This window comes from Aythya fuligula, chromosome 21 (genome assembly GCF_009819795.1).
Source record: "Aythya fuligula isolate bAytFul2 chromosome 21, bAytFul2.pri, whole genome shotgun sequence".
Classification (NCBI taxonomy): Eukaryota; Metazoa; Chordata; class Aves; order Anseriformes; family Anatidae; genus Aythya; species Aythya fuligula.
Genome location: NC_045579.1, coordinates 8213620 through 8343786, shown reverse-complemented (window position 1 = coordinate 8343786; position 130167 = coordinate 8213620). Strand labels below are relative to the sequence as shown.

The window sequence follows — 130167 nt, the reverse complement described above, 5'->3', positions numbered from 1 at the left end:
GGAGTGCACAGTCAGTATTTTAAAGATTTGCAGTTGCTACCCTAATACAAATATGAATTAAAAAAACAGGTCTATTTGTTACACCATACTTTATTGTTCATAGGAGACCTGGAAAAGACAAGCTGAAATATTAGAAGTCCAATTTCAGCTACTAGCAGGCTTCTGAGAGTCAAGTATGCACATTGTTCTTGGTCCTTTACTTGTCAGGAACTATCCAAGTCAAACAGATAAGATAAACACCTTATTGTAATAGTGGAGGAAGTTGGTTCACAAGCTTTCATAATGCCCAAACTTCGAAAACAGTCTGAGAAGCAGTAGCAGAAAAACAGAATAAGAGGGTTCCTCTGTGTTCAGTTCCTCTTTGTTGTCATGTGTTATCAGTCACGGTGACATCTGGAGACCATTATGCAACTGTGGATATAGCAAGAGGCATGAGTTACAAATGACATGGAAACTAAAATGGCCAAACCCTGTTCTTGTCACTATCAAGGGTCAACAAGTGAAAGCATTACCATTGCAGGCTGTTGTCTAGGTGCTGTACATACATGAAATTCTGTTATTTTTCTAAAGAGAATGTAACTGAAACATTCTGACTTAGGTTTAAGTAACTTCAACAAAATCTGGTACTTACTGTAGTGAGCTGGTATGAGATAAAGTATTCACACGATGCACTGCAAACATGGACATTCATTACTGCAATGCAGCTGTTGCTTTTCAACTCCGTATGATTTAAAACTCAAATTTCTGCTTTGAAAGTCACTACAGACCCAATTTGCAGCTTGGCCATTAAGAAACAGTTTCTTGCAGCCCAGGGACACTGCAATTCTAACGCCAAGAGCTTTGTTGTTAAGTCCACAGGCAGCGAAGTCATGGATATCTTACTATATGGCTCTAAAATCCTTGAAAGTAAGCACTGCTTTGTAGTGGCTGGCTTATCATAGCACTTACAAAGGGCATTCTTGTAGTAAATACTGCCTCTTTTCTCCTTTAAATGGTTTCTTGATTTAAAAAGATTACTCTTCCTCATTTTTTTTTCTTGTAACTGAAGTTCTTTGTTCCCTTGACCTCTAGGTTTGAACTGTCCTTTTAGTTACTTAATAGCACAAGAAAGAATTCCATCCAGTGCCTTGGTAATCTTGTGACTTCCCCCCCACACTTCTTCCCCTTAAACCTAGTCTTTACGGTGTCCAGATCCTGATTTGCTGGTATGGGTCATAGGGAACCAGTATTCTTTTTACCAAGAGGTAAGCCAAACTAAGGCCGATATCAATGCAACATGGAGCAGAGACAGAAATAACCACTGGAAAACCTGTGCAAAGGCAAAACTTAAATGCCATTCTGGAAACAGAAGCATATAAAACAGTTGATATGATCAATGCAACAGAAATGCAGAGAAAACCATTTTGGTATCCAAATGCTTCGATCTAAGATAGGGATTAACTCTGGATAAAAGCCTTACATTGCATTCTTCTGTCAAGAACAGAAATGAGAACAGATTAGTCTCTGCCAACTACTGGTTCATTTGCATTAGAATTCTTGACACCCCAGCATTATTAATGTTCTTCTTTTTATGTTTTCAGCTCTGTTGTATTTTGAAGATGCTCAGATCACAGATGTATTTGAAAACCTTCCCATTCAAAACCTTTATTCCAGTTCTGAGAAAGCCACAGAAAGGTGAAGGTATCCTCTTCCTTTGCACAAAAGAAAATGTACCTACCAAACACTCCATATTAACAAAACCCAAAAACCAGCCTGCTCTACAGTTAAATGAACCTCTTCTTCATAGCAAAGGGCGAGGTAATTTTTCAGATAAAAGACTGACACACTCAAGAGGTCTGCACCTGCATTTACAATAGCTTGGATAGGATTTCTGGTCCTACTACCTCATACAGAAGGATTAGATTAACTATGGACCCCAGTGAAGCCTACCTTTCTGTAAGATGTTTGCACTAGAAAAAGTACCAAAAGGAAGCACATGTCTGTTCTTATAGTAATAATGAGAACAAATCAGTCCTAACTAGCTAAACCTAGGCACCAATTTACGTCCCCTTCAATTAGAGGCGATTTTGTTAATTCAGTGGTGAGACATCTATTTTAAAATTCAAATATCATCCAAAAATATCCACAAATACTGCCTTCTCCCACTAGGTCTATGTCTCCATCTCAGTCTCCCAGACTGTCATCTACTCCTGAAAGACAGGTGTTTCTTTTTAGGCCTAAAAGATAAATTTTAGTTTCCTGTGTTGCCTGATCATTTCTTCAGCTTCTGGAGGAACAAACTTTCCAGGCTTTCCAGTTTGAGCATTGTCCTCCATCAACACTCAGATTTCCAGTAAGCATGGCTGACATTGAATCATGCTTTCACTTCCTGTTTTGTCTCGCAATATTCACCTGTTGTGAGACAGCAGGTTAGTCACTCAGAAAACATTTCAGTAATCAGGTCAACGATGTTGTATTTAGAAGTCTATTACAGAACAGCCCCTAATCATAGGAAAATAATAGTTAGCGAGACCTCAAGATTCCTCTAGCCCAAGGCAAGATCGATATTATCCATGTCATGTCCAGCACACATCTACCGAAAAAAATCTACAAAAATTGTTCTTAAGGATCTCTGATGGTAGCAACACTACAGCGACCTCAGGGAATAAAGAATGTAATATATTTCAGTGTTATTTAGAACTGTTGCATTAATAACATTTTCTAATGAAAGTCTTTCTTGATGCAACTTAAATTCCCATTATTTTTCCCTGCAGATTAGCACATGAAATTGCAACCATTAAACTGCCTAAGGAACTACCACTGCACTGGAAAAGAAAGTTACTTTATAAGGCTTTCAATAATTCCATCTGTACAACCAAGGATAATGCTAGTCTTTTCTGTAATAGCATGATGTTGTCAACTCATATTTAACTGGGACCGTTTTAATTCTGTGATCTTGTCTGAAGCACCGTTAATTACATTTGTCTTCTCAAGCTTGTATTTTTGCATTTTACTATTTCTTCCCAAGTGTAGGATCATTTCTTCCACCAATGTTCATCTAATTTTTCTGGACTATTTCTCTAAGCACCCTAATCATTACAGATTTCAGCATGCTCCAGCATATTTATAGTCCCCTTCAATCTCATATCATCTACTCAAAGTTGACTAAGTAATAAAGATTTTCCTCACATCTTTTGCAAGTTTGTTTTTAATGCAATTGATTTTTGAAGACATTTACTTGTTAAGACAAAACATGAAGGTATTTGAAATACGTGAGAAGTTTTAGAATCAATGATCCTCCTTTCAAACACTTTGAGCAACAGTTTTTAACTGATCTCGACTTGCCACAGAGAGTTTTCTTGGGTGCAAAACCAGCATCAGTAACAACAACCTTATTAATGTGTACATATCAGCAGACAAAATGCAATGCTGCCAGCTTATTAATATGGTTGTAATTGCTTCCACTTACACTGAGCTTGTACATGTGAGTGAATACAGCAAGCTGTAATCATAAATGTAACCCTGCATGCATTTGCTCGGTACCGATTCTCATTCTTTACTTGCCCTGGAATTTCCCTGGGGAATCTAGTGTTGGAATTCCTAGAGTCCCAGTTGCTTTAGAGCTCAGCAAATATGTCACAGGCTGAAGCAACACAATGTGCTGTGCAATGAGGAACCCTGTTGCTTCAGTACAAAAACAGGAGGTGCAACTCTGCCCTCAGGGCAGGGGTACCCAGAACTGTGTCTGCCTGGAACTGGGAGGTGACGCAGGCAGTGGCAAAAAATGCAAGTGCTGCTGATCCTATCTCACCCCCCTCTCCCCATCCCCCTTTTGCAAGACACCATCACAGGAATGCACAGGGAGTACTAACCACTCAGTTCTAGTTACCAGGAAGGAAAATGCAATAAGAGTTATTCGATCTTGCAATTAAAACACTATAGAGGCAGCGCCCTCTAGCCTTTATGAGATGAAGCAAAGGTCTTAACTGAATTTCTAAATTAAGCTCAAAAAGTTCAACAGTTTCAAGCACAAAAGGGGAACTTTTAAACTAAGCTCAGTAGTGCTGCTTACGCAACCCCTGTGACAGCAGACTGGCCATCAGCCAGAACAAACTCACTTGTGTGTTCTTCCCCAGACAGTTTCCTGCAAGTAACTTTAGGCTAGCCCAGTTTGGAACACCCAGAAGGTTGGCTTTGTGGTATTGTTACACACTGGCGGCAAAGACTGAGGGTGCAGAAGAAATAGTATCGCCTCATCACTCTTCATCTCTAGAAGATCCAGAAATACAGCATGTTTTGCCATAGTATCTAGTGAGACAGAAGCAATAGCTTTTTTTTTTTTCTTCAAGTTTTAGAAAAAAAGAGTATCGTCTGCTTCAGTATTCCCTAATAGGGGATATATATCTACAAACCATTATGAAACACAAAAACATGCCATTGGACACACTTCCTGGGGCAACTCTTGTCTTGGAAAAATTAAGCTGGCCTGAGCATTTTCTTGCCATCTTTCAGCTAAGAGGCAAATCACCATGCATTTTACCCTACTACACACACTATGAAGTCACTAATAAACAGCACATTCTTAGTAGGTTCTGTATAATTGCTGGCGCTCCTATTTTGGAGTAAAAAACTGTCTAACAGGTCTATGACTTTGTTTAGTTTGCTTATTTCTGTAATCAAAAATGACCTAATGAGGTAATATAATAAAAAATACACTATATCAACAGAAGAGCTTGGGTTACATGAGAAGCCTTAATGGTATACTAAGCTTGAATACAAATCTGTTTACCTTCTTGCATACTAGTAGCTTGTCAAGTTTGCAATATTTTTGTGGGGTCCTCATGGAAGTTGTCAGCCCCTGTGATTCTTAGAATTGGTGGGCAGAAACTGTTGTGGAAAAAAAAGTCTCTCTCTCTCTCCAGGGTTTATGTAAATCAGACCCTGTCAGGAAAAATAAGAGGGAAAAGGCTGACAAAGTCAGGGCTTATGGTTAGAATTCAGAAAGAGCAGTGCATGAGGTTCCAATGACATTAATGAGTTCAGAAAGAGCTCAAGAAATTAAAAGCTGGTCTTTCCAGCAGCTTTATCATACTGGATGAATAGAAGCAGCCTCATGTTTCAGAAAATTTCGTGTAAAGCTTCCTTCTCTGATTGACAGGTCTGAAGAATAGGTTTCAAGAACACCACGTCATATCCCCTTTTAACAACGTTCTTATAATCTGTAAAGTGGAGCAGAAAAAAATAGGCTTTCTCCAGGAACAAACCATAGTAACACAGTGCAAAAAATAAAAATACAAAAATCCCCGATAGCTACAGTGCATGCTCTTCAGTGCTGTATTACATGCATTGACAAGGTGCTTATCACAACAGGGCTAGGACAGATGAAACATTTCATGAGTTTACCTTGTTGTGAAGGTGCATCATGAAAAGATATGCATGTTCTCATGTGGTAATACAGCAAAAAAAGACCACATTGTGGTATTATAAAGCATCTAGAGCTGGTATGCCCCCAGTAGGGTAGTGCAGCCAGCCATAACAAGGCAACAGCTGCTGCCATCCTATCTTTTGCGATCTTACTTGCCCTTGGGGTACACCCTGACCTTGAGAAAGCCCCTTTCTCTTGCAAAGCATTATGGATCGGTGTGATATGATCCCAGGAGAAGCTGGTACGAACACCAGGTGGCAGCACGAGCCGCAGTTGTGTGCGCTGAAGTGCCAGTACGCATGCCAGTCTGCATGGCGGAAAATGATGGCAACTGTCAAGACTTGTCAGCCTGAGCGAGCAGATGTCAGGCAGGAAGAGCAAATGCAAAGGAATACTCTTCTCGCTCAACACAGACCTGCAGGTCAGGGAGCCAGTTCATGTTCCAGCTCAGCCATTACACAAGAAGGGTAAATTGCAAGCATCTCCATTCCTGACTCCCAGCATACGAAATGGAGGCAACTTTCCCAGGAGCATAATTAAGTCCACTGGGAGGTTTTTGCCTCATTAGTTGGAGTGAGACATGCAGGCATCACATTATCAAGTTGACAAAAGTAATACAAAAGGGCACATGGAGGTTTGGGAAGGGATTTCTTTAATTTCTTTTTTTTTTTTTTTTTTTTAAATTAAAAAAGTAGAAACTGTTTCTGATAGAGGCTTCTTTGCAAACATCATGCTACTGCAATATAGCTGTAAAAGAAAGCTAAACTGCCTTGCCATTCAAAATATTAGCAAAAGAGTAAAGCATTAAAAATAGGCTACAAGTTAAACTACTCAGAACCATCACGGGGAGAGAAAGGAAGTTTATAACATTTGTACAGCTACTAGCCCTCATTGCACATGTTCTATCCAGTATGTAGCACATTAATTGGAGATGCTTACAGTGCTGAACAGAGTAATTTGGAATCCAAAGACAAAAGGGATACAACTGTCACACCACAAAATGGGCTGAGAGAGAGAGAGAGAGAGAGAGAGAGAGAGAGAGAAAAGAGAGAAGCTAGCCCTGTTAATTTAAGCTATGCAACTTGGTGAGGAACTTTCACTTTTACCAGGATAAGAACTGAGGTCAAAAGACTGGCTGGCTCCTCTCTGGTATTTCTGGTTACGTTACTTTTTGTGACAAGCTGACAAGAACAAGAATGATCCTTCTGCTTACTGAAGTTTAACCTTCAATTCCAATAAAACTGTTCCTTGAAGTCCATCTGTAATTGCTGACTTCTGCTCCATTTCCTGTCACCATGTCTGATGCTATCACTTGATTGGAAAAAGCCATGGGAAGAGGAAGACAGTTTTATTTTTCAAATTCCAACATCACTTTTTAGAATTACCACTGACATCAAACCTAGCCTCCACACAATTTTCTTAGCTCTTTGGCCTTCCAATTCAGTAATATCTCAACCTGGACAACTCGTCATGTTACTTGACAGAAGGAACCTGGGAGAAGATCCGCAAAGCTCTTCAGAATGCAGTAGGTTAACCACACATCTGATGCAAGCAACAGATAAAATATAGAATTGTTCAATTACATAATGCAGTTGTTCTTGGAAAAGCTCCCAGATCTCTATTAGTGCAAACTAGTGTCCATCACTCCCAGAGCTGTCATTGCTTCAATACTTATTGTTCATTGAAGAGCTCAGGTCCCCACCAGGCAAAGAACAGCAGCTGTTTAATAGTTAAATAGCTCCTATAGTCTGCAAGAACAGTTGGAGGAGAAGCAAAGGAGGGTGAAACTGGTGCTCTTAATGGGGCTCAAAGTCTTAACTTATGACTTCTCCCCTCGTGTAAGAAACAAACGTGAAAAATACTAAATACTTAAAAATAAAATACCAATCAGAATAGGCTTGAATTTGCATTGACAGATGGACAATTGAAAATGTTCAGCTTTCAGATCCTGCAAATACCATCAACTTGGCGCTTTCATTCTCCTGTTGCCAGAAGGTGAATTTTGTCTTCCTAATCCCTTCTGAAGAACGCGATGTGAAAGAAACAGGTTGAAGAGGTTTTCATTCCCAAGCTTTCTCCAAGTAACATGAGTGCATTCAAGATTTGTAGTCCCAAACTACAGATTGCACTTAAATAAAAACTAAGCACAGAAACCGATTGTTTGATGTGAAGACAAGGCTGAAATAACCTTTCATGGAGTGAACTGTAAATCGTATCTAACACCACTTCATCCACTATCCCACTAGTGTCCTCTGGGTACTAGCATGCTTTTGAGCACCTTTAGTGTATGAGAGAAAACAGTGTAAAAACCTTTCAGTTATAAAACTTGAGTAATTTTAAGTGTTATCTATTGTCTATCACCCACTGTAAATCCTGTCTTGTTCTTCTTACTGCATTATTTGATGGCATAAAGTAAAATCACCAACTTCGGGGAGTTGTTATATCGAACATGATTATTCCTGTTGGTCCTTGTTTCCATTTTCTTTACAGTATCACAGAAAGTAAATCTGTCTAAAAAAATAAGGAACTATGGTCAAAATCAGTGAAAGTTTAAATAAATGTATAATAGTCACATATTATTACAGCATGACTCACTGTCAAGTACCAGCCACTGTAGAAAAGGATCTGCTGCTGCCTACTTGCTCTTTGCTCAACATGAATCCTTGCTTGTAAAAGAAACAAGAAGTTTAATATTAGTTACGTAGTTCTGTTTTTTTTTTTTTTTTTTTTTTTTTTTTTTAAATGGACTTAAAACTTACAACAGATACACAAACAGTACATATCATAGCCCTTTCCACTGCAGGAAGGTACTTTTCTACACTGCTAGAAGCAGGCATCACCTTAGTCTGATCTTAGCAGAAATATCTTGTCAATCAATACATCTTCATTAGAAACTCCAGATCCCAATTCCTACTTAAAGCAGAGGAGGAAAGCTGAAGAGCTAGCACTTGGAAGTAGATTTGTGACAAGGTGTCAAAAAGGTTGAGAGGGAGTTGAGAAGTGTATGAGGGAAGGAGGAGGGAAACAGAATTACTGAGGTACCCTCCAGCCATTATTTTCTAAATCAGAGTTGACTAAGAGATTCTGCTCCAGTCAATACTGCCTGATTTTAACCTCTCCACCTCTACCACCTCAAGCTTTCATGTAAAAAATTAGAGTCCATATAAAAATAACCATAATGCTTTCAAACAAGACAAGCTTTTCCTTCTTGAGAAAATCGGAACATCTTCAGTGATCTCTTAAGGTATAAGAAAGGAGGGGTTATGTTTTGTCTACCTTGACCACCCAACTTATGATTTATACCTCCAGATGGAGTTGTACCATTTGTATATTTATAAACAACTTCAGTGAGAACTCAGCATTTTACCATCCTGTGTAGTTCATGCCTTTTAACAGTTTCAATAGACTACCTTATCTATTTTGCCTTAAAAAAAAAAAAAAAAAAAAAAAGATCTGTTACATCAAATACCTTTTTCATTCTCCACTTCCACATGGATAGGTGATTACCTCTCAGGGCCAACCACATCTCACTGCACTCATCTAGAGCAAATTGCTTGTGGGTAATTAAAGAAAGAAAAGACTACTTGTTGTAATTTATAACAAACTTGACTTGGTGTAAACCTGCAATTACTCAAGTATTTTGCAGGGTGCTTCCAAAGAGTGGGTTTTTAGCAGCCAGCTGTCTAACAAACTAGAAACTCACCCAGCTTTTATTCATGTTTCTAAATGGTTGTTGATGTTTTCTCCATGTACAAATACATACTGAGTAATTTTACAAATACTCTATGTGTACACTTTTATCATTGACATCTGAAGAAAAAGTTTCAGAGATATTCAATATGCCTGTTGAATGTAGTTTGGACAGTGCCACGGTAAGGACAACTCTCTGGCCTATGATTCAACATTCCTAAATGCCCAGGTAACAAAGCAGCAGGCAGCTAAGTATAGATCCAACCCTGAGGTCTGGAAGTTAGATGGCCAGAAATTTGCCTGTCATGTACCATCTCCTGCCAGGAAACTGGAGCAGCAGATTGTCTGAACAGTGTTTCCTGGAGAGACAGGTCAACACAAGCAGTAAAGCCTGGAACAACATCCAGCCAAATCAGAATCTGTGCCTCTTTCTCAGTCCAAGTGATGTACATAGCATGCCCAAGGATTTTAATTTACTGGGGGAAGAGGATTGGGTTTCACAAGAACAGTAAGAAAGTAAAGAGACAGCATCCAGTAATGCTTAAGAGAAGATTGGAAGAGGATGAGCCAGAAAATATTCTCTTATTTGCCTGGAACATGGAACTAAAGTATGGAAATGAGCAAGTAACACTGCCAGAAAAACACTGCATCTGATCGGATCAAGCAGCTGCCCTTCAGGGTACAAGATGTGATTCCATCACCAAGCATACGGGGGACTTCCATGTGAGATGGCCAGTCAGAGCACAACTGACATGGGAATAGGCTAAGTATTCCCTGTTTTGAAACAATGGCAGTGAACTATTGTTTGTTCTTCCCGAACTTTATACTTCAACTCTTAAACAGAAAGAAACCTCAACCCATCACATTTCAGAACTACTACACCTTGGAACCTAATATGGACACAAAATGACCACTGCAACTTAGGACCACTGACTTTCTGAAGGTTATATGAAGGGAAAGAAAAATGAGCATCACTACACAGAAATCACTTACTGCTCTTTGAACCCCTTCATTACCTTCTTTTTTTAATTCCTTCCCCTCTAATTCAAATTCAGTATTACACCTACACTAAAAGCAGCATTAATCATAATAACACACAATCCTCATTTGTTTCAGACCAAGTTGCACAGAACTCAGCCAGGGTGACAAGTTTTATTATTCTTTATTTACTCTTCCACTTCCCAGAAACTAGATCATTCTATTTTCAGCTCTTGACAGAGCATGATTCAATCAGCAATTTTAAGTGTGCTTCGCAGCTAATTTAAAACATACACTCTGGGCACTTCTCAATGGCCAACACTTAAAATTAACAGCTCAGATCCGCTCTTTTACTAGCAGTAGCTCCTCAGACCTTTTAAAATACAGTCAATTTACTAAAAAATTAAAGGCCTGGTAGGGACATAGAAAACAAAACTCATCACTAGGTACTGAGATAGCAAAACCTGGTATCTCTTCTTTCACATGCCTGCTTCCCCTGCTCCAAATAACATTTCCAAACCCAGAGATGTCCATGCTGTTACCACAAAACCCTTTCCAAATCAGGTCCAGATAACTAACTTCTTTTCCCACACCCAATCATTATCCATATACCTCAGATCCCTTGGTCTTGTCCACTCCTGTCATCTAACAAGCTTCACGTTTTGTGAGTTTTACTCCATTCTTCTCTGCAAAGCCACCACTCCTCACCCCTTCATATATTTAACACATACTCAGGAGCCCACAACAAATACGGAGCTGCAGAGGCTGTCACTGAGGCTAAGCAGTGACAGACCATTCACAAACATCACTGATCGCAGCTTAAGAAACCTTGCTCTAGAAATATGCCACCACTTTAGTGTGAAGCTGCTCTTTTGGAACCACATTCCAGTATTATCTTTAAGTTAAATCGTTTCAAAGCCTATCAGAGGAGCTACGATGCCACTATGATTGCTAGACTCAAGATTACATAAGCCATTTTGATTCAGCTACAGATCCAAGCCCACTTAAAATTAAAAGCATTCAAGACTCAGAGACTTGGCCGTGTCACAAATGCAATAGCTCAGTGCTTCTCACTTTGGACACCCATTTGTCTCAAGTAACAGCTCTGAATTACGAAGCATGTGAAAATACAGATATTTAAGTAATTGAGTTTAAAGCTTTGTGTTTAACACAAGCACTGTCCGTAATGAAGAAAATGACAACTGTTAGCATTTCAAATTACTCACCCTACATGTTAACCTCTTGACACAAAAAATACCTTGGTATTTTACTGCCAGCAAAGACACTCTCAGCACGGACAGGAAACATTAATTGAACATATAGATAGAAATTAAGGGAAGTAATATAGACCATGTCTGTATTGATTTTATTATTGCCTAGACAGTCACATACGAAACATCCATTGTAATGAAGATGTACCAAGAGTGGAAAAACAGCTGTACCATTTGGAACTGCAAAAAGACTAAATATGAATTCCAAAATTTTAAGCATTTCCAGCCACAAGCTACTTACCAGTGCTCTGCAGTCCAAAAACCCAAAGCTCACAGTTACGACTACTAGTTCAGTAATGCCACCATCATATTTTCCATACTCAGCCTTTAAAACCTTCTCTATGGAGGCTGAAAATTTCCAAGTTTGGTATGAAAACAAGCCTTCACAATGGAATTTTTCTTGGTTGATGTGAAATGAAGGAAAATCCACTCAAGTCAGGTTACAAAAAGAGATTATACCCACTAAAAAAAATGAAATGCCCTCAAACAGACGAATACCAAGTTGTTAAATCAACTGCATTTCAACACCTCTAAATACTTGAGAAATTTGCTCCTGTAGGTACAAAAAAATTTTTATTTTCTAGATATAATACTGCCTCGTGGAGATTTTTTTCTTATTGAGCATTAAAATGCCAACTACTTACCCTTCTCAATACCTACAGTAAAGGACAGCTAATAACAATTTATTTGGCCAGATCCTCAAATGGCAAGAACATAAGATATTCAACTCAACTGTTTTCCTATTAAAGGACACAAAAGTTTAAAAAGTTACTGAACATTTTACTGAGATTTCCTATTTCAGGTGTTCTACTTTCACACATTCCATAAAGAATTTTTGGGATGTATACCACATGAATCACACCAGCTATTTTCATTTGTAGTTTGAGCTAAGAGAGCTCTACGAGCTGTTTTTGATTAAGCTCTTGAGAAGCCCTAGCAATCAAACCAATAAATATCCATCTTAATTAAGAATGGAGAAGGAAAAATGCCTGCAGCCACTACACTCCACGTACGTGTCACATCTCTACTAAATTTTGCATTAGCATGTATCTCACATTTACACATACATTTTCAAATACTGATGGTAACTTTTAAACATTTTACAACAACAAAACCCATGAGGGCTTCAGTTCATCTTGCAACTGGTTTTAGTTTCAAAAACAAAACAAAAACCCCACAAACCTAAACCTGCATCTCGTCACACACTGAGCTGAAACCTTCTCAAACAACGCATACACTGCCCAATTAAAATATTGAACAATTAAAGACTTGTTCTCGGGCTGTATACATCTCTCTCATATTTGTTCCGTAACTCAAATTCTGCCAGAAGTAGTTTTGTGGGTAGAACAATAAGCTGCAAAACAGATCAGTCAAAACTCATGTCAAACTGCTTTATTACATCTTAAATAACATTACATTTTAATATAGTATCTATCTTGCATCCAGCTTTCTTGAAGTACACTGACTTTAAAATTAAATACAAAAGGTGAAGAGGGATACAGGGTGTGGAAAAAGCTCTACAGAGTAGTTTCATGAAAGAGAGAAAGAAGGAATTCATCTTTTATGCCAAATCCAGGCCTAACGCACAATTACAGCACATTTTTGTACAGAATGTTGCAGAAAAAACAAAATGGAGAAAAGCTACTACTGCTGCTAGGAAGGAGCATTTCTGGATACAGTGAGAAGATAGGAAAGTTTAACAGAACAATCCGCTGTCCAAACACTGCTGCTTTTAACATTTTATTTGAAAAGAAAGCCAGGAAAACCTGCTCATTACAAAAATGACTCTAATCAGATGCAAAGGACTCATCCTACAAGAGGAACTGGCTGCGAGGAACTGATTTATAAAGAAGATGGTTTAGGTTCCCTCCTCCCACACCCCAGAATCTTTGACAGCGATTGTTTGAACAGGCCGTTTCTTTAAAATAAAAAAAAAGTGACTTATCACGCTACTCCAAAACGTGCATAGCTTTGTACTTGAGTTCTTTATAGATTTATGCACAGAGTAGCAACAATAAATGAATACAGCGACAATGGTTACAGTTTTTAAACAGGTTATTTCTTCAAAGAAAAAACATCTAGAGGACTTAGTCCAATATGCACTTTTTAGCATTTCTACAGCATGCGATTCTAAGAGTAAACCCACCCAATATGGCAAACAATCAAAAAAGGTTCTTTTGTTTAACTTAGAAAGTTCAAGATCATTATTTTCAAAACATTGATTTGTACATCATTTCATACACAAAGAATTGACTCAATACCCAAGTGTAGGATAGGTCTCTTTTGAAAACAGAGATTCCTGGTTGTTGAGACTACAGGATAGTGTTAGGATATATAAATTGCCCTTTCAAGTGGACAAAACCAAAACAGATTAAAAAAATCAGTGTGGTGAGAAGAGGGGGTAGGAGGGACCAAGGATTGCATTTGTTATCCATAAAAGGTGAAAGGATTCTTTAAACAAGCATTCATTACCTTGTACAGCATGTGCTTGGTTACCTTACTGCTTAACATTACCCTATATATGCCAAGTTTTGTGCAACAATTATTTGTGATACTAGAAAATAAAATAAAAAAAAAAATAGGGACTAAATTTACAGCGTTAATAACCCCCAGATGCTCTGGGCTAGGACTCCCTTGTTTTGCTCAATTAAATACATAAACAAATGTATTTAAAAAGGAAACTTGAAAAAAATCCTGCTACAAACATGACTTTAAAATTTGTAAGTGAGTGAGATAAAGTCCTTAACTTTGACTTGGAAACTACAGTGAAAGCTAACTGTTTCACAATTATGCTCAAGTATATTTTCTGGTCATGCTTTTATGATAGTGTTTGATTTTTAAATTCTCAAGACAAAAAAAATGGTCCCAAAAGGAATGCACAATTTCATTTTGCTTACAACACAGAAATTCTTCTTGGAAAGGTAATTGTGCTCTTCATTTCAGCAACAGGAGACGGAAAAGATCTTGCCCTTTGAAGTTGGGGAGGATGGGGGTCCAAGTTAGTATGGTTGGATTGGATATGCTATCGTTTTTAATTTTCAATCGTTGGAAACTTCTTCCAGTCACGGAGTCCGCCGCACTTCTGACACACAGAAAAATGTATTAAGAGTTGCACTTTGATAAATTCTAGTCAGGTTTCAAGTTTTGCTCTTGCTACCCACTGATGCATTCTGCCATTATCTCCCCATTTTCAAGAACACCATTTATTTACCAACCCAGACTCAAAAGACCATAGAGTCATCCATACCAGGAAAATAAAATCTGCCATAAATAGCTGACCACAAAAACGTCATTGCGTACATTAAACAAACAGCCTTCTAAAAGCAAACAAAACAAAACGCTACAGTTTTTTTTTTTCCCCCCATGACTTTCTTAACTTGAACTATAAGCTTACAGCATCAGCAAAAATAAAAAATAATAATAAAAAAGCACTGCTTGGACCTGGAAAAAAGCATCTGAACACCAAAAAAAGGACAGTCTTAATTAATTTGCTGTGTACTTACTTCAGTTCCAGATCTTGAGGAAGCTGTCCCATGATCCTGTTGCCACTGCCATACCATCATCAGTCACACCTAAGCAACTGACACGGTTATCATGACCGGCAAGGACACCTATAAATAAGAACACGCAACAAACCTATTACATTGCTCTGATGATTTCTTATTTCTGTTCAAGTAACTCTGAGGCAGCCATGTTTGGATTAGTCACCCTATACATCCAAAAATTCTGAACTAGTGGTTTAGGTTTGTAAATGCTTCTGCTTTTTCAGGCACAAACTTAGAAATAACTGGGTAGGTTTGCAAGACAGTAACGCAGAAAATGCCTGACTCCAAGATTTTGCATATACCCCGCATTATGACCTTACTGCTTTCTTGTGAGTTGTGAAATCATTGCCTTGAAAATCCTGCCAACAGTGTCATGTTAACGCAGTGGTTAAGATCAATTAGATTTTGCAAAATTCTTAATGCACTAAACAAGAAGCTGGATTATGTTCTGAACACTGAAGCATTTTCCATCTATTTTTATCTTACTATGTTTATAGGCACTTACAAAACTTCAACACCTACATGGTTTTTGCCAATACGGAGACCTGCTGCATATCAATTATAGTACCATTAAAAATAAAACAACCAAGACACTAAACTAAACAGCAAAAAGGGAGCCAACATTTACCTCTATTCCCTTTAACTGTTTCAAAGAGGTAAAAACCAAACCTGCTTATGTTCGAGCTCTACACAGCCCACTGCACTGAGCTAAGATATACTTGATAGATTGCATAACAGACTGATTAATCTTTCTACATCAAATTACACTGCACAGGACTTACCTCCTTCATATTTTGGGGGGTTTTCCCCTTCATTTACTATGAAGGAAGTTTTAGTTCACATACAAGCTAGTACGTTTAAAGAATTAGTGTTTTTTTTGTTTTTTTTTTTTGTTTGTTTGTTTGTTTGTTTTAACTCTTACTTCAATGTAAAAATCGCTACTTCCTACACAAGGATTCTTGATGTTTGAAAAATGTAACTGCTTTTATCAAGTATATCAGAAATGTAAGACTGTAATACCCTTAATCTCCAGAGCCTATTAAATCTGTATACGAGTCTAAAGCTCAGCACAGAATTCTGCACTTCTGCAGCAGAAACCAAATTTTAAGTGTTGAAGTGGATGATACAATCTTCAAAAATTCAGCATGATACAGAAGCCAGCTGCCAGAGCTGACGCAAGTGCCTAGGAGTTACCTAGAATTTGCTGGGAAATAGCATTAATGCATTAGAACTGACAGTCTGCCACCACCATCAGTAAGTGCTGCAATTTGATAAACCAGAGAGACAGAGAGAGAGCCAAGAAAGCTTACACAATTTGTTCTGAACACATCAGCTACAAAGGTGTTTAATATAGAATCAGGCACTAGAGAAGTGTAAATTCTGCTCAGCAATCTAAGTCTCTGAACATTTCAATAAGCAGAAAATTTAAAGCAGTTGTTTAAATCTGTTTAAGATTTGGCAGTAAAAAAAATTGCATTTCATGAGTACATGGACTGTATAATCCAGATTAGTATAAATTTTTTTCCTCATTTCTACAAGTCAGCAAGATCATTCCCTCCCCTCCCATTCTTTGTCTTCATAAGGTAATTTCAAAGAAGGAATACAGGACAAAACAATTCAGTAAGTGACAAAATTCTCTTCCCTGGTCATCTCCCTCAGTACTTTGTCATATACCATCACATATATGATATTTCCAGAGCATGTGAAACACCATTTGTGAACCTAAATCTAGCTGCTAGTTGCGTAAAAGGACTTACCTGCTAATTTGATTTAATAAAGCATTAAATATTTTATTTTCACAGTACTTAATTACAACTAATTGTAAACTAATCTGAACATTAATGGAGAGCAATTTCTCAATTCATTGCCAAGTTTTAGATACATACAGGCCTACATACACATTTATGGTCTCAATAATTAAAGTACAAAAATCTTGAACTACAAATCTCACACGGGTGAGGTTGATTTCTACAAATGCATTTCAGTATTTCTGTAATTGCATTTGGCATCATTAACTTGCAAATAGAACCAAATGCTGCTACTGTGCCCACAGCTCCAATTTCTCAGCACTAGTAGAAAACTGTCATAAATTCTGGAAGAAGAAGTAAAATCTGAGTGCTAAGAGAAAGCTGATAAAGTAATTAAGAAATCAAATGGAAATTACTTCAGTATAGTCCAGGGTTACATACTTACATATTTTCTACCTTTAGTACACAATCCTCTCAAAGCAGTAAGACAATCTGCACCAAATAATGTACTTGGAACTAACCCTTCCAACTCTACACAAAGGGATATTCTGCTTGGTTGGTGGTTTTTGTTTGCTTTTAAAGCAGACCTACATAATTTTAAAAGCCCAAGAACACTTCAATAACGGAGTAGGCTCCCATCATCATCCCCAGTTCTGATGCAAAAAGCAACACATTCATGACATAACGTGTACTTTTTCTCCTTTTTTCTAATAGAAGCTTTGATTTTAAAGAACTCCAGTTAAATTACCTGAACTTTTGGGCATATAATTCCTATTCACTTCCTCAAAAGTGAATCTGCACAATCTTTTTATTCCGCTGTCCCTACAGTTACTGCTACAAAAAAATCTCATGTTTACTTAAGTAGCCACATTGATGAGTAGCAAAATTCTTACAAAAGAGGTAGATTGCTTGATGTGGCAACATCTTCAACGATCCTTTTATTAGTCCATGCTAAATAGCCAGTTTGTTTCTACTTTAAAAACTAACACAAAATAACTAATGAGTATATTTCAGTAAAACCTTTCTGGCAGAAGTGTTTAGTGTACAAATAATTTTGGAAATAATGAAAATCAACGAACCTAAACTGCTGCTTGACAATTACAATACCATAAAATCAATGCAACTGTTCATTGCAATATGAAATATTTGATGGGATTTGATAGCTTACCAACTTCCAACTTGTAGTATTTCTGTAAGCTGCTCTGTCAATTGCTGAGGTCAGGCAACAGTAAGACCTCCATAGAGGAGATGGCAGACGCTATGTAGAATTGCTTTGAACAACTCATATGTAAGACATTGCCATGGGCTAAATAAAATAAAAATACATATAGCCCCCCATCTCCAAAACCTTGTTTTTAATGGCAGTCTTCCTGTTCTCAACCATCCATTGTTCCCTTTTATCATTCAGGAGTATTCCAATCGATTTGTTACCATCATTAAGCCATATTTACACTGTTGGTCATCTTAAAACAGGCTATCACTGAATTTTGAACTTGAGACTGGGAATGTTAACAAGCCTGCACATGTCACAACTCACACATTCAGTATGTCACTGTTTCTAATATTTAAAACCAACTGTTTACCTGCTCTATCAGCTTTCAGTGTATCCCACACATTGCAGTTAAAGTCGTCATAACCAGCTAGGAGGAGACGTCCACTCTTGGAAAATGCTACAGAGGTGATGCCACAGATGATGTTATCATGTGAATAAACCATAAGTTCCTGATCAGCCCGAAGATCAAAAAGCCTGCATGTAGCATCATCAGAGCCTGTGGCAAATGCATTGCCATTGGGGAAGAACTTCAATGAGGGTATAGGAATAAAAAAAGACAAAAGATTGCAAATTAATTTCAAAGTAGCTGACAAAACGGACAAATTAATCAAAAGCTGCCACATACATTATATCTGGAAGACACAGAAGTTACAAAATTAACAAAGAGCTTTTCATCTGGCATTCAAGCATAGAGCCCATCACCTCCAAAGTACTCCACAGCTGTGCATTTTGAATAGAACTTTACCCTAGCTCCCAGGTCGGACTTGATGTCTGCCTTTTTGACTATATTATTTTGTACAGACCAAGTAGGAAAGGAAAGCAGCAATAAGGAATGTTCCCCTCTCCGCTACTGGCATATAGGCAAAAACAGTGAAGTAACAAGTGAAGAAACACTACCTTAGTCACCGTTTCCACTTACCACAACGGATATGTACCTGTGGAGAACTACAGCTTATAGTACATGCTTCATAGCTGAGATGAAAGCAATACAAAACCAGATTTAGATCCCATGTCCTCTGTTCAAGCTGATACTTACACAGATGGCGTTGATATCCGACTCATGGCCAGTGAAGGTTTGCCGACACATTCCTTCTCTAACATCCCACAGTTTGGCAGAGGCATCACAGGCACCAGAAACAAAACACCGGGCATCAGGAGCAAGAGACAAACTCATGACATCTCCAGTGTGCCCAGTAAATGTAGTTGTCTGCTGACCAGTTTCTATGTCCCAGAGAGCGCTTGAAAAAAATAATTAAAAAGGCAAAAATCAACACGTTCATGTTATCTTTTGTGCTCCATTAGAAAGTCTATACAGCAGATTTCATCTAAACCTGTTAATTTCTCTCTTCTAAAAAGCGAATGTCCATGAAGTATTAATAAAAAAAATATATTGGGAGTAGAAAAACAGACATTCTTTGCTGAACTACTTAGCTATGTTACACAATAATCGTACATAGTGGATGTTAAAAGTCATCTTCAATTTTTAAGATATTGGTGTTTTTAAAATGCAGAACAAGGGGAAAAAAAGACTAATGTTCATGGCTGTTTAAAAACAGAGCTCCTGAGCCATGGTAATGACTTCACTGTCCAGTGGATAAAGTAGCGGCTGTATGGCTACAGCAGTTGAGTCAGCCTCCTTTTTAAAATATCGCTGTGAATGTATAACTTTGTGAATTACGTTTGTTGTCTTAAAGCCACATCATTTTCCCCAAGACAGCAAAATCACTACTACTCTGATCAAAGAGTACGTAGGAGTGAAACAATGCAACTATTCTTTCAATTTGCCTAATTTCTCAGCAAGCCAAATCCATCAGCAACAGATTTACAAATAAAAGATCATGGTACTTCGAGCCTGGCTGATCTGAGGTGCTATCAAGGACAAATTTATCCAGACGACCATCAAGTTACTATGATAACACCTGAAGCAGTTGTATAATCTTTTAAAAGAGCCTTATTTTAACAGATCCTGTTTTGTTTTGTTTTTTTGCTAGTTTGTTTTTTTAATGAAAATTATACTGAATATAATATAGCCTAAATATAAAAACAAATGTCTATATTCAATAGCTACTCAAAATCAGTGGACTAATAGATGGGTATTCAAAGAGACTGACACTGTGTAGGAGAGGTATATATTAGACAACCTTTGCTGTAAAATCTGCTTCTTAAAAGCAATGCAGCTCTCCCAGGCAGCAGATATAATAGAAAAATTGATGAAAAGAAGATTGAGGCCTTTTTCGTTCCGAAGCTAGTATTTATTAAGACAAACACCTACATTCTCCTCAAAAAAACCCATCTGCTGTCACTGTAGAATATTTTCTAGGAGCTCTTCTGAATAGTAGCATTTTGTATTAAAAACATTCAAGTATGACTTTCAAGAAAAAGTAATGAAAACTGAATACTGAAGTACTTGGAGAAGAGTCTAGTATATTCATTTCTGAAAGCCAAATAGTTATATTAAAAATTACCACATACCATCTTCTCACAAAGAACTAGGTCAGGCTCTTCAGAACATGGGCATAACTGAACAGCCAAAGCTAAAACACTTGAAAGACCAAGTTTTCCATTATTAGTAAAAACATGGCATACGAGCAGTAATCATGTTGAATCTTCTGGATGACTATCAGCTTTATGAAGAATTAGGTTTTCGCATTTAAACTCTGTTATTGAAGAAAAGTCTTTACTAGCAATCATGTCACAATTTTACTGCTTACCAAGTGGTGTCGCCAGAGCTGGTAACTATTTGATTATCATCCAAGAAACGACAGCATGACAAGTATCCTGAAAGCAAAAGATGTTGATCAATAAAATCAGAGACTACTCTTTACACTGCATATTGACTTAAATGTTTCTTCTTCCTCCCCTGGAGGTGCTGTAAGATACTGCTACTATATGTAAAATACACCACAGACAATTTTTACATGGGAACCTCAGAAGTTTGAAACAAAATATATTTAGGCTCTCTACAGGCCATGCCCAATTCAACCATTACACAAGCACAGTAATACACTAGTATCAGCAAATTGATCTAAACAAACACAGAAGAGAATTACTGAAGTAGGGGGTCTGAAAATATTTTTTTTTTTTTCTTTTGGTACAAAGTGGGCAGAGGAGGAGAAGGGGAGAGAGAAAGAGATGGAATAGTGATGCAAACCTCTGAAATCCACTGGCCAACCTGGACGGAAGTACAGGTTATCTGGCACTGTACACTGAACCTAAGAAAGTGGATCTTTACAACATCCAGGAGGAACAAATGATTGAGACATGGACTGGATCATACAACTATTGAAAAAAAAAATGAACTACATTCTTGGAAGTACAAAGAAGCAAAGAATTATCTGAATGTTGTGAACTTTCTTTCTACTGAAGGACCAGATGCCAAGCTATCAACATAGTAACTCTGGTTACAAGATCAGCCTGTCCCAGCCATCTCTATGTCAGTGTGTTTTCTAAAGCACAATCAATTTTCTGAAAATTTAAGCTATGGCAAACTAGGAAAATTTGTAAACATCAGCTTCCAGCTATAGGCATTGTGCAATTCACCAAAAGAAAAGCAGCTCATTAAAACTGCTCCTTTGAGAAGACTGCACATGAATCGGTCAGGTCTCAAATGTATTCTCTCGATTTCCCTTGCCTTACAGTGACATTCTGCATAGTGTTATGCAAAAATCCATGTCTTACCAGCTATAAATACAGTGTATAACCTTAAAAAAAACCATTAAATTGCTGGAATACCACAGAAATAATGCTCTTTTTATCGTTAAAGCCTTTTATATACATACACAAGGCCACACACTGAAAGCCAAAGCTCCCTGTGTCCAAAGATCATTCCAATTCTCCTTGCGCCCTGAAAGGGGTTTGTGTGGTGGGGAGAGGACCTCCTAATAAATCACCTTAAGTGGTCACATCACAACCACTACTATTATCTGGAGGTCCAATCAACATGCTTTCCCACACCCTCAACCCCACCCCAAGGGTACAGAATTCTTCTAAATTACATGAATCATACCACAGAAGAAAACCCACTGAAAGAAAATTAAATAGCAGTAAGCCCACTTTAACATACAGTCAACTTTTTCTGTATAAAAATTCATTAATGTACAACTATTTGTTTCTGGGTAACTTTAGTTTCCTTCAAAGAGTAGTCTTCATACAATTTTCTTTACCCTGTAACTAGAGGTTTGATGAGACAGAAAAAACAGCCAGACACAGAATCCACCTGATACTTTCTCCAAAGGAACCATTAAAGGTTTTCTCCAGAGCCAAGCTGGCAACCTCTAGAGTAATCCGTGTCCGTTTCTTCTGCTGCATTTTGGATTATGCTTTTTGTAGAAACAAAGGGACAAGAAAAATGATGCGCAGCTTCTCAACTGCAGCCTTACAGATGAATCCTTTTCTCAGATTGCTGGAGGAATTACTGATTCCACAGAAAAAGCAAACTACTGATGTGTTTTGTAGGCTCAGTATTTTACTAGAACTCTATAAGATACAAGAACACACATATAGCCAGCATTTTCATTTCCAGTGGAGTTCAAGAAACACCCACCCACCTCCTACTCTTCCTCTGAAAAATTTCCAATCCCATTCAAAAAAAAAAAAAATCATGGGAATAAAAGAAGATGTCCATTATCAGACAACATACAAAAGCAGTTCACACTTGGCAGGTGCTCATCTCCCTTAACTGCATTGTTTAGGAAGCAGAGAGTATCTTCAGTCAGCAATTTTGCTTTTAAAAGATAGTTTGTGACAATAAGCTTCTTGGATCAGAAAGAAAAAATTTCAACTCATCCCCTAAGCTAAAAACAAAAACACAAAAAAATCAAAAACCTTTGCAACTGCTGTGTTTCTCTAGTCCTTCTTATCTAGCTAGATGAATTCTGCTTCATCTGTCACTAACAGAACCTTGCAGCTGCTGTTTACAGCCTAATTAAACTGGCAAAGCCTACACGGCTACCCTTCTTGCCTCACTCACAAGGCAGTCCACCTTAGAAACAGAAACTTAAGGTAAAAATTAGGGTACTGTATTTTAGGCAAAAAGGAGAAAAAAATCATTTGTCATCCAAACAGTTAAAACTGAGACAGTGTATAAGGCTTATGACTACCAGTGGCTAAGGACCAAACAAGTAATTCAAGGTACTTTTAAAAGCACCAGCATGACAGCTAGTAAAGCTGGAAGCAAGAGAAAATTATTTAGAAAGTTATTTAGAAAGCATGTTTTGTAATTACATCTCCCTTCTTGATGAATTCCATAAACACGGCAGAGGGATTAATACATGGAAGAGTTTGAACAACTTATTAACTAAGTCATGCTACACCAGGCACTAAAATAACATTTCAATGAAACTTGAATAGATTACAAAAAGAAAATCTGCACCATGTACTTAGGTAACTTAGATCACTGAGTAGGCACTCACCTGTGTGACCAGCTAGTTCACGGCTGACACGTACATTCCCTTCACGAGTTTTCAAGTTATAGATGGAACAGATGTTATCAAGACCACCACAAGCCACATAATTTCCAGAAGGAGCATACGCACAAGTCATGACCCAAGATGAACGCAGGGGAATAGCATGCACCTGAAACAGATACATTAAATCCTTCAACTGCAAAACAACTTATTCAGTACTTCCCTATCAGGAGGTTTTCATCTCCCTTTCTCTCAAGCCACACATCTTTTGGTCAAAAGCACAAGAAAAAAATAAATAGCTTGTAAGACTGAGTAGTGATGTAATTAAAACCTTGGATTTGCCTTTCCTGAATTCAGTTTAATCAGCAATTTTGGTAAAAACTAAATGATTTCATTTCAGTGCTCTGATTACCATTGGTTTGTAACAGGTTCTATGCTATGCTATGAATGAACAAGTAAGGAAAATGCTACTCTCGCTGCCATTTAAATCCTTTGGAAATCCATTGCAAGCAATCAGACTTTGTATTTAAATAACTCCCCATGTTTCCTTGTCATTCTGTGCTCAACAAAACTTTATAAAAAATATTGAAACCAAACATTTTCTATCTTGTTAATTTATTGCATTCATCCTTCAAATTTGTTTGTAACATCTCTGAGAAAGGGATCATATCCTTATGTATATCGTGAAGCTCCCATGCAATATTCACCATCTTCTCACATTTCTGAAGTAAATAGCAAAAACTAGGGTCTGTTCCTCCACCGCTACAGTTAGTGGTGATGCAGCAGCGATCAACGGTTAGAGAACACTGTGCTAACAACATGACCAGATCGTTTGCAGAAGTTTTCTAACAAGGAACTACCTAGAATATTTACCTTGAGTCACTTATCATGCGGAAAAGATCTTTTTATGACAGCTGTGTTACTTCCACTCTGTGCTGCAATGGCCAAAAAACATCTGCAGGCTATCGTTCAAATGTTTTGCATCAACTACTTCCAGGTGCTACCCAGACAAATTTAATACTGTTTTAACACCAAGCTATTTGTTAGCTGTAATTCCAGGTGTTTTTTTGTTTGGTTGTTTAAAAACAGAGCAAGAACAACAAAACCCACACAACTCAGTCACTACTTCACTGAACCAATCTTGCCAACAGTTATGGAGGAGATGTTTCCAGCAGCTGAGGAGTTCCATCTCTGATTCTAGTAAAAAAAAAATATCTGTCTGGTACCAAATTCTGATTCCATTCCATCTAGATAAGACAGCTGCTCTCTGCCTCTTGGTGATGCCATGCATTAATTAACATTTGTATCAAAGTAGGAGATACTAATACAGAAATAATGGTGCACAGTGATTATTTTAGCATCTTTCAGTTGTGTTACAGTCATTTAGAATATATTTACCCTCAGGTTAGGGTCAAAAAATTAAGCATGAAAGCAAAAAATGGAAACTTTTATTTTGCAAACAGTATTAGTAAGGCCATAGATTCAATAATTGACAGATTCTAGTCATCCCAGCTTTAGGAGTTACTACTGGAAGTGCTTGTTTCTGCTTCCCCTGTGTAGCATGCCATTTGCTTATGCACATTGGCAAAATTGCTTATAAGGCTCTGATATGAACTAAGTCAGGAGAATTTGTTCGAAAAAGTCAATTCCATGCTCCTGTGTCCCAGAGACTTAAGTATCGCTCCCAACAGAGGGGCGGCATGTAAACTGTTGCTAGCCCTTTTAACTGTAAACATAACCACTAAATACCAACCACTGTCATGTGAAAGTAGAAGTAATTCTCGTCTGCATCATATGACTGCAGCCAGGAAATAACGACTCACATATTTCAGGTCTTTCAATCCTTCACTGCAGACAACAAATTAGCATGGCTATTCTTAAACCTCTATTTTTGTGCAACATCCTGATTACTTCTTGCTCTTTGTTGATCAGTGATTCTGTGGCATCAAAATAAATCAAAGCATTTCCTTGGACTATTTTGTTGTTTTCTGTTTGTGGTGCACATTTTCATACACAACACACTTAGGACACTGCTATACTCTTTAGTGGTTTAGAAAAGTCAAAATTTAGGCTTCTGACTACAGAAATAATGCAGCCAAAATCATGACAGATGATACTTCCTGCCTTCCTATTAACAACTGAATTATATAGCAACATACCAGTTAGTCTTACCTTGTTTGTAGTATAGCTGTCCCAAATTATAAGTTTGCCATCCTGGGAGGCACTAACTAGAAGCCTAGAGAGGAAACAGAAGGTAAACACAATCATTGCAGGAAGACAAAGAGGAACATATTTTGATGGCATTTGTCTCCACTATCAGAACTAAGGTACTTGAAACCATTTAAGTACAGCATGTCATTACTCAATTCTAGTTATTAGCACCAGAAAGATTATTTTGGATGTCATCAATTTTAAGTGATGAATATTGTGAAAATATGTGATGGGACACCAACATGTCCACATGCTCAGATTTCAGAAAGACAGTAGCCACATAACAAGCATCTCAATCATGAAAACCAAGGCAGAAAAGTCACATGGAATTGATGCTTGTGTGTTCTAGACACAGGCTTCAGATTCACTGAGTTTGGGAATCTGTACTGTCAACTTGTTTTCCCTTTTCCTGTTTGTAGAATTTTAACTCCTGTTCTAAGCGGTCCAAAAAACCTGAATCAATGTCAGCACTGAAATACAAAGGAAGTAAAAATGAAATGCAGTGAAGATATCACTAATGGAAGGGGTACCATTAGGAAGATTTTTTTTTTTTTAGTTTATTTTTTAAATCAACACCTCACTCCACACTCAGCAACTGTTTGACACAAGGTACTAGTTAATTGTTCAGAACTCTCTTACGTGCTTGTACTATGTTTAAAGATAAATAGGAATAGTGGCATGAAACATCTGCTCAGTCTTGGTCTTTTCTAAGTAAATTCAGATACAATAGTCCAGTACAATATTCAAATTTGTTCCACACCTCTTCCTCTCTGACCATTTCCAGCTGAAAAGTGCAGTGCAATCACTGAAGTGCTCCAGTGGCTTTGCCTTTTTTTTTTTTTTTTTTTTTTTTATCTTTTCTTGTAAAGAAAAGAAAATGAAAGTAGCTCATACTGGCATCATTTAGCGTCTCTCTGGACTGAGTATTAGCAGTTAGCAAGAAGAATTTAAGGAAAAAAAAAAAAAGAGGAAATGATAAGACCTGCTGTATCTCCACATTTCCTCAGAATTCACAGGGTACCACAACTACATTTTTTGGGCAAGCAAACATAACTGGCATTCTGGCAACAAGTTTATTCTCATGAAAAAAACATGCAAGTCAGGAGGAAAAAAGTGATATTAATAGCTTCTGAATTCTTTCTCTTGGTTGCCTAAATTCTCTTGGAACTAGTGGTTCCTAGTGGTAGAACAGGTAAATAACAGTTCTGTGCACTCAACTTTCCAAAGCACAGTGAAGCCCAATGATCCAGTTCTGTATCACTAACACCCACCTGGAATCAGTCCCCCAGTGCATTGCATAAATTTTAGCCAGGTGTCCCCGGAGTGTTCTTCTAGTGCGCATTTGAATTCTCCCCACTGGGTCAATATTGGCTGTGATCTGTAATTAGAATTGTGTCATACCCTCAGTTCTTGACTACACAGTTCCAAGTAACACATCGTAAATAATCACATTTAAATGAGCATTGCAATGTAAATCAGGCAGTGCTACATTTTGAATATTGACTGATTTTTAATGCCTAGTAGTTACTTCATTTTATGAAGTACTTGCTTATTTATCAAGCAAAAAGATCTGCTCTAGATGTAGCCTATCGCATGTATAGAAACTATCCGAAACTACTTTCTTTTGGTGGTATCTTCTTAGACCTCTAAAACTTCAGATCTGTGATGGAGGGTGTTTCTCCTTTTGGATATTTTTTTTCTACATGGCAGTGCAATACGTTGGGCTTTAAACATGCCTCTACTTTTGTTGGATGAATAACTTGCTTTCAGAGCCAGACAACCTTTCCTTCCAAATATTGGAATATTAAATTCAGAGTACTCCTGTTTTATTTTAACTTTTGGAAGATAAAAGCAAGATCTGGAATAAGCGGATAGCAAAGTGAGGAAGTAATTAGTTTAGCCATCCTTTGGCTGTTAAGTTTAACATAAATAAGTTCTCCAGCCTGGAGAAAAATACCAGTTAAAACAGCACACATTTCCAGTAATATGTAACGAGTACACATCACAACAAATCCAAGAGTTTACAAATTTGTTTTATGGATAAAGTTTGCATACTTCTTGTGTCTCCGTGTTGCAGAATTATTTAGCAAGAGCATTTGAGCAAGGGTCTCTGCTTCTTTTCAAAGGCCATCAGAACAGTTCAGATCTTAAATGAACGGGTAAAAGCATTTCCCTTACAGAACTCCTCGTGATGGACCTCCCCTATTAGTAATACTGAGGTTGGTGGGAGGTTTTTTTGTTTGTTTGTTTGTTTTTCCAGTTTGTTGGACTTTTTCCTGCATACTTTCACCCTGGAAAATTGTGTGTTCAACCTGGAACACTGTACCTCACAAACTAAGATATACATTCACATTATGTTGGTATTACTCTTTTTACTTGGTATTCTGGTCACATTTTAAACAAATGAACTGCCAATCATTTCTGTACCAACACATTTAAATCAGACACATGGATTATTAACAAACTCTCAAGTAAACAGACTGAAGTAGGCAGGAAGAATAAACTGAAACGTGATATATGTAGAAAAATAAGCCAATACTAGCCACCTCTGCCAAAGACATCTGCAGCAGTCTAAATTCTCCCCAGATTTCAAGCTTTACTTCACTTATCTTTTTCCGCTGTATTTCCTTTTCATTAAGGAGACCGATTCTCATTTAAACTCTTAAATAAATGCTTACCTGAGCCAAGGTGGCATCTGCACATGCTTTTCTAGCATCCTACAACAGAAGAAAGAAATCAGAGGAAGTTCTACACATTTATTTGTACTCAACTTCTGTTTTGTAAAGTTAATCAAGTCCTCACAAAATAGGGTTCAGAGAACATTTTGGCTTGTTATTCAGAGAGGACCCATCCTAACCCCAGCATGAACATAACATGACAGACTGCTGTCAAAATATGCTGAGCATTTGAAACTTCCTTGTCATGAAACCTATTACCCAACAAAAGATTCCAGACATAATGAAATGCAGCACTCACTATGTTCCATAAATAAATAATGAATACAGAATACAGGAGATGCATCCATTTCTCAAACTAGTTAGCTACACAAATTACCCTTTTGTTAGCAAACTGTCGGACAACAGCACCTCGCTTGAACAGAATCAGCTCAGAGGGGTCATCTATTTTAGTTATGTGAGATTTTTCAATTTCAACTCTAAATAACCATAATCATTTTAAGCAGATACTAAAGAGAAACAAAGCCTTTCCATTACAACCTAAAAGCAGTACAGAAGAGTTAACGACACTAAGTGTACAACTGGATTTTTTTTTTCAGACGAATAGTAGAAAAACTATTAAAGGGAAAAACAAAAAATTTGGATCTTCTGCTCAGCAATATTGAATTTCCTTTTCCTAATGTGGATCTGATGCAATCCCATTTGCTTTCTAGCCGTTTGAATCTCTCTTTACCAGAAAAACTGATAAATCAGGAAGAATCTGACAAAAACTCAATGTGGACTGATACAGATGAGACAAGTATATGCAACTGCAAGGGAGAAAAATGGAGAAAACAACAAAACTGCTATCTGAAAGCATGAAAATCTGAGAGAAAAGTTCCTGAACCATAGAAGGAAGTAGAAAACACATCTAAGAAAAAGAAAACAAGCTAAGTAACTTCAAATTTGCTGTAAGAACTACTGGGTAATAGAATAGTTTTCCAGAGGAAATACTTTGGGGCTTTTTGTTCAGACTTAGTGGATTTGTTTTCTGCCTAGGAACACACACTTCAGAGAATTATTCCAGGCTAGCAGTGGGGAAAATAAATTGAAGAGGCTTGTGCAGATATTCTCTGAAGTGCACATGGTTTTGTAGTTATCAGCACCTGCCTGAACTCTGCTCGAGAAGCACATGCAAACATCTTCTCTCTGTGTGCATGTGTGCACCCACATGCACATCTGTGAATATGCAAATCCTTGTACCAGGACTCAGTTTAAGCTGTAACCAGCAATATGCATAGTTGCTTGAAAGAAGCATTAAACAAAAACTAAAAGCAGCGAAACAAACTGTCATACTAATAAATTGATTTATGCTCATTTCAGGTTGAATGCTACTCCGTAATAAGAGCGCTCTTGCTTGTTTTCATGCAGTAATACACTATATTCTCTTTTTCTATACAGCTTTCATGTCTGAAGGGGCTGGGATAATAAATATAGTTGTAGAAAAAAGCCAGTACATAAACCCATTAGACTAGTCTCCAGTCCTAGACTGCAGACTAGTCTCCAGTCCTTTACTGTGCGCCTCACTGAAGTTTGCATTCTCAGTGGAAATGGGACTTCAGAAATCATAGCCTTAGGTTTTAACATTATAATTTTTCTTGGAACATGGAAACTCGTGCTTTTAGAGGACAAGAAGCCGTAGAAGTGCCTGAGTATCACATTCTCCCCATAGAATGTTACAGGAAAAGAAAGGATGCCTTGTTTTCACTCTTGGGGGAAATAGTAACCACCAGAAAAGAGCCAGTGTCTGGGTGAGATGGCTTTACACCTGTTCTAAGTTAAGTTCAAATCAAAGCCTCATGAATTTTGGCAAGGATACACTTCAGTTTTAAATTGTATTCACGTGGTGAACATGCAAATACACTTTGAACAACTACACTGACATACGCTAAGCAAGTACCTTATGATCTTGCCATGGACAAATAACGGAAGAACTTTTGGCAAAATCTGAACCAACACAGCTAGCTTTAGACAATTCTTACCATCTAAGGAACCTTTTTTTTTTTTTTTTTTTCCCCCAAGCAAGGAGAAACAGGCAGGGAAAAAGTGGAAGGGTGTGAAGAAACTTGTCAGAGAACAGGGAGTTCATGTCTTGGACTACGCACATTGCGTGTGAGTTCTGTCCCTACTTACTCCACTGCCATGAGAACAAATACTCAGACTTGTAAGCATAGTACTGCAGCACACAGATTTCATTCTGTGGAGTAAGAGACTGGTAGCATTTGGTACCAGTGACAAATCTGAGCTTTGCAGTCAGTTTACACGCTTCCTGTTGGCTGGCTAGCCAGAAAGCAATAAAAAAAGATACTTCCCATACACTACAAGTTTTGAGAAAGGCTTGAGACAGAAAGGGAACAATGAAGGCATGTACTACAAACTCAGCCTGAGGCAGACAATAATTCTACTTAGTTTTGACAACTCCTAGATTAAAGACTAGGACTTCAGAACAAACACAACAGCAGAAAGAAATTTTATTTATTTCTATTGTTGTACTGTATCTTCCCAGATCTATGCAACAGATCACTACCAGATACGACTGGCTATTCAGAGAACAGATGCTTCAGACTGATGGAAGGAAGATGCAAGAGGGGACAGGAAAGTGTACCAGACATAACCTTAGCCAGAGTCTAGCCAGAGTCTACTAATTAAAATCCTCTGTCACAGCCTGTATTTCAGAGCTTGTCTTGAACATCTCAACCTATGATGCACAAAAACAATCAATAGTTTTTTTGTACAGGATTTTTTCCTTTCAATATGTAAGAGCATTGTTACCATCAACCTACTTCAAAGAACAAGTTCCTAAAGAATTTCACAGAAGGACATATTGGTTATATACAGAGAAATCACATGGAATAAGAAATAACTGATAGGCAGTTTCAGCTGTTCAGTCTTTGACGTCCCTCCTACAGAAGCATGAGACCTCAAGCAAAGTCTCTGTGAATCTCAGCATCAGTGAACATTTAAAATTGGTCTGTACTAAAATCATTTACTATCATTGAATTAATTTTGAAAAATGGATCTAACTTTGGTCTGCATACGTCATGCTCCCCTTCACAACTAATTACAATACTGACAACATACCAGTTCATGTTACATTCCATAATACATTTTTCAAATTAAAACTAAAACAAATGTCATTTGGACTACATAGTCCTTTTAAATAAATAGACTGTTTTCCCTCTACTTCTTTTATTCAGTAACAGAAAATGAGCAGACACCATCTATTCAGAAAGATGTACTACGTTGCTATAATCTTCATCTAAATACTGCTATTTCACAAGACAGTCCACAGATACAGTTTATGTAAACCTTTAACCATGCTCAGGAAGTTTTCATCATCTTCATTCTTCAGCTTGTTTTCTCACAGGGTTACTGGAAGTTTAACAAGGCATATGTTTTTGAATTACCATTTAACTATTTAGCGCAAGGTCAATATCTGGAACCGACTTACTGCCCCAAATTTGTTCTTTGAAAACACTTGAAAAGAGAACGTGAAATAAACATCCCAATGGAAGGGAAAGAACTGTTACGATCTGGCTCAGAAAATTTTCAGTAACTGTTCATTTTAATCTAATACCTTCTGTGGATTTGTGTAGCTATCATTTCCTGAGCAATATCAAGAACCAAAAATTAAAGTAGTTCTATGTGCTTGCACTTTCTAAATATCCATGACTAACTTGAACACTGTGAAAACATCAAGCACATCAGCTTAATACATCATTTCTTTCCATCTCTGCCATCCTCAAGATTCACAGTACAGATGAACGATGATTTGTGTAACAATACATACTCTGATTTGGTTTTTCAGTTGCTCAGCCTCCTGGCGTAACTGGTCAAGCTCACTCATTTTCCTGTGCTAAAGGTGTGCTTCGCTGCCACCTCTGAGACAACCGGAAATCTGAAAGACAGGTGACAGGAATGAGAATTAGTAGAAGTCACAACTTAAAATTATGAAAGCAGACAGTCCTTTCATTTATCTCAAATAGTGCTTTAAAAGGGCAGTGATTGGTTTATCAGCATTGAAATACAAGTGATTTTCCCTGAAAACTCTTCACAATACGGTGTTAGCACAGAGCATGCTTAGTTTTCCAGACACAATAAATAAAATACAATTTGGACTTATCCTTTTTCTTCCAGGCTGCTCTTTTTGGCATCTTTTCTTTCATTCATATTTTTATGTTTTAACTTTGCTTGAACTCAGTTTTACCAGCAGATAATACAAAGGTTAAACACAAAATTCAGGTATCTCTGTAGGACTTAATAGAGTAAGGAATCCCACTATCAAAGAATAAGAATTGGAAGTATTTAGAGACTGACAGAAGCAATTGCAAAAGGCTGTAAAAAGGCCTTTTTTGAACTCTGTCTGAAACATGGCAGTTATAAGAAATGCTGTTCTGACATCTGTATAGAAGGAGGTAGTTCATTAATGTTGTCCAAGTTTGTACTTGTAAATTACTAAAACATCACCCTGAAAGTTCCCAGACAGAATTCTGACATTAACGTTTTGTCAGATTTTTTTTTTTTTTTTTTTTTGGAATGTTAGGGTGATAGGAGTTTGAGCAATTACTGCCAACAGCCACCTCTTCCCACCAATACCCGATTTTCCTAGCATTGGTATGTTCCGGATTACTCACTAACGTATTGCTCTGTCACTGTACTCTGCAGCCAAAAACATGAAGGCTCAATAAAGCAATCATCACTGACCCCTCCCAAATATTCCATATATAGTTCCTCAATAATTGGACCATTTTCCCATACAGGTATCACCCAGTATGTTCCAAAAAAGATGCTGGCATTTTCACACTGTCAAAATGTTGGCATTCTCACTAGTGTTCTATAATAAAACTAATCAGTACCTAAACTTTTTTTATTTAAAAAGCTCTGCTTGACATCAATATAAAAAGCTGAAGAAGCAGCATGCTAATAAAGTTCACATTTTACTGTGAAACAAGGTATTGGATCCATTTTCAAATACTACACAGAGTACCTAAAGTTTATAAAAATATGCTGCCGGTAGTTATTTGAGAACATTAGAACTGACCCTTTACTATTAAATAATGAAAATGCTTTGCTAGCAGTTTTACATATTATTCTGTAAAGATTTAATCAGCTTATTTATCTTTGCAAGCATGAGGTTTTTTTTGTTTGTTTGTTTGTTTTTTAAAGCTCTTAGCAGTCCCTTCCCAAGGGGAAAGATGAGGATAACTTCCAAATTTTTACCTAATCAGAGTAGGAGAGAACATACTGTGAAGGCAAGTTAAAGCAGTAGAGCAAACATCACTATCTAAGAAAACAGTTTCAAGAGCTAAAGCTTTGGCATTCCCTAAATAGTGCTATCCCACACAACCAGATACAACTCCAAGCTCTCTTTGCTAGTATACTGAACTGAGGACCTTCAGGAATTTACAAGCCTTATCTTGTCATATAATCATTTACAAATTTACACTCTTGGCTGAAACCCCAAATATTTTAGAGAAGCAATTTCAGTTAGTTTGTCTCAAAGCCTCCATTCGTTCAACTTCAAAGCCCTTCACTTTATTGTGAAACTAGGTCTCCTTCTCTCTTCTGCTTCCAGGGTCATCTTTAAGCCCTGTTAAGATTGCTTGCTCAGCTTAGTCCAAAATCCAGTTAAGACAAAACCTGTCAAGAGTGTTTTATTATCCCCTAACCACCTTTATTTTGAATGTTTATCTGTTTCTCAAGATGTTTTGTTCCTCGTAAATTTAAGACAAAACACCCTACAGTTGGGTCTGCCTGCAGTTTCTAAGCACAGGCTCATGACAGTCTACAGCTCCTATGTAGTCCAGCCCTACTATGGACTAGTATGAACTACTTCTGTCAAAGGAATTAAACTATTTTAAAAAAAGAAATTGCAACTAATTCCCAGATCTTTCAGCTTTTTAATATCTTATTTCTGCCATACCCTAAGTTAATAAATAGCCCCATTCCCACTAAACAAATACCAACCTCTCCAGGCAGAGTACCAAGACTTTAAAGATGGCATCACCCCTATTACAGGGAAGGAAGTTCCAATCCAAAACTTAAATGTTCTGCTCAAGGTCAGAACAACTCAATGACAGGATTAAGATAAAGATTTAGGACACAGAATTCCAGCTGCAGAGTTGCAGGTAATTACACTGAAGATTTACAGGCAGCTTTACTTAAAAATATAATAGGGTGAATAATCTAATGTCAGTCAAAGCAGTTATGTCCTCCTGCATGTAACAGAAAGCTTAAAACAATGCCAATTTATTTTTACCAGAACTTGTGCGCTATGCAATAAAATCCTCTCACATTTAAGTAAAAAAACAAACAAACAAAAACCATCTTTGTATGTAACAGAAAGAAGGCTAAGGAGATGAACACTAACCCTAGTAAAAAAACAAACAAACAAAAAAAAAAAATTGAGAAAGTTCACTTGACAGAAACCGAACCTTGTAGTTTCATTGCGGGTCATTTGCATACACACAGGAGTTCAAACCATGTCAGAGAAGCTTATTTCATGCTTGTGCCTCATTGCTTAATACTGCATGCACAGATGGGCACTACAAGCGGCAAAGCCAGAGGAAGCAGCCCAGTTGTATTGGGTGTTTTCTGACCAGTGGTAGCACTGAAGCAGCGACGCTGATACAGACATGTAAGAAACCGAAAGGAAATCAGGCACAGCCTGCAGTTGACAGGATGGCACAATAACGTGGGCAGATGCATGCCTTTCTTCACACAAATAAACCTTGCATTACATCTTGCAATGTCTAATACAGTAACTGAAAGGAGCCTCCATTCCCACCTCTCACATCCAATTCAAGACAGCACTCTGCACCAGGACTCTGCCTCCATTTTCTTTGCACTTAATGGAAGAACAGAACAGCCCAAACCCCTTCAAAACCCCTAAGAATAAAAACAAACAGAACCCAACCAACAAGCGCCTTTAGCCAGACATACGTACATGGATCTCAACTTCCAGTCACTTGCTAGGACTCATACATCAGTATTTGCTGGATGACAATCTGTAGCTAACTGCCTATAACCCTGGAAGTTTTCCAGACCTGTAATACCATGTATCCACAGAAAAGTATGCAAAGCGAAGTTAAATACACTTCCACATCTGATGTTCTAAGTTAACATTTCAGCATTCCGAGCAGCTCCAAACTCTGAACTGCATTTCTGACACGGCATCAATAGGAATTGTTTAGACCCAATTTCCACATTCTCTTTGTAGTCTTTGTTGCTTGAACATCAACAGGAAGTCCTAATTCCTGCCAACTTGCCTGGACTCACTCACAGTAAGGAAATGAAAATCCTAATGAAGCCAAGGGCATCAAAATATAGGAGTGTTCTGAAGCAGACCGTAAAATTTATGGGTCAACCAGCCAATCAACTTGGCCATTTCCCCATTTCTTTTACACTAAATCTTATGCAATTAAATTTATGCCAAAAATACAAGACCCGTGGTTTTCATCCTCATCAGAATTTCTGGACTAGCTGTAGAGTAAATCAGCAGAGATTACTAGTACCCAGCATTAAAAAAGAGAAAGAAATTACAACCTTTAAAAGAGCAGGAACAGGTAAGGTCAGTTAACTGTATGGGAAAATATTTTAATCTATTGACACTCTTGATACAAAGGAAACATTTATACAGATTTATTCATATTACAGACCGAAGCAGCAGGAACTTCGATAAAGGATTGAGGCTCACCTGAAACATGCACAATTTAGCATCACGGAATAATACACTTTTGCTCCTTGGCATGTTCTAACAGCATTTAACTACATTCTAAAATAAGGTTTCCAAGAGAAACTGTTTGATAAGGACGATGCTTCTATTTCTAGTGTTTTGAAGGAAGTTACTTAATTTCCAAGTCAAGCCAGCCTCGTGCCAGAAGTCACTACTTAAGTTCCACAATCCTCTTTTCTAAATTATCACCACAGATGTGAAGAAATAGGTAACAGTCAAGCTCACGCTTACCTCACTTTCCTTTGAATATGTTACTGTGTTCTTGAAGGCAGGCTTCTCAAGAATAACACCTTCACTTTGCTGAACTCACTCAAGACCTTTCCACAGGCTGAAGTGCTTAAGTGTCTCTGCTCTAAGCCTAATAATTCCCCCTAATCTTGTTGACAAGTGTACCTTGTAGATAATTCTCTTCTTGCTAGGGACAATCATATGCGTACTTGCAAGGCAGTTTACTACTCCTCACCACTCCAAATAACAAGTCTCTAATCTCTTCTTACAAGTTACCTGCAGAAGAGTCACTTTCCCTGTATCCCACCTAGGAAAACCAAGCATTGTCTACAGCTAACTTGTTACTCTTCATACATTATAAACTTTGCAACTCAGTTACGTCAAAAGAATTTATCACATCACTCATCTCAAATTTAAATTTTCACTTTTCTCTATGCCACACAAGACAGGCAGTCAATTATATATTGAACAATACAATATTCTGCACAGAATCTTTGAAAAAATAAAAAACTTTATGAAATCTACAAAACTTGCAAATATTTCCTGCAAACAGAGATATGCTTAGGATACCAGTGTAACAACTCTCATTTAAAGATAAAGGTCAACCCTCAGAAAACAGTGACAGTACAACAATTAAAGGGCTAAGGAAGAGCTCAAACCCACTCATTTCATTGCTACAGCTTTAATATCCTTTCCAGATCTCAAGCTGTTTATACAATGAAGCCCAGTTACTGGAACTGAGATATCATTAATACCATAATTTCTGTATGTGGGCTAATGCTTACCTCTACTCATCCAAAGTACTGAGTTCAATGAGTTCCAAAGAGCTCACCCAAACACATATCCTTGAGTTAAATGAGTGGGATATTTCTCTAAAACTACCTGATAAGAGCAATGAAGCAAACCTTACAACATAGTTCATTTTAATTTTCCTTTCCCACACCATTCCTATAGAAAAGATGGAACATTCAGTCCTCTCCTAAATGTCCTGTCCTATGAACAACCTCCACAGATTAAGAGACCACTGATTTCTCAAGTCACAGCTAAGTCAAATATTTAGAAAGGTCTACCCCTTGAGTACTACCTAACAAGTAAAACCATCATGACATTGTTGAAGTGAAGTCTGGTAACACAAAGGAAATTTATATCATTGAAGCATTACCCAAGCATAGTCATTTCATAAGGGTAGCTAAATCAACTTTCTCACACATGAATACGCTGTCTGGTATCTGTTCCCTCAACACCCTTCCTGCTAATACACATCACTCCAGTATGTATGAAACAGCCAAAAAAAAACAAAACACAAAACACGCATCACTTGTGAAAACAGAGCCAAAACTTCACAGCTTTAACAGTGACTTCACATTATGCCTACCCAACAGTCTCATAGCAGGTCATCTGATTAAAAGAAGCTGTGCTAATCTATCTGATACCATAAATCCTATTAGTAACATGCACAGCAGCTTGTACATTTTCACAATGACAAAGGAATCATATGCAATCCACTGATAGTTCCAGTGTTTTGGCATCATATTGACTTTGAAAAGCTGTAGGTTTTTATTTTTGTTATTTAAACCAAGTACATGTTGATTTCTGTTTGACTCTTACTCCACAGAAAACACAATAAATAAGATCAGAATCGCTTGTGGGACAAATTTGTGGTGTTCACTCTACCATTTGCATGTTCCAAATAGAAGACAAACATTTAGAGGTGCCTTCTGACCCAAGTACACATCTCCAGATATAAGAAAGGGATAGGATCACAAGCTTCTGGGATAGAAGCTTTATTTGAAGGAAAAAAGCATGTGCTGGATAGCTCATAGACACTGGCTTAGTACAGCATGCTGGTCAAAACAGAACAAAAGCTTACACAGAAAATAGGACAGAAAATACTGGCAATATCATAATGGCATCATGTAAAGCAACAGTTTGTCCACACCTGGAACACTGAGTTCATTTTCAGCTTCCAGACCTCCAAAAAAGAACACAGAAGATGTCTAGGGTTGACCAACGTACGTAATTAGAGAACACCTCAGGAGATGGGTTAGCTTGCTGCTCCCTTGCTGAAAAATAGCGGAGTATCCAGTAATGGAAAAAAAAAAAAAAATCTAACTGAAAAACTCCTTTCTATTCAACACACAACTAACCAGTAATGCTCACCATAGACTAAGGGGTTCGCAAGATGCAGAAACGTTTTTAGTTAATAGTCTGGAAGGTAATGAAACTTCCACTTTTCCAAGAATATTAGTAGCAATTACACAGAATATAAACTCTGAAACTTCTTGGTTCTGCTTTAATACAGAAAGACTAAAAAGAATCACAAAGAACCACTTCGCTAACAAGAAATTTGGCCTTGTTTTGTCAAACATGGCTGATAAGTAATTTTTCATTCATGAGAGAATAACTGTTCTAATCATCTTATTTATTACAGTTCCCTGCCCCACTGAGATGAAACAGTTTCATCTGTGGTCTCCCTCTGCTTTGCCAGTTCCATTTCTGAAGGCAGGCAGGCACTAACATCTATTATTTAGCAAGTTTCCTGGCCATTTTAAAATCCTTCCTGTTGACATAAGAGCACGCATACTACTGTAGAAAATAGGTAGACTTGCACAGACTAAGAAATAGCTAAAAAAACTGGTTAGCCACTTTTTAAAAATAGTACAAGTTTCTCAAGCACTAGAAAAAAAGGAACTACCTTATTCTTCTACTTACATTTTCTCTTACTACAGTAGAAAGCCAACTTCTGCTGTCAAACATGTAAATTCTGAAAAGAAAAACATCAGAATGAGTCCAATGATTAACAAATTGCATCAATTTCCTAACAAATTTAGCAGAAATTCAAATACTATCAAGGCAGAGATATTTTTTGTTACTTAATGTGAACAGCTGGCTTATGTTCATGAAGAAGAGGTTACTGCTTCAGTAATATTAACATAACCAAAAGACTTGCTCAAGAAGTTTTTAATGTTCTTTTTTAAATAAAACTCTTGCAATCGTCAGATCACTAGTTCTTCCCTCTGCTAGGAATACAGAATTCTCTACTGTTACAGTGTTTAGGGTTATGACAGAACACGGTCTCACACTCATACAGCACTGGAGTTTTCTCTGCTGTACAAAGCACCCTGCAAAATCTACATTTTCAAAGCACTGAAAGGATTTCTGCTCAATACTGTTCCTGAGGTATGCTTGCTTTCTAAGCACAGTTAAATATCAAGATATCTATTTTATCAAAAGAAGTTACATAAACCTCCTACTAATGTGCTCAAGTGAGAGCACAACACACTTCCCTCCAGAAGAGCAACAACTTCTAACCACAGAGTATATGAAAGAGTGAAAATGGACATATTAAATAACTAACAAGCACTCTGGAAGACGGTAATAACACAACATACAAATTGGCTTCACAGCAAATTGAGAAGGCTTCAAGAAATTTCCAACTTCTTCCTTTGGCAGCACAAAGTAATGATTATCATTCACCCCATGATTTGGACTGTTCGCAACTATGCATACATTGGAAAGAGCTGGGATCTCTCCTATCACAGAGCAAGACAAGGGCCCTGAGTCACGTCAATGGAAACCTGAGTGTACATCTTCAAATCCACTGCATCAGGACAGCAAAAGATGATTTTAAGCATAAAGCAAGAATAATGAATCAAAGTAATCTTAAATCAGAAGGCCAGTCTACAACCTGACATACTTTACGCTGAACCATTTACATGCAACGCAAGTTTCTGCTTTTTACAGTTCACTATTAGCTGAAAAATTTACCACCTACTTCAGTGCTCGGTATGGAGGTTAAGCTACTTAGGATATGGGTCGTCCTCATCCAAGCCCATTTATAGATGAACAGGTTAGTACTGCGATTATGAAACTCCCAGCATAAGCAGTTTTGCTTGTTACTGCCAGAACACCACACTTCCAGACATAAAACAGTAACTCACGCTTGGAGGCCAAATTTCTTCCCCCTCCCTGCATCCCTAAGGAAACAAACATGTCTGACATGGCTGTTTTAACATCTGAAAAAAAGATCCACAACTCATCTTCCAAAAGTTCACAGGGTAGTTTACCCACACTGCAAACATCATGAAATCTAGTGGAATTCCAAGAGAATTACCTGAAAGATCAACAAGTAAAATTACACTGGAACAGCACATAGAATACACAAGAGCAAAGGCCAAAACACACACCATTATTGTCCTGTGTTGCACCCTCATTAATATATGTGTTGCAGATTTCATATGCTTTCTGAAACAAACAAACAAAAAATGCTACTTTAAGCAGCCTGCAAGAAGAGTAAGGAATTGTAAAGCAAACTTTTCCAAATTCAGTTTATTTTGTTTAAATCAGGTTAGATTTTCACCTAGGTATGCTGAAAGCATCCTTTGATGCCTGCAGAATGCAAGCCCGGCACTCAGATATCTTCAATTCTACATTACAGATGGAACTCAGTTAAGAACAAAAGTAGACAAACCACTTAAGAGAAAGATTTGAATTGCCACAGCTTTCCATTTTTAGATAAAATGTAGCCTGGTAAAAGCAACATGTAAATTACAGGCTACTTCATTCATCACACCACAGTACTGGCTCAGCAAAAAAAAAAAAAAAAAGAAATTCTTGTACTTCGTACAGTGCCTTAATCAGCCCTTATAGCCCTGCTTAGCTGACAGCTTGAGGTTCTCAGCATCAGGAACTGGGGTTTCTAAAACAGGAGAGAACAAAGTACCGCGGAATGCTTCAGGCATGGTTCAAGTGGTTACGCCATTACACCAATGCACCTGGAGGTCAGCCAGCCCCACAGACGACTGGGGAAACAACCAGGGTCCGCTTGCCCACAGCCCTCTGCATAGCAGGCTGGACTAAAAGGAAAAGATTGCAGCAACTCTCAGAGGACAAAAGCACCATAACTTCTGGGTAAAGCTTCCCTACAGGTACTCACTAACTGCTGTCAATTCTCATAGTTTTTAATTTAAATGTATTGAAGTAGTTACACGGAGGTGACAACTTCGCCTCAAACTCTCTCAACCCCAACACCCACCACATTACTGGAGAGCCTCCGGCCAAAAGCCATGAAGATGAAGAAGGGATTGAAGCACTGCTCAGATGAGGAGGTGCTGAGAGCTGCTCAGCCTGAAGGCGGCTGATGAGGGATTTTATCAATATAATTTAAATTAGATCTCCGTCAATACTAGTAAAAATCGAGTTTCCACAACCATCATGCCACTTCCATCTTAAATTATTACATAAACCATCTTCCTACAAGACTGGCACATAAGGTTGGGTGAGCCAAGGTACTCAGCCAGCGACAATTCCATTAGAGGAAAAAAACAAATCTAAACTAATAGAAGACTGCTAGCAACCATCAGTGTTACTATTAAGGTAGAAAAAAACTTCAAGTGAAGTCACTTTGCTGATCTATTTCATCTCCCTTAGCAACACCCACCCATGTGAAGGGGGACGCTCAGCAAGGAGGGCTGGACCTGGGCAGACGTTCACTGCTTTAGGATGCTTCGTGCCAGGCACCCGACACTTACCACCACACTAATGTATCAAGCTACATGACAGAGATAACAGCAGTAACACTAGCAATGGGAGGCTTTTTTATTAAAATTATTTCTTACACACTACACAGCTGATTACTATCACAGAACAATATCTTAAAACCCAAGAGATTACATGACCTTTCCCAATCACTGCCAACAATGTAAAATCCCAGCTATGCCACCAGGAAACAGAATCTACAAGTCAGAAATGTAAAGCTATGTTTCAGTGCTATTCTGTACGCACAAAACTACCCTCAGTTTGATGGACTGGTCCTAACTTTCATCATAAAAGCAGCTTTATCAGACAGCAAAAAGCTTGGAAGGATGTCAATATCTGCACGGATGTTGCTCCTCCAAGAGCCAGCTGTAACTTTAACATTTCAAGTGACATTTCCTTTTTTTCCTTACCTGTTTCCAGAAATCTGGAAACACTTTCCTCCCGGAGAGATCTGTGCACTTTTCCTCCATTACTGACATTGCATTAGGAAAAAAAATTTTTACTCAAAGCAGCATGTAACACTGGAAGATCACTGGGTAGGGAACAGAGCAACCTCTAGGTTCTAGGGCCTCACTGCAGTTCTGGCTACATTCCTTCATCTTGGAGCTTTGCTTTTCAGCACATGAAACAGGAAAACCCAGACAGAAGGGGTCTACACAAAACAGTTTGTGACCAGCCAACATGGCCTTCGATCAGTCTGCCTTCAAATAAGCTGTGAGGGCAGCAGTTTTAACACACAGTATCTAACAATAATAGTTGTTAAAAAAACATCATACATAGCTTCTAGTGCTCAGCAAAAAATAATTCCGCTTTTAGTTCAGAAAATTCATGGTAGAAACCAGCTGGTAACTAGTATGGAAACCTTGTAATGCCTTGCAAAGCCCACATTCATTACCACAGTTTTACATTCAAAGTCCCAAATTAAAATAGTCTCAGAAAATGTTACCTTTGTCTCCTCCGACTGTGTTACAAACTGATTCATAAGAAAGTTAACTTCTACACGCAAAATACTCCATGTGTCACAGGCTATTTCCACACTGTACAGCAGCACAGCACATCTACCAAATGATCACCCAACTCCACCTCTATCTGCTTTGCATAATCCACCAGCTTTTGCTTGCGTGCCCAGATTTTCTAAGACCCGAGGAGTCATCATTCCTTATATTTAAGCAGTATTTGAAAATACGCCTTGAGGGTAGTTTGCCATTCTCTTAAAACGTAACATTGATGGGCAGAAAACAGTGTAACACAGCCCGGCAGCACAGCGGCCTGGCTCCTGCCACCAACAGTGAACGAACTCAAGCTGCCTTCACGGAAGACAAGAGCCCTACTGCCAAAATACTCACATTTCCAGATGCTAATCCCATGACCTACATTTAAAAAAATCATACTGATGCAATATTTAAGCATAAAAATCTGGCCTGTAACAGGTCATTTCATTAATCCTTTCTAAATTCATCTGCAAGCTAGGTACGTTATTAAAAATCTTAATTCTAGGTACAACACTGAATTTACATAAACAAATAGAAGAACTATTGCAAACATACTTTTCCTAAAAGGGTTCTTATGAGATCTTTAAAGTAGTTTGATATCAATAACTATTGTAGCTTTAGCAATCCAAGTTAAAAGGCTTTCTAAGTACATCTTTTCTGCATTGTTCTGGAGGAAATTCACATTTAAAAGTATTTTAAGTGGCTGCCATAGGAACCTAACTTGTTTTAAGAACAAAAATTACTGATGTGTAGTACCAGTTTTCAACAAACATTTTTAAATTGAGAATGCCAAAAGCCAAAACACTCCAGTTTTATTTTTTCCCCCCTCAAAGTTATCTATATGCAATTACTTCGGAAGAGCAACACATCTATCAATAAACTGCATCAACTTCATCAAACTGGTCAGGGAACTTTTACCTCTCCTCTTTCCTGACCTTACAATTAAGAAAGGCAGTAGTCAAGAAAACTTAGAACCTGTTTGCACATAAATTTCTAGCTGTATCAGAAAAAAATGTTTCTGAAAACCACCATGTAATAAAATATCTCCTTATCCAAAAGGAAGCACTTTTTTTTTTTAGCCATGTATTACCCGTCATCTCTCTTTCACACTGAAAAAGAAATCCAAGTCAGCACTGATGAAGAATATATTACTGTTAATTAACCAACACAGAGATGACTACACATTTATTACTATAGGCTTTTATCTGCAGAGCCTTACAGAACCCAAACAGTTGGTTCTAACTTCAATCATCACCTTTCATTGTTTCCTTTGACTCTCACCACTAACCTCCAGGTTTTTGGGGAGCATTTTCAATTCATTTGTAAACTGACCGGAGTGTACCTGAGCACAGCAGAGCATGTGCAATACAGCCATCTCCATCCTACACCAACAGTAGCACCACTGACACTCACAGATTTTCTTGCTAGTCAGAATTATTGCCACGAACAGGGCAGCAGCTCTAAAGGGGTCAATATCTAACCAAGTATTACTGGATCCAAACACCATCTCCCTAACACACAACTAGCACAAGTCTTTTCGAGATATCAATTTTCCAGCAGGTTTTCAATTCATTTTCTGTGACTTCAAGTGCGTTCAATGAATCCTCACAAAGACTGACGTATTTATCATGATCATTTCTTCAAATTCTCCCTCAGCAATTCCATAGCAGGTGCTCAGGAGAGCACAGCATGCAACTAGGTAATGTCAAACAGGCATATGAATGGCTAGATGCAAAAACCGGGACAGAGGTAGGCAATTACATCATCTCCTCTTACCAAAAATCCTTAAGATTACAATAAAATCCATCAAGTGGATAAACTGACATTCACTGACAGTTACAGTGTAAGACAAGAGCACAGATTTTCCGAAGGCCTAAACAATATTGCTCTCAACTCTGCTGCCAGCACATTTCTATCGGGATAGGTTGGCATGATCTTCCAATTTATCTTCTCAACGCTACTAAAATGTGTGAAACAACACGTGAATTACCATTACAGAGACATCAGGAGGTACATTAGGATCTTCTCTACAATATTTATTTTATTAGAGGAGGGAACGGGCCATGTGATCACTTATTTACAATAAAGAACAACCTAAAGAATGAATACTAGTGAAAATAAAATGAAATCAGTAAGACTCTACAAGTACGAGCACCAAAAATGAGAACTTCCTATTGTTGCATTCTTTATTTCCATGAACTTCAGCTTAACTATTTTAATCAACAGAAGCCAAATCATTCATTTTATTCTACAAATGCCAGCTAGTAAAGAGTCAACTCAGTCAAAGGAGAATGAGCTGCTTCCTATTTTCACCCTTTAAAGAATGTAACCAACCAACTTTCAGGATGCTACATTTAGCAATATTACTTTTTACATCCTTAAAAGTCAAACAATTTAAAATAAGTAGCAAGATCCAATCTAATTAGCAAGTTATTATCCTTGAGCTAAGCAAGTCATTTACAGATATATGGCAGACTTTTATGGACAGTCAGTTTTGCTTCTGAAAGCACTCTCCTTTCTTCCAAGCATGTAGTCACCAATTTCAGTCAAGATATTCACAAGTTTACCTGTCTTATGGGACAGTGAGGTCCTCAGAACAGTAATGAAAAACAATTGTTTTTAGAAGCAGAAAGTTAATTTAAAACCTATTACATCAGAATTGTGTTTTATCATACAGTCCAAAGAGTATCCCCCCCAAAATGGTTTTAATTGTTAGGGTCCAGTCCTGGAAAAGTACTTCAGTAACACGAATCTTCCTTGTACTCTCATCAAGATCAACTCTGAGAAAATAAACAAGCTTTACCCTATTAAGATCTTAATGAGAAATACAAAAAAAGCAAAAGGTACCCCCATCTTGTAGATAGTTATTAAATAGGCTGGTTAAGATTCAATAACTACTAACAACTACCATAACTATTATCACATGCTGCTTCAACAAAAAAAAAAAAAAAAAAAAAGGTAGTTAGGACATTTGAACAAACTGTCTGCTCTCTTTGTGCCTTTGCTACCCAGACTACATGGCCTCAGAGATCATAACCATAAGAAAAATATTTCTTCTTTACAACTATGTTAGAGACTTACCAAGCTTCTAATTACTAATTAATAAGTAGATTTATTTCACTGAAATAAAAATTTAGATGATTGAACTGCACTGATCTCGATTAACAAAGCATTATTAGAAAGAACTTATGCATACTACAAAAATAACCACTTCCCAGCACCAGTCTGAAGATAAAAAAGAGTATTTATACTTAAAACCAATAAAAAAATCTTGTATCTGCTATATGCATGAGGTAATACTCAAGTAGAGATTAAAATATAGCATGACTTCCATAATCTTTTTACCCAAAATAGATTGAGTAATACTTTGTTCTCTAGCTCTGCAATCAACATAATCCATCTTTAGTCAATGCGCAAGCAGTTCCATTAGTTTTGATAACAATGATTTATACCTCCTAGTAGCTCATTGATTTCTCCCAGCAATTGCTGTATTTTGATGTGTACCGTTGATATAAAACCAGTTCAGGTACAGGAGAACAGCAATAAGGAAAACAAGGCTGATGGACTGAAAAGTAGGGTAACACAGGAGACTTTAAAGCCAGTAGGACTGAAAGGGGTTTTTAGGAACAGACAATGCAACAATGCTTAATGCCGATATGGAACGTAAACTTCAAGTACAACCCAGGGACAGCACCGCCAGAGAAAGCACAAAGGTACAACAGGAAATACTTGCTTTCACCCTTGGACATTCCTTGTTCCACAGTACTGCATTAACCCTCTTAAAACTGGCATCAGGTTAGGTTGCAGTCGTATTCCTCTAGATAGAATGAATCAGGGTAAGTGATCAAAATAAAAAGGAAAACACAGTAATAAAAAAATTAATAGGTAAAGCACTGCTGGGATTACAGGCCAGGGTGGGAATTAACTAAGACAAAGAAAACTGGACATATCAGAAGACAAAAATATGTGCCAGGTGCGGAAAGTAAAGCCTGTTTAACAAAGACCTGTACCCTTCACGTTTTTGCACCTATTTCCTGATCCTCTGCACACACACTTTACATAATGGCTGTTTCATGCTTATTTGGAGTCACTGAACACTACTGTTGTGCAGAACTGTGTGGTTTTTTGTTTGTTTGTTTTTTGTGGGGAGGAAGGTGAGGGAAAAGGTGTTTTTGAGCTTGTTTTTAAAAAAGAAAACACACCAACTGTAGCAGACAATGCACCAATCATCACGGTCCTTTACAAATAGAAGCAGGGATATTTGTAGCCTCACACAGAATATTAACGACTGAGTTGTGAACAACATGATTGCAGTTGTACTCAGCTCCAGCTTCCCCCTGTTTGCTTCTAAGTTCCGTCATCTTCTGCAAGAGCTGGGCTGCTCATTAACTAGAAGCTGAACTATCAGTTTTACAGCACGGTGCACGGCCGAGAACTATTTGCCATCCGGGTTTCTTTAACAGCCTAGATCGTGAAGTGAGGCAGATGAACAGCAGATGTCTGTGCCACCATCTGCAACAGAGGGCAGCAATAACTGGCTTCCCCAGAGCGAGCCCTTTGGAGTTTAACTCAACTGCAAGGATAAGGAAAAGTAACAACAACAAAACTATTACAGGATAAATTAGACTGAGAAATCAGAACCAAGTGAATGAATTCTCCATAGTGCATATCCAGAAAACAGGTAGTCACTGCTGATACAGCTTAATGCATTATGCTCAATTCCCAGAGCAGTAAACAAAAAGTATAATTTCCAAAGCCAAAGGTTTTTAAGTGTTCCTGTTCTACATTATTTCACCTGAAGCATCACACAGTCTTTTAACTGCGTAACATTGCATATTAAGTTCTACAGTAAGGTCTGCAACAAGGGCAATCAACTGCAGGTAGTTTTAAAAGCCACCACCAATTCTTCTAGGGTAAGAACCTGTATATGTAGGAAACTACTTAACAGCTGCACAAACAGAAGCCAAAAGTATTAATGCGATAGATAAATACCAATAAAGGTGATGTATTTCTTAAGCAAAATACCTTAATAGTGAGTTAGTTTTGCTACCCTGCTTATACTCTGAAAGCAGAGATGTGCCATTATTTCCCCCACACACACTCATCTAGCAAGGAGCATGCCTGTGCACGGCACAGGATGAAATTCACAGGTTTTATAAACATCGCTTGATCTTAGTACAGCATTGCTGGTACTATTTTATATCCTTGCTCTGTATTCCTGTACAGTTCTTTCAAACACCAAGCTTTCACGGGAAAAAAGCTTCTCTCATATCAGAACCATCTACAAAGAAATCCCATTTCAATAACAAAACATTTCTTGTCCTACTAAGTGAGAGAGCTCATGACAAAGCCATTGGCCAATGGCACCTTGCTTTTCTATACCATTCGCATTTATGTGCGGTAGTGAAAGGCCAACCTGTGCTTCGTGCAAGAAGTTCATCTGTTAACTGTCAAACCTACACAGAAAGACAAAGAAATTCACCAAGACTGCAGAGCAACCTTGAAGTACCCATTTTAGGAGGAAACAGGCATTTCAGCCATTTGATTTCAAATACCTAGAAGACAATTTTTCTTTACTCTAGACAATCACAGCAGAAGTCAATGACTGTTACAGTTGAGGATTTTTTTTTAAATATCATTTCTAACTTTTTTAAATTCACAAAGACTATGGCTTCAACATGTACTATTTAAAAATTAGTTCATGGAATGTATAACTTAAAATGATGTATTTATGCACCATTCACCCACAAAAATCAGACTAGTTATTACTGGGTTTTGAGAAGCAAGAAGAGCAATTCTAACTACAGGTTTTCAGGCTCAACAGATCTACAAATCACTGGCCAGATAGGATCTGGCAACTTGTAGCAAAATCTAGGACTTCATAACCCAAAGCACAATTAAATTACTTTAAGCACCAAGCGAACTGTTCTTGATCTTCGTACAGACAACACCTTTGCTAGACAGCAGCATATCTGCTGAAATCTTCGGCATTTTACCACTTCACAAAGAACATGCAACAGGAATATCAAACATATGCTCCAACAAAGAGAGTTCTTTAATTAGTACAGCACGATCTTATTTTGAGTACCAAAGGTTTCAGCAGACTATCACATCTACTTTGTTTTTCTAGACAAACAGAAAAAATTGCCACCGCCCCCCAAACACATTTGTTAGGCTAGCTGGAGAAAACAACGCTGGGAACAAAACAGGAGAAATCCCATAGGATAATAATCACCTTTCTTCTCAGCACCTTGAAGCACACCAACTAATGGTACTCAACAGACCACGTGTGTATTTACTGAAGACATAACGCTAAGTTTCATATTATGCAGCTGTAAGTCATGATGTTTTATGCACTGGAAGTTAAGTTTACTTATTTCTTTATTTTTCAGATTAAAGCGTTACTATGTTTGCTATCTAACATATACCTCAAATCATTTGGCATTAACCAAGACATATCAGCTCAGCAATTAAACTTAAGTGGAACAGAACTAATTACATTTATGGCAGAAAGAGACTCACCGCACTAGTTTTAACCAAAAGATCTTACTAGAAAATATTGGTATTTCGCTACTGAAGATAACTATGCATCAACTTTTAAGGTAGCAGAATTAACAAAAAATGCACGTGGATATCTTCTGTCCTTTTTCAATCTTGGAGCTCCGACCTGCCATCCATCCCTTGCTCGTTTCTGTAAAACACTGTTAAATGAAATTGCCCAAAAGGGTGGACTAAATACAGAGTATTCTGATTTTAAAACAGAAGGTAGCAGGGCAGTTCAATTCCTCCAATTTCCAAGGAAAGCCAAATCTCCCCCACCCATTACAAAAGGATTTCAGCGCCTCAGGTAGTAGTTTGCAATGCCTGACACCTGGACAGATACAAGCAGACTACATCTCTCCAAAAACATTTGTAGGCTTAACAGCCTGTTCAGTAACCCTCAGCAAAGGAAGTCTAGTAAGCCATACTGTGTTACCACACATGTTCCAGTAAGAATGAGAAAGTCCTTAAGGTAAAGCGCACACTGTTAGTACTAGGTGCTTATATTTCAGCTTCCTCTAAAGTTAAACTGCAATTTTGAAGTGAACAATTATAAATTCTTCTCTCAGGATAGAACTGGAAATCTGTTTCAACATGTCACAAAAATAAAACAAAACCCATCCGGCTCATCACATAACATCAGGGTCTTGCAAATAATTCTAGATAACCTCCACTTATTGACTGATTTCCTAAAACATCAGGGTGAACGCAAAGCACGTGGTAATGAACAGACTTCTAAGATGGTTCCTTACAGCTTGCCCAAGATAAGCCAAAAAGGACAGAAAAGGATGATTACAATAAAAATGCATAGTTAGCAGCTCACCTGAAATCATTTAAGGAGAAATTCTTGTTCTTTCTGTACAAAGACAATAAACGGTACCAGCTGTTTAATTAAGCCTAATGCAACAAAAGAAAAAGCAAGCCACAGAAGCAAGGCATTGCTTTCCTGTCAGCAATGTCAATGTTGTGGGCATTTGCCTTTCTGAAAGTCATATAGAGAGCCTTGCAGAACATCTTATTTTGTTTTCTACAGTCGCTACAGTTTGGTTTTGGAGTAAGGATGAGCAAAATCATCACTGAGACCTGAATTGGTAAAATATTCACAACTAGTCTGAAAGACTGTATGCTGGAGTTCCCAGACCCAAGTGTTTTTTTCTTTTTTCCCTTTGCAAGGGTAAAAAAAAGCTGTAAATAGTGACAAAAATCTTCACATAGTTTTTAATATAGTTCTGCATTACATAAAGCTACAAAAATTATCTAATCCATCTAATTATGGATAATTAATATTTTCTTTTTTTGCGAGAGCTGGCAGGCATTACTGTAGTCTTCAAGACAGCTCAATGATATTCTCATCATGATTAACATAACTGGTGAGAAGTTTGAAGCAAGCCTTCCTGTTTCTCAGACCACTGCAGGAACATGTAAGAAAAAAAAAAAATGTATTTAGCTATCTAAAATTCAATTAATCCTTGTAATTTATGAAGGGTATTTCTTTTCTACAGAGAACCTTTAGAAATTGTGCTGATTTGGTAGGCTGAAATATTAATCAATCAAAAACATTTTTAATGAAGCAATTTCACACTAACCACTTATAGCAACAAACAGCATTTCTTATTGTAACAGCAAATAGATTTTTAATAATTCTTTCCCTTTGATTCCTCATTTTTTTGTATTCAAGTTCTAATTACTACCTATGAAAATAATTCGAAGATTTAGCCTGTCTTTACCACCATTGGTTACAAAGCCACCTTACCCATCACCTCCTTTAAGCTCCCTCAGATCACCTTCTTTAATTCTTCAGACTTGTTTTCATTTATACGTTAGGATTCCAAAACTGACTCGGCAGACAAATCAAGTTTTAGCTCTTCAATGCCACCAAATCAAAAATAACTGTAGTTCTTCTCTTCTTAATCCTGTGACAATAGGCAAAAACATTTTGTTTCAACAATTCTTAAGCTAAAAATATTTAGAAAAATATTTTTAGAATAAGATTACCTGAATTTTCAAGTCAGTAAGAAATCCCAGCAATCCTACATGGATTCTGTCTGCCCACAAACCAAACAGACCCAGGCTCATGAGCAAGATCCCGATGCCAGCTGCCCTGCAAGAGTCACCTACATGCATGCTTTAGGTCTACGCTGAGTTGGAGATATTGGGATTAATTTGGACCTCCATAAAATAAGGGCTATACTTACTTTAATAACCTTGTATTTACCTTAAGAGTGCAGACACAGATAATTACCACGGATCAGCTGACAAGGCTAACCTATTCATTAATCCAAAACCAGGTCTTCCAATGACACCTGCAACATGTGAAGCACCGCTACTGTAAACCTGCTACAGTTACTTGTACTGGTTTTCAACAGGACTTTAATCTGGCAAGATCTAAATAACTGAAGCATTTGCTTCCTAACTGCTTTCCCAAGCCCACACTTACTCCTGTGCTCTGTGTCACTGATTTCCCCCACCAATGAACTGTAATTTCAGAAACCAGAGCAATGTGGAACATTTTTTGTGGTATCCTTTTTTCCTGCAACTTGAAAATTTATAAAACCTAAACAACTGAGCGTTCAGGTCAGCAATAAAAACACTGGGCAGAATTTAGAGCTATTTCCAAGCCCCCCGTGATGTCCCCAAAATATATTTTGGCTTACACTTACAAGCTGTCTTGTAGACATCCAATTATGCTCAGTGTTACTGGGGATGCTGTAAGACATCTGTAGCCACACGAGGTCTCAGCTGCTCCCAGACAGCAGGCATGGATGCTGTTGTGTCATTTCTCTCTAGCTGGGTTCAAGACGAACTAGCCCTGGGCACCCACGAATACACAGGGAAGGGCAAACATTTCCCCCTCCACCTAGTACACTCAGGGTTCCAGCTGCAGTCTCACAGATAAGCAGAGACTGACTTATCATAACATGCTATGCCGCTAGCAAATCTACTAACACAAACATTTAATACACATTGTTTTACAAGATATTAATTGTGAAGAACACATTTTAAAAGGACAGCTGTTAAAAGCAGACCAATAAAATATCTGTATGTCAACCTCCCCACCAAATTTGAATGTGTAATTTTATTCAAAGGCCAAACCATATCCTTGCTACTTAAGTCTTCTACTGCTTAATAAAAACACAATATTCTGCTAGAAAACCTATTCTGGAGCATCAACATTCTTGTACTAGGAAGCTTTCCACAGTAATTTACATTGATTATTCTGGCATCTAAAGCAAAGGTACTGTTAGTAGCCAGCTCAATGCTCTTAAAAACCTCTTAACATTCTGCTGAACTACCAGTTGGCTCAAGTACCTATGGATTCTGCATACATTTCTGTTTGGTGAAAAACAAATCCACACACACAAATCCCTAGCATACTAGACACCCTGTGAAGAAATAATAAATTGAGATTCCATGTTAAATAGAAACTTAGAGGCTTGGGGGGTATTTTTGTTTTTTATCTCGACCTTGGCTAATACAAGTTCCAACATTATCAGTGGGGAGAAAAAAAACATTTTGAATGTAGTATGTATTCTTTTCATTTTGATCATTCGAGAGACTCCCTTAAAAAATAGTCCATTTTATCTTCAATCAAATGTTTAACATTTCGCCAACACAAGGTAGTTACTGTCAAGGTTATAGTTTTTTTCCAACATCAGCAGTAAAATACTATAAAATAAATACCCTGAATGCTGGCATGAACATAGGCATTAGAGGCTCCAAAGAAGATTCACCTAAGCGTATTTCAACCACATGAACGCGTGATTTCTCATTTCAACTTCCCAGCAGCAAACTAGCGCTAAGTGGAATTCTTGAAACAATACGGTATGCCATATGGCTAAAACTGGATATTAAAATTGAGAATATCAATTACCAATCCACTAATGCTGAGAGCCAAAATCCACAGACAGTAAGAATTTAATCCAATTCAGATACTAAACATGAGCCAGGCCTGACATACAGAAGACAAATCTACTGCCGCTTGCACAGAAAGCAAGGAACTCCAATCTCCTATCATGGTGACTACAAAACTAAGTAAATTCAAAGCTTTCTTAATATTCCTAACTACAGCAAAAGGCCTACTAAGCATCTGCAAGAGCAACAACGCTACTTCCACATGAACTGGTAGCTCATTTTGCACTGTGATTGAGAAATCACAACTCCTAAGAAGAAGCAGAATTGTTTCCCACATGACCAAACCAAAGGCTCAAAAGCACCAGGAAGTTATTACATACAGCAGCCAACGTCATCTGGTTTAATTTCAAGAAAAGGCACCCTAAAAAATACAACAGATATATATTTCTGCTATAATTAAAGGATCCCAAAAGTAATTGCATTAATTGGAAAATTTTCTCATTCTAAGTAGATTAGTGTTAATTGCTCTGGTTTCAAGTTTTAATAGCTGTGGAAAATTCGTTCTTGAATGATATTAAGAACAAAGCTACACAAAGTTCTACATACTACCTAATTACACTCATTTTATTGATTACTTACACACAGAAATTCTATGTCTAAACACGTTTTCAGATTTCCATGAATTAGGGAAAATCCAAAAACTGCTCTTGCTAGGATTTATTGTGGAATTCTATTTTACATTTTGACAAAGATTTAAATGACCTAACAGCTACAAGGACTAAACAAGGATAAATGTAATTTCTCCTACTCACTACAGGATCCCATTTCATCCTACTCCTTTCTGATCCTATACTGAAAGGCCAAATATATAGTACCATTTATTATTTTTTTTTTTTAATGTACAGTTCATTTCAAGTTTAACAGAACATTAATAGCGCTACTAGATTGAACTAACCATTTATTGGACAAGTATTCTTGTTTAATAATTTGATCTTGACAGGATCAAATCTATATCCTTGACAGGATCTGTATAGACCAAAACACATTTGGCTAATCTCAGATTTCCCCCACCCCCAATGAAAATTAAAAAAAAACACACACAACTTTCAACTGCAAATTGGGCCTCCTTCCTTCTTTACGCACTATAGCTAGGCTATTACAGTAAAGTAACAAACACCTGATTATACACAAAGTCATGCATAAACACTACTAAAAAGCTTGATATTACCAAGGGTTTCGAGGTCATTTGAATAGAGGAGACATAACAACCATTTCTTCATTGTTCCTACTGGGTACTATATTATTTTAAGCCAAAGTCCAGTATACCAAATATTGACCAAGCTATTTTATTTAGGCTACCAAAGTTAAGAAGCTTGGCACTATAGTGAAAGATCATAAAAGTTACCAAGGGAAAGTCCATTTAAAAATATATATAAAAATATATATAAATTGTTTTAGAATTTTCCATTGTTACTTTAAAATACAATACCTCGCAGAGGCAGAACCTTTTTAATATCCCCAAACCCTTCCTCGCTCTTCCCCATAAGAACAATTACATGAAGCATGACAATAATTTCAGGTCAGAAGCAGCTTAAAGAGCTGCCAGACGTGGCGAGCACTGGGCAGCAGCCAGGTGACTCCTCTGTGCCCCAGGAAGGCACCTGCCTGCACGGGGCCTACTACCTGACTAGCAGAGAGCCTGCAGCCGTGTACAGTCCTCGCAGAGCCTCCCAATACCTGCCTTCCAGGTTTAAAATGCCGTTTTTCAGCAGCAGGCTTCAGAAAAACAAAGAGCATTTTGTTGGTACTAAGCCGTCACTGTGAGGTATAAAAAAAAATCATGTCACCCCTTTATCCAGTGACAGCCGATGTGAACATTTCAATACAAGTAGTTACTCCTCCCACCAGTTCCTATCTGGAGGAGCTCACAAAAATGAAGAAAAACCCACCGACCTCTCTCAATAATCTCTCCAACGCTCCTCCTACCCCAACCCAAAAAAAAGAAGCAAGCAAACCAAACGAGAAAGTAAATCTAAATACAATTACGAAATAAGATCTAGTTTGGCAAAGCTGTGGTGAGGAGGAGTTGAAAAATGAGAGCTGCCTTGCTGCAAACGCCATCTTGTTGCAGCTATTGGGCCCAGGCACAGAGAGATCCATTCATTCACAGCAAAAAGAAAATCAAACACACACCCTGGCTAATCTGCAGCCACCAAAACAACTACACGATTATCAGCCCTTCTCTTTCTCCTCTCCTAAAGCACACAAGGGGAAAAAAAATCTGATACTTTATATGTAGAATAAATTTAAAGCTTAACATAATCTCCCTGTTTTTTTTGCATGCATTTCACACGCGCCGACAGCATTTTGTCTCTATTCACATCCTTGTGCTGAGCAGATCAGCTTAAAATATGGGATAACTTTCATGATTAGGGACAGATATTTTACAGCAGTGAAACGTTTAATTCTCTGATTTTCAATCACCCCCTCCAACTTCAGCCAACAATTCTCAAAAGCTGTTTCAATAACCACTAAAACCTTGTATTCACAGTCCTTTCCTCCCATTTTCTACTGTGGGGACAATACATAATAACGTGGCACTCGGCATCCTAAAAAGGATGCCTAATTTCAAATGAGTCCCACCTATGACTTTGTTAGGGAATAATGAAGTATCACATTTGTTAAAATTTCACCTCAGCTTCAGGAATGATAAATTGACATCTTAGAATAACTTCTATATAATTCTGATTTTCTTCTGGACTAGTTTTTTTTTTAAATAAAATATCTCTTTTACATGCAAGATTTTCTATCTTTTCATTTCATACAAAGGTGTAGGAATTAAAAATCCTACCTCTTAGGTATCCGTTCAGCGGGTAAAATATATAATATATATACATTTAAATTAATACTGAAGCCTTTTTGGTAGTTAAACGGGAACCAAAATATTATTTTTAACATTTCCAAGGAGGAAACTCCTTTTTCCTATTGTACACCCTCCATTACCGCTGCTACAGGCGCACAAAAATATGCAGCACCCTAACAGATGGGCGAACGATAAATGTGAAGCAAAATGCATCTTCATCTGTGATCTTAAGGAGAAGAAAACACCCCCGGGCCCCCCGCCGGGCAGGGGGTGCTGAAGGCAGCCTTACCCTGTCGGTCTCGCCCCTCTCTCCTCTCAGTCAGCTTTCCACCATTACAGCAGCCCCACCATAGCTTTCTCTCGAGTGTTTTCTCCAAGCATTCCTTCTATCGGCTTGATTTCTCTGGAAACCCACCTTTTGTATTTTAACAAAACACTCCACCCCCCCCCCCCCTTAACGCAGACCACCGCGGCGTAATTCCAATTAAAAATGGATCCCCGCAAAACCCAGCGTCCCCTCCCTTTTCGCCTTAAAGCCTCCAAGAGAGAAAGGGTCCCACCCCCACCTTTTTCTCTCCTCCTCCTCCAGCCACAACCACACTTCTTTTTTAGGGGAGGCAGGAGCAGGGGCGAGGTGGGGAAGGGGAGCTCGGCGCCCCCGCCATGCTGAGGCGGCCCCGCCATGAGCCACCCTTCCCGCCCGCTGAGGCGAGAAGGGGGGCTGAATTTTTTTTTTTTTTTTTTTTTTTTTTTGGGGGGAGGGCGAAAAATGGGGGCACCAGGGCAGGCTGAGAGAAGCAGAGGAAGGGGAGGAAGGAGGGAAAAGAGAAGTGCGGCAGCGATGGGGAAGAACGGGGGAGGGGAGCGGGGTGGAAGGGCGCAGCCACGCAGAGGAAGAAGGAACCGGGGATGGAGGGGGAGAGCTGAAGGAAAGGGGGGGCGGCGGGAAGATGGCCTCAGGGTGGGGCTGCGGCGGGGACGAAGGGCTCGGTGAGCCCTGTGTGGGGGCGAAGGGGGCTGAAGAAAGCCGGCAAGGCTTTATTGGGGTCCGACCCGCCCCAACCCGCCCCGCGGCCGGTTACCTGCTCATTAACGGGGCCGCTTCGGCCGCCCGCGGCTCCTGCCCGCGTCCCCGCCGGCCTAGGGAGGGGAAGGGAGGAGGAGGAGGAGGATGGTGAGGAGGCAGGCAGCCGTCCGCGCTGGGTCTGGCCGATCCCGCCGAGGCAGCGAGCAGCTCGGGCCGTAGAGTCGGAAGCGGAGAGCAGTGGGGGGGGGGGGGGGGGGGGCAAAGGGGTGTCGCTGGCTCTCGGCTCCTCCTCGCACGCTCGGTCCCCGCTTAGCTCCCCGCAGCCATCGGGAAGCGAGCAGCCTGGGCGCGGTTAACCTCCCCCCCCAGCCGCCCCGCCCGTGCTGCTCGGCCGGGAAACCCCGGCTCGGCTCGGCTCGGCTCCTCCTCACAGCCAGCCCCCGGCACGGCGCCGCCCCGCTACCCAACCCGGCGGCGCCCAAGGCTTCCTTCGTTCCCCTAAGGCAGTGCTCTGCTCCCTTAGCCCCTCTGAAGCGTGTGGAGGCTGCAAAAAAAAAGGGGGTTTGCTGTCGAGAAGGGCGCTGGAGGAGTCGCTTTCCTCCGCCCCGTCCTCGGGCGCTGCCTCCTCAGCGCGGACAAAGGGCGCGGGCTGCCCGGGTTTCGCTTCCCGCCCTCACGGGGCGCCCAGGCCCGACGCCAGCTCGGCGGTGAAAAGCCCGGCGTAAACAAGAAGAAGAAGAAGGAAAAAAAAAAAAAAGAAAAAAAAAAGCCCCGAAAGTGGCGCTAAACGGTTAAAAAGAGCGTGGAGGGAGAGCAGAGAAACCTTTTTCACTGGCGTGTGAGGATATTAAACATAAGAATTGTGGGGCTTTACGCACAAATAATGGCGGAGGTGGGGGGTTGAGGCCTTAAAAAGCTGCTAGCAAGTACTAAATCCCTTTTGTATCGCCATATTTCTGTCAGGGACTTAAAGATTATGGCAGCTCTGTAGGTTTGCACCTTCATAATTATTTTTTGTGGTATCACTTTCAAGAGAACTTGCAGGGCCAAAGTTTCCAGGGACTTATTTTCATATTCTACTTCCAGGATAAGCATCCATTTCTCCTCTGGAAGGCATTGTAGAAAAGAGTAAATCAAAAAATAACAGAATGTGGAAAAAAAAATAATAATTTCTGTTTTACAGACTGGACCTCACGTAACCCAGGCAGGACAGATGTTACCAATATGGATTCATTTCACTTAAGTGCTCATACACTAAAACTTCATTACTTATTAATAGAAAGTAAGTACATAGTATTGCATCATTTTTTTTCCTATCAACATATATCTGTTTTCCCACTATTTGTTCATACAACAGGAAAAAGCTAAAATAAAAAGTTAGGAATAAAAAAAATTTGAAGAGATACTTAAAAGCCTATCTGGAAAGATTATGTTCTAATAAAATTGAATTTAATTTTAAAAAGGTTAAAGAGTCCACTTTTTTTCTCTGCAAAGTTCCAGCCTAGCAGAATTTAAAACAAAAAAACTGCTACTTGCCATCATGCTTTCTGAGAAAGGTAGGTTTGGTTACCTGTAATTAGTAAGAGAAAGCATAGGTTTGTCAATTAAACTGTAGGAAAGTGGGTTAGCAATTATTCAGGTTGTCTGTTAAAAACAACTGCTATAACCTGGTGTGGTTAAACCTTTGTTTTATAATAATCAAATGTTTGTTTTTAAATAACTTATGTGCTCTGTTAAGGCTTTAGTTCTTTGCCCTGAGATTTCCAAGTAGCAAAATAGGAAATTTACTGAAATTAGAATAAAACATTCATTACCTATAGTCGCAAATTGCTTCTATTTTGTTTGGCAGCCATAGGGAAATAATTTCTTTTCCATCCCCTCCAAGAAATAGGCATGTGTGTTCATCATGAACAGGAATTGCCCTCTTAAAATCTGTGGAGGCACTTGGAGATGTATGTAAATATGCTTGAGAATGGAGGTAGAAATTTGTCTTGCATTCCAATCAGCAAAATACAGATTAAATTGAACTACTGAAGAAACAACACAACAAGCTTATTAGATACATACAAAGTATTTTAGAGATCTAAAAAGCAGTTGTACATGCTGCTACAATATTTAAGTCCAATAGTCAAAATTGGAAGTGCAAGTTTTTTGTGTCCATGGGTTGTTTTTGACTGCGGAAATTTTAGGTAACACTGAATGATCTGGAAGAAACATGTATAACAAACAAACATAGATTTCTGAAGTTCATAACAAACAGTAAATAACATTTTATTTCTCTAAGAGCTCTGGTATTGAGATTTTGTTACTGAACTGGAAGATTCATTGTATGAATTGTCTATATCATAATAAAATTATAGTACCTAAACTTTTTTTTTAAAGCAAAATATACATAATTTTATCCTGTTCCAGGAATATTTAATTTAATTTTCATTCTAATTTTCTATGCATTCTCTGATTTATGAGAGCTAAAGGTAATGTCCTGTCTTGAGGTCTGTGCTACACCAACTCTTAAAATCTGTGGAGTTTGGTTAAGGAAATAGGACAGGACAAATAGAGATTATCTGCTGAGTGACAACTAATTCTTTCACCACACCTATTCTTTTGTAAAAACGCAACTGTGCAGTAGTTCCTGTTTCTGATCCGGTGTCTTAATTAAGTCTCATCTCCAGTGAAAAATTTGATTGATATATAGCTATACTACTAGCATGAAAAGAGATTATGAAGACTGGAAATTGTTGTTGACAGGGTGGAGGGTTGTTTGAGGTGGTGTGTTTTTTTTTCTGGTTTGATTGTATTGGGGTTTTCTTAGTAAATCTGTTTGGACAAGTCAGTTGTGCTGCATTTTTAAATCTTCCTGAAGAATCGCACATAACTACGTGCAACACAATGCACAGAATGTTTCATTCTGGTGTCTTCACATAGTCCCATCCTGGAAGCTACTGTATGTACATTATTTTTAATACTTTTTTTCATTTTTAACCTTTTTTTTTTTTGTATGTGCGTATAGATACATACAAAACCCATCCTAGACTGTATTTGGCGCAAGTGTGCAACAGTCACCAGAAATAACTGGACTTAATCCATGTATGAGTTTATCTGTTTCTGTGTCACATTACCATTTTAGATTTTTTTAAAAAAAGTTGGTAACTAAAATTTTAGCTGAAATTAGCTGCTAATACCTGAAGACCTAATACACATAATTAACGATTTTTTTTATTATTTTTTTTTTAAAGAGTACAGTTTGAGGTAGCTCAATAGACCTGAAATAAATAGGAAATGTAACTCACGTTAATTTCACAAAAGAGTGAGAATTCTCATGCCAGGGGCTTCCATGCATGCTAGGAGTAGGTCAACTGAAGCAAAAAGAGATTTTTTTCCTCAAGAAGCTTGATTTAGATCTGAAGAAAACCTCCCGTAAACAGGTTGCTCCATAATTCTCAGTTGCAAAATCTCTTGCACCTTTTTCTCAATCGTCTTGTATTAACCCTTTTATAGAGCATGCCAAATTAGATAAATCTTTAGATAGATTCACTGGTTTATGTGTCTCTTCAATTGTTTCAAACATGAAGACAAAACTAGCCCAAGTCTATAGTATTTGGTGTGCTGCTAGAACACCTGTTTTTGCAGGCTGCTCTGTCATTCAAAACCTGCATGTTACAGTGCACCACAGCACACTGGTGAAGCTATGGAATATCATTGTTTCAAGTTATTCACTGAACACAAAAGAGGTGGTTGTTAAAATGGCCACCTCAGTAAATACTGTATATATACTATGAAACTTTTCCAAACAGGAAACGATTATGCCACACAAATTTATATTTATTATCAATTCCTGATTTATAGGACATCTGCTTAAAGAGAGCCAGTTACTGCATACACATATAAAATTGCTTTTTGGTTCCAGCCCCCAGGATCTGCTTTCCCTCTTATATATGTGTGTCTGCCATCACTGATAAAAACAAAGGTTACTAAGAGTCTTTAAAATACCTGTGAAATAGACTTAAGAATCTTGATGACCAAAAAAATGCCACTTTTCTTCCCTGATCTAAGATGGTTTTGCAATTAGAAAATAAGGGTGGAGTACTGCCTAGGAGGGAAAATCCCAGAATGTTTTTTACTTTCTGGTCTTTTCACATCTGTATCATAGTCATCAGACCTGTAAAATTCTGTTTTACATTTGCAGGACACCACACCATGCAACTTGGGGGCTCAGATGGCCACAGGCATCCTACTCAGACATCTCCGCTGCAGAGGTAATAACCTTCATTGAATGTGTGGATGAGACAGATTGCGTTAATGAACTGCTTCAGGCATCCCAACTATACCTTTTGTCAAACATATGGCTGTATCTTTACCACTAAGGCAATTAGAAATACAGAGCTGGAAGGTGCAGTTGAGTTTCTGAGTCCAGAAGCTCATACGACAAGTAACCATGCCATGGGATGGCCTTTGAAAGCTGTGGAAACTGTTTAGAAACAGTTAAATTTCTCATTCAGTGATGCTGTTATGTATAGAACAGTGTTTTTGGAGGAATCCATGCTGGATCTTGATCAATATAACAGTTAAAAAGACAACTGTTGCTTGTCTTAGACTGCAGGAGTAGGAAATCTTGTTCAAAAGCAGAAAGATAGAAGAACGGATATTACATAGTCCTGAGAGAAGGTGTTCTTGTTAAACAAGAAGAGCAAGGATGTAACTTGGTCCCGAAAGTATTAATGAGTACAAGTTTTATTTGCAAGTGAAATTGCCTTGTATACTGCTTAGAAACATATTACATTCATGTTTTATTGAATGTTTTGTCAGTATTTTTGTAATTGCTTAGAATCCAATTCATTTTTGCATACGAATAGCATTGTTATTGCATTTTTGTAATCAAAATTTACATATTCTTGTCTGAGTAAATATACTGCATGATTCTTACGGTAACTTCAGATGATCCTGGACTTTGAAAGAGTAATTGTCACCAAACAGGTATAAATTACACTGTAAAGGGCAAAACCCAGCACTTACCAAAACTGTGTAGCACCCGAGATGGTATAAAAATACTTGAGAAATAGAAAGTTATTTATTTTGCCTACTTCTCCATTTGTGACATCCCAGGTGAGTGTTTCTAATGAATTTACCCAAAATAATAACTCAGGAAAGCACCTTGTATTCTGGTATCATCACACCAACACGATTTTCCATTGCAGTGTATTTTGTCTGCCTTTGTATTCCTTGATTTCTAGTAGGCAGAATAGCGTACGTTCTACAAAAACTGCAGAGATTCATAGAATATTCACTTATTTTGATTTTGCTTCAAGTTCTCACCTATTTGGTCCTATTTTTCCACCAAAATTAAACGACACAGTGCATTTCAGCTCAGCTACGCATCATTCCCAAGTTTATTCTGAGGATCAGGAACTCTGATTTATTTCTTAAACCGATTTGTAACTGTTCAACCTGTTGTTCTTTGACAGTTCTTTAACAATTAAGTTAAAATCATGCTGCTGCTTTCCTAGGAAGGACCTACGTAGCAGAATATCAAGATGATTCGTTAAAGGGAATAAATAAAAGCTTTCCGAACAGAAACACTCAGTGAGTCCAGGCAGAGGAAAAAGTAGGAGTAACTGAGTCTCCTTAGCTACATTCTGCAGTCTCACAGTTTCTTTCAGCTTGCCTATTACAATGGAACTAAAAAGTTATTTTAAAATGAATTCTGAGAACAAAACATGAAATTAACAAAACATTTTTAGTCAGAAGAGAATATAATATAATTGACATGATTTTAAAGTAGCATAAACTAGCTTTGCAAGTCGTCATGTAATTTAGCACAAAAAGGCAGGAAGTTTCTTAACTAGTACAGTCTTGGAAGATGATATTGAACTTATGGTATGGATTATTGTGGTTCATCTATGAAATTGATTCAAGAATACTTAATTCAGAATTGTTGAGAGACTTGGAAAATTGCTCTAAAATCTTTTGGAAAAAAAAAAAAATCTACGTGTTAAGCCAAGCAGAGCAGTCCTGAAGGACCACACTATCCTATAGATTTAATTCCACTGCATATGCGTGTGTTATTGTGAATGTAATAAGCATATCATAGAATCATAGAATATCCTGAGTTGGAAGGGACCCTTAAGGATCATCAAGTCCAACTCTTGACACCGCACAGGTCTAACCAAAAGTTCAGACCATGTGCCTAAGTGCACAGTCCAATCTCTTCTTAAATTCAGACAGGCTCGGTGCAGTGACCACTTCCCTGGGGAGCCTGTTCCAGTGTGCAACCACCCTCTCTGTGAAGAACCCCCTCCTGACATCCAGCCTAAATTTCCCCTGCCTCAGCTTAACCCCGTTCCCGCAGGTCCTGTCAGTAGTGTTAATGGAGAAAAGGTCTCCTGCCTCTCGACAATATAAATTATATGACAGTAAATCTCATTCTTAAAAGCAGAATAAGCTACATGGGGACAGTACACACTGACAAGCATATGTCCAAAAAGGAATTATGCATATTTTTGTTTTGTCATAAATTCTGGTTGAGAAAGTTTTATTTCTAGAGAAAAAACGTATTCAGTTCCTGTCGCCTTGTGACCCAATTAAGATCAACGCTACGCATCTCTGACTTCAGCAGTCATAAAAAATCATTGCCTAGTTCCTGAATGGGATTGTTATATTTAGCAGATCTTGAAGCATTTCCTAAAGCCAAAATATATCACTACTTTTGTCTTAGACATAGAAAACTGATGGATAACCATGTGAAATTATTTAGCCGCTACCACCTAGCAGTTTATGGAAAGAAGTGAAAAGAAAGGTTAGTGCTGCTTGAACCTGGATCTATGGCACTGACTACAAGGAATACTAATTTTATACTGTGATACAATCATACAGAGTGATCCAAATATATAATTTTGCAATCTATATTTATACTTGTTCTACAAACTAACAGAGCTCATCTGCTGGGAGTAAGCTCTGTTCTGAATTTTCCTATATGTTCAGCTTACAACCTTGAAGCATATATGAGTGTCTCAAGGTTGGTCCAAGCCTGTTTGCACACTTAACTGCTTTTTTTTTTTTTTCTCCTTTTTTTGAAGCGAGCCAGAAGAATATTTTTTGTGCTTTTTTTTCCTACAACCAGAACTGTATCAGAAATCTTTTCCATGTCCTTGTGATTGTAGGAGATCTTGTTCTGTTTTTCTTTCATATTCAAATGTGTGTTGTTTACTTGTTTATTTTTTCCTTATATCTTGAAGCTCAGCAAGCCATAAATCAACTTCTTAAAAGTCCTCTGGTGCTGGAACATGACAAAGAGACTGGAAAGCTGCCCTTTCTGGGCAAATGATGTTTTGCAACATGATGAAATCCCTTAGTGGCATGAAACAAACGTTGCACTGGTTTGAATCACAGCAAACAGAACAGGGGAGAATATAGAATTTAAAATATATAGAATATAAAATAGCATCTTCTTAAAAAGTTCTTACCACACACCCAGCATAGGTTGTTTGGAGGTGAGATGGATCCAAAGCAGTAAGTGAACAGGTATTAATGAGCAAGTAAATGGACATATTTCTTGTATGGACACCCATCCTGCAGCTATAATAGTAACAAAAGGGCATTGTTACAGTCTTAGAAATAAGATTCTACAGGGTCTGTACATATATGGATATATCTATTTGTAAATACACATGCATACACACTAACTGTACACAGACTTTTAAGTAACTGATCTTTTCAGTTGCATGAATGCAGAAGAAGCGATTTGAGTAAAAGCCTAAAGCCTATTATTTTTCCATTTAAAGGGACTTTCCTCAAGGGTGTAATTGTCTCATTGGGCAACTAACAGGAAAACAACTGGTACCCTGGAGATGCTGAGAATTTAGAATCCACATTGAGATTTCAGCCTAGTTACTAAACTTTCCATGATGTCAGATGCATCAGACCTGTGGTGAAGTTTGTCTGCAGGAAATACCTTCAAGTACAAAAAAGAATCTGCTTATCTAGCTACATGTCAGATTCCTGTAGAAGATTCTTCAATCCGTGACATAACAGTTCAGAAAGTGGGCACAGGTGTCACAGTGAAATAGCTACCAAATGTTGAATTACTGAGCAGGGTGCTGTACTTTCAAAAAGAGTTATATTTATTTCATTGCTGCAGTTGCAGTAAAGCTTCAGTTCTGGAATCTGCAGCAGTAAACAAAAACTGCATTCATAAGGCAAAAGTATTTGGAGTAGGGGACTCGTATCACTCTCTTTGGAGAATCTATGTTTAGCCAAACAAAGCCTGTTTGTGGTAAAGGAAAAGGATGAGGCATGCTTAGAAAATTCAGTAGTTATTCATTTAATTGCAAGAGATAATAAAATGAGCAGATTCAATAATGGTTACTTTACGTATTGCAAAAGTAAGCATTTATTTCAGAAAATATACTGGAACTGAGCAAAATGGTCTGAAAAATAGGTAACTTCCAGTATCCATGTCAAGCAAAATTGGCAACTGAATTCAGCCCAACCACTCTGTTAATGCAGTGGAAGAGAACTCAGTGAAGAGAAAAAAAAAAAATAAAAATACACCAATCTTACTGTTTCAGAAGAAAAAAAATCTGTTATGTTATAGAAGATTCGTAGAGGATATTTGTAGACCATGACAATTTCTCCTAAAAATGCTAAAAAGAATTGAGATGTTAGCAAGCAGGACTCTAATCTATGTTGCTGTTCAGTTGCTGATAAGAAAAAAGACTTGAAACAAATCTACTTCCTTAGCTCTCTAAAAATTCATATCTTTTCAACATGAGAGCAAGTCCTCTAATTTAGTAAAAAAAAAAGAGAACTTTCTTGTGACCTCTGAGACTCGGGTACAGTAAACATCCCAAATCTCAAACCAGTTGTCAGAGATCCTAATTCTGCAAGACCCTTTCTTGTGAGCACCTGTTCAAAAAAGATGTGCTTATAAAATTCATGTTTCCAAGCAACAAGCCAAACAAAGTAAAACATCACTGTCAGGGGAACTGACAGAGGCAGTGGCCTCATTAGTAAAGTCTGATTTTCTGAGGCCAAGCAGTACTATTCCAAGAGTTCAGGGGAGATTTTAAGTTACATGACATGCAGGAGTTTTACCCTTGTCTTAACAGAGCCATAACGTCACAGGACTTGAAATTCTGGAGTTGGAGACTGATCTTTTCAGTTTTATTCTTGGCTTAGGTATGGAGTCTGATTTTGGATGAATTGTTTAGTTCGTTTTATGCGCAGCAGTGAGGAATGGACATAATCATGCACAATGGTATTGCAAACTTAAAACAGTAACATTTCCAATATATTTCGAGATTTTGGAGGTTGGAAGAAAGGAAGAAATTGTAGCTATTGTTGCTGCTGTTACTGAGTTCTGTTTGTCAGTTCTAGAAATAGGATTTGAAATCCATTGGCAGGGATATGGGACAAGTTACTATGGTTTTTTTGGTGGGATTCACATGTGGAAATATGTGCTTGAGCCAGCAGGAAGTCTCTCTTCGGGAAGAATTAATGTGTGAGTAAATAAACAGCAGGCAAAACTAGTTTCTTGTACAAATTACACATCATGGAATAAATTAAGCCCTTCTACATGTATACATTTGCTTAAAACTATTGAAAACAATTTTGGTGGAAAATATTTTGAAAACCTTAGAACACAGATTTGGACTAGTGTTTTAAAGGGTTAAGGCAAGCATTCACAAACTAGATAGCCAAAGTAACATAAACCACAGGCTTTTCCCACTGATAACAGGTCTCCATGAACATGCACAAAACTAGGAAGAGAACCCACAAACAAGCAATGTGATTAGTTATTTCTCCAGAAGCTGTAGCTTTCAGTTAGCTGAACAAAATAGTTTTGGATAAATTCTATTCTTAGGTGATTATTATGTGCCAAATTTTGATGCTTGATTGAAGACATTTTTTACTTGTAAACTGTAACAGCTGGAAACCAGGTTTTATATTATACTGTGAACAACATGGTAACAATTTTTTTTTACGTAAGAAAGCTCAGCAACAGAGCTATAATATTTCCTGTGTGTGTTTAGGCTGAGTTATGCTGTTATATTACTGATGTGTATTATGCTAATGCAATAAAACATAAAGACTATTGTATCTTTTGTATCTTCTACCACAGTGGTACCAGTAGGGATTTGCATTGGTAATATAACAGCAGCAGAACAATTTAGAGAATTGTTGAAGTTTCCTTTTTGAGGTTATGGATCCAGGCCTACAAGTCAGTAAAATTCCCCACTAACTTCAGTGACTCCTGAAAGGTTTAGAACTAGAAAAAAACAACACCATGAAAGACAGACACAGCAATATGCTATTCATCACTTAATTAAAAACACAACATATATGGTGACAATTTCAAATAAGTGAACTTACTGCACTATTTGAACAGCTTAGATTGCTGGGCAGTGTTTTTAAGAATCATTTTAAAATACTAAATTCAAAGGAAAGAAAACAAGTGATCAAGTAGTTTCATTTTTCCATGTTAATACCTTTTACTTAAATTTTTGGACATATGGATTATGGACTACCATGATAATATGCCTGAAGATGTTTTAAAGAATATGTCAGAGGAGAAAAAAAAATAAAAGACACCCCAAAAAACAGTTCCTATCCATAACATCCTATAGTATTAGACACTCAAGAAGCGAATGTACTTCTCACAATTTAAAATGTGTTTGCTTTTTTTTGCATTTAATTTGTTTTTTTTTTATCAGATTAGTCAATTGCAGTTTTTGCATCTCCTATATTTCTTTACTGGGGGCATGTGTGTGTTAAATCCTCATAAGAAATGTAATACAAATAACCAGGAATGACATTTTCAGCATTTTTAATAAAATCTTTTTCTGCTATCAAAATTAATGTTGGAGTCTCAGCTAAAAGCATTATGTGGTTTATTAATACGCACTAGTCAGCAGGTCTACATCTAGATAGACTATCACCCTTGGGCATTTGTTATTGACTGTACTGCCATTTATTATGTATTAATCTGCTACTGTGAGCATCTGAATGTGGCCAAAGCTCTGTGAGTCCTTTTTCCTCGTACATATGCATGAGCAAGTGGGTGATGTGGTAGGGGTTTTAAACACTCGCCACTCTCCAAAGCAAGCGATTGCATTTGGCACTGAGGTGAGTCCCAGTTTCATGCTTTCATGCTTTGTGCCAGCCTGGTAGTAAGCTGCACGTTAGTAACACAAGGCTGTCAGATTTGATCCAAGGGCAGTGTTCTGCTATGCGTGGACTGCACTATTTTATTTCCAACACCACACTTGCTTAACCTGGGCTGCAGCTAAATCAGCCCCGTGTACTTCTGCCCACAGGTATGGTGATAAAATCGAGGGGAGGTCTCAGGAATGGATAGATTCAATTGGAGCAGGGGGTGGTGGTAAGAGAGCTGTAGCTCTTCCTGTCCTCCTCCTCCTCCTATTGTAACTAGTGGGAAGAGTCTGCATCCTGCAACACATGACGAGCAATTAGCCGCTCAGGCCTCTCCCCCCCTGCTCATGTTGCTGCTGTACTGCTGTCTCTTCTGGCTGTGCTAGCAAAAGGTACTGAAGCAGGTGTTGCTGCTGTTCCTCTCCCCAGCATAGCATGTTCTGTTCTGGAGGTAGGTCAGTGATAGAATAAACTATGCCTGTCGAGCTTAGTCATAACCGCTCTGCAAATGCTTCATGCTGGTTTTGTTATACCCAGAAAGCATTCTTGTAGGGAACACGTTCACCATGTAGTGAAGCACTAGTAGCACAGCCACACACCCTAGAGATAGCTCTACAGGCAGGTTTCAGAACTGAAAGCATCAGAAGCTGCTTTTGTGTATTGCCACACCTGGATTTAGCCCAGCTGTACAGCGCTTCCATACCACAGCTGTGCCACCTCTGCCATCCTGGCGAGGACCTTGGCACGTACACAAATGCCATGAGGTAGTTCCAGTTTGTACAGCCCTAGCTCAGAGGTCTTTAATGTTGTGTCACACTTTGTGCATTGTTGTTCTCCTAGCACACCTAACGTGCTGCCAGAACTTAGTTATAACACATTGTTTGTTTGTTTTTATTTTTGTTGTTGTAGTACTTTTTTTTCCCCATATCTATTTCAATCTGAGGCTTAAAGCAGACTGGCCATCAGCCCAGAAACTAGCAAGTTGTTTTTAAAGGACACCAAAACCTAGATAAAAATCAAGCAATTGAGATTAGCCTGTTAAAATTAGTTTTACCTTAGATGACAACTTGATCCAGGTCTGGTTTCCTGTAGTTCTTACTCTGTAGTTGTGGCACATTTATATTATGGCAAAGTACCGACTGTCATCAGTAAAGGTTTTGCCTGGTTTGCTGTAGAAGTAGGACTGAATGGTGAAAACAGTCACCTTTGACACACACTTTGGTGATGCTTGCTTTAGGGACTAGGTTCAGCTTTGTAGACAGCTAGAAAATGCAACTCAACTGTTAAGAATATTTTGGGGATTAAGTCTTGTCATTAAGAACCACTTGGTCTGTTGTGCTGCCTGTCCTGTACGCTGCAGCTGAAGGTACTGGGTGTAAAGGCTAACTGTTCTACAGTCAGCTGAGTTTCCACACAGCACAGGCAAGGCTTAAATATATTCCCTGCTGTTCTGCATATAAGGAGGTGGAGGAAGGAAATCTGGAGAGGAAGCTGAACTTCCTGTGCCAGAGTTTTTATACTAGAGCCTTCCCTGAATTCAAAACAATGCAGCAACAGCTTAAAATATGAATCACTAGAACTGCAGACATGCAGGATTTGATTGTCTGCCAGGAAGACCCCACAACTGTGATTAGGGATTCATGTGTTTTTTGTAAATCCATAACAGAAACAATCTGACTCATTTGTAGACCTAGCAGTTGCCTTTTTCTTCCCCCACCCCATCTCCAGAGTGAGAAGAAACTCCCTCTTTGTAGTTTCGTTTCTCTGAATGTTGTTTCAGATTTATGAAGTAGCTAATTTGGGCATCTGGATTAATCATGGGCACATGGATAAATGACTGCACAAGCTGAGATAAAACAAAAATGGGCACCAAATGGCCATCTTACAGGACCAGGTCTAAGCAGACAATCAGGGGAGGTAAAAAGTAAGAGGGACTGTGGAAAATAGAACTCTCAGCTAACTAACACTTGCAGCTTTATATTTTATAATTATAAATGAAGATATCACCAAACGAATCCTATAAATTACCAAGTTATCCATATCCTGATTTGGATTCCTGTTATTTAGTTATATTAGTGTTACTTAGCATCTCACACACTGATTAAAGCTTAGAGATTTGGGATTATAAATTTCAGACCTACAATAGTGAGATATGTTTGAAAAGAGGTAGGAATCAATATGAAACTTAGATTTTTTTTTTGTTATTATAGCATAGCACTAAACAATTGTTTTACAGCATTACTAGCTACAATTCCCTTAAGAAAACATTTTTTTTTCCAAATAGCTGATGATTTTGATTGAAACCTATGGGAACAAGAACGTACACTGATGAAATACAGCTTTCTTGTTGATGACAATGAGAGAAACTGGAGAAAAGGAAGATCTCTTTCTTTTCTGAGCTGCAACAGCATTATTCCTCATGTTCTTTTTTTAATCCAGGTGATTTCCTGTACGTCTAAACATCTCCCACAGGAGGGGGTACTTGCATAGCATCTTCCACCCAAAAGCACCATGCAAAGCAGTAGGTAGATTGCATTTATTTTTTGTGCTTTCAAGCAGCTCACCATTAATTAAAAAGGTCCTGTAGAAGCATCTCCTCTGCTCCGTCTGATTTAGTTGTTCCAGTTTTCTCACCACTGGGACTCAAATCAGCAGCACATTGAGCTGACCGCTGTAATCACAAGCCTGTGCTGAACTCTCACCGTATGAGATGATGCAATGCCACTCTAAGTAGCGCAATAAAAAAGCATTGCATAGGTAGCATCAAAGCATACAGCCTGCCGGCACAGTGTGAAGAGGTAAACAGGATTATTAGGTATCCAGCTCACCTGATATTTCCCATGGTTTGCTTTATGCAGCTACTTATTCTAGGCCTACATTTGGTAGAAATAAATTTAATGTCACAGTTGAATTCAGGTGAAATTCCTAAATGATAGGATCTAGGCAATTTGGAAAGAAGATGTCATTAGATTTTGATAATTACGGGATTGAAGCATCTGACATATGATGAGAAGACAAGCAAGCTGGGTTTCTTTAGCCTCAAGGCTCAGGTGAGATTATGCCAATGGTGGTATACAACACCTGATGGGAAAGCATAAAGAAGGAAGAGGAGGAATTTCCTCAGTGACCCACTGACAGGGCAAGAAGCAGCAGCAGCAAACTGAAATGGGAAAAAAAAAAAAATCCACTCAAATGTTCAAAAAAAGCTACGTTTACTGTAAGGGTAGTCAGGCACTAGAGCAGGTTGCTCAGAAAGATGGAATCTGACTTTGAATTCTTCAAAGGGAGATTAGCTCCAGAGCAAGCCACTCTAGCTGACCCTGCTGCATGCAGGAGGGTTTGGCTGGGTGACATCCAGGTTTCTTCCAACCTCAACTGTTCAGTGTTTCTGTAACTTCTGTATTTAGCCAAGGGGAAGTAGGGGAAAAGCCATTTAAAGTGGTGTGTGTATAGATGCCCAGAATATCTGCGGTAGAGCTGGAATCTGTCACATTCCAGGATGTTTCTAGATTGAAAGATGGCCTTTCCTATTAGCACAGAATGTTTCTTGAATATTATAGTGAAAATAACGGAGTATATACTTCTTTATTCTCCCTATGGTCACTTGAACTTCAGGCTTTCACAGCAGGTATGGAGGACATTGTATCTAGTAGGCTTTTTGATCTCACTATGTGCTATTTTAAAGTAAGCAGTAAAAAGCATATTTCTTTTTACCTCCAAACAAAGTTAATTAAATTTCATGAGAAAGTTAAATGTTACTTTCCAGCACCTAATCTGAAAAAGCAACGTTCACCGGGGTCTCTGAGGCTCACTGGTGCCATCTCGTGGAAAAAAAAAAGCAGCTTAGGTGGAGTAACGGGCTTGGAGGGCCAGCTCTCCAGATACGCATGGCATATTTATTTTGATGGCCTTCTGGTTAGCTAGCTAGTCACAATGGTATTGCCACCTCATGCTTTAAAAAGAGCTGAAGTGACCTTATGTGCAGTGCAGAACAGCTTCCTTTTACCTCCTTCACAGGACATGGGTGTCTCTGACAAACTGCCTTTTGACAAGATATGCATCCATTTGGGAGGCATTGTCCAGGGGGTAAGTGACAGCATTTCTTGCCCCTCAGAGCTGCGCAAAGCTTCTTGCCTGGTCTGACCTGATACAGTGTGGGGCTGAAAGCAGACTCCAGAGACCTAGACTGAATTTGACTGAAGATTATATATAGACTAAAGAGTAAAGACTGAGTTTCAACAAGATAGAAATGAGCAAAATTATAAAAAGTGAGTGTACAAACTGTCAAAGGAGTAGTATTCTTTAGTGTTTACATCTAAGGTAGCATCTTGCAGGACATTTGATCCTACTACTTGATTTGAGCTACTTGGGAAAGCAAGGAAGAGGAGAGTCTGGTAAGAACCAAGCGCTTCAGTGCGGATTCAGGCATTTGTACATTTTGAAAAAAGTTATGTCTTCTATCCAAGACACCCAAAGGGAACTTTCAATATCACGTAGTCTATTTCCCCTGACAGTAATTTAAGTAAGATTTCTCTAAGTTACTCCTTTATTTAAAACTGGCTTTAAAGGCTCCTTCCCTTGCGACTAGCATCTACCTGACATGTCCATAGCTACTTGCTTAGTACTTACATATTCTAGAAAGAAAATGGGTAACAAAGGGAAGATGATCAGGAGGATATTTTCATAAGCAGCTTTTCCAGTAGTTACAGCTGTGCTGGGTATTGCACTCTCCCAGTGTGCGAATCTCAAAGGCTGTGCTTTGCTTACACTGCACGGTCTGTTTCTTTTCCCGTTGTTTGAATTTGCAGTTAGATATTTCCCAACTGCTTTGAAAAGGTAGGGAAAGAACTGGAAATGATGCCACAGAATTCTCACCTTTACATCTTGGACCAGCCATTTATTCCTTCTAGTATTCAAGTGATTACTAACTTTACAGTTTCTATGCTCTTTTAGCCCCCTGTTAAGCAAACTGCAAAACTAGGGACTGGGATACATGTGTATAGAGTGAAACCTTTCTGTTGAACCAACACGTCTAGCTTTGTTTCTGTTAAGGTAACAGTGTTTTCACATAGAAAGCTGTAGTATGGTGCAGATGCAGCAGCTAATGCTCCACAAACATAAAACTTTCTGGTAGCGGTTCTCAGAAAGCATACGTGCCAGATCTTTATAGCTGGCCATGTTTGCTGCAGGTTACTTAGCAATTCTAATACCAGAAGACCCTCTTCTGAAGCGGTACAGACAAAACGAAAATCCCAGCACTGATATGAGGCATATGCAGCCTTTGAAGTACAAAACCCACGACAGATCATAACACTTAGTTTGCCTAGATCAGGGCCCCTTTTTCATTTACGTCTATAAATCTTGTAGTAAAAAGGGTAATAAAAAAACATAATTATTGTAGAAACAGGTTTATGCAGAAATTACAGAAAGAGTTAGAAAAATTGAAAGTTTTCTTTCCAACTTATAACTTTCTGAACTCTAACTTTCAAAACCAAAGTTTTAATTAGAAACTTGAGCCAGTAGTCAGGTCCCGCCAAGCAAAACTCATAAACATTGATGTGACTAACATGTGTCCTGAAAACTAGCCAACAGTTTGAATTCAAGACTCACAGATAGCATAGAAGCCAGATCTTACTCTTTTAAATCAGTTTTTAATTTCTGTTTTGTAAGAAATGGGAGAATTATTATTTGCCAGCAAACATTTAGTCTTTCTTCAGTTATTTTGTGCAAATGTTTATTCACCTGGAGTTACCAGTTGATGGACCAGATAATAAGGGGCTTCAGTAATACAGTGCTGGTTTATTTCTGCTGAAGGCCTATTCTAGTATTAGGATTGTAACAAAGTAAAAACTATTTTTTTTTCTGGATTACATGCATGTACACTGAGGTCATCTACTCCTAGTATACAGCCATTTGTGCTGGAAGCCAGCAACCCCCTGTTCTGTGATACATGCTCTGACAAAGGTGGTGTCATAGGTTCAACATGTGGCAGTCAAAACCAAGATTGAATCCATTTCACCAGGGCATACCTCATCTTCAGTGAAGAATGACAAATGATTTTTTAATATAAAACTAACATGAGTTAGGTTTTAAAAGCAATTGCAAAAAAAACTCCCATAGATTAAACCATTTAAGTGCAATCTCCTCCCTCAGGCTGATACACCCCCCACCTCCTCCTTTTTAATTAATATTGTAACACCTAGGACCAAGTCACAGACACTATTGGAAGAGGTAACAAAGATCCCTGCACCTGCAGGAATTCCTGACTGTCTACATATTTCCAACTTGCTGCTTAATGCAGCAAACCAGCCCTCAGGCCAGTAAGATCTATTTTATTGATTGGTAGTACAGCACATACTGCACGGTGAATAAATGGTATTTGGGGCAGCGAGGCAGACAAAGGCAAATGCAAGGCAGAAAAAGAAATGGCTTTTCTCCAACTCTTACTACATCCAGACCCTATTGATGGTTCACTCTTGATGTTGCAAGTTTACCACTTATTACTCTCCAAAGATTATAATGCATTGATCATAAAAGCCATTATAGATGTACCACTTAACTTATATTGTTAATGAGCTTGGCTATAAAGGGATTTGCAACCTGAATTTCATGGCAGAGCCAAGGTATAATTTGCTCTGGGCTATAAAGCCCATGAATTATTGAGGCAATTTACTTCCAAGCCTGCATTTTCCTTCTGAGCACAAGTGCTCACGGTGAGCACATGTGTGAGAGAGAGGAGCGACAGGACTGCAAACTGCTGACAGTGATAGAAACACTGAGTTGCTCCAGCAGGATATCTCCCCATTGTAAGCTCTTGCACACAGCCAGCAAATAATTGTTTTGGCAGTTATTTTCTGCTATTTTGGACAAACGGGAGGAATTGCATGTTCAACAGTGCCAAATGAGCACCAGATTCAATTCATAACAAAAAATGCACTTTAGGTTATTACAGAGAGGAGCTTTTGCCTTAGAGATGTCACAAAACTTGTGTGGATATAGCCAGACTTCAGCAGATCTAGCGATGGTGAAGATGCTGGACTGACAAATCAGAGTTCTTAGATCCTCCCTCCAGCTAAGCTTACAGCCTGCTGTGTGACTAAAGTCTCCTGCTCAGTGTTCTGTTTGAGCCTGGTTTCCTAAGACAGTGAGGTTTTGTAATCACACTCACTCTGTCCCACCTTCCCTCTTCCCATTCCCCACACCCAGCTAATAATTCAGAATCCACTGACCAATTTCTACCAAGTTTGATGGAGAACTGGAGGTCTCAAAGACATAAAGATCCTGCAAGATTCACAAAAACAGGAGCTGGGCAGAGAAGAGGGATCTTTTAATACTCTTATTGCAGTAAAGACTGCAGCATGAGCTCACCTTTGTTTGGCACTGGAGGACGCACACAAGAAAGATCTTACACATGTCCTAACTATAAGAAAAGCTTCTACAGCAGTTTACATACCATTAAGTGTTAAGAATTTCTCACAATATATAGAAAACCAAGCTCTATTTGCTCTGCTACTCAAAGAACTCAGATGCGTTTGTTTTTTTTAATTACTTTTTATATAAGTTTTCCCCTCTAAGAACCGATTCCCACTATGGTAGGCACTGTGGGAGAGTTTCTCATGTCAAAGGACACACACCTTAAACACGGAACCAACAGGACGGGAAAAGAAACAGGGACATAAGAGAGGAAGCAGCTTTGTGAAGGTCACTGAACAGACTTCTATACACAACATGACAATAGCACACCCACAGGCAGCTGCAAGCAGATTTCCTTAGGCAGGGAATAGCAAACTTCAGCGTTATGAAGGCGAATTACTCAACACCAGTGTTTTTGACAGGACTCCACACTTCTCAGTGCATTCCTACAACAGGTGAGAGCAGCCTGATATACTAACAGTAAGACACAACCACTTGCACCAATGCTGTCAACATAGCTCTAGCGAACGATGCTGTATTTAACATCACTGAGTTAATCATGGTCATCAGCTGTCTAGATCATGGCTCCCAATACTGCCAGTACCATAGAGCTGAATTAGCGTAAGCGATCCTGAGCAGGATTCACAGACTTCTCCTGCATAAACCAGACTAATCTTGGTCTTTGGTACAAGGCTTGTTCTTACCCCTGCCAGTGGCAAAGGTATTTCTGATACCAGCTCAGTGGAATATCAGGCGATAATCGGTATCAGCAGCAGATTTATTTATTACCCAAAAGGTCAAATGAAGGGAAACATCTATCACACATTGTGTGAACAATGTATTGTAACGTAGACCTGTCAGTGACAAGTGATTTCAGACCAACCCTGAGCAGAGATAACAGTGAGTGAACTCCTGTTTGGCTAAGTGCCTCGTCTAAGATTATGTAGATATGCTTGACTGACTGCTTGATTAAAAAGTTACTGAAACCTTTAATGTGTCCATTCAACTTCACTTCTCTGCTCTGGGTTTTTTTTTCTAAAGTGTTTAATTAAAGCATTTTTAGAGAGGGCAAATGTACAGATTAATTCTTTACAAGTGGAAATATGCTGATCCTGGATCCTCCTGAAAGGCTCTTTTATATTACCACCAGGGATAGCGCATTTCTCATGAAAGGCTTTTGTTTTAGAAATTCACAGTTTAAGACCACCATAGCACTAATAAATAGTATCCATTATAGCATCTTGTTTTGAAGCTTCAGAATACTTTTAAGAACTGGCTATAAATAATACATAGATAGACATCAATTTAATTCTCATTGATATGCATCTGCTTCCAGTTGCTCTTTGATGGCTCGCAAAGAGCCAAAGGAAGCACTGTGTAAGATTCCTGACCAAAAATCAAGATGTTATACCTAGCTGGAAACAGGAGCAAAACTGAATGTAAGCTAGGCTCTTTTTCTGCAGTTGATGCTTACTGTATGTCCTCTACTAGTACAGAATCCAATTCTAGAAGAAAACTAGTTATCTACATTCCAAATGCTTTCACTGATGAAACCAGACTCATCATACATGAGAACAATTGAAACGTAAGAAGAATCCATTATTCTCCATTCCCCTTCATGGGCTCAGTAGGGGAAATAAAGGAACACCATGTCTGTCTAGGTTGGGAGTTTCTGAAAGCATCTTTGTTCCTGCTTGAGCCTCACTAAGAGGCACTGACAATACTACAAGGTTTTCTAGAATCACAAAGTCAGATCCCCCACAGAGATAAACAGAGCTAGCAAGAACACAAAGCAAAAATCAGAAAAGAAACATTTGTGAAAAGCGGCAATAGAAGTGAAAACAATACTAATTTCCATTCCACATTTTCATATTTTCTAGATGGGTTTTAAAATGTTAATTGAAATAAATAAATTAATTTTAACTTACCACATAGGAGGGTTAAGAACCTGTAATATTCTCCTCTATTCCTATTACAAAAATACAGGTTAAACAGGAGCTGGTTCCTGAACCTAATTTTATACACGTTAACAAGAAATTTTTGCCTTTCTCTGCCTTGCCCGATTAATCAGATGAGACCCAGGTGATCAATGGACACTCTTTTTCCATTCTACTTCCTGCTATTTGGGGTAATGCAAAGCATATGGGAACATTGTTTTCAAGCTGTTACATCTGTAGAGCAGGATTGAGGCTATCTCCATTTTAATTCTTTTTCCAACATAGATAATTAAGTGATTATTTTCTCTCACTGTGTTCCCACGTGCAGGAGTGATTCTAATTGACGGCCTGGACTTTCCACACAAATACAGCTATCCCCAAAGTAAGAAGAGAGCTCTGTTTGCTGCAGGTATTTACATGGAATTTGTAAGAGTCAGATCTCATTTGTGAGTGTGTAGCATTTCGTGTTTTGATGTTGGGTCTAACAGAACTATCATTCCCCATAACCAAATGGAAAGAGATCTCCTCACGGTTTGGTAGGTAGTCGGCCAGGTACTACTGGCAGCTCACAGGACAGAAGTGTTGTAAAAGCAAAAGCATGCAGGGAAGTCAAACCGTTGTGATTTTATTCCTGTACTCCTCAAGCAAGCTCAGTCCTTGCACTGCAGGGTGAGCTCTGCAGACCTGAGCAAAACCCAGCCTCAAAACCGCTCTCACCTCTTGGCAACACCGAGATATCCTTCACGAAGCTGCTACAAGTGGCGATGTAACAACACACTGAGAAGTGAAGGAGTGCCCTCTTGTGTCAGTCACTGTTCTTTTCATTTGCCTGATGTTATATTCCTGTCTTTATTAGTGAATGAGCACTCTGCCTTTTCCCTTCAACAGTTTTGGAGAATTCAGTGTTTTAGCCCATTAATTGCTGTGGTAAGAAACAAAATTGGAAATTCTGAGTAATACAGACATATAGTTATCACTTAGACAAGACAGAAGACAAAACGTACAGAGATACCATGTTGGCTAACTGCCAGTTAGGCAAAATGTGCAGAAGTGCTAAGTGGGGATGGTCTTTGTCTGCAAAAATCTTACGAGGACATTACTTCTGATGAGCTGGATGCAGAAAGCCAGTAAGTAGACAGCTCTGGTGGCTACATAAGGTAGGGCATTACATATGATTTCAGCTGACACCAACTTCTCCAATCAAGTAGCAAGTTATTTTTGTAGCAAGAGGACTAGAAAGTGAACTCTGTGATCATGTTTCAGGGTACTTTCCAGTTTCTCTACAACAATGTAAGTGATGCTTAGTTTCTGTAACACTCGTCTTTATAGCAAAGCCTGTTTCTAAACCATGCACCTGAAGGCAATTCAGCATGCTATTTGATGATTTTGATCAGCGTTAAGGGAGTGGTGGTCACTACACAGCAGTTTAATGCAACACAGTTCAGCTGATCCTTCAGTAGATGGCAATAAAAGCATGTTTACTTGAGGAAATCAAAGTGCCATCCTATTCTTGAGTAGACATTATACAGAAATTATGGGTATCTCGTGATCTTAGTTTTTCATTTAATCTAGTTTCACTTAAAAATAACACTTGCTTCTTATCTGCTTGGATATCTGAGGTGAGCAGGAAATACATTTTCATTGATAAACGCTACTAATACTGAAGTCTTGCATAGCTTAGTATTTTTGAAACATAGATAGAGCTACACTAGAGCTAATGGCTAACAATGTATTATTCAGGTGCTGGTGACTATATGTACAGATGCAAACCCACAAGCAGTCAGAAAAGTAACTTTCACCCTCTGTCTAAATCATTAAGATCTCATTTTATTGTTCTTGGTATTTGTTGTTGTTCTGTATGATCCATTAGCTCTCATCTTGCTTCTCCAAATACATAAAGTTTGTTGCTGCCCTGAGAACTTCCATGTGGTTTGGACAAACCTATATGCAAACATTTGCTTAGCACCTAACTAACTATTCTTTTAGTTGCCCCGGTACATGTTACTTTCATCCTTAATTCCCCCACTATGGATTTTCCTGTTTAATGCAAACAAACATTATCAATACAGAAATAAATGTTTTATTTGGGAGAAATTCACACTGCAGAAAATCATTATGAACTTGCTGCTGACACTGGCAGGTAATATAATTCAACTGAATAGCTAATAGTTTTTCATAAACCTTTAAACTGATGCCATGTGGGTTATCTTGCTATTTATTTCAGCCTTTTTTTCCCCTGAGGTTTAAGTGTTTGTCAAGTTCACATTACAAAATCTCACTTGGAGGGATAATTAAGGTAAATTCTGATGATGGCAGTATCATATTCTTGTGAAATACAGAAAATATATATTTGGCTATCTGAAACAATTGACGTTTTCCAATTTGTGGTGTTTTTCAAATCCACCAGGCTTAATCATCAAAGAAATTGAATATTTGAAACATTAGTAATACTTAACAATGTGCAGAAATTCCTCCAAAACTAATTTGTACTTTAACTGGCAAAATATGTAGCAAAAGACGTTTAGATGTAGAGCTTAGGGATATGGTTTAGTGGGGACTGTTAGCGTTAGGTCAGAGGTTGGACTCAATGATCTTGAGGTCTCTTCCAACCTAGAAATTCTGTGATTCTGTAAAAGGATCCCACACAAGCCACTGCATCTTAAAAATAGAAGTTTAAAGATTAAAAACAACAACAACAATCAAACACCGTCAAGTCTCATAACTAATGATTCTAGTTGGGAAACACAAGATCATACATTTCCTTCAAATACATTCCTGCCATCTTCCTTCAGTGTAGGAACATGTGCCATTGTGTAGCAACAAGTTTAGCACCTCAGCAGTTTGCTGGACAGTTAAAGTTCCCAAAATAAATGAAACTACAGAGCATCTGAGCATCACAGACTCTTCAGAACAAGTTCGTAGGATTCTGCTTTCAACTCCAGTTTGGGAAGGTTCTGTTCTTGAACAACTTGCTCGTTCTTTCCAAGATGTCAAAATCGCCCTGACCTTTTTTTTGTTGCCATATGCTGGGCACAGGGAATCATTTTTCTTAATCAGGAGATGATGAACAAGCATCCCTGTTCCACTTGTACAGGTATTTTTAAACTGCTGCCCTTTTACTTCCCTTCATATCCCTGAAGAAGCTTAACCAGGAAATTACAGCAGAAAACATTTCTTCTGACAGATCATTACAACTGCATGGGAGGAAACATCTTTTCATCGAAACTTGTCTTATAAAACCAAATTCTTCACGCCTTGCATTCCTTTACTCCAAATGTGAAATGAGCTAGAGCTGAGGCTGTTCTTGTGGTACATCTTCTGAATTTTCTGAGCTGGGCTGTGTTGCCGGATCTCTGTTGGTTCTATCAGGTGAACACTGGGTGCAATTCAGCCCGCCTGGCGTCACCTGTTCAGGGATGTCACTGAGCTTCTGGCTGACCAGTGCTACTTCAATGTATTGTTTACCCATTTGGACAGCTTCATCATAAGAAGGTGGCAACTCCATTGTGTAGGGACTGTAAGCTGGAGGGGACACAGTGCTCCTGTCCATGCCCACAAATAATGAAGGAATAGGGACACTCAGAGGGTACTGGAATGAGCTGTATGCTGTGAAGAAAAGGAATGAAAAAAAAAATTAAACAGTTGCATGGAACCCTGATATAGAAAAGACTAATCCCATTCTTCTCCAATAAATTATGGACTCAATTTTTGTTTGCAGAACTTATGCACTGTAAACTAAAAGCTACCACTACAGAGTTACTTTATGTAATCTGTACACTGTCCAAAAAAAGAGCTGTCAGAAGAGAAAATGTCTGTGCATATTGCCATCCAGCTGTTACTGAAGAACACCTGACACTGTAGGTGTATGCTGTAACAGAGGCAGTTCCAGCTGGGTTCCTACACCAACAGCTGGGAACAACATCTTAGGGTTTGAGATAACGTGGTCTGAAATAGTTGGGCAGTGAGGTGGGCAGAAAGAGCTAAAACAAATGGAGCAGTGAGAATTAGAGCAGATGTGAGAGGGGACACGCGAGAGTTTAACCCCCCACAGACTTTATTCTAACTTCTGCACCATTAAATCCTACTTGCCATCTGCATTTACTTACTGCGTGGCCCTGATGACACTCAGTTTTCCCACGCCCTCCCTGTGGTTTTGGAAGATGTTCTGAGAAGAGCTCAGAAAGTTCCTGTTGTTGCAAGAACAGAGCACAGCACTCTGGACACTCTGAGCACTCTGAGTAGCTGAGTCCCATGGGTACTTACAGGTCACTGTGCTGTGGGCTGTGCTGTCGCTGTCAATAGCAACACCAGTCAGATCGTAGGGGTGCCGAGGGAAGGGCTGAACTGGAGGCCTCTTCTTCCGGCAGCAGAACTTGATGCAGCTGGCTGTGATCCCACAGAGCAGGAGCATGAACATAGTCAGCAAGATTAACCTTGAAAGCAGATGGAGAACAACATCGTAAAGTCAGTGCTTACGTTTTGCTTCTTCTAGAGCTGAATATAATTTTGTTCTAAATGGGTGAAAGACAGGCCAAACCTTCCAAACCTTCTCAGGCGCGGTTCTGAATGGGTACTGGATCACAAACAATCACAAATCGAAGTGCTACTGACTGTTGGTACAATTCTTTCTGGTTCACAGATGCTGTGATGTTAATTACCTTGGGTTACGTGCAGTGAGAACGGCTCCACTTTCAATGGCAAGGGTTTGTAGAAAAGGCCTCAGTAGCATTCTGTTCTTTTTTCCAAACCAAAGGTAGTACTTGTCCGTAAGAATCATGTTTCCAAACAAAACATTCCTTTAATAACTGTTTTATTTGGTTTTAAAGAGAGAATGTTTCTCTTTAGCATGAGTCAGATGCACACACAGACTGCACTCAAAGTTTAGATTTGAGGGCCTCAAACTTCCACAAATTTCATGCATTTTCATGCAAATTACTGTTTTAGAAAAATGCTTTCAGGGAATTTAAAACCACATGCCAGAATTGCATGCTGCCCTACTAGAACTTTGCAATGAAACATCCCTGTAGCGCGAGGAGCGTTACCTCAGCACTAGCTAATCCTTAAGTCCTCACACCCAGGAGCTGCCCGCTATTGTGCCATGAAATAAAGGATTGTGAGCCCTCACACACTGCCTTCTGATGGAGGCAGAAATCACCTATGGAAAGGTATCGCAGTGCTATCAGTCTCAGCACTGGCTCATTAGCTTTCACGATTTCAATGCTGCCTAATTGCAGAAGCCTTAAAATACATTGTATAATATGTATTTTTAAACGGCTCTATATCAACACATTCTAAGAAAGCAAAGAATGACAATGAAAAGTAACCAACTCATTCTGTATGTCATCAAAATTAATGGTATGTGACAGAATGCAAACTCCAATGTTAGGGTACGTACAATGCACAGCCTAGGCCAGAGACCAACCCACTTGTGGCAAGCCCTTTGCCTTATACTCACCATTATTTTTCCCCTTTCAGTCAAGCAGCCAGGGAACAGGTTTGTAAAATCATCCCAAGTTCAGAATGACAAACCCACGCCACAAAACGGTGCTGTGTCCCATAAAAGGGAGCGAGCTGGGGACTGCATGGGAGGCAGCGCAGTGCCAAGCCCTAACGAGCCCGTTCTGGGCAGCTGCCATTGTGCTCAAAGTTGTTTATTTAGGAAGAACAAACAAGCGCTATGGCTGAACTTGAGTGTACTCAGAATGGAAAGATGACATATCCCTAGATGAATGCTCCGTCCCGCCTGACACCGTATCTCTTCTGCGATGCAGTCATTCCACTGGTGGCTTTCATAAAACAGGAGAAACCCTTTCCCACATCGTGTCTTGAAAGGAGCATTCCCATTGCTTTACTGCAATTACTGCTCATAATATATGTCAAATTACTCTGAGGTTAGTAAGATTAACAATTGACTTACCAGACATACCACAGACTTGTCCAGTCAGACATGTTCTGAGGGCATCTGTGAAGGAAGGTGGATAATTCACTGGTTTAAGTATCTGCACTCAAGCAGGGAATACATGTCAGGGAACACATTTTTGAGTTGAAAAAGGAAAGCAATCCATCTGGGATATGGAACAAAACACCCCTGATTTAGTTTCAGAGGCACTGTCTCGTGGTTGCTAACATTACTCCAGCTGTGAGCACACAAATCCCCACTGTGTAAGCGGGGGTAGTCCTCAGGTGAAGAACTGTTCTTCAAAGTGGAACTTTCTGTGCTTAGGAGAGAGAACTACACGTGCTGGATTCTCAGAACTATGAGGGCAGTTATTTCACCTTAACAAGGGTGAAGTGCCACAGCAAACGCTCACAGAGTCTCAGTATATCCTGAGTTGGAAGGGACCCACAAGGATCTTTGAGTCCAGCTCCTTAACCCAGCCTAACTTCCTACTTCTCCCAGATACTTTTAAATTACTTTTTCATAGCTCCAGTGCTATGAAAGCTTCAGTGCTTCACAGCTCCGTGTACTCCGTAGCTCCGGGAATGTTTTATTCAGAGCTACCTACGTACAAAGAAAAGGGGACAGCTTCTGACACGTTTCAGAGTGCAGCGTCCCAGCAGAGCTGCAGGTGGCAGGGGGCTGCCTTTGCAGAAGACCCTGGGGAGGCGCAGCAAGGCCAGCCGGGCCACATCTGCGAGCCGGTGCGGGTCTGGGGGATAAAAAAAGCAGCACTGGGCGGCCAGGAGCGAGTCCCCCTCTGCTCCGCTAAGGTCACCGGAGCGGGGTGGGCGCAGATTCGCCCGGCGTTGGGTACTCACCGGTGGGAGCGCCTCCAGCCGCGGGCAGGGGCCCGGAGCGATGTCACCGAAAGGAGGAGAGGAGCAGAGAGGAGAGGAGCGGGGCCGTGGACCGCCTCAAGGGCGAGCGGGGCCCGGAGGCGGCAGCGCCGGGGGAGGAGCCGCCGAGGCGGGGCCGGGACCGAGCTGCTGCGGGAGCAGCTCCGGGGGCGCCGGCCCCGAGGGGTGCGCAACGCTCCCGGCTCCGGCTGGGCGGCCGCGGGGCTGCGGCTCGGCGCTTTTCGCGGGAGGCCGGCGGCGGCTTCGTGTGCTGGACACTCTTCTGCGTGTGCAGCGTGCGAGAGATGGTGGAGGAGTCGTGGAAAAGGATCGAAAATACTAAAAAGTAAATTAAATAAAAAGGTTTGGGAAAGCAGAGTGTTTCCCTTTTGTAGAAAGCCTTTTTAAAACGCACAGATGAATGAAAGGCATCATCTACTCCCTGGAAATGGCCTTGCTCCAAAATAATTTAACCGTGCTCAACATCTTCAAATGTATAATTAAGGACCTTCATGTTGTTATGTCTGCCTTGCAATAGTGTTGATACTATTTGGTAGAAACTTTCCAGAAACTATTTCATTACTTCAACTATAGCAATTATTACAGCAGCTTTTCCCCTTCTAAATGACAGCTTTTCTGCAGTTCCCATCATGGTGAAGCCCTGCACGCAGCCCATCGCATCAAAACACTCCCCTGGCTGGTTACAGCAGTCCTGCCCTCATCAGGGAAGAGCAAAACATCCATCAAAGGTCACCCACATCCACTGTGTATGAATGAACACGGCTTATTTCTGCTTCAGAGTAGGTGACTTAAAGGTCAGACACCTTGCCAGCACCAATACAGCAGAGGTCAGTTACATGCCAAAACCCCTCCTGCCAGCCCATGTGAAAGATGATCAGTCACAGTGGCCGTGCTATGTGGCTGGTTAGCAACAAAAAAAGACAACTAGAGCTAAAAAGCAGGGAACTAATTAATGGATTATGAAAGGTTTTAGTTGGAGAACAAAGGGGAAGATCAACTAATAAAAGAGCATTTTGCTGGTATTCAGGTGCCTCAGTGGTTTGTATTTGGCTGCTTGTATAAAATCTCCTCCAGTAATTAGTGTGACAAAGCACAAGTTATATTTACTTATTTTTCCCTGAGATTTTAATGCAACAGGAGGAAATGTATTTGGACTTGGGTTGACAGAGGTTTCTTCTGCAAGAGCCATGGATTGGTGCCAAAACACTGGGAACAACGCCAGACCCAGTAGCTTGGAAGTTACTGGGTTCAGTGGTTCCTTCTCCAGCTGATAGGGCTGAAGCCCAGTGCTCTGAGGATCAGTAATGTCACGTGTTGGTGACTGGACTACTTTCCTACAGGACCACCCAGGGTCATGGGATCATTGGTCACTTAGGAAAAGCTAAGTTTATAAGTGTGAAACAATCTCTGAAGTCACTGGCTCCATCCTTCCTGGAGTCTTACAACATGGAAACAGGAACATCAGATCACACTGAGTTTCTCCTGGCACTTTTGATTACCAAACTGCACTATGATTGTTGCTGGCCAGCACTGAACAGGATTTTTTGTTTCTTCAAGAGAAAACTTGCATGAAGGCTTAAGCTGCTGTGTTGAGCTTCTGGTAGTTGTGAGCTTGGCATGAAGCCATGCAAATGTAATGCAATAGGGCTCTCAGCTGTCTTCACCTGATGTCCTCAAGGAATTACCCACAAACCCGCAATTTTTAGTTCAGCTTGATGTGTCTAAATTGGCAGCAGAATTGTTTCCTATAGTCACTCATGTCAGTCAATTTTCCATTTCCTGTATTTTCATATCCATTATATAAAACAATTGTTTAGGTAGGAGCATCCACATATAATTCCTAACTTTTCAGTAGCCTTATGGTGTGCTTTTCAGGTAACTGCAATTTTGTATTGTGAAGATCAATTTGCTCAGTTGTGGCACTTCCCTCTTCAAATTGTGCTTGGGAGCAAATCTGTCTTGGCTTCCCACTGCCTCTTTTTTCCTTCTTTCCAATCATTGACGTTAGGCCATATCATGAACCGTTCTGGTGTTGGTGAAGAATTAGAGATCTGCAGCTGTCTGTAGTGGGAGAACCCAGGTTTTAGAGTGGGCCCATTGCTCACAGTGTTTTTAAAAAACCTTAATGTAGAATAATCCTGTGCTCATTTTGAAAGCATTCCCAGAAATAACTAACAGATGTTATGCGTATTTTGGGAACATTTACGTTTCCAGAATATTACTACAATATGCATCACAAGCCACAGCTTGGAACTATAATCAGGATCCTTTGTATTAAGGAGTACACAGACAAAACGTAGTTCACAGAGCTCAGCCTGGTACAGGAAAAATAGATGATGTTAAAAGCTACTTGTGTTGTCTTTGACTGGTGCCTGACACAGCAGAGCCAGAATCAGAAAGGGAGAATCCACATTTGATTCTAGCTGCTGTTTCTGTATTGTATGCATTATAAACATCAACAGCCCAAGGACCAGCTGAACAGCTCAGCATTCATGTGGCTTGAAACAAGTTGCAGGAATCTCATCCGTTTTTCTCCTCTTTTTCATCAGTTACACAAGTGTTTCCTACACAAAGTGGAAAAATAGTTAAAACATTTCTGGGGACAAGTGCTTTACTGCTTTTTCCTGCGGTCTGACTGACACATTATTCTCTATATTATACTTGCTCTGTGCTCTTCCCTGAACTGGATACTGCTTCTTGAGGAAGGACACTCTAGCTTCCCCAGCAGCTGGCACAAATCTATTCTCAGTGAGAAAATTCAGAGAAAAACAGATGTACAAAGTTCCTGGATAGGCATGATCTAGATCAAATGCCTAAGCACATTCAGTGATTCAGTACACAGTGTGGTCACTGTAGCCTTGACCATGTGTCATGAGGATGATTGCACACTGTATTGTGAAAATAACTACCCAAGAGAATTGGAGGAGACTTAAAAATAAAAGCTTTATTGTAGTCTTAACAGGAAAAAAAAATATCAGGGACTTTCTACATATGTGAAAATGAGGCCAGAAAAAGATACATTGCTTGAAACTCACACATTTAGAAATTCAACAAAAATATGCCTGAGGGAGTTCCCACCTTTGGAAAACACTGGGATTAACAGCAGATGCATCCAAGTGGCCCCTCATATTAATTCTTCCTTCTACTACAAGGTTATTGTCACAGTCTGTCTGAGAATAAAACTATTGGAAACAGAGTTTATACAGAATTTTGTAAAGAAAAAAAAGAGGCAGAAAATGTACAAGTTACCTTCCTTTCTCTCTCCTACCTCCCCTTACATATCTGCAACAATCTCAAAATCTTTTCCTGTTCCAGCTGAGATCCAAAGACCTCCCCAAAAATATAAGCCTCCATTTTCCTTCCCATTTAGCTTGGTTCCGTCAGTTACTGGGAGCACACGCTGATATAACTTTCGCCATGCAGATGATTCGGTAAGATTCCTTAACGTCACCCTTTAAGGTCAGGAGGGCTGTCTCCATCACAGGGCCAGTGGTCTACAAAAAATGCACACACAAAACCAACCTATTTCTTTCGCACACAGAGCAGGTTAGTTGATCAAGGTCTAAAGCAGTGTATGTTTCAGTTGTAAGAGGTGCCTGTTAAAGCTGTTGGTTACCTCTCTTCCTACTTGGTTGGCTTTTTCATGTTTTCACGCAACACTCACACTGCAGTAAGCAAAGCAGCAATGACTAAGTGCTCTACGTGCAGAGTGCTGCCGATACTGTCACCACATTACCACCACAACTGGGCAAGGCAAGCGACACGAGTGTGCTGCAGTGAGGGTTAGGGAAGAGATGGGTCCTGTTAGCCATGAGCTAGCGTTAAATCTTGTGTAACACCCCGTGGTTACCAAGAGCCACTATGTCAACCTCATGTGTCATGCCAGGAACTCTAGTGCCTTCCTTCCTTCCACACATGACGACAGCATCCTTGTAATTTTGCATCAGAGCACTCATTCTGCCATCCCACACACTGCTGACAACAAAAAGCAGCAGAGTGAATTCTTTCCATCCCATGAAGATGAATCAGGAAGGGCAATTACAGCCCTGTAGGGATGTTTCAAACTCTCACCAAGACTGCAAAACAAAAAGGCAGAAGCAAGGTTCATGAGGTGGGAAATCAAACAGGTCTCACTGACCTCCAGGAATATTCCAAAAAAGAGGCACTCACAGCCAGAAGTGTGGACCCCAGAGCAGAATGATCCATGGAAACAGTTCTCTGTCAGTAGGACTGCAAATTTCCTTGCAAAGGGGGATATTAAGAAGCTCACTTCATCACTGTCACCAAAGCAGTGTCTTTTAGTGAACAGCAGCAGTATTTTGGCACTATATGTATATAATGCGGTGGCCTGTAAAAAGTTATTTTATATCCTGTAACGTGCAAGTGAATGATGCTTGCTCTTCCCATCACACATGATTTGAAGTCTAAGACAAGATAGCAAGGCTCAAAATCATACCTATAGTTCCTGGACTTTGTTCCCATACCAGTGTTTATACCAACCTAAACTCTCTTAGGTGAAGTGTTCCATCATCCTAATGTGCCCAAGCTGCCTGGTACGCTGACATCTCAAAGATCATCAGCCTTTGTATTGCAGTCTGGGAAGCAGTGTGCAACTGTTACTTACATCCAAGTCAGCAGGTGGCACCCAAGAAACGCTGATGCATTTTACTTGACCACAATCAACGGTTCCCTTGACAAATTCAACAGTGAATCCCTTCTTCTGCAGGAGTGACAGGTTATCAAAACTGAACTCCACGTTCTACAAGAGACACACAATGCATCTTCGTTACAGCCAGTTCAACATCTTCACACACAGTCACTGTTTCTTAAAGTTTACATCGCACAGATGCTATATATGACCCTTGTTTGCCAAACTACTTCTGCCATTTGAAGTTGCAAACATCCATCCTGTTTGCTGTCATACGTTGTCATAAAATATGGTATAAAAAATGAGAGGATCAGAACTGCCATTCAGTTCTGTGCTCAAATTTCTGTATTTTAGTATCAGGGAAGGAAACTGGTAATTGAATTCTGTTTACTTTTAATACCATAATGCTAATTCCTCTCATTAAACCCTGAAAACAAACAAACAAACAAACAAACAAAAAAAACCAACCAACCTAACAAAACCAACCAAACAAAAAAAAAACACCTTTTGCTTTCATATGCTGATTCTTTTATAATGTAAAGTTTGTTAAAGACCCTGAGAATTGTATTTTTAATTTAAAGAGCAAATTTTTGACAGAAGGAACTAGTAACCATTTGTACTCTATCAGTATTTTTGAAGCATCTGACATAAATTTCTTATTTTCTTCACCTTCTTAGTTGCAAACTGAGCTGTCCGTATAGCTCCAACTCTCAGTTCTGTCTTTGCTGGCACCAGAGAATTCTCTCCCTCGATGTGCTCCAGTACCAGGAGAATGGATTTCACTGGTTCTTGTAGCTCTAAACAAATATGAATCAGGTAGACCTTGAGACCGTCAAAACTGAAGGATTATCAGTTTAGAGCAGAAATAAATTATGCCAAGATGGCTCAAAACAAAGTGATGTGGCACATTCATGAGTTGGCATAGATAAGGAGAAGTGAAGAATTCTTAGTGAAGAATCAAGCAAAACCAAGTTTTCTATTTGTCCTGCTTTTGGCTGAGATGGAGTAAATTCTCTTCACAGTAGCACGTATCATGCTGTGTTTTGGATTTTGATGAAAATAGTGGCAATAACACACTACTGTTGAGTTGTTGCAGAGCAGTGCTTATGCAGAATCAAAGCCTTTTCTACTTCTGCTGCCTGCCAGCGATGAAGCTGGGGGCCAGGACAGCGGGTGCAGGCTGCCCAAGGGGATGTCCCCACCACGAGGTGCCCTGCTTAGCAGGACAAGCTGGGGCACTTGTGGAATGATGGCATTTGACTTCCCAAACAGCTGTTGGGCACAATGAGCCCTGCTTTCCTGGAAGTGGCTGAACACCAGCCTGTTGACAGGAAATAATGAATTAATTCCTTATTTTGCTTTGCTTGTGTATGCAGCTTTGGCTCTGCCTACTAAACTGTCCTTATGTCAGCCCAAATTCTCACACTTTTACCTTTCTGATTCTGTTCCCCATCCCACTGGGGGGAGAGCAAGCAAGTGGCTGCATGGTGCTGAGCTGTCTGCCAGGGTTAAACTACACCACCATCACTTCTAATTCATGTTTGTTTTCTAGCCCCATGGCATATACATTGTGTGTACTATAGTCCTACTTGTGTATGGTAAGTGCTTGTGTTTATTTATAGCTCAGGAGCTAGAAGGTGCTTACATACCATCTCTGAACAGAAATCCTGTCCAAGGAAATTAAGGGAGGATAAATTCATACCCCTGAAAGCATGTCAGCTTCTTAACAGTACAGTCAGGAGAGTCCAGGCTTTTTTATTAGATGGGAAATAATTTTATAAATATTTAATGCAAGTAGGAGAAGTAGCAGAAAGCAAGTACACCCTAATTCTCTGTTGTCTTAGTAATAATTACAATAGCTTTTTGCAAGGTAAGGTACACAGATAGATTATATTAAGACACCATTGCGTTAGAATTCAGATAAAAGCCTTTCTTAAGGGAAGGTTTCTTTTTTTTTTTTTTGTGTGTGTGTGTGTTACGAATATAGGCTACACCATAATGCTTATTCATTCTGGATACTGAAAGGTTATCTTTATTTTGTAATAACGTGGCAGCACATTACCTTCCTTGAGTGCTTCCTGCGATGACACAGGTAACATTACAGCCAAGGACTCGATGGGCACATCAAGTGGAATTCCACCTTCCACAAACATTGGATGTTCTCTTGCTGCACCCTTTAGCTGGATTACACGGGCTATTTTCTATACAGGACAAGAACGCTTTAGATGCAGGTTACAGCTTAAGTAGAAGTGTAACTGCAATACTGATACAACAGCTTCAGCTTCTTAAAAATTACATCTGCCTATATTAACGCCAAGAGGTGCCCCACACTATCACAAGGATCCTGCATCTTACCTTTGTCTTTTGGGTGTCACTAAGGAATTTTCTTTTCTACAGCCTTTCATTCTTGGGCAGTGTGCCAAAGGAAGAGACTGGACAAACTATACTAAAGCTACTAAAATGGGCAAAATTTATCTGTTGCCAAAGAGAGCTTCAAGTTTGTGAATTTAGGACAGTTTTTATTCATCTTACTCTGGTTTTCATTCTTACTTGCAGATCCAAAGATAACCTGGCGATACAAAACTTGCAAGGAGAGCAGCAGTACTTACATGTTCACTACCAGTTTCTACTGTTCGCAGTGCCTGCTGACAGTCATTAGTTGGCACTCTTCATTAACTTTTGGGCCATCTCTTTTGGAACATGGCACAAAGCTACCTGCAATGCTGCCAGCCTGTGTATCCTGATTTGGGCTCTGTCTAAGCTCAACTGCTGCTCTACAGATGGAAACCTCCTCCCTCACGCTGAGTGACTGCAGAAGCAGCTTCCTGGTACTCAGCGCACCTGCCAGTTTGCACTCTGCAGTCTTATTTCCACTCTCCGCTACAATTAAATGTTGCTTGCAGAGAACCCGGTTGGAACTGTGCTCAGCAGTGCAGCAGCAAGCTGGCTCCCATCACCTCCTGTGTACACAGTGTGGACAGCTGGGTAGAAGACAGGACTGAATCCCAAGTCACAATTGGTATGAATTAGGAACTGAGAATTTAAAGCCTGAAAAAAGCCAGTGAGCCCCAAAACTCTCACTTCCTACCCCCATCAATTTAATATAGATAATATTTCTGCCTACAAATCCCGTCCACTGGATATAATTATGTGAAACTCCTACTAAGACCCATGCTGCTAAAAATAACTGTAGGTCATATTTAGAGTTCCATTTCATTATCAGGTATCTTGATTGCCCCACCTTGCCAAAGAGCACAACCTTGAGACAGTCCAAATAGTACAGGCTTTCATGATCAGGACTGAAAGTAACAACAAAATCCTGGCTCTTCCCAGCAGCAATTTCTCCTTGTGTCGGAAAGATGCTGAACACGCTTAAACCACTATAGTTCTCTGTTCCTGGTAAACAGAAATAATGATATGAGTACAGAAGAACAGTTCTGTTTTACTTCTTCATTTTTTTTAAACTCATTTCATTTTTGTTTTGTCTAAATTTCATTTAGATTTATTTATTTTTTAGTTTAATGCATTCATCTCTAATGAAGCTGAAGAGGCATCACCAGCCTTTCCCTATACTCTCCAGCATATTTTTACAGAGATGGATATCCCCAAATATACTCTTTAATATAAATACTATATAAAAGGCAGTAGGGGCATATTCAGATTCAAACGCTTGTGTCTCCTTACTTGTGGATATCTGCTCAGGCTGCATAACCTTGAATAGATCTACCAGGACAAAGTATTGCTGCTACTAGATATTTCATGAGTCCTTTTTTGTTTAAAAAAAATAAAAAATAAAAATAAAAAAAAATTACCAACAATCTCTGTTCTTTGCAAAGAGGACGTAAGAAAGGATGGAAGTCTCTGCTGATCTTTGTTCCTTGTTGGAGAAAGTGAATCCAGTTGGATGGAGTATTGCAGGGTCAGTGTAGAAGTGTTCTGTATCTGATAACACGAATTTACACGACAGCACTTTCATTAAGAAGATTTTCAGGCCTGTAGGATCCATACTTTGTAAACTGGATGAATTTAGTTTGCTGCATTACTCCACAGTTGCGTACCCAGATGCCACACACAGCATGCGTTACTGCCATCCACGTGCAACATCTGCTCCTACCCCTCAGCAATAGGGACCAGCCTCCTTTTAAGTCTTGCAGCAAGTAATGTATTTTGATTATTGATGTACTTAGAGGAGAAAATTTCTGCCTAAATCTTGTCCTGTTTCTGAATTTGTGGAAATCTGCAATATATGAACGAGTGATCAGTTAAACTGTTCCCTACACTGTACCATGGCAGACCTCCATGTGCTCTTTGTAGGACAATTTTGCATTTCACCAATGTATCTGTCAATGTATCTCTGTCCCTGTGGACACAGAGCAACCTTAACTGTGAGGGGAGTAATGGACAGAATAAAGAAAGAGGGCAAATATTTCTAACACTGCTGAAAGCAAAGCTGTTTCTGGCTTCACAGATGTCTACATATCAGCTAGATCTATGAGAGAGATCACACAGACCCTTTCTCTTCTTGTATAGAAGGTTCTGCATCCCTGTTATTTGCACAGGCAGAATCCTGCAGGCAGCACAGTTCTAGCAAACAAGATCCTCCCTGCACAGCACGTTACCTTTAGCCCAAAACTGTCTCAGCCTCAGATTACTCTGCCAGACGTGCTGCTTTTAAAGCTGTTCTTTTGTCTACAGCTTGCTATTCAGCCTCACGTTCTGCCAGACTGGAAACTACAGAGCTCCTCTTCCAACCTACAACAACTGCTGACGTGCCTTCTGGATCAGCATAGAGGGCTTTACCTCAAACGTGAATGTTGTCTTCTCTCTGGCAAGGACATATCCCATATCCAGTACTTCCTCCACAGAGCAAACAATTGATGGCATCACCCCACACCCTGTGATACTTAGGGTTAAGTTCTTTTGTGCTGTCCGGATGTCTAGCGCTTCAAAAAACTGCCAAGAAGAAGCTGGCGCTAGCTCATTTGCTTAATGAACCCCCCCACCCCACCCCGCACCCGCCCACAAAAGCAGCACCGGCTCCAAATCACCCGCCCCTCCGGCCACTCCCCACTCTGCCCCTACTCCCCCAGCTCCCGTGGGCCATTACTGCAAAACTCCTGGACACAGTGCACGGACAGCAATGTAAATGCTGAAAGGCGCTAGGCACAGGCACCAAAGTTTTGCTACAGACACATCCCAGTATTTAATACGTGTTTCTTACACCGCCCCTTATTTCCCTCTTTGTCTCTCTTTTCCCCATTACTGCTGTATCTCTTACTCACCAATTTATTCTCATTTGGAGAGAAAGAGATGATGAGGGCTTTATTTTCACCTGGCTCAAGTATTCTAACTGGTCTGACCAACAGGAAGGGACCACTGGGATTCAGAACTGAGAATCCTAGCTAGAACAGTGCAACTCAAGGAAAAAAGTTAATACAGAAACTGGAAATAAAATAAAACAAAACAAACAAACAAAAAAAGAGATTCTAAGTATTGTTCAGACCAAAAAAATTGTAAATCAACCATTCATAAGCTCTTCCAGAGATCAGTAACTAAGAGAGAAGAAGAATATATTGGTTATATATCCTCAGGAAAATAAGCTTCACGTCACCTCCTGTCTCACTCTGAAAGATAATAATTAAGTCTGAAATCTGCTACCTCCTCCTTACTTTAGTGTCAAACAGTTCCTACAGATGAAGACTCAAATTAAACTGTAACTGAATGGCAGATTAACTCACATATTCCAAATAAGGATACTTCCAGCTTTTCTGGGGAGATATTTTGTATTGTAACTTGCTTAATCATTGTGTGGCCTGGTAGGAATGAAAACAAAATTCAAAAACACGATGAAGCTCACTCTACACTACCACTTCTTTTAACTCCTGCTCCTATTTGCACCAAACATTTGTTCTGTTTCTATGGCTAATATACAGTAGAACTCATCAAACTTTTTCAAATTTGGACAGTCAATTATTGAGCTCCTGATTCTATGTTTCAGGATTAGGTCAGCTTTTTACATGCTCCAGCTGTCCAGATAGACTCCTAATTTTCCTCCTGAACACCTTTTACAGGGCTAATTTCTATACTGACTTTTAAAAAATCCACTGAATGTAAAAATAAAATGCACAACCTTGAATAAATTAAGATCAGACAGAAAAAACTCAAAGCTTGAATTCAAATTTCATACCTACTGCAACATCACCAAAATTTACTGTGTTTTTTCCATTATCTGAAGTGACCACAACAGATGGTGCTACAGCTGGACAGTGCAACTCCAAATACAAGGTGTTATAGGGGCTGAGGAGACAGTAAAAGAATATTTGCTCATACATCACACAGGAAAAAAAGCTATTGTCTGAAATCTGTTCCTATTCTGTTCACATGACAGGGTTTCATTAAAATGCTATTACAAAAGAAAACAATTCTTAGTGGCTGCTTTTTTTGTGTATTGCCTATGCAGAAAGATGGACTACATCTAGCTATTACATTTTTCATACAATTGTTTTTCAAGCTGCTTTGATAATCACGTCTTAGATTCTTATCCTACTAGTGGGGCGTAAGCACACCTTTCTACCACTGACTACTGAAATAATTAAGACAAGAAAACAATTTTTCTCCTCAGATGAATAAATTAACATCACTACCACTTCCCTATGAAATTTCTGAAGTATCATAAATTGCAAATACTGTGCATTGTTCCAAATATTGTTTCAAGTCATTTGTGTTTAGAATACCTGCAGGTGAGACTTTCTGAGTCTTTCTTTTCATCAATATCTCCACTTGCAACAAAGCATGGTATGATGTATTTTTCAAGCCTCCCTCTGAAATTCCTCATCAGGAAAGCCTGGGCTTCCATATAAGCTTCTGAACTAGAAAATGCAGGAATAATATAAATCATCTTTGCAAGTGAGTATACATGTAAGTTTTATACTTCATGCTTTACATAGCAAGTGAGTATGAGTTTATGCTTAGCAAGTATAAAAAAAATCAAAACTCATATACTGAGCTATTTGTGTTTACTTTGTCGTACATTCAAAATGCAATAGAGCAGTGATACAAAATGACTGTCTTGATGCACAGCAATGGATTCACCCTACTAAATGGTTTGGTTTTCTGGTCAAAAATAAAATTATCAACCCACATTATAGATGCCCTACTAAAGGCTCCAAAATCCTCAATACAATTCCCTTATGTTGAATATGTAAGTACTGCCGTGCCTTTCAGTACTTGCACATCGTTTCAATTACATGCACACATGCATCACATTTCTCTAACACAGCATGCCTACCAATACTTTTAAATGGAAGCTTTCAAATATAAATTGTATTTTTATGACCTGTACTGAAAGTATATAAAAATTCTAATCAATGGTTCACAATGGACCTGGAATTTTAGTGAAAAATCGAACACCTGGTGCAGCACAACGTGTCTAAGCACGTATTTACTTCCAAACATTTACTTATAAATTCCTCAGGATTTGGCGAGCAGAAATGTGGTTCTAAAAAGTTGAATTATATGCTAAACAAGGGACCTCAAATAGCAGATTTTGTATCCAAGTATCCAAATTGCTAGCAAGCACGCGTCAATGTCAATTCTCAGTGAGAGACACATATTAAAAAATGACTATTCAAAAACATACATATTGTGGCATCGTAAGATTTCTAAGATTGAAGACGGCCACGACTAGTATGATGGACTATTTAAGCTCTCAAAAAAAACAAACTAACCCATACCCACGGATACAGACCATCAGATAGTTTCCATCTGGGCTGAATTTATTCAGCCCTGTTCCACTTATTCAGAAAAGGTATATTGTGTCGTAGTTTCTTTTGGTAATGAAGTTCAGCTCTCTAGTTGCTCCTTAAAATAATACTCCTGTTGGTTCAGCCAAATTTACCAGTGCAGCCATGCTCATGCTTTCTGATATATTCTTTGAAGTCTTCAGTTTCTCTGATGCATACAAAGGGATTTGTTGCCTTACATGAGAGGTTACAGCTGCATGGCTTATAAGCAGTACTAATTTTGGAAACAGCCTTTGCAATATAGCTGAAGTTATTTCTTCACTACAGTTTGGTTTCTTGTCTACCTATAGGTTTTAGTAGATTTATTAAGCATTCATAAAAAGAATGTTGTCTAATTAGTAGAAGATGCTTTTGCTGACTTACTCAGGCTTTATCTCTTTGGATTCTGGTTGCTCAGAACTACTTGAAGAACTCGGGTATTTGCTGCTTCCGTCCCTTAGAAACTGTCTGGAAGAATGCTGTCTGGTAATGGGAACGTTTAATTTCTTTCCCCCTCTCTTTTCATCTTTCTTCTTTTTCTGCAAATATACACTAAAATTATACACTGAGACTGATCACGGATAACGCAATTGACATCTGTTTACAAATACTCAGTCCATGGCCCAAGGATACAGAACCGAAGAGGCAACACGGTACAGTGTATGGATAACAGTAACAAGCCATAGACACAGTAGTTATCACAAACAGCTCTATAATGTTACGTTAAAATGGACCTATTTTACCCCATCTTGAAAAAGAGTTCCCCTATTGGAGCAGAAAAGTAAAAATACTGTACAGCTCACTGGAATTTTACCTATTTAACCACATAAATAAAACCATAGGCACTCACATAATTAACTGACCACAGCCTTACATATGAAGTCCATGTATGCAATCAATCTGTAAGAAGTGGAGTAAATTTTTTTTTCTTTTTAGAGGAATAACTTGTCACTAACATTTAAAAAAAAAATAATCCTCTGCAAATGCTTTTGAAAATGTATAATGAAATGAAAATTGACTGCTGTGGTCTGTTCACCAAGCCGTAAGAGCAGTAGCACATGCACACTCTTGTATAGACAGGTCTTATAATCAATGATAAGTTTTGGGCTTCATTTAATAGCAAATAGTTTAATGATAAAATACATCTAGAGAAATATTGGAAGTAAATAGACCAAGAGCACGTGCTAGTTCTTAGCATTCCTTACTTGTATTTCTGCCCCTGTTGCAGCTGCTCTGCCAAGCCTCCGAGCTGCCTCTTCTCTGATTAGCTGATCTGACAATGTTGGTCTGAAGGACACTTGAATCAAGCTTTTCTGGGAGTGTGAGAGCATGCACAAGAATGATAGGCAGAATTCATCCCTCATACATGTATTATACCTACAAAGCTCAATAGGAGCATATATGTGACAGCAAAAATTAGTATTTTTTTCCCCAGTTAAATGAATCTAAAGACAAAGTTCACTTACAGCTTTTTTTTTTCTTTTTTTTTTTCCGCAAGTCCACTACGTTACAGTGGGCTTGTTTTACATGACCAGTATTTTTTGATATCTGAAATTTCTTCAAATAAATCATGATAATACTGGGGAAAGAACATTCAGAGTGACAGCTCGCATCGATCATTAACTACATTTGATGGTTAACCACTCAAGTCCAATTTAAAATTATTTCAAGCAATACAAAGTCTTCCAGCTATGCTAATAATAATTTCTGTTTTCAGCTTCATATACAAGTGACAGAACTTGTAGAGATGTGAATGATCAAAAGACTTGTTTGAACACTTGACATTTAAAGTGAATTTACCTTCCCAGGCAATACAGTTCCAACAGAAGGCGTGACTGTCACAGGACAGTCTTCTGGCACATAGAATTCAAACGAAGTGGGTCCAACATGGGCAATTTCCCCCACTGCAATTCTTGGGACAGCATGAGTAAAGTGGTTGACACTCACATGGGAATCATACATACAGTGTTGCTGTAGACACATCATTTAGAGCTGTTGCAGCAAACTGAACTAAGGAATGAGACAATTCAAGAGGTGGGTGGACTCCAACTGCTCTGCATGACAGCTGACTCGTCTAAAAATAAACACATGATAAATTGTCTTCAGCATAAAATAGTCTCTTCATCAGCCAGAAAATAAGGACGATCCTGTAGTCCCTATTTAAGCTGAATTTCTCAAGCCTGCAATGGGAATTTTGCCTAAAGATGAACAATAATACTATTTTTAATACTCAATTGGCTAGTCCTTACTTGAATTCTTCCTCTATGAACTTCTAGAAATACACCCGGTCAAATCATTAAGTTTTTGTCATCATTATTTTAGTAGCATGAGCTTTATGTATGAAGCATTTTCCCTCTCTCTCACACATACACACAAGTAATTTCAAACAAAATTCGTTGGGAGTTCTGCTGAAACAAAGCAAGCAGAACATTGCAGGTTTAGAAAGCTCAGGGCAAGCTTGCAGAAGACAAATGAAGAATAAAATTAACAGATAAAAAATAACATTAAAATGAGCAACTCTTACCAACTGAAGAATTTGCACCTGCCTCATAGCTTTATCTTAGCCTTACCTTTTCTTAGCAGGCAGAGATTTCACTTCTGGACAGACTTATCTTAACAGTAGAAATTAAGCGTGATTTAGGCTTCTACATTACCTATTACTTGACCAGTTTCTTCACATACCTATTACTCTCTGACTTGCAGGTCAGCTCAAAGCCATACTCTTTTGCCTTGTTGGCTTTAAAGATTACTTCCAGTGTCAGGCTTTCAAGGGGAAGAAGAACACCGAAGCCGTCATTTGGTTGAATTTCAACAAACTTCAAAATGGCAAAATATGAAATTACTGTTATTAGAATAATAAATTATCAAATAACATTATAATATTAAATTGAATTAATTTGATTAAATTAAACGTACTAATAAAATAAGACTAACAAGAAAATATAGTCAAGATAAGAAAACTTTGTTATTAAATGTACAAATGTCAGGAAAACAGAACTCTACTAGTGAGAAGCTTTCATGGGAGTTAGTGACTATTATTTGCCAATTTCTAATCTCAGAGTAACTTGAAAGGCTGAAATTTAAATCTATTAACTCATACTTCACTAGAATCTCTTCGCTGGCTTCCTACTGTCTATGGTAATCACCTTTCTCTAATGGTGTTTACTTACTATTCATAGAGAACTGAACGAAATATGATAAAGATCTCAACTGCTCCCCTGTATCTTTGAAGAGCTGATGCTTGTATGATGTGCAGATACCATGGTGACAAGTACCAGTATAATATCTACAAATGTACATTGTTCTGTGTTTATATTAGTTGGTAATGATTCAGGAATGTCTTACCATTACAGTTTAATCATGAAAACACATCCTTCAAAATAAAGCTTTAATGCTTTACTTTTTAAAGCTTTTCAAAGATTCAAACTTCATTCACTTAACTACTTGATTTTAATCCCTAAAATAGCAGAGAAAGGGAGAATGCATAATTAAATGTCAGGCTCCTTCTAGCTCTAATTCCAGCATATCAAACTATTTTGTACTGTGGTTGTCATGCCATTATGAAGCTTGAACAACTCTTATTTTTTTCTAATAATGATAATGATGATAATAATAATAATAATAATCCAGTAGACCAAGCCCTCAGGAAACTAGCAGCTCCTGTGGTTAATTTAGCTTTCTCATCAACTTACAGTCACTTGGGAAATGCTTAAGCATGGTTCATGGGATGATTCCTAATAAGCAGTTTGGACACAGCCATTCTGCTTTGAGGGCAAAGAGTTTAGACATTTGGACATAAACTGTGCAAAAAAGACACCAGATACTCTGTTAGTAAATTTCTTGGTGGAAGAAAAGGGCATTCTAACAGGATAAAATTATTAATCTTATGTAAGTAAGGCTAGTAAAGTCTTGTTGAAGAAATTTATACTGCTTGGAAAATGTTTATGGTATATCAAAGCCAAATTTCCATATATCAGTAACAGAACTTATCTGCATGTTTCCCCAGCACCACTAGCAGAAATATTTCCACTAGTTTATCAGAACCAGTCTTGATTTATTTACACTTTCATTGAAACATTTCATAATAATTAACTATATTTTAATACAAGAAGAGGTGTGTTTGGGATAACCGCCTACCTCTGGAAGTCCCACAAATCCAAACTCCTGTGGCAAGATGGACTTGTTTGTTAGTGTGACATTTGTCTGCACAGCTTCATAGATTGTGCAGTATCCAAAATCAATTTCTGCTGGACTAATTTCCAATTCAGAAGTAGTAACAATTGCATGGACAGTAAAATTGACTTGTTTAGTCTGAGACAAATGGAAGAGCAATGAATAAATATCTGTAGCATTGCAAGAACAGGATTTAATTGAAACATCATTGAAAAAGGTACTACAAAAAAGCTGTTCTACTATATTCCTTGACAGTTACAAATGTAACATATCTATCTTGAACTTCATCCTCATTGTTCTTCAAAAATAATCAATTTGCAAAAACAAACAAACAAAAACAACCACCATGCGGTAGTAGTTCATACTGAAATTCCATATGTTAGGATGGAATCACACCTGCATCTCCAGGAAACAAACTCAAAGAATATACTACATCTGCAGTACAGAAAGGAATAAAGAAATTGTGCTGTGGTATCTGAGAGTTCTCCGTTACAGAAGAAAGTACTAGGGAATAAATGATTGCTAGCTAGAAAAGATTAAGCTTTCTGTATTCTAAACATGCTGACAAGAAAAAAATATCATCAGATCTGTATTATCATTGCAAGCACCTTTTACTATCATCATAGGACTTCAATTAGTAAAGTAAGATTAGGTATCATTAAGTGAACATTAACTACAATAACAGATTTACATCTATTGTCAGTTGAATAACCGGCATAAGAAATGAAATTCCTAACCTTATCTGCAATCAGAATTGTCACTGGAACTTCCAGAACACTCGTCTCTTCATTAAAATAGCTCCCTGCATCTTGAGGAAGAGAGTGCCTGAAGTAAACAAACAAAAAAAATATCTCAAAAGTATTTGGGCTATTTTCTAGCTAAGGGGAATAATAAACTCTTGATGGGTGCATTTCTGAACCAACTGAAAAAAAACTTTGTTACTTAAGGTCTACAAGTTTTCTTCTTCTGGTTAAGTACCAACTCTGATGCTTCAATAATGTCAAGACTAGCTAAAAGTTTGTATGCCCTACACAAACAAGTATTAGGGAAAATGGTAAAAGAAAATTCCGATCAAGACCTTAAAGTGACCTATGAAGTTCTATCTTCTGTCTTCCCCCCAAAAAAAGAAAAGAAACACAGTCATATCAGAAATATTATGGACTTGTCACAGATTTCCTATAGAATGGCATACATCCAGACAATCTGCTCTGAGCAGGTGTGCATGGATTACAAGGGTATCTAGCGATGAAGTTATATATCAATGGTGTAATTTTTTTTAAAAGATGGAATTTTGGAAGCACAGGATTTTAAGGGAGTCACTGCAAGTCACAAAAGACTGCACCCATTTATGCTCTTCTAAAAACATAATCCAAACAGTCATTTAAAATTCTGAAAAAATTAAAGCTTACTTCACAAGCAGAGCATTAGCCTTCTGCATCTTTGCTGCAGTCACAGCACATAACCAGCCCGACCTAGGCAATTGTTTCCTTCTGACACTAATGTTAGTTAATTACCAGCCAATTGAGGCAGTACCGGTTGGATCACAAAGCACCGCGACATAAATAAAGTGAAACAAACTTGGAGACTAATAGGGTCTGATTATATACCAGATTAGTCATTTATAAGAAATATGCGAGTTCTCTTTTGCTGAAGCATCTTGCTATCATAAGCTCAATTTCAGAGCTTCAAGCCAGGACAATACAAAAGCTCCAGCATTTTTAGCTCTGCTGGTCTATTTCTGGTGTCTTACAGAATCAGAGTGAATTGCTTCCTGTTTTTAGGTCTCCACAGAGATAATATTCCTACTACTACTATTGGAATTGTGTGCAGGTTTTTTAATATATTATTAAAGAAATGTTAAGGAATAAATAGCACCACCCACTCACAATCATCATGCTGATCTGAGATCTTGCTGGCTTTTGTTTTGCAAGTCTGAAATGTGACTTTAGAAGGTAATCCTCAAATGGATTGCTAACTTGTGTGAAAATAAAAAAACGGAATTAAATATAAAGTAGGAATAAAGTATCAGCTTCCTTTTGTCACAGGACATCAGAATAGCAGAAGAAATTCACGTGTAATGAAATATTCCAGAGGGACAAATATAATTGTAACTGTACGTACACAGCAATGGGTTCTAAATTAGCTGCTACGCCTTAGGGAAGAGGTACTGAAATCCTTCAGATAGCTCACTGAAAATGGCATCTTCATGCTTTAAAGCAATTAAAGAAAAGCATAAGAGACCAATCAGATTTAGACTGTCAGCATCTGCAGGACTACTTCCAAATACAGAAAAAGTAAAAGATGCAGTATTTGGGAATGCTGAAAGTCAGCAGATTAGAGAACTTGCCTTCAAATAAGCAGAAAATATGTCTTTGCTTCAAGCACCCAGATAGTTATATTAGTATTGTAACATCTGACCAAGCATTTCAGCATCACAGAATACTTGGGAGAGCTTCCTGGGCCTTCAGTCATCTGTCTGTTCTCTTGGGCTTGCTGAATAAGTACTTCTTACTTTTGTGTTGCTTTTAATACAATTGCTCTTTCTTCTGAGAAAACGGAGCTTAAGTCAATGAGGAGGCATTTGCAGAAACGTGTCACTAGCTCAGTACTTTACATCAGCTTGGAGCAAGCTCATCTTTCTCTGCCATACGCATACTCTCTGGTGTGTTAGGCCTTTTAAAATGATCTATATAGTGAAACAGTCAGATACTTATTTTGTGGCCTTAATCTCTTCAAATCTCCCTTCTGAAACTTCCTCATTTTTCAAAAGGCAGATTAATATTCTAAATCTAAGCTATGCTTCTATCCACTCAGTAAGTATAGCTGTGCTTTACAGCTTCTGAAGCGTAGGAACAGAAGAATGTCGTTGTAATGGTTACTGTTGTAATCTGATAAGATTTGATATGTTGAAAGAATTGTAAATACTTCTAGTTCCTTGAATGCTAACCTGGCTGAGAACTTTGATGTCTGTGCTTAGACTCTCAGTTTACAATTGGGCCTGATTTCCAGAGATGCTGAGCACATCAGTGAAAATCCAAACACACACCAGTAATAACCTCTATGAAAAAAGCAGCAAGGTTAGCAGCAGCAATCACTGCAGAAGCCACTGAAGTATTTTGGCTGTACACCAGAATATTTATCATTTAATTTATATTTGTAGAGAAATGTCCTGCTAAATTCTTTAGGGTGACAATGGAACAGTAAATATAATTGACAATGGTGAATAAGAGATATTGTATTTACATTTTTAGAACTGGAATTCATTGTTTCTATAACTGAGGTATGTTTGTATATGTAGATGTTTTGTGAAACAGAAAAGAAAAACTTGCTGAGAAAATGCTTTTAGCATCTTTGAAGATGTTATATAAATTGCCAAATGAAATTCAAGATCAATACATTCCTATTTTAGAGAAAATATACAGAGGTGACATAAGTCCAACCATTCCTACTCTACCTAGCAAGGCAGGAGTGCTTATCCAGAAATGATTTAATCACTGATCCGTGAAGTAGCCACCTGCCTTGAAAACTTCTCTTTTGTGTAAGATTAGCTTCGCCACAGAAATGGAAACATTCTACCAGGAACGCAACTGCTAGATTTTCACACTGCTGTCATCGCCACAGGAAAAGCATTTCCTCACAGGTAAGTGATCCAAGTTAATTTCCTCCATGAGCATCTGGCATCTTTTTTAAAGAGAGCATTGACACCAGCAGTGTGAAGTCCAGCCTGCTACAGTCATTAGATGTGAAGGAAGAAAAAATACTTTATTTGCTCAGATTTTGCACAGACAGCCTCCTACAGACATTATCTTAAAGGCCAAAAACACCAAAGTTTTTAGGTTACCTGGGCAAAAACTTCAGTTGCACAGTGAAGGATGACTGAGCCTGAATGTAACCTGTTTTCGGAAGCAGTTCCATATGCTTACTCAATTCTTTGCAGACTTCAAACTTCAGACGCAGTGTAGCTTTTGCTCTGCAAGCAGATCAGACATGCTCAGGTGGCTTCGAAGCTACTGGTACTGCTATCTTGGCAATGCTGGAGCTTGGTTCCCTCTCCCCCTCTTGCATCTCTGCTCTACATTACAATTATAACTATTCCAAGCTTCCTTTGAAAATGAAGGGCGTGTAAAACTGCTACAGCAAAATCACACACTTGTCGTCTTTTATGTTAAGTATAGCAAACAAGATTTTGGAATTACTGTAAGTAAACCCAGCTGTATTTCAAGCAATGATACTCTGAGAAACAGAAAAATGAAGACCAGCAACCGCTATGTGGGGACAAAAACGACTAAATGCTGCGTAAGCTGCTAACCAACACTGACCAACGTCCCACTACACAGTCAAAAGAATCAAAAGAATGAACCTGAAAGGCCATGATATACCTAAACCACCAACAAGGACCCAGTTTGTGAATTCCATTCATCCACATCATCTCAAAACTTTCACCATAGATAATTAAGTCTGTACAGGTAGGGAAAATTACACAAGTTCAGCTGTCCTAGGGGGTGTTTCTTATGTCAGGAGACGTACCGACAGAACTGCTGTGTTTTTCTCCCCAAAACTGTGGTGACTTCTTAATAGGTGTGAATTCACAGATCTCTTATAACGTCTCCTCTACCTCCAGAAGCAGATTCTATAGGGCTAGAAGTCCTATTGTGGCTAAATTGCTGCTACCAGTTCCTCTGGTACACTACTTGTGATCAATCTGCCCTACGAATGGCATATTGGAAGCTTAGGAAGCATCTCCCAGTTTACTGAATTCTGGCCATACTACAATAGGGTGACAGCCACAAACCATACCCTGCTTTGGAATTTTATGCCTATGTGCAGAATTGCCAAGCAATTTACAAATATTTCACTTCTCGTTTTCCTTCTCTTGGACTGGTTTACAAGCTGTCAGTCCAGATGGCCTGCTCTAAATCAACAACCACAGCGTGAGGTACTGGGAGCCTGGAATGATTTCTGGCTGCTGACAGTCTAAGAGAGCTATATGCTAGTTCTTTACATCAGTGCATGTTATAACCCCCAATTAAATTACTTTTCAAAGTGATTTATATTGGAGAGCATTCAGGTGAGACACCCTTTATGCTGCATAATGCTTCCCGATTACTGTACTCTATGAGACCAGAAAGAAAAAAAAAAAAAAAGTTTTGTAATTCTACAGAGGTTGCTGGACCACTTCAAGTACCAAAGCTATTTACCTACCTTGAAAACCTGATCTTCTACCTACGCTACAGACTACAGTATCATAAATTGCAGCAGCAGTGCAATGATACAGCCAGGTACAGAAGTTCCTTCTGTTCTGCTTCTGTTAGATGTTTCTGTGTACTGGTGGTGAATAAAAGGATGTTCTAACACATCATCTCCCTCAAGTCCGGGTCAGATTTTACCCTAAAAGCTAAAGAACATCTCTCTTTTAGGTTTGTTTCTCTCCCCATCTAGTTAGAGAGAAGAGTGGGATAAATCAAAGACTTGATTTGCCAAGGTACTAAGGGCAGCATGTTACCTATTAAGTGCTCTTAATTTATCACAAGTTAAGAGAGGATCAGCAGGCTGATTTTTCTTTCAGTTAAGAAATTTTGACCTAATCATCATTTTGACAGCTTCTATCTTTGGGACCCCTTTGAAATCTTATGTTTTCATTAGGATAGTTATTTTGCTTCTATACTTTTAAGTTTTATCCCTGGGTTATCTAGACCAAGTAAAATCCCTTACATAACTTGTGCTTCTCATATCTGTAGGCTGAATTTCTGAGATAACAGCTTTACTCATTTCTTTCCAACTGTGAAGAATCTCTGCAGTCTGCAATTCTGGTAAGAGGTTTAGAATGGATGCCTTCTACAGAACCAACCTCTCCCCCACCCTCCCACAAACCCACCCCAACCTTGTTTAAAAAGAGCCTAAAATATGCAGATTGGTAAAACAGGAACAGTATAGTGACTGCATTAGTTAGAGTGAAGACACCCAGCACCTGAAGACAATTAACAGAGTAAGAGTTCACATAACAGAGCATTACAGCAAGAAATGCCTGGGAGACGATGAGCTGAAACATTATCCTTCTGTTACCGTGCAAACAGAAGGAGTCTTCAGACGTTACTGATCCAAGCTATGGAAATACATATAATAAGTCCTTAATACCTGTATGGGTTAGGAAAAGTTGCACCTTTCCTATCTTATAGGAAATGCAAAAGGACTGGCATGATTTATCCAGCATCATATCCCAAGTCTGGAAAGACTGGTGATTGAACTTCTCAATAAGCAACAGTTGACAGAAGGTTGCCTTCTAGTTCTTAAGTCTCCCATGGATGTTAATTAAACATAGAATAAGTGAGAAATTAAAAAAATAAGAACAATAAAAATTCTTCATAAAATTCATTGGCTGAATCAATTATACCCACTGTGCACTTAACTTTAGACACATTTATCTTTATTGCATATTTCGTGTGCAACTGCACATGATGAAACTCAGCGGGGTTGCTATTCCCTAGGGACTTAATGATTACATCACAGACCAGGCACAGCACATGGGACCTTACAGGAGTGGGAAGGCATGAATTAACCCAGGTACTTCACAGCTACTGCTGATCCTGGGGATCTAACACAGGTTACCCAATTTCAACTTCCCCAGCAGTGTAGAATTCAGAGGGCTTGTAGTCAGGATGTCCTTCTGAAAGGCCAAGAAAAACAAAACAAAACAAAACAAAAAAAACACAAACAAACCTGCTCATCAGCCTCCTGTGAGAACCAGATGTGTCTGACACAGTGGAAGCCCAGTGCATCACCTAGTGATGTAAGATGCCATTCATTAGCTGGAGAAGGCAGCTTACCTGCTTTGAATGACAACGCAGTCCTGGTAAAGTCGGTCATACATACAGATCTTAAAATCAATGTTGGGATTGGGCACCCAAACTGGCACATCAATAGAAACTCCAATGGCACTAAAGCACAACTGTTAATACACAAATCAAGAGTGTATTTATTTTTATCAGTCTCCATTTGTTACTGATCTAGATAGAGCAAGATTTTTTGCTATAAACTACACCTGACTAAAATATGTATTAAAGGTACATTAATTAGACAAACTGATGGAAATAATTCACAAAATAAAACCTAGGTATCACTGTGCCACAGAACAACAATTAATTACACTTCCATTTGGATTCTTTGCCAGAAAATGTAAACGAAGAACATGCCGCCCAAGATATTGAGAAGAAATATTTAAAGTGTTAAGTGAATGCACTACAATTCAGAAATTCAAGAGACTGCTGCTATTTTACCCAGCAAAGAAATACAATAATGGCTGTAGTACTATGTTTCCTATAAAGATCTTAAGTTTAACCTTGTAGTGGGTTTACATGGCAAGGTTTTGGTAGCAGGAGGCCATAGGGGTGGTTTCTGTGAGAAGGATCTAGAAGCTGCCCCATGTTTGGTAAGGTCCCCACTGCTGACTAGAGCCAAGCCAATAAGCGATGTTGTTTTGCGCCTCTGTGAGAGCATATTTAAGACAGGGAAAAAAAACGTTGCACCACACAGCAGCTGGGAGAGTGAGAGGAGGGAGGAAGAGCCTTGCAGGTACCAAGGTCAGTGAAGAAGGAGGGGGAGAGGTGCTCCAGGTGCCAAAGCAGAAGTCCCCTGTGGCCTGTGGTGAGGCCCATGGTGAAGCAGGCTGTCCCCCTGCAGCCCATGGAGTACCACGGTGGAGCAGGGTTCCATGCTGCAGCTCGTGGAGGAAACCACAGTGGAGCAGGTGGCCCTGCACCAACAGAGGCTGCCACCTGTGGAAGACCCCTGCCGGAACAGATTCCAGGCCAGACCTGTACCCCGTGGAGAGGAGACCACGCAGGAGCAGGTGACCTGGCAGGAGCTGCTGCCCATGGGGGACCCAGGCTGGAGCAGTTTTCTCCTGAGGGATGGACCCCGTGGTACGGACCCGTATCTGGAGCAGTTCTTGAAGAGCTGCTGCCTGTGGGAAGCCCACGCCGGATCAGTTCAGCAAGGACTGCATCCCGTGGGTGGGACCCCACAGCACAGGGGACGAGAGTGACCGAGAAGGAGCAGCAGAGAAGAAGCGCTGTAGGCTGACCATAACCCCCATTCCCCCGTGCCGCTTGGGGGGAGGAGGTGGAAGAGGGTGGATGGGGGGGTAAGGTGCTTTTGGTTTCTTTCGTTTCTCACTTCTCTAGCTTGTTAGTAATAAGCAATAAATCTTACTATCTCCCTATGCAGAGTCTGTTTTGCCCGTTACAATAATTACTGCGTGATCTTCTTGTCCTTATCTCAACCTTTGAGCCCTTTTCATCATATTTTCTCCCCATTCCTCTTTGAGGAGGGGGAGTGAGAGAGCAGTTGTGGTGGAGCTCGGCTGCTCACTCAAGCAGAATCACCACAAACCTCAGCAACCACATAACTCAAACATGGAGAAAAACGACCCTTCCCTGCCAGGGCTGAAAGAAGGGGTACCCACAGGAAGCTGCAGTATGCCTCTGCAGCTCCTTTTGTAGACTACTCCATCTGTAGACCACGGGGAGAGCCAAGACTGGCCTACTGAGCTTCTTGGAAGGTGGTGGGGTTTTTTTTTTTGGCAAGCTTCTGTGAACTGTTCCCAGGCAGAATTTGGCTTTCACTAAAATGCAGAATTAAAATATGCTAAAGCGGTAACTAAAGTTGTCATCTGTCCCAGCCTTCACACATCAGTTTCACTACTGCATGCTAGATAATTCCAATGCTGATGTATCAGAAAGAAAATAAACTGTGTGGGTTGGGAATAAAGGAAAATACATTCAGTTCTATATCCAGGACACTAGATATTTTCCAGATGCCTAATGAAATGGGAATATTGGGATGACTTGCATAGAAATTTGAGAGACTCAACAGGTTTGACAACCACAGCACATCAGAAAAAATGGGGACATGATTTATAGTTACCTACCATCAGCTCTGACAGAACTGTAATTCTAAACGCCCTCATTGTTATTTCTTACATCTATAAACGTATCTGTCCTCTACCTGCTTCTCCTGGTTCTAATATAGAAGCTGAGCTCTTGTAATTCTTACTGGAAGCAGAAGTAAGATTTCAGCAGTGTTTTGAAGCAAGTCTTACACAAATTCACTTACTGGTTTGCAGTCTGAGTTGTCAAACACAATCACAAACTCTGCCTGTACTGCCCCAGGGATAGCTGGGATAAATATAATCTGAAGTTTGACTGAGCTGAAGGGTCCGATTTCCCCTTCAGTAACCTAAACAGGAAGTAACACATTTTTAATAAAAGTCAAATTCTCTTACTGTCATTAGCTCTACATTGTAATGAAATAAATAAGGAGTTTATGCTCTTACTATACAAACACACAACTACACCTCATTTGTAACTAGATGGAATAAACTGCCCAAGGGAAAAATGTACCGTAACTCCTTACAAGGTTTGTTGTGGGGGGAAAAGCTTGGGATGACATGTTTTCACAGCCAGGCATGGTCAGAATCTTATTGAGCTCCTTTTTACTGCAAAACTCTGTATGACAGGTAGATTATGTAGTTAAGTGAAGTGTTTCCATCATACTGGTGATTATGTACCTGATACATAAAGAATCTGCCTAGGGCTGCTGATTGCAGTGTAAAGTGCTCCCGCTTTTTTATGGATAGGAAGAAGCTATAAATGCTAATAAGAGCTAGTATCTGAACTCTTATACCCACATTCTTCAATATGGCTCAAGTTTGTGACTTCATATAACAATGAACTGACAGTGCAGAAAAATCAGTTTGACTACAAAAAAAGTTAAATTATAGGAAATGTAAATGTATATGGAAACTCCTTCAGCTCAAATATTTTTTATAAATCAAAATAAAGGACTAATATGTAATGCTATTTCATTTTAACAACTAACTGTAATACTGGGCTTGAAATAGACTGTGTACTTAAGCAGTTCACACTAGAGCCAAGACAATTCCCTTTGATGGAGGCTTAGATTACCGAAAATCTTGTAACTCAGGATATTTGCTACCTTTCCCAGCATAATTTCATGCGGTGTTTCTTCAGAAGGTTCCATTAAATTATGTGCATTATCTGTGTCTAGGTCTGATCTGAAACTTGATGCACCTTGAGTAAGTTGTTCTGAAAAAATAAAAAATATGGGAATTGTGCATCTATTTACTAAACAAACAGCACAAATACATTGATTTTGGTCAATACCGCAAACCTAAGAACATAGCCCAGAGGAGGGAAAATGGAAATGTCTAGAAAGAAACTTCTATTTAGCCATACAACTTCATTCTAGTCCAGAAGTCCGTATTAGGCACCAAGCCTCCCATTGCAGGATAACAATGCTTCAGGAGGATAATGTATGTATTGGACTTTGTTATGCCTAGAAATGCAGATTCACCTGATAGCTCAAACTTGGTTTTAAGAACAGTATTTCCAGGAGAAGATTTTGCTGTTGTTCTGCGTGTACTACTGTCACCTGCTGACGCCTGAACTTTGAATCTTGTTCCCAAAGCGCCGTTGTTTGTCAGGTTGATGGTCCGTAAAATTGTCTCTCCCACCACATGAGTGCCAAAGTCAATGAGCACTTTATCTAGTGCCAGCTGTAGGAAGATAAACTATTCATTACTACTATCCTAGATAGTCAGCCATGTCAATTAAATAAGCATCCACCTTTTCAAGAATAGGACTTCAAAGTTCTTGTTATCATTTCAAAGACAGTATCAAATAATGACAAACTATGGGCACTCTGTCCTTTTGTAGAAGCCAACTAATTTGAAAAACGTATCGTTAAACTGAGCCACTTGCATTTCAGTCCACTATATGAGAGTGGGAACAACAGGTTAAGTTTTGTTCATAGTAGCAGCTTTCTTCATTCTTCAGGTAGCTACTCTGGAGGTAGATAACATTTACAGAACAGTTCAACATTTTTACTCTTGTACTACAGTAAGATGGTCTTACTAGCATCAGGCTGCCAAGCAAGCATTCAATGTCATACAGTGACTACATATCAGTTTTTACCATGCCTATCTTGTTTCTCTGAGCTTTCATGGTTTACAACCAGTATAAAGAGTAATATGCTACTTCATGCCCAGTTTTCACCAACTGTGTTGTTACTGGGTATGTGATAACAAAAGGCATACGATTCAAGCTCAAGCACCAAACAGACAGACAACTTGGTTAACTTGCTAGTAGTATCCTGCTCCCAATACTGGGAAGGTCTTACTGGAAGCTAAGAAATTGTTTTCTGTGAAGAGACTATCCATTTAACAGGAAAAAAAAGAAATATAAATACCTCTTACTAAATATTTTAAATAATGTTTATGTTATCTTAAGTTTTCTGCAGTTACGCTGACTTGAAAATATTTAAGCAGTCACTTACAATGCATGTCTTGGCTGTACATTTCAATGGAACAGAAAAAGAACCTGTCTGGGCCATAAACATGACTTCTCCTTCCAGATTTTCATCTATCTAAAACACAAAAACAAAAACCACAGCCAAATAATTTGCAAGATTCATTCTATTTGATCAAGTCTGATGAAAAATATTTTTACTCATTCTTTAACATATTGAAATACATGTCTACAGATTCTACATTTGCACTCCAAGACAGTTTTTGTTAACTGCCTGGCTAATTTGAGCTGGACAATATCTTTTGATAAGCATTTTTCTAAAATGCACCCTTAGAAAACGTCATATTACAATGCAACAGCGCTTGAACATGCACACAGTTCTAGAATTGTAGTTTGTTTTCCTGATAAAAATATTTTTCTTAAACTGTTAATCAGGCTAGTGAGTTACACAGTGATGAGAATCCTAGTGTAATCATCACTTAGGTGCGCTTACCGCTGGCTTAAAGGTTACTCCTACTTCACAGGACATTCCAGGAGACATTTTGCCAGGTGGCTCAAACCTATGGAGATAAGCAACATAAAATTCCAAACTGAACCTATGTATGAAACATGACAAAGAATATTTATATAATACTTTTCCACTTGGATTAATTTATTACTCCAGAAAGTCTCATCACGAGGGACAGATTAATGAAAAACCACAGAACTCTAGTGTAACCGTAAAACAACAAAGGCTGATTCTTTGAGGTTTTACTCAGAAAGTCTTATAAAGCTTTTAAAAGGAAAGAATTATTGCAGTCACTTTACATACAAGGCAACTGGTGAAGCTGTAGCTCAGTAATGTTATTACTAATACTGTGGAGCAATCGCTTATTCAAACAGCTAGGAAGCAGTCTTCCATTATCAATTTGGACTACTCTAACATCCCGACTATCCAAAAAGGAAATGAAGAGGAAAAAAGCAGGTTGCTGCAGATAATCAGAGAACGTGCTGCCTGCTGCAAGCAGCATCAAAATTATCTTGAATAGCAACCGCCAGTCACTTCAATGCCTCATTTCATGGTCTCTAGGATGCAAACAAAATGCCCATCAGAAGACAAGAAGTCTCACAGCTGCACTCTAAATGAAATTACTAAGGCACAACTAGAGCCCTATTCTGCCTGATGAAAACAGGCTAGAGAAAACAGGTAACTGGATGTTGCTAGCCATGGGAATACCTGAGCAAACTGGGCCACACTGAAACACAATATATATGTTAATCACAGTTGTGTTAAAACAGAACTAAAAAACAACAAAACCAAGAGAAAATGTTTTCAAACAGAAATGGAATACTTTTCACAATACAGAAATGTAAAATCTAAGCAGACAGGCAAATAAGCTACTGTATGCTGAGCTTCAGAACAGGTCACTTAACATTTTCTCCCGAGAAAGACCTGAAGGAATAGCCCCTTCTATTTCAAATGTTACCTTGATAAAATAAAAGTTTGATTTAGAGTATGTGCTGCCAAACACCATGGGTTACATATACAAACACACATAGACACACGACACTAAGAACAAATTGCTATAGATTGCCATTGCACTGAGATGTAATAATGCTCTTTAAGCATTAGAATATTACTGCTACATTGGAAAACAGAGCATCTGTCAACTGAAATAAGTTCTCAAATGTTATGTCTGTAACTGTGCAAGAGATATAAAGAGCTGACACCATGAAAGCTTAGATATATCGGATATTTTCAAAATATGCGTAGGTTATTTGTTGCTAGGTACCTGGCAGAAGTATTTTACCTCTTTGTACCTACAAGTAGATCCTTTTCTTTTTTTTTTCCAATAGGTCTGACATTTCTGAAGAAAGCTTTCTACTTGCTCAGGGCTAGCAGTATCCATGGGTGTACGTTGCCTCCCACAGATTAGGGATTGCACCCTCTCACCACTACAGGAGCCAATGACATACAGCTCAGACTGTAAGTCTCTTCTCAGCTCTGAGACACAGTTCTTTTCCACATCACACAAGGATGGAATTTAGGTGTATCTAATGAAGATCTATCTATCTTAATTTGCTACGGAACTTGGTTATATCTCCTGTTGTGATACAAAGGTAAAAGAAGCAACTTGTTTATAATCAGTTTTACTTACTGAATGCTGATGAAGTCCTTCAGACATTCACTGATTCCCACCAGTCTGCAAAAGTTAACACTGTAGGATGCATTTGTCAAAACTATCTTCTTTTTGTAGATTTTACCAACATCAAAATCCTCGAAATATCAAACACAAGGTATGTTATATAAAGGAATAACACACTATAAAGGAATATCACACAAGGTGTGAATTACAGTGAGTAGCACGTACACATGTAATGACCAAGGCAACTAGTTTTACCACAGTCACGCTTATAGTGCGAAGTATTGTATGAACCCAGAAAGCACTGCCCTGCTCCAAACAAATCCAATTCAAAGATGCAACCTATAGAGCTGGTAACTCATACTTCATAGACATGGCAACATTATCTTGGTGTATGCACAGCTAATGTGCCAAGCTGGTCTGTATTTTCCTGCCATGAAAGTTGTGTAACTGGGTATTCACTACCACAAGACAAGCAAAGCCTTGCAGGCTGTCTGCCCAGCAGCACGTGTCTCTGACAGTTCCAATTACTGCCTGATTGGCTGCACTGGCAGCCTTTTTGAGTGCGAAGAAAAACCAGGCAGAACACTGTACTTTCTTATGCTTGCAGTTTATAATACAGGAATAAACTGATAAACTCAGATTCTTCCTGACCGTTGTAGTATTACGATCACTTGCTAACTGTAACCTTCACTTCATAGTGGAAGTCATGGCCTTCTTGATTATCTTATATTAATAACGCATCTACAAACAATACATAGGTAACAGTTGTACTGCCTTTTAAAAGGATGAAACATCTCATTAGACCGTGCTCCATTCATTTGCTCATCTTTCCAACATTATTTAAATTTCCTTAATAAAGGAACTATTTTGTATTTAAAACTAAGTATCTTAGTTAATCTGACTATATAACTTCCCTGACAGATTGCTAGAGAAAAAGGCAAGCACTGTTTCAGGTTTGACTAAACATATGTTCAATTCAATGCACTGTGTTTGGCAGTGATGGACTTGTTTTTCTTCATAGCAAGTGGTATGGTGCTGTGTTTTAAACTTGTGACCAAAACCATGCTGATAATACACTCACGTTTCAGCTACAGCCCAACAATACATGACACAGAGTCATGGCCTCCTGTTTCTCACCCTGCCCCTGCAGTGAATAGACTGGGGGGAATACAAGAAGCTGGGAAAGGACATAACAGGTGACCCAAACTAACCAAAGAGACGTTCCACACCATATAATCGTGCTCAGCAATAGATGCCTAGCCACCTTTCACTTGGGAACTGGCTGGGCATCAGTCTACACATGGGGAGTACTGAGCATTTGCCTTGGGATTGCTTATTTTCTTTCTCTTCTTCCACTTCACTTAAACAGTTTTTATTTCAATCCACAAGTTTTCCTCTTCCCCTATTTCACTTGGGGGAGGGCAGAGCGAGCAAGTGGTTGTGTGGTGCTTAGCTGTCTACCCAAGTTATCCCCGGTAGGCAGGGTTAGACACTGTGCAGAATGGCCACTAACCTTGAAATGAACGTAGCTTGGTTTTCTATAGAAAGTACGTCCCTTAGGTTCATGACCAGACACTATTTGCTTGTGAAAAACTGTAGTTTGGAATTCCTCCATTTTTTTCTCACAATTCTCGTTTTTCATTGCACTCAGAGCCACCTGCTTTGTATCCATGTCTTTGTTGGATACCTAATAAGGAGCATCAATAAAAACCACTGTGACCTAAGGAAGTAACTGTGATCATAGAATCGGTAGATCAAGGTAGAAATTCCTGTGATTAGAATCTTTAAGTACCTGGCCAGCCTTTGCTACTCTCCAGATCAAACTCAGCTTCCCAACTTGTATATGAAGAAGTTAATTTATTTTCAATTGTTTTGTATTATATTCATCCAGCACCAGAACATTCTGTTTTTAATGGCAGCAAATGGGTTATTTTCTCCTCTTCCTGAACAAACATTCAGAGAGAATCAGCTAACTTCCCTGGAACATTTCAGTTATGGTACAGTGCTTCTTTCATTTGAAGCACATGGATACATACTGACATTGCTACTTTCTGATGGATTCTGAAGTCTGCTCTTAAAGATCAACATCTCAAAAAAGCAGTATACGGAAGGATACCTTGGAATAACATTTAAGATTGTAACTACAAAATTCCACTCTACCTGTTTATTATTTACTTTTGTTTAAAGCACAGAATACTGTTGGTTTGGAGAAAATATACTTTTCTTTGTCTGGTTTGGGATAGAAAAGATTGTTTCCACATAAAGTAATCTGTGTTGCCAATTCGACAGAAAGTCATATCCAGTTTTCTTTTGTTTTAAAACTTAAAGAAGTGAATATGATGTGATGTATGTCTTCACGTATCTCTGAACTAAAATTGAAGTGTTGTTTTCTCCTTAAGAGAAAACTACAAAGATAGCGTCAAACAGCAAGTATCCTAATAACATTCTCACGTCCGAATTTCTGTATTTAAGTAATAAAGACTGCATTTTAACTGCAAGAACGGTTAATTATTTTTAAGCAAGGTTCATAAAACAGCAGCTACCAGTATCATTACTTCAGATATGTATAACTACTAGAGAGGGAAATGAGAGTTTTCTAATCCATTAACATGTTTTTAAAAATAATTTCTAAGTTTTATAGACTTTAACTTATCCACATCTATTAACTATATCCACATCTATTTATTTCTGATTTTTAAGGGAAGATATCACAACTTTTACCTTGTGCAAGTCATATTCCTGACTCCAAAGTCCAGGGAACTCTGGTTCTACTAAAGTCTTGTCCTTCTCTTTCTCATCTTCAACACTTTCACAGAGCACATCATCTCCTACAAAAGCAGTTCTCTCTCCATAAGCTTGTTCCTCAGCTGGTGAGCACCTTAACTTTTGTGAGAGAAAATAAATTTTGAAGATATCATTAAAAATTATTAGAGGACAATTACTTTAACAGCCTCCTATGGCATCTTTTAATACAAAGTGACTGGTCTATAAACCTTCAGGGCTGAAGAGGACAACTTAAGTCAATCCCTTCCTAAAGCACACAACTCAAACAAAATCTTATAGTAGCAAACATCTATAGGAGGCTAGAAACTAGACCTCAGGCACAAGAATAACAGCTGTGCAATTTTTTTTTGCTATTTCCACCACCAACTACTCCCCTCTCCCCCTTTTTAAAACACACCTGAAGACCACTAGTTTCATCAGGGGATTCAATTCATACCACTGTTTCTTTCCAGGCCAGTACTCCCTCTAATATTGTACAAATCAATTAGAACAAAAGCAAAAAACAAACAGGAAGCTTATCTCATAAAAATACTAGAAAAGAGAGATTAGCAACCATCAAGAGATCTAATGGGAGAAATTACCCTCCACTTGCACTTTACTGTCTGGTATTTGGTTGTAGCCTGTGCTATTCAGAGGCAGAAGAAAACCTCACTTTCCTATCTTTCAGACCAAAACAAAAACAAAAACAAGAGGAAAAAAAAAAAAACACTAAAAAGATGGTTATTCTTAGACCTTTGCTTACCTGTGATACTGCTCCAGCTGGATGTCCGCAGGTCTTCTCAATATAGTGCCACGTCTTCCTTCTCCACGGTAAAGTATCCGTAAGTTTACCACCACTCTTACTTGCCTTAGTACATGACTGATGATTTTTTTGCTTACAAATAGATGCTTTTTCTTGTAAAATTCGAGATACAATCTCAATTTTTCTTGACTTTTGCTGTTCTCTAAATGCTCTGTAATAAAATATTTTAAGAAACATTAAACCAACCATGGTTATTTACTAATAACATTAAATTAGAACATTTTAAAAGTTGAGGAGTTCTCAAACATATCAGTCATCATTACTGAAAAAAAAAAGTTTTCCAAACTTAATTAGCAGTTTAAAGAAAATTGCCTATCTGAAATCCAGTGGATTTAATAAAGAGAGAAAGAAGGGTAAAAGGTAAGGCCATACATACTGAGCTTGGAAGACAGAAATTCAATGCTGTGTATGACTATACTTCCGTGACACACTTGGCAGATCATTTAATCTGTTTTAATACCAGCAGCTTAACACACCATTTTCTGCAACAGATATTATGGAGGCTAAAGATCCCTTCTAATACAGACTTTCACCTCTTCACATAACACAGCTAACATTAAGACTAACAACCTTGTCTCCCCTGTGCCTGCAAAGGGAAACAGTAAAAGCGAAAAACCAAGCAAAGTGAAAAGAAACAAAAAATTAAAGTTAAGAAGAGTTAAATATTTCCTGCAGATCTGTACAAACTGATCCACTTGTTTTATGAAAAGGATTTTTAGAATGCATATAATACCACTTTTGCTATCAAAACCGAAGCCTTATTTAGTCTCTGTTTAGTACCTTAGCTCAAATTCATCTTCATATGGAGTTAATGAAATTATTAAGCTTTGCACTAGAGCAGAGGAGATACAAGCACATTCCTGTCAATTGTGCTAAAAGGCAGAAGAGCGATTTTGACCAAAAAAAGCAGGAAGGAGAGTACATCGTTTCTGACCTTACTACAGTGCAATCTTCCAAAGCTGGTCTGTAAAAGCCTAAGAAAGCCACTCAGTGTTTATATGGACAGTGTTCAGGAAACACAGAAGTACAGTTATTTCAAGCATCCAGTTTAGATTCACTGAATTGCCCTCCTGGGGTAGTTTATCTCCTTTGCAGTAATCAGAACACAGGCTCCAAACTTTGGTTCTCTGAATAATACATAAGCTCAAATTTCAAGTTGCTTAAAACAGGCTACACATATATCATACATGCAGAGTACAAGAATGAGTTCTCTCTTGAGACAGTACTATGTGTGTCATGTTTTCAGAATCTGATTAAGAGATCCAATGTGTTTCTGCATGAGCATCAGTAAGCAACTGGGAGAGCGGTATCAGAATGAATACTTACTGTTTCTCTCTTTCATGCTGTAACAGTCGTTTATGGAGAAAAATTTCCTTGGCAACATTGCCTCCTTCTGCTAAGGTGGCCTCCTTCATTTTCAACTCCTCTTTCTTAGCCTCAAGGGCCATTGCTTTGTTCCAAGGCTGGAGTGCTTGAAGTTTTTCCTATGAAGCCAAATAAACCACAGTTACATATTTGATTCACATATTGAAGAAAATCAAACAGAATTTGGTCCCTTTTTCCAAGTAGAAATTTGTGATAGCTTTCTCTGAAATAGAACTTACTCCTTTTTGATCTACACAATAGTCAAGTAAGCTGTCAGTAGTGCGCATATGCTGGAGATGCAGAAAGCTCTGACTAGGTCAGGGCTACATTTTTACCCTTACAGCTCCTGTCAGATCAGCATTAAATTAAGATCACTCCCTCAGATTCTACAGAACACAAACATGTGAGGGAGGTAGCTTAGCTCTAAAATTCTTAATTTACATTATTTAAATTCTTAAGTAACTGTTTTTCTTCCATTTGTTTTCTCCATATGAAGTATTTCTTTGGGGATCTAAATAACTGGGCACACTTCTGGCCAAGTTTAGAGAATGATCTGTAGTATGCATTATTTTCAAAAAAGTTACCCTACCACAGCAGCTAGATTGTTCACAGAATAAACTCTGTAAGTAGAAGTGTCAAAATACTAATACTGCCCATACTAACATCATTACTCCCATAGTTAAATTCTCCTGTTTAAAAAGAGATTTGGTCTACAATACGGCATCATCACATAACAACTCTGCAGTGAAAACTGAATTACTTTCACTAAAACCTCACAGTCTAACAAGTTAATTTCCTCATTCCCCATCTAAGCCACAGCAGCAGTACCCTATTGGAAGTTATGCTGTTTTTCAGGGAGAGCACAGCTTGTATCCTTCTCTCCATATGCTCCTGAGTTTTCACTTCTTCCTTTGCATTCTCCTCATGAATTCTGTAAGCAGAGTAAAATCTTTCAGGCTCAAATCCTGGGAAGATTTTAGTATTAGAATGTTTAACCTGACAGATAGTAATTGTGTATATCACCACCAAACATACTCTCTGTAAGTCTCTGTGTTTACTATGATACTGGGTGTGGGTAAAGTGGAACAGTTGAATCTTCTATATACAGTATCATTCAAATTAAAAGTGCCAACAGGCTTTCAACCATTTTGCTCAACAACTCAAATTTTGAATACGAAGAATGCGTTTCACATTATGATATATGTCTAGAAAACAGGTGTTGCTCATATAATCAACATCTAAACAATTACATATTGAACTTTATACAAGCCAACCATTTGTAGCCACGCTAAAAATAAACCCTAGAAACTGTAAGACCTAGAAATATGTTAGCATGAATCAAGTCAAGTTAATTTAATGGTAAACTAGAAAATAATTACTAACGTATATATTTGATACATTATTCAGCAAAAAAAGATCAGCTGATTTGGTTCAGTTTGTTTATCTTAATTACTGTGAGTTTGTACATGTCATTTAAAGAAAAATAAACTACCATAAAAACAGCACAATTATTTCAATCACTTTTTCAATTAAGTCCTAATATACAAGTTAAAGTAACAAATGCTTACAGTTTATTTAGATGCAAAATAATTTAATATCATAGTAATTATATAAACAAAAACCTATGAAGGAAACATTTAATTTGCCATCCTCCATAAGAGAATAGGAACACAGAGAAATGCCATATGAATCTATTTTGCCAGACAGCAAGACAGCTATGTTACCACATTTCAGAGGTAATAATAGAAAGGCAGAATGCTTTCACACCTGGCAAAGTTTCAAACCTGGGATTCTGTTACAGTTAATAACCCACACACATATAAAAGTTTTTCAAATAATTTGTAATGCCTACACGTGGTCAGAAGCCCCTGCATCTCATCAAAAACGTCCTTTTGTGCCATGTAAGATTTGAGGGCTGCCACTGTGCCAGTGCTGGGAAGAAACTTCCCAAGCGTAACATAGAGGACACGTCTAGCAGAAAAATTTTGACTTCTCAAAGACTACAGGGTAGACAGTTGTACATCAGAGAAAGAACAATGATGGAGGGGAGGGGGGAGGAGGAGTTAATGATTACCTTGCCATGCTTTTTCTCAGGAAAGAGACTGCTTTTTCACGGTTCTTTTTGGCTACTTCAAGCATTTTTTTATGCCTTTCTTCACATTCTTTCTGGGCTTCTTCTTCTTTTCTACAAAAGACAGGCAAACAAACAGGATTAAGGAAACCTTTATCCCATCATCATGATATTTAATGTTGAAGAGTCTATCAATATGTACTTAAATGGGGTCAGCCTGTTTTCTGCCCTCTGTACAGTCTCATTTTCAGAAACCATACAAATTGCTAAACTGCTGTCCATTTTCTCTCCAGGCTTCAATGAACTTGATCCCAAATGTAGAAGGTCCCAGCATCCAACAATAATGCAGACATATGCAGTTAGTCTGGTCTAATAAATTTGGTTTCCTTAGTCAAAAGTCATTCTTTTTTTTCTTTAGTAAGTTGATTATGTCAGAAATCTTTACCTGTGTAACTATAAGACCGTGAGCAATTCTTATGTTAATTCTTTCTGCTCGTAACAATATTTCAGAGCCAACACCTGGCTCAGAAACACAATACCACTATTACTTCCATTAACTAATCTTTTCAACTCCTAAAAATAACAAACTAGCTAAAAGTAAAAGAGAGAAAGGAAGCAGAGTCTGACTGGTAGGCGCTTACTTTTTTCTTGACAGCTGATTTTCTTCTGCTTGCAGTGCTGCTATTTTTTCCTTATGAATCCGTGCTTCTGCTTTTTCTTGGTATTGAGTCTCTAGCTCCTCCTCATCTTTTTGAAGTTGTTTATGGAGGGCTTCATATTTTCCCTGCTCAGTTTCTATCCGCCACATCTCAAGCCTTTAAAACAAAGTGTGATCTGTTTGCACCAAAATATTGGCATTCTTTCACTTACTTGAGGTTACTGAGTAGCTAAGGCTCTATGGTGACCATGACAATCTATCCATTTTTTATGTTTTAAACCATACTGTTACTTACCTGGGAATTGTACCTTTCAGACTAAGGCTCACATGTAACAGCATATCTAGTTTTAAAGACATCAAAAACATTGGTCAAAAAAAAAAAAAAAAGTTCAAGCTTCTTCTGTCTTTTACATTCACATTTACCCAGAAAACATATTAAAAAAAAAAAAAAAAAAAAAAAAAAGAAAAACCAGAGAAACAGCTCCCCTCCTCTCTCTCTGCCACCCTTTTCAAGAGGAAATAGCTTCAAGGACAAGTTGTAAGTTTTTATTCTTCCATGCTTTGCAGGAATTTATATGACACATACATATAAACAGATTAATATAGTTATCACTAATCTCACAATAAATAGTCAAGCATTTTAAAGCTATTATGCAACATTGCAGCAGAATGTACTGTAGTCTTGTTAATCACTTGGTTAAATGTGCCTATAAGCTCATGCTTATGATCTTCTCCAATGTAGTTGCATCAGTAGTTGTACCTCTAGTACAAAAATACAAACACATTTGCCTGTTACCTTCTGTGGAAGACAGTTTTACCAAGTCTCATATAAATGAATAACGTAGCATGTATGAGCAATCAGTTGCAAGTGGCAGTATCAACTTAGCATAAAGATACAAAGTACTACTACATCATTTCCATCATTCTCAATTTCTACCTTTTCCTTTATGTTCTTTGAGAACCAGTAAGAAGCATAGATTAGAAGTATTTATGCTTCCTCAGAAGTTGGTCTCCTTTAATCCATTTTATTTTCCAGTTAAACTGGGACTTGTTTAGAGCCACAATTTGTGAATAAATAAATAAATACTTTATGTGTGAAAAACAAACTCAGGACATGGGCCACGGAATCCATTTCCTAAGCAATGAAACAGTTTAAGCTAAAAGGCTTTGCAGTGAACCTCATGACCTCAAATCACATAAGTTAGTATTTACAAACAATTTCTAATGGATTCATGAGTTTCTCTCTAAACACCATATGAAGAGCATAATAAAGATTGACTCCCATCACACTGTTTTCTCATTCCCTCACTTACATGTTTTCTTTCAGCATCAAAGCAATTTTCAACTCAAAATCCTTCTCATCCTCCAGTTCAGTGCACAGTCGCCTGTGCACTGCCTGTAGGCGGAACAGGGCTGCACTGGTACATTAAAAAAAGAAACAATGAGAAAGAAAATGGAACTAATGAATATTAAAGAAAGAACCCCCCCCCCCTCCCCCAATGAAATCAGCAACAATAAATAATGGCTTGAAGTTGACATTTATGTATTAGAATTCCACTAATTTAGAAAGCAAAGTAAGAGACTTTGTATAAGTGTCCATTGTTCCTTCAAAGGCATAGCTTTCTTTAAACTATTACACATCAGTTGAAATTTACAGAAAAGTATTTCTTTAAAAAGCACCGACTAGTAGTTTGAAGCAACTAAACTAATTCTTAACTGATTTCTTAAACTAATAAAAGAAGTACCATTATTAAGTTTAGGCAAACCTAGAGAACCATGACTGCTTTCACCTTTAAAATGGCAATATAATCCTCCCTATACTTTGGCTACAATTGCAGTATAGCAACACACTTATCTCCCTTGGACTTTTCTACACAGGAAAATTAGTGCACAGATAGTACAGCATCCACAGGCACTGAGCTGACTATATTAACAAACTCCATCCCAAAAATAAAAACTGGAAATGGATCTTCCACCTGTAGTTACTACTCTAACTTCACACTTTTGTACTATGTGTCAGTAACGCTAATGGCAGCTAGTATTTTTCATTAGCATTAAAAGAGGATGCATTTGAGCTTCAGAAGCCAGAAACTTACAAGGTCTTCTTTCTTCACTATTAATTTGGTAAATATAATAGAATGCAAAAAGTGGTATTTTCCTGCATATCTAGTCCTCACAATTTGACCTGTCATAAGTATAGAAACCTCATACAATGCTTTTCAGTCTTTCTTGTTGGTCTTCCTTATTAAGAGTGTCTGAGAGACCCTGAACGGGGAGTACTAGCACCCACCACAGAAGTCTCATTAGCACTCAACTCATTATTTTTGTTCCATTCCATTTTGGCAATTAACCTACCTTTATTTATTCTGTCATTCATTGATACACTAACTTTAAGAATAACACAGGTCAGAAAATGCAGCTGCAAAGTTTGTTCACAATACACTGGCTCCCGGTACACAAGCCACCCACTTCTTTCTATTTAAACCAAATGTGAGGAGTACAGTAAATTGCCTCCTACTTCCTAGCAAAAGTGTTTTAGAACAACTCCTGCATGCAGAACCACTCCTGAAAGGCATTCGTGCATTTCACAACATAAAACAATTTTTAAAATAGCATACATATAAACCATGGTTGGAATAGCTATCAGAAGGAAAACCATGACCTCTCAAAGTGACATAGCACACTGGTATTGGTTGACTATACTGAACAGAATTGATTGAGACTGATAAACGTAACTGAGATTAATGAATGAGGCTGATCTAATAACCAGTTGTTGCTAGATTCCACTTCAAAACACATACCTCTTCCCTATCCATTTGTAAATCCCCACCTCTTATGGCACTCTGATTTAACTAACCAAATATTACCTCTAGAGCTGAAAGCAAAGAGACTGATGATTCCCAACTAATGCACCACTATTTATTTCAGAAGGAGGAGCTATTGCTGAAAACACCAAGTCACCTGGAAGGTGACTGCAGTATTAGCATTCACCAAGCTGGGAGTGAACGCACTGCTCTGCTGGCTGGCTGAACACACACACAACAGAGCTTGTATCACAACAGCCTTCCAAGCTATTGCCATTCTCAGCACAAGATGCAACACTTTGGGGGTTTGTCACTGACCAATCAATATCTCAATTGTACATGCTTAAATATTCTATCAGGTTTTCAACAACATGACACGGTGAAAAAAGGAAACTAGCTCATCAATTACACACCGATAAAGACAGCGGATGTCTTTATTTTGGATTTTATATGGATGTCTTTGGCATCTAGAAATATTCTCTACCTACACATTGCCAGCCTCCTTCTCTTTTTGTATTTCAACGTCTATGTACTCCAGCTGCTTTCCTAGCATTTTGATCCGCAGCTGGCAGGTAGTCAGCTCGTCTCTGAAACAAATAAACAGATTGTTTACATTTTCCAAGTTCTCTGCTCTGTCCCATTAAACTCTTTGAAGGTCAAGAATCACAGCTGGGATTCCTTCAAGCCCCCCAACTCCCCACTACCATCCCACGTTTACATCTTATGAGGTTCTTTAGAAGCCCCTGTTAATTTCAATTATTTTCTCTAAAAATCCAGAAGAGTAACAAGAGTTTAGTCTAACTTCATCTATATTACCAAAAAAGACAACAGCATAAACAGCACTTTTACACTAGCCTTCTTCAGATACATTTGCTGCCAATGAAAGTTTTTTGACCTTTACACAGCAAAACACTCATAGCAGGTGCTTATTTTAAAGTAGGTGAGTAACTTCACCAATTCCAATGTAACATTTCCATCACAGTTAAGAAAACGTTTACAATGATTTTTCCATTTATTGTTTCTGACTGTTGAACCCACAGAATTGTGCAAACATAGCAGAGGAATTAACATGTAATTCTTCCAGATCAAACCCCTCTTCTTTAATATCAATATTAATGTTTTATTTTTTTGAAAAGTGTAAATTATTATTACTATAACCATATGCAAAACAGGTAAAGTAACCCAGCATTTGATGGCACATTTATGCTGATGCCTTATGTTTGCTTCAACACTAACCTGATTTTTGTGACCACAAGTTCCTTTTCTTTGGCTACATTGTTGAGCTGTTTTAGGTTCCTGTATAAGGCTACTATGGAAATTCTATCTGCATACTTCATAGCCCCAATATCATTAACGTCACTCCAACAGTGTTCTCTTTGAATTGAAAGACATGATGAATAATGAAAACATGACAAGTTTAAAAGGTATGCAAAGTTTGTGCATCATCCATTTATGCATTCATGGGTTCTTTATTTCAGTTTTACTCATTCTAGCAAACTGATACAAATATAATCAATATAATAAGAAAAAAAATGAAGGTAATCAGTACAAAAAGCTTGAGTACATGCACTTAAGCCAAGATTTTCCAGACTTAAGTATCTAATGTTGAATGTTTACTCGCACATTTAATGCATTAATTGCACGTCTTTGTTTTTAAATGCCTGTAGTTCCTCTTGATTATACCTAAGGTTTTCAAATTCCAGTTTTCCTGAACGGTAGTTTTAAACTTTAAAGGGAACATTCTAAATTAGTTCAGAACATCGTACAGAATGCTTCAGTCTGCAAGTGAGGTAATCTTACCATTTTGGTCTACTTAAACATCCAGAAAGAAAAGGGCTGAAGGTAGTGGGTTTTTGTTGTTGTTTATTTGTTTTGTTGATGTTTGTTTATTTTTAAAAATCATGGCATATTTTGACTTCCTCTGTTGAGTACAGCAACACTGTCAACATGTACTGGCAGTAGGCATATGTGCTATGCAACTTCCCACATACATATATTAATAAACATTATTTCAGTTTTTCATCATGCTCTGTAACCCTGTGCCAGGTCACTCCAGGGCAGAGATCAAGAGTCTTGTCAAAGTAGGCCAAACTGTGCTTTGATCTTTCTTTGTCAAGAAAGCAGCAGCTACTTAAGGCCACATTCAAATCACTGAATTATTCTTCATACGTGACCTTTGTTACGTGTAAATTTATTTCACCAGGAATAAAACTGCTCTATCACTTTCTTTAAAACCAACCTATCATCTCACCAGTTCTATGCTAATCCACTTTACACAGTGGTGCAAAACTCCGTATGTATTCAGAAACTTACAATCCAACACTGATATTCTTCATAAGACAAAATCCTCTTTTTCTAACAACTCCTAATGTTCTATAGGGATACGAACATAGCATATTATTACAGAGAACTGGCTGGGTTTTACAAGTGTAAATTGCTTGGTATAAAACCACCCAGGCTAATAACTGCTCCTTTAAGGGCAGATGATTAAGCCACATGAACGTAGTGCAACCACTGTGTTAGATAAATGCATATTGCCTATGACTAATTTGACAAAAAAATACAGCTGAATTAACCAAACCTTCTCTGGAAAAGGTAAATTACCACTATAAAGAAGCTGTTGTTAGAGCTGCTAACAAAACAATGAATTATTTACATGCTAGATTCAGACTTGTCTCCAGCTCCTTCAGAAGTGACCTTGTTCCACATCTTACCACCATCAGCCAACTCTTCTTCAAGCTGGTATTCTAATAGAAAACAAAACAACAGTTTAATAAAGAGACTTTGAGCTTCAAAATGCAAAGCTCTCGTCTATTTGCTGCCAAGTCAAAATATGTAGAGATCCAGGGATGATGTATTATAGCATTACTGTAGTATATGTCAAAAAAAAAAAAAAAAGAAAACACAAAACAACCACACAGGACTGCTACTGTACACCTCGAAACCAAAGCAAGAGAATGCCAAGTCTACTATGTTTATCTTACATTAACACCCTGCTCCACGTCTCATTATTCTGATCTGCATTGAAGATAGAAGTATTTATTAAGCTTTATTTAATAAGTATTATTTATATACTGTTAAATATTTATGTAGTCAAGAAAAGGACAGGGGAAAAAAAGAACAGCCTAAGAACACTTTCTTAACATAAAAATCTGTATCCAGCTCTATACCACACATGATAACCCATAAAATGGTAGATACTTTGCTTGATATAACATCCATAAACATACTTTTGGACGCAATTAGAGAAATCAGTTGCCTATTGACAGGCAGCTGTTGTCAGCTTAGATATCTGAATCCACCTGGCCACTTCACAGAGTTGGATCAGGATCAGTGGAAGACCTATGCCACCACTATGCTAGATGTCTAGAGCACCCCAAGTGGCTCTAGATCCTAATGTATTCGTGGCTGAATCAAACCCATATAAATACTGATTTTCACCATCAATTACTCTGAACAAAAAATGCCTTTCAGAGTTAAGGTGAAAATTTAATACTACAGGAAAAAAAAAAAAAAAAAAAAAAAAAAAAAGGTTAGATTTGAACTAGTTACACCTGATGCAGTGTAATACTAGAAGAAAAAAAAAAAAAGACTACTGGAACAATTGCGTTTATTTGGAATATCGTGTCACTCCTAGAACTGAGGCTTTTTGTATATTATCAATATGATTACTCATTTTCACCTCTCCAGCATTCTTTCACATCAGAGCACTGACCAGCCTGGTCTTCTTCCTCTTCCAGAAATGGTAAAGGAGTTTTTTGGTCCTCTTCATTATTATCACTGAACTTGCTATCTTCAATATTCATGGTTCTTTAAAAAACAGGCTAACAAAGACAAGAGTCCATATTTACATACACAAATATCTCCAAGAACTCACAATAGTGATGACTATATTTCCAGATGAATTAATAGCATTTAGTAAGTACTTAATTCACACAAAATAACTGGAAACCATCACACGGCTTTCTACTAAACACACATTTTGGGTATTAACTTCAACAAATCACTTATAGAGCACACTGCCAAAGCATTTATATATATCTATATAACAAGCAGTTGAGTAATAAAACACACCTTCCAAACACACTTTCTCCACTTAGGCAACCAGTTGACCTAAAATTCATAAGGAATGGCTCAAAAAAACAGCTATCCTGAGCGTCCTTGAACACTTTCTTGGTCCCGGGTCCTCGCCTCCCCTCACAGCCCCGCCACATCCACTCAGGGCGTCCCCTCAGAGCCGCCGCTCTGCGCGCCCGTTGGATGCGTTGCCCCGGCAACGGAGCAAACCACAGCGGGGGCGCGTCGCGGGGGCGCCCCCGTGAAGCCCCCCCTGCAGCCGCTGGAGCCGTCCGGCGGTGCTCGCCCCGTGACCCCCCCCAATCCCGCGGAGTGGTGCGTGCCTGGGCGGGTGGTGGCAGCTGGGAGGGACGGCGCCTGAGGGAGTTGGGTCCTGGAAGGCGGCGGGTCCTCGGCGTCCGAGTTTTCGGTCTTTTCGGGAATAAGCGTGTCCTAGTCGGACAATAGGGTTTCACCGTTAGTTCTAATTAAAGGTTATTACAGCAAAAATCACGCGTAGTGATCGTTCAGCCCATCATAATCTCCCACTCTCAACGCTTCCCCTCGCTTCAGCAGAAACTGCCGACCTGGAGGACACTTGCAACACCTCAATAACCGTTACACGAATGCACAAAAACACACAGTGGAAAAGTGTTTAGATGATATTTGAGTAATTTGCATAGTAAAGCTAAATGCCACTATTCATAAAATGTGCCCCAGTTGGAATACTCCCTCAGAGGAACCATCTGAACCTGCGTTCTTGCTACCAGGCACTCAGTTGCCAGATTTTAGTTTTCGAGTGTTAACTAGTTAACTTTCCTTCCTATTCTATTCCACATATTATCTGGACAAAGTCAAAGAATTATGCCATTAAATTCACAGAAAAGCAGAATCTTGTCCCATTACTCTTGGCACTAGGCATGCTATGGAAGTGCAGCTGATCAAAGTTTCAGAGTGATTAAATTATTGAAACACTGGGACATCGTTCCTTGAGCAATGCTCTATGTTGGAATAAACACTGCTGTGTACATGAGGCATTCCCAGATTTACTTAGGGTATATTGAAAATGTTACTCCATTGTAGGCAATATTTCTTTGTTTTCCTATACTTGCTAAGAGAAGGTCATTTTTTTTTATATTAAACATGAAAGCACATGCTGCTAATCTTAAGTATTTAATTTACATATTTAACATGTACAGTACATATCACAGCCACCAATTCCTTTCCTACAATTGTGCTACAGGTCCTCATTCTTTAGCAATGTA

The 130167-nt window shown here is 38.6% G+C and overlaps 3 protein-coding genes and 1 long non-coding RNA gene across 8 annotated transcripts; 1 reads left to right on the top strand and 3 right to left on the bottom strand.

The window, feature by feature from the left end:
• Nucleotides 1–12720: 12720 nt before the first annotated feature.
• On the bottom strand, nt 12721–57384 carry GNB1 (G protein subunit beta 1). 5 transcript variants are annotated; one of them, XM_032201565.1, is made up of 12 exons: nt 57070–57384; nt 38915–38966; nt 32030–32137; nt 28204–28242; nt 26797–26903; nt 25487–25550; nt 23321–23483; nt 20621–20687; nt 18946–19147; nt 18220–18436; nt 14847–14954; nt 12721–14422 (listed from the first exon to the last, which is right to left on the bottom strand). In XM_032201565.1, the coding sequence occupies exons 3-11, from the start codon at nt 32084–32086 to the stop codon at nt 14848–14850; spliced, it is 1023 nt and encodes a 340-aa protein (XP_032057456.1). In that variant the 5' UTR covers nt 32087–32137; nt 38915–38966; nt 57070–57384; the 3' UTR covers nt 12721–14422; nt 14847. The 5 variants fall into 5 exon arrangements, with proteins under 5 accessions (XP_032057456.1, XP_032057451.1, XP_032057452.1 ...); XM_032201560.1 differs by having other exon boundaries at nt 12721–14425; nt 57070–57383; XM_032201561.1 differs by lacking the exon at nt 57070–57384 and adding an exon at nt 56277–56444 and having other exon boundaries at nt 12721–14425.
• A 74-nt stretch (nt 57385–57458) lies between these two features.
• Nucleotides 57459–78304, top strand: LOC116497680. The gene is made up of 4 exons (XR_004254125.1): nt 57459–57852; nt 58198–58296; nt 61201–61270; nt 77841–78304. It is a non-coding gene; the product is annotated as an uncharacterized LOC116497680 (long non-coding RNA).
• A 1803-nt stretch (nt 78305–80107) lies between these two features.
• Nucleotides 80108–84336, bottom strand: TMEM52 (transmembrane protein 52). The gene is made up of 4 exons (XM_032201567.1): nt 84272–84336; nt 83430–83474; nt 81776–81945; nt 80108–81118 (listed from the first exon to the last, which is right to left on the bottom strand). The coding sequence occupies exons 2-4, from the start codon at nt 83459–83461 to the stop codon at nt 80799–80801; spliced, it is 522 nt and encodes a 173-aa protein (XP_032057458.1). The 5' UTR covers nt 83462–83474; nt 84272–84336; the 3' UTR covers nt 80108–80798.
• A 2903-nt stretch (nt 84337–87239) lies between these two features.
• On the bottom strand, nt 87240–129012 carry CFAP74 (cilia and flagella associated protein 74). The gene is given in 40 exon segments (XM_032201702.1): nt 87240–87804; nt 88935–89069; nt 89628–89755; nt 91021–91159; nt 92200–92354; nt 92771–92900; nt 93759–93911; nt 94241–94360; nt 94716–94771; nt 95146–95255; nt 95693–95827; nt 97124–97278; nt 97945–98052; nt 98540–98696; nt 98698–98804; nt 99406–99555; nt 100877–101050; nt 101650–101737; nt 104754–104882; nt 107737–107858; nt 110024–110146; nt 110324–110405; nt 110835–111015; nt 111284–111485; nt 112265–112354; nt 112730–112796; nt 114375–114493; nt 115876–116049; nt 117084–117245; nt 117889–118099; nt 119275–119432; nt 120142–120244; nt 121388–121498; nt 122026–122199; nt 123356–123460; nt 125335–125433; nt 126083–126220; nt 127503–127593; nt 128529–128670; nt 128921–129012. Coding segments are annotated over 39 exon segments (5079 nt in total). The 5' UTR covers nt 128653–128670; nt 128921–129012; the 3' UTR covers nt 87240–87690.
• Between the last annotated feature and the right edge of the window lie 1155 nt (nt 129013–130167).

Excerpts from the sequence above, each read along its gene's own strand:
- GNB1 (XM_032201565.1), bottom strand. The coding sequence starts at position 32,086 with ATGAGTGAGCTTGACCAGTTACGCCAGGAGGCTGAGCAACTGAAAAAC. Across the intron at positions 26,904-28,203 it reads CAGATGCCACCTTGGCTCAG|ATCACAGCCAATATTGACCC; the intron begins GTAAGCATTTAT and ends TTCTAATTACAG. Across the intron at positions 18,437-18,945 it reads CGGATATCAACGCCATCTGT|TTCTTCCCCAATGGCAATGC; the intron begins GTAAGTATCAGC and ends CCCTCATTGAAG.
- TMEM52 (XM_032201567.1), bottom strand. The coding sequence starts at position 83,461 with ATGTCTGACTGGACAAGTCTGTGGTATGTCTG. Across the intron at positions 81,946-83,429 it reads ACAAGTCTGTGGTATGTCTG|GTTAATCTTGCTGACTATGT; the intron begins GTAAGTCAATTG and ends TCTGCTTTCAAG. Across the intron at positions 81,119-81,775 it reads AGCCCACAGCACAGTGACCT|CATACAGCTCATTCCAGTAC; the intron begins GTAAGTACCCAT and ends TTTTCTTCACAG.